At 44.8% G+C, this 144,179-nt stretch overlaps 1 protein-coding gene across 2 annotated transcripts; it reads right to left on the reverse strand.

The window, feature by feature from the left end:
• Positions 1–886: 886 nt before the first annotated feature.
• LOC133023063 (RNA binding protein fox-1 homolog 3-like) lies at positions 887–116,980 on the reverse strand. 2 transcript variants are annotated; one of them, XM_061089995.1, is made up of 12 exons: positions 116,897–116,980; positions 34,843–35,094; positions 24,358–24,501; positions 19,272–19,325; positions 15,860–15,952; positions 15,031–15,091; positions 14,881–14,934; positions 9,644–9,776; positions 8,160–8,199; positions 5,767–5,825; positions 3,257–3,335; positions 887–931 (listed from the first exon to the last, which is right to left on the reverse strand). In XM_061089995.1, exons 2-12 carry the CDS (start codon positions 35,059–35,061, stop codon positions 887–889), a joined length of 981 nt encoding a protein of 326 aa, XP_060945978.1. In that variant the 5' UTR covers positions 35,062–35,094; positions 116,897–116,980. The 2 variants fall into 2 exon arrangements, with proteins under 2 accessions (XP_060945978.1, XP_060945977.1); XM_061089994.1 differs by lacking the exon at positions 116,897–116,980 and adding an exon at positions 34,792–34,794 and having other exon boundaries at positions 34,843–35,061.
• Between the last annotated feature and the right edge of the window lie 27,199 nt (positions 116,981–144,179).

Below are 144,179 nucleotides of genomic sequence, written 5' to 3' on the forward strand. Positions count from 1 at the left end.
ACATGCAGCAGAACTCCAATCCGAAAGTTCAATGCAACTTTTCTGAAAAATCAGATTTCCACAATATTTCTAAAAAAGTGACATGACAGGACTGAATTTAGAGGCAGATGCAGAATAGTTGCATACACACATGTGTTATTATTTGCAAGAGACTGGGCTGGAGTGTGAGCAGTGACAGAAATCTGACCTTTGTGACCCTTTACTCTTTGCATGCTGTCATACTTGAGCTTGTTAGACTCAACTGCAAGTGCACAACAGTAGGGACACTCGAACGTTTGAAGAAAAAAGAAACGCAATCAGAGCAGTGCTGTCTTTGAACTAAGAATTACCAAGGCATGTTAGTCAGCGTTTTGAGCTCTTTATTTCTGCATGTCAAATGGAGAATAGAGGCTAGAAAGGTAATTAACGGGGACGAGATGGGTGTCCTGACCTGATAAGACCTGCTGTGTTTCCTGTTTGTTGTCTTTACATATGTATTATAAAAATGCCCCAGTATATTCTTAGTCAGACGACAGCGGCTGCATACACACACCTCTGAGCATGCATCATGCGTGCTACAGTAGGCTCACATTGGTTATGGTGACACAGCACCCATATACAGCAATCGAGATAATGCACATGTGCATAAAACTTTCCAAAAGAAAACCAAAAGCACAAAATGAATACAAAACAAGAGCAGACCAATGATGACATCAAAAAAGTTGTTGTAGAAATATCGGTGTCAGGGGAGGGGGCTCGGGATGGGGACCTGGAAGCTTTTAGTTTGATTTAGCTCCCCACCAAGGACCGCTTGTTTTGTGTTTGTCTTTTTTTGCTCTTAAAGATCTTTTTTTTTGTTAGTTTGTTGGGGTAATGTCTCTGTCTTTTCTCGCTTTCTTTCTTTCTTTTAGTAGGGAGTGAAGCGACTGTACCCTCCTCTGTATAGGCTAGCCTGCAACATCAAAGATGAAAAAGTACCAATCAGTATTCAAGTGACAGCTGTAGTCGGTTTCTCTTTCTCCACAAATTTCCTTCCTTTTTCCATGCACGTTACTATTAATTTTAATAAAGTGGAATAATGGTTTTCATTTATGATTGATTATTTGACATGTTTAAGCCAAATGGTTTTTGTTGAATTAATTGGATATACTGCGGTTGTGTGTTAGGAGCAGGTTCATCAGGAGGTAAGGTGGATTCAGAGTTTAACTGGTGCAGTTCAATTAATTGTTGTCTGTAAATTATTTTAAATATGGCACCAAAAAAGACAATTTAAATCTGGGGTTCTGATCTTATTTTTTTTTTTCTTTTTCAATTTTAATACATTAAGCAATGAATTGGAAAATACTGCGCTTTGGGCTTTTTCACTTGAGGAAATCCATTTGTTTTCAGGCTGAAACAATATCAGAGTTTGGACCAAAGCGGAATAAGTTCAGAGAGGTTTAATCACAGCTCCTTTTCAAGTCGGGCAGAGGTGCCTGCACCTTTCTGCAGGGCCAACCCACCACAGGATATTAGCCCTTAGATTTAGCACCATGCTCAAGATATCTAGGGCAGACACACACATAAAGCATGCACGTGGGCCTCTGCATGCACACCTACACATGCACACACACACACACACCACACACACACACACACGCACACACGCACACACGCACACACGCACACACAAGAACACACACACACAAACACACTCACACACACACACACTCACACACCACATGGGCCCTCCTCTTATCTTTCAGTGGCTCCGCTGCAATTAGGAAATCAGATAAACTCCAAAGGCTACTGAATGTCTTCAAAGGCTAATTTTGCCTAATTTTGGGGAGCCCTCTTGCTTGAACAAAACTTTCATCCACATGAGATGCTTCTGTACGCTGCAAGTGAGTAAAGAACATTTCCAACCTCAACCTCAGAGGAACTAATTATTGTATAGCTTTTAAATGCAAAAATGAATCCTCTCTGCTGGAGAACCATTAATCAAATATGATAAAAGAATAAGGAGCCCAACTGGTCGTATCTCTTTAGCACATAAGTATATTTGATGTTGGCCTCAGCACAGCTCAGCTCCCAGTAGCCTCGCCATTTGGTCAACACACTCACTCTTACACTCTCTCTCTCTCACACACACACACACACACACACCCTCTTGAGTCTGCGTTAGCTCCCTCAGCTCCCAACACACACAACATTAGCGCTAATATTTTTAGGGGGGGCCAAGCCTGGTCTTCTACTTTCATCAAGAGGACGATTTAAGTGTCAGAGAAATGGAAGGAAATTTGGAGGAAAAAGAAGAAAGAATAAAAAAAAACATTCAAGCACATTTTTTAATTAAGTAAATGAAGAGGAAAAAGAAATGTCTTAATTAATGAAAGCTTTTAGCTAGCAGCTGCACCGGGGAACTGTACGCTGTTTTTTTAATATGGTTAAAAAATCGCATGCATGCCGGAATGGTAAATTTCAGTCATTTCTCAAGAAGAGAGCACGCCTCCGATCCAGCTTGTGGGCAGGAGGGGGGGGGGCGAGACAACTCCCTCCCTCCGTCTTGCTCTCTCTTTCATGTCCCACGGCACACTGCTGCATGCGTTTGATGGCCCTTAATATCTAGGTTGGTCCGCGAGCTCGATCCCATCCCCTCCTCATCATAAAGCAAAACCAAAGAGAAACTCTCTCTGTTTCAAAGAAAGACGTTATTTTATTTATCGTCACTTTTTCATCTTTGATGTTACAGTAGCTGCAAAAGCTAGCTAAAAACAGACATTAAGAATTCAACGTCACCCCTTCTGGTTTGGCATGGATGAACGAAAAAAAAAAAAAAAGAATAAAGATGATCCAACTCACTCTGCGGTGAGTCGGGTGATGGATGAAGGAACAGAAAGCTTGGAAATGTGGTTGTTATGTAAGATGCAAAGTTTGTGTTGAAAAGGAACACAAAGAAAAAACACTGCAGTGATCAGTCATTCTCATTTCAGGAGAAACTGGTGTCAAATCAATATTGCAAGAGGTGAGCTTGTGTGGCATAACATTCGTTTGTTGCACTAAATGTCTGAGAAATTTCCACATGCCGGTTGTTTTATAGTATTGCTCAGCTCCACCAGGGTGCGCCAGAGAGCATGACAAAATAAAATCAATTAATGAGTAAATACACAAATAAAGACCAGCGACCGCTGCGGTTCCTGCTCTTTATTTTGGAGTGTGAGTTCAGTGTGTGCTAGCTCGTGTCGTGATGTTCGAGACAGGGTGCAGACAGAGAGAGGCGGCGGTCTCGTAGACTTACCATAGTCCCCACACTGTATGTGGCAGCAGGGCCAATCGTGTGGTGGTAGGGGTCTGCTGTTGCATAGACTCTGCCATAGCTGCACAACGGGAGGCAGAGAGAATGCGGTCATTGATCTATCATTGACGAGGAGAGCAGAACATTTATGCATGCTTGTTTAATGCTCAACCCCTCAAGTCAACTCTTTCAAGTCTCTAACACAATCAGTTATTTCCCTCCTCAGCCTCCTGGGCTTCCTACATTATACAAGGTGGTTCAAAAAGGGGAGTTCAAAGGTTGGTGAATTCGACTTGTCTTTTCATTGTCATCTTGATTAGGTGGACGGAATAGGTAATGAGCCCAGAGAGAGGGGGAGACGGGAAGAGAGAGGGAGGCAGCGGAGGAAAAGAGTTGGTGCTGGAGGGCTTGGTCTCTCACCCTGTTCTTGTTTACCCAGGCTGCACACTGGGCTCACACCCCTGTCTTTTCATTGTTACTGGTTTGGAACTAATCCTTCCAATTTCCTTCTGAGACAGGACAAGATGTGTCTGCCTTATTTATTTATTTATTCGACTTCACATATTCCTCTATTTACTTTCCTTTTTTTCCCCTCTCCCCTCAATGCTCGCTTGCAAATGAGGGTCTGCACGGAGCAGATAAGGCAAACCCAGCCAAGGACTGAGGGCACCAAATCAACCAGGAATAAAGAAGTGGAGAGAGGAAGGAATTCTCCTAAAGGAGACAACAAGACATACAGCGTTCATGCCTTTCGCATGAGCTACATTGAGTTACATAAGATCTAAATATGGCTCTGCACATTTAAGTCCGGCAGCACCCAAGGTCAGCGAGCAGGACGTGAAATCAGAAAGGCTGTCTCGGCTCCTTGGGGAGGAGGCCGGTGCCATGAGATGGTCAGGGGAAGTCTCCGTGGTCCTCTTATCTTCAGTGAGCACCGAACCCCACAGGCCCTGTAAGGCTAATGTATCTACAAAATGACTCTCACCAGAGTGGCACTGCTGACGAGCAGCAGGTCAAACCACCCTGTGCAATGTCACACAGCCTCAACAGAGCTGATTGGAAGCCGGCAGGGTCCCCACAATGTGACTGGCTCCTCACAAGGTCTCTTTGATACAACACACTCAATGGTATGAACTCAGTTTAGTTACTTAAAGGGCTTTGGTAATGTAGCCTGTGAGCACTGTGGGCTTTTCAGATAATAAATGTTTCATATTTTACAGAGGTTTCACACGCCTTCCACAATCCCGGTGACCTCTCTTTATGATTGGCCGACGGCTCCACGGTTAAATCTGATAAGGTATTGCCGAGACAATACCGACAAACCTCTATTGATCCAATGGGCATGACCGCTTATTCAAAAGGAAACAAACAGACAAAGCAAAACAAACAACTTGGCGGCGAATTACATTAAATCTCAGGGAAAAGTAGAGGCAAGAGAAGCACGAATTAAATCACTCTGGGGGAAAAAAAGAAAAGAAAAAGAAAGCTGCTGTCCAATATCTGCTCTTGCTGAGCACGGCTGCTCATAATTCGAGCTGCGGCGAGGCCTGATAAATCTTACATTATCGATATGATCTTCAGGCTCTCAGGCAGGGTGTACGTTATCACAAGTGACATGCTCAATCCTTCCCAGATTAGATTCCCAAACCAGCCCACATCCCGGGCTGACAACGGCTTTCGGGGGCCGAAATGAATCAGCAACGCCTCCTCAAACGGAGCACACCTGAACCAGAGTGACATCACTCAGAAGTGATAGAGTTCCTGCCGGTCCATCTCTCCTTCTCTCTGTCAGCCTCCCTCCCTTCCACAGACCTGAGGCCATTCATAAATACTGCAGTGATATACCCGCTCTCCCATCACAAGTGGAGAGTCACGACGTATATCACTGCTTTTCTCATCGAGTCCAACAAGGTTAGTTTTTTTTTTTTTTTTTGTCTTCTTTAGCTCCGAGCTAAAAAGAATGCGGCAGTTTCCCTAATAGATAAGAAAAACCCCAGGAAACCAAAAATAACCGATATTGAATATAATAAAAAACTGCTGGAGCGCTCCCTCATTCATCACATACATTCTCCATCTGTGTTCGGTCTGTACACGTCGTCTTTCTTGTTAGGAAAACAGTAATTAGTAAAAAACTCCACCTTTGCTTCTTGGATTTTAGTCATTAATTTGTGATGTGCTTTGTGAAAAACACATTCTCTACTCTCCACTGTAATTTCCTCTAGGATCAACACAGAATAGATACTGTACGTCGAACCATTTAACTCAAAACCCAAACACGTGTTTTGTCAACATTTCATTATGTTTTCTTATGTCTGCTTTCAGAAAATATAATCTGTAAGAACGGATTTCTTGCTTGTGATGATTTTAAATGTTTCGGTTGCATTTGAGCAGTGGCGACATGACCACCAAAAAAGGGACACACAGGAATTCATCAAACATTAACACATTCAGTACAACCTGATAATAAATTGATACATTAAAAGGAATGAAGGGTGGATCAGAGGGATTCTCACCTGTCACTGTAAGCAGCGGTGGTGGCGGGCTGGGCAAATCTGTATGCTGCATAGCCACCCTGTAAGAAAATACCAGTGTTAATAAATGATTAAACAGAACCTGCACATTGAAAGGTTAGCGCTCACAGACACATAAAAAAAACACAATACAGACACTACAGGCTCGGGTTTGGCTACATAGTCAAATGTCACCGCGCAGGGTTTTGGTCATCAGTTCACATTCCCCAGCTGCAAGTTCCCTATCAAACACCAGAGGGCGCTGTTTGATATATGCTGTGTTGGGCAGGTGGTGGCAACAGGGGAATGAATGATGCTCTGGAGAAGCAGCGTATCTGGGGGGAGCGAGTCATTGTCACACTGGAGGCTCATCCACGGAGCGGCAAACAGCACAACAGAGGCCACGTGAGCCAGCTCCCCAAATTCAGCCCATTTTTAGATTGACGCGACTCTGCTCCTGCATTATTGAAGAGCCCCTTTTTTCCTTTACACGACCCCCCTGGCTCACAAATGAAGTAGGAAAAGGCAGAAGATGACCGGACCATTGGGGAGTCAGGACCGCTGTATTCATTTGCCAGAGTGGGGAAGGAATTAAAGACCTCATTGTGGAGTGCTGCTATTACTCTCTTTGAAAAATGAAGCTGTTCTCCCACTGTTTTTCTATTAGTGCCAGTAGAGTGTGTGCCCATCTGCGTCCATACGCTGGATAGGTGGCTTTTAATAATGCATGTTTTCATTCATTTTTAAACTCACGGGGGAAGACGTCCGAGGGGGGAGCGGCGCAGCGAGGCGCCGGTGTGATGATCGCAGCCGCGGCTGGCGCATGAAATCAGGTCAGGGGCGGCGTTTGAATCCCGCTACCCCAATCCTCCAACCCCCCAAAGATTCTCCGCTGGGACAGGAAGTCACAGTAGTTGGGGCGGATGACTTTCTGTGGGACGGCCATGCCTTGGGACTGCGCTGATTACAGCAACAGCCTGAACAAACACGCCCAATAAATCACTCTCCCTCTTTGTCAAATCCTGCACACAACAGTGCAGCACATTTGTTATTTTGTCGTGCCGAATGCGTGTGTTTGTGCATTCATCTATGCGTGTTCCATGCATATGTATGAGCACATGCGATGTATGTAGCGTATATTTGTATATACGTAGGCATTAAATTCCCCTCTGTGCTAATGTATTAGCAGGTCATTTATTTTCCAAAGGGAAACTTTGACACATCAGCTGGCTGATACAAAAAAAAGCCAGTGTCCAGTGAATGATGGTAAAGGACACTGAGGGGCTAAGGGACAGCTTCCTTTTGGTCACCGGAGACCTTCACGCACACTCAGTCAGTCTGAAGCAGTGCAGCGGCCAGTGCCAAAACTAATGGCAGTAAAACACCAGGGGCCGGCCTGACGGGTTGAGTGATGGACCGACCTGGCTGGGCAATGGTCAAGGGACACAGGGGTGCAGGACTTAGCTAGAGGTGGCAGAGCTAGTGTGAGAGATCACTCAGGGCTCAGCCGGGGTCTCGTCCGTGGTGGTGGTTGTCCCTACAATAAAAGCTGGTGAAATACGGCGCTATCATGTGTGCTGGTGTGTAAGTCATATATCACCGGGTCTCAGCATTTTGTTCCCAGACGCCGGTTGTCGGTGAGAGTGAGAGGCAACTGTCACTGCTGCTGTGCTCCCACTGTCATTTCGCTTGCCGTCGAATCAAAGGGACAAATTACATCCCCCCCCGCAAACGTTTGGACTGATGTCAAAGTGGGGCAGCGTGGTAATTTTCAGCATTATCTCCCGAGCATCCATGCTTTTCTCTGTCAAGGGCGATGTGGAGCAAGGCCAGCCCCCTGATGTGACCCTGCCTGCACGGACAGCTCCGGAGGGACGGCTAATCCCTTTATCTGCCGCTGCTCCCCTTATCTCCCACATGGTGATGGCTGGGAGGAATCGGCTCCGCTCAGGCCTGTGCAGAACCCCTGGGGCAGGGATATCCCAGCCAAGCCCTCTGAGTGTACACACAAGCAGGGAGCGGGCAGGGAAAGAAGTAGCGAGGATTGGGGAGGGCTGCAGAAGATGGGCCACCTCAAAAGCCCAGACAAATCTAAAGCAAGAAAATGACCTAACTTGACACGGGATACTGAGCGCGGGTCTGCCTCTTTGCCAAAGTCTGAGATCATAGGAAGAGACGAGAGGGAGACGAGGGAGGAGCACAGGGGGTTTTAAATTTTGTTGTCGGGTTTCTTGGCAAAGCAGACAGAGACCTAATCGACACCGGCTTGGCAGCGAGGCTGGGAGAATGCTGAGGGCTGAGGAGATCACGTTTTTGTCTCCGGGGCTGGGCTTTTTGTCTGCTTTACTTCTGTTTCATCTAAGCAGGCAAGAAGAAAAAGAGCCAACTGTACTTACATAGATCTCTGCACCATAGAAGCCATCTTGGTACACCACCCTGTGAAATGAAAGAACAGGAAAGGAGTGTTAGTTATGCTGCCCTCCGGAATCTCAGCCTCTGACACTCTTCCTATTTCAACCATGTCAGTGCCTGTGGGGTCAGCTCTTAGCGGCTTTAGTGTAGTCTGCCACAAATAATGAATGACACATTAAAGCGAAAAAGTGCAACCGTTTCACATCCCCGTCCAATTTTCTGCTCCGGTAAAATTGTTTGTCTTTCCAGTTGCTGCAGTGTTGTCAGGCGGGCGGGTGGTGGGGAGAGGAGGTGAGGACAAAAGGAAGGCAGCGAAGGAGCTCCGTCACATGACTCCGCCATATAAATCAACCAGCTGCCATCAGGAGCGGAGGGCCCCGGAGTGGGAGGGAGGGGGGGGGGGGGGGAGGGGGGGACGTGGGATTTCAAGTCCCTGCTTCGACGGTGAGTCTCTCTGCAGCAAGATGGATCCTGATCTAATCACAGATAGACAGCTAGACTGGGCCCTGGGCCGGCCTCCGTCAGACCTCTCCCATGGCCACACAGACCACTGCTGATAAGACACGAGTGTGAGGCAGGGCTGCGCAAAGCCAGGAGATCAGCACAGGCCCTGGTAACAGTCCAGTGAGATCTGCCCGGTAATACGCTATCTCAGCTCACTGCAGCTCTCCCTGTGGCTTTGTTACTTCCTCCTCTGTCAATACACAGCGTACACATGTGAGGATGGTCTATACATACCTAGATACCAACAATGATTTTATTCCCTAGAGACCCCTTTAGGAGGAATAAAAAGGAGATGGCCAGAAATATTACTTAACTGTTTTTGACACACTTGACAATTAAATTGTTCTCAGGAAAACCAGGACAAAACACTGCATCGCACCACAACCCTGGTGAATAGAAACTGCTTGGTGTTGAGAAATAACAGAAACATATCTCCATTTAAATTTTTATCTGATGGCAACAACCATCAGTGTTGGGCAAGTTACTGAAAATTAGTAATTAGTTACAGTTACTAGTTACTTCTTTTAAAGGTAATTGCATTACTTCACCAGTTACTGTATATCAGAAAGTAACTTTTAAGTTAAGTTCTGTTATTTTATTGTGAAAATGTTTTACTGTGAAAATGTTACATGATTTTATTTTGAAACGGTTCCGGTAGTGTCGCGAACATCCTGTGATGACAACAACGGCGCTACAGAAAACGTTTTTGTTTTTAGCAACCCTCCGAAGAAGCACAACAAACTCATTTAAATTTCAGTAATTGTAACTGCGTTACTTGATTAAAAAAAATACTTTGTTACATGCTTGTTACCGGTAAAAGTAGTGGAATTACAGTAACTTTGTGATGCGTTACTACCAACACACTGACAACAATACATGTAAATATAGTGTGGCAGGAAGGTATTGTGTACAGTCACTCCTACTACACCTGCTACTAGATTCAGGTTAGAGATTAGATACTCACGCTCCGTAAGCTGGGATGGGTGGTGGAGGCGGAGCTGTGCGGAATGTGTTGTACACAGCCCGCCCCCGACCTCGCAAGTGGGCACCCCTATAGGCCACCGTAGCGCCTGTGGCAGGGTAGGGAAACCCTGTTACTGTGGAGGCAAACACACGAGAGAAGAGAAAATGACTTTCAGAGAACATCCTCGACTTGGCATTGCTTACCTTATGACAGAATACATTAGAGAGAGACGTGTGGCACTGCTTTCCCTATGACAGAATGCATTATGGGGAAGACAAGGAAACAATAGATTTAATCTTTTCTAGGTGCGCCTCATCGAGCACTCTCGCCTTTCTCAGCTCGCTGCTTTGTGCCGTACTCAGCAAGGATCCACATTTGCTGTACGCATCCTTTCCTGGAGCCTGGCGAGGGGCAGCCTTGAAGCATAGGCAGGTAATAGATGCAATACCACTAGTTTCGCACCACGGCTTTTGCACAGTTTAGACCCAATGGGCTAGCAGCAAGGAGAACAGTGGGAGGGTGGACGGGGGGGAAGCAGAGGGCGTTTCTAGGTGTTGGGTAGAGACGAATGAAAGGTGAAGGTTGTTGAACAACCTGACTAGATGTTCAGAACTTCCCCAAGAGAAAAGCAGCAGATGGGCTGGACAGCCAAGGCCCAAACCTCAGTGTGACCCCCGTCTCCAAACCCATCTGGGAACATCTCCAGCCAATCACACAGCTCCGTATGTCCTCTGCTAACGGCTACCAGCAAATCACAAAGGGAGCAGGTAAGGGTTGGTGTGATGGTGCGGCAAAATGTTCATGGTCACCGATTAGAGGACAGGCCATGTGATCCTCAGCTCTCTACTTAACCTTCAATCAGTCCACTGACTGTCTGATTACCAGCAGTGAAGGTGCATACCAACACACCGATCTCCAGACATGATTAAGTTGGCCACCGCTTTGCCTGCAATCGAAATTCCCTCACACCCTCTTTTCTTCACCCTCTCTCCCTCCCCCCCATGCCTAGTCCATCACAGTACAGTCATCTCCATTATTCTTCATCCCCTGCAACGCCTCCTCATCACCCTCCCCTCACCTTATTCCTCTTTATTCATTTCCATGAGATGTTTTGGGTGAATTCATCACAGACCCCTTCAGTTTCTCCAATCAGAGATGGCTTGGAGCTGCAGAGCTCCCGTTGGAGTGGGGGTGGGACTGGGCCGGGGTGAGTAACGCAGGTTAATAACATGTATCCACCGTGTTTCAGATCAACCCGCCGCCACAGAGGAGACAGCAGGCAGCCCCTCGCCATCGCAGATAAACGAGGCCGCAATGAAGATCCATGGTGGCTCGTATACATTCGGCGGTGTATGGGTTTCTGCCTGGGGAGTGACGGCCCGGCGTCACTGGGCCGTGTGCGGCGTTAACCCGGCAGGTGGACCAAACCAGTGAGCATCCTAATGAACGATGCACACACCGGCCCCGCTGCTTCAATAAAGCTGACAGGGAGACAGATTAGTAGTGCTTTTAAAAACACAGAGAGCCAGGTTTAATGTCTTCTGCCATTAACATCACGCTCCATTAGTGGGTCCGCACACATATTCAAACTCTGCGTCTCATTTGGCCAGGTAACACCCACATTCTCTCCCCCCCCCCCTCCCTTCCACACACCCACCGAGGTACAGGGCACTTTGTTTGCTGCCAACGCACCAATAGACTGCCTGGACTCGCAGGGTGCCCCCGTTCCCCCGAGTGATTTATAATGCTGACCTTGACATTTAAATTAGTCTCCTTTTTTTGGAGCACTGGACATCTGAGCGTAGTCGCTAAAGGGCAAAAACTATCCTCTTTGATAGTTTCCGAGGTGTGTGAGTGTGTGTGTGTGTGTGTTTTTTACCCTCTACTAAAAATCCCTGCTATTTATTGGCCTCCACAAAGTCCAATTGCCATTTTCTTTCTTTTTTGGAAATTTGTATGCAATATGCATGCACTGATGTATGTGAATGTAAACTGGTAATGAGTTGGCGATAGGCTACACTGCTTCAATAATAACCCATAAATCAAAGGCACTGTCACACCTTAGTACGCCTGTGAAAAGCAACAACAGCCACGGTGTATGAGAGCACAAACCTGGTCTAGCCACCAAAGTCAAACACCTTTTCCGGGAGGGGGGGCTGGAGAAAATATGAGTTATGTGCTGGAGGGCGGCGGGGTCACGCTGCACCTCATATGTCATATGTGTCAACCTGAGAGAAGCTCAATACCTGCAGAGCCAGTTGGACCTGAGGTAATCCAGCTCTGTGCCAATGATGGGGTCATAACCGGCTCCCATAAAGAAAGATCTGATTTTCCACAAGGTTGATCTCTCTAATACTTCCTGCTCAAATACATCGGGCAATGAGCACTTAATCCACGCACTGGGGACCAAAAACAGCTTAATCTAATCAAGAGTCTGGAGCTTAATTATCCCCCGAACGTACACTCCAACAATGAGAGGATCTGTCTACATATATTAAGATGGCAATTAGCCTTTCTTTTCTGTCATTTACACAGCTGGTAAGCTTTCCATGAGTCCTCAAGAAAAGTCCACCTTAGTCACCGAAAACATGAAATGGTGAATGAAAAACTACTCATCTCCTGTCTCTGCAGGAATTAGGCTGCAGAGGAGAGGCTCTCTCTGTTTGCCTCGGGGCAACTGGCCATATGAAGGGATTTCTCAGTGGCAGCTGTCCATGGTGCTGAAAATACCCAACACAAGGAGTAATTTAGAAATCTCTGCCAATTATTTTTTAGGTGAGGTAACCATTATATGTATTGCATAACGATCAGAGGCACCTAGATATCTAAACTATCGCTTTGTGTTTTGATGCAATGGTCAATGTTTGCAATGTTTTTTATACATATACGAAAGTGAATGCAAATGTTAAAATCTGTGTACAGGATTACTTGAATCCATATATCTGTATGTAAATATAAATGCTTTAATTTCATATACAAGCATGTCAAACGAAATTATGATATATAAATTGAAACCAATGTACATTTGAGTCGATGAATTGGACCGGAACAAAGACAGCTGGCCATTATATTATACTGTATGGACAAATCTACATGTATGTGGCAGAAAACAACGAAACACTGAGCACAAAAACTGAATATCTACCAGCTACCACACACCATGATTTGTGCCACTGCCAAGTTTTATTGGCAATCCCTTTATTTGACTGCGGACCCAATCACCTTGCTTCTCTTCCTTGGTACAAGACAACCCCCTTTCCCCCTCCAGCAGGCCCGTGAGGGAGCTTTGGCTGTTAGGGTAGAAGCAGAGGACATGGACCTGGGATCGGTGCTGCCTGCCTGTACCCGACCAACTACACCCCCCCCCTCCTCTCCCCTCTATCAGTAGGAGGGGCCAATCTACCCTGGAAGAGGTTAAGAGCGGGGAGCTGGCGTGAGGCTCTCATCCGTCATTCTCCTGAATGGGTTTTGAGGACAATAAACCTGTAGCGCCAGGACGAATGGAGACGAAGTGCGCTGTCAGCGAGTCAGGATTTATGGCTCCCAATTTTACTGATCTCCCGCACAGAAATGAGGACTGATAAACAGTGATTAATCGCCTTTATATCCCATTTTACTCCCACCAAAAGTATATTAACTGTAGCTATGATGATTTTCCTGGATCCTGATTTTAGTTTTTTTTTTTTCGTTGTTTTTCTCGGAGATGGGGGAACATCATAGTCAAAGGCATGATCAGTGTTGTTGTTTTTTCTTTCTTTTTTTACAGCTAAAGCCGCCTTTTTCTGCTCATTAGTGTGGTTTTGTTTCAAAAATGTATCTCTTATTTATGTTTCCCATCTTCCCAGCTGGCAAGCATATGTTGTCGTTTAGGCTTGGCAAACTCCAGCGCCATGTCAAGACGACTTGAAAAATTAGCAGCCAATAAATCACCCAGCCCCTCCTGCTTCCTCTGCCTGGAGTGGTGGACCACACTCCCTCTGATTTATGAGATGATTTGGGAAGTGTGTGAGTGTGTGTGAGTCTGCGTGTGTGTGTGTGTATGCATTTGTGTGTGTGTCTGTGTTTGAGAGAGTGTATTATGGAGAAAGTGTGCACGAAAGAGGCGACATGCATTAGTGTCTGTGTTCTACATAGGTTATCTATTTCTGTATGCTGGAATGCACTTGGTCCGAGTGTAAAAGCAGGGCATGGGACAGTGTTGTGTGTGTATATAGGTCAGCAGAATGATTGTTAATATAAGTAAGACTTACTTAATGTGTAGATTTTTTTAATTCAAAGGCAAATTCTACCTGACCCATAATTTATATGTTTGAGTGTATGAATGCAACATAAGAGAGAAAGAGAGAGTGAGGGAGAGAGACAGAGAGAGAGCATGTTTGTTTGTGTGAGTAATTATCAGGGGAAGATGTCAAAACCAAGGGAATGCTGGGGGGAGGAGCAGGAGGGTAGGTGGGAGGCAGGGGAGGAGGCATGGAGGGGGTGAGGGGTTGGGGATGAAATAAAAATGATAGATGGCTGCTTTCTGTCATGGACAGTTATTTAGAGGTTCGCCGTAAAGCTGTCCGGGGAATGAACAGATTTTAGTCTAATGAGCAGAAAGGAAAGCCGTTAAAGTGGCGCGATGTGCTCAGCACTTCTTCCAAATGAAATAGTACCATTTCCCCCTCATTAAAATGCAAAGGGTTCATATAACATACAGCAATAAAGCTGGCATGTCGAGGCGCAGAGAGATAGGGAAAACCCCACTGAGCTCATCTCATTCCTCCATTACTGAGACCAGAAGGAATAGCGGCCTTCGACAGGGTAGGTGCCAACAATATCGCTCACTCAATCTCCCTTATTCGGTTAGCTCTGTAAAAGTCAATCTGGCGCACTTGGCAAATCCATCCACAGCAGCAGCCTCCACAATCTGATAACAGTTGCAGGGGCGCCTGCTCTTGAAATCATTTTTTTCAGCTTTACAGTTGCACACCGTGCAAACAATGGCTCAGGCTCCTTCAGCCACTCAGAGAAGCTTGGATCATCCACTGCTTATCTGGGCCGCTGGCAGATTCACTTTGATTTGAGGGGAATTTCATGTTCAGTAGGTTCAGCATGAACCCGATTGTGAAAATTCCGGGGTCAGATTGGGATTGGCTGTGGCTGATAGTGGCCTCAAGTACACTTGCAGTGCATGGGGTGGAAGGTTGAGAGGAAAGCATTCAAAATTCAAACAGCAGGAGCTGCAGGTCTCTTACCAGCATACAGTTCAGGACCATAGACAGCTCCGACCACTGGATTCAGCTTCCAGCCTGATGGACAAAATAAATTCAACTCACGACCAGAACTAAATGGGGATACTCTTGTGTCTTTTGTCTTTAGGTATTGTTATAAGGTTTAGCACTTACCGTTCGTGTAAGGGTTGGCCACTTTTTTGTTTGTCATCACTCGTGCTGTTGCATTGTTCACCTGTTAAAATCAACAAAACAAAAGGTGATTACAGACCCACACATGTACTATCCAGACACACAAGGGTGGGCCAAAAGCAAGAAGCAACAGAAGATGTAACAAAGTACTAAGGTAATATATGAATAAATAAATAAATAAATGATTATGTAAATATGTTTGTAGCACTTTGGTGTGATTGTGTTTGGTTCACCCTTTCATGAATTTATTCATCATTTCAATTTTCTTACACATTAATAAATTACTGGAAAAGAGAGGGGGAAGCATGCACCAATTACCCACAGGTATGAATAAAAAAACAACATCCTTCAAAATCAGTAATTGGTTGAATAAACAAATGGATTCCAAAAGAAAAACACAGGCATTGCTTTGATTTTCTTCTATTGACCTGATGAGAATGACTGAGCGGGGGCTCGGCTCATCGTAAACAAGAGCAGAATCAGAGCAGGCGGCGCTAAACGATGGTGACGGGGGAATGCAGGTCTTCTCAGGTTTGTCAGGAACCCAGAGGATGATAGCATGCATTCATTCTGCATTGTCAGGTAATGATGGACAACCAGCGTGTCCCGGTTGACATATATGAAACGTGCATTCTAGTGAGAACAAGTTATATGCACCATTATGCATGCATGTATCCAGGCACATGTACATTCTGCAGATATCCACTCACACACATCTCAGCTACATGCAAATGCATGGGTTCGTGGGTAAGTTTAGGAGGCAGCAGGCAGGAAGTAGAAAAAGATGAGGAAAAAGGGAAAATGAAAGCACCTCAATTTTGCGTCCCTCTACGATTGTACCGTTTAGTTTCTCCCGTGCACGATCAGCATCTGTGCTTGTTTCGAAAGTTACAAACCCAAAGCCCTGAGATCGCCACGTTAGCAACCGGTAGAGAGAAAGGAGAGGGAAAGGTTGGACACACACACACACACACAGACACACACACACACACACGCGCACACACACATATTCACACACACACAAAGAGGAAAAGAAAGGGGCAGGGAGGAGAAAAGGGAAAGAGGTGAGAAGACAGGAGTAGGTGAGCAGCAGAGTCGAGTTGTAAGCAGCCAGATTAATTAGAGGCAGTTAGTGAGGCGTCAGGAAACAGCAAAGAGAGAGATCCGAGGAGGAAAGGATGGCGGTGACGTGACCTCACACAACAACACCAACAAACCTGCCCGCTTTACCCAATTAAACAGCACAGCACTGGTGCCATGGGTGAATGTCAGGAAGTAGCGGATGCAAAACACTGTGTTAGCTGCCATAATAGTGGTATAATTATCTACACAACTCCAGCAGCACAGCCTTCGTCTTTCTTTGAAGGCGTGGGCAACGGGGGAAGGAGTGAGGATGAATTCTCCAAAGAGAGATGTTAACTTGATCTCTGACTGTTTCTAATTCACTGCACTAATAAGTGGGACATTTTTTAACAGAGGCAAAAAAATCACACTGGCTCACTGATGCAAAAAAGTGATCGGTGTCACTGCGAATACCATCGTCTGTGATGGAGAGCGAGGATGTTGACTTTAAAACCCCGACCAAAATATATCCAACCTCTCATTTCCATCCCCCTCCCCCCCCAGTTCTCTGTCTCCCTTGCTCCCCTGGGGGGGTTTGTCACTTCCTTGAGTTATGTGGACTGGGATACTGGACCTGAGCTCTATAGCAGGAGCATTAAGATATGCTGGCCAAACAAGTCCCATTCCTTTGCTTTCTATATATACTTATAGAGGTATGGGCAGGGGAAGAGGGAGCATGGCCGGCGCTGCCTGATAATTGCTTGAGGATGTAATACATGTGAGAGATGGCGAGCGGTGTGATCTCGTATGCATACGCAGGATCTCCGGGCTGCTATTCCTAGCATAAATAACACGGGACCTGTCCTTGGGGAAAGAGAGATAAAGGAATAAATTCAAAAAAGGAACTGAGGGCAAAATTAATCCTTTGGACATTCACCCAACTGTGGTTACCCCCTCTATCTTTTTTTTTTTTTTATCATGCACACATAATTAGCTTACAAGAGGGGAGAGTGGAGCCACCATTTTTCAAAGGAGACAAACATATTGAATGCAAATTGCCAAAGCTTCATAGGAAATAGATTGTTTATTAATGGCCTGGTCGGTTCATTATAAAGCACACAGGGTGCAGGAGAGGGAGAGAGGGAGGGAGAGAGAGAGAGAGAGAGAGAGAGAGAGAGAGAGAGAGAGAGAGAGAGAGAGAGAGAGAGAGAGAGAGAGAGAGAGAGAGAGAGAGAGAGAGAGAGAAAGGCATCATGGGTAATGGCTTTGTAGGGCACAAACAATAAATGCTTGTTACGGCGGAGGAGGCAGGTTTATCCGGTGCTCAATCTTGTCTGGCAGAGGGGGCTGAGTGCAGCAGTGTCGCCTGGTTCCAGGGCTCCCTGCATGCCTGCATACGAGCCCAAACTACTCCCAGGTATGAATGGGAATCAATAGTATTCATGCCTCAACACCCAGCCAGGGAGCCTGTCTGCTTTATGAATGGAAAGCTGTGGAGCTTAGTGCACTCCATTAAATGAACAGCTGGATGAGGAGCACTCGGCTGTTCACACCTCCGCAGGCTTCACCTGTCCATGGTAGGCGGTTGGGAGAATGATACTGCATTGGCGTAGCAGGGCGGTGGCTAGTTTCCTGGTTGACTTTTTGCTAATCTTGGTTTAGGAATTCAAATTAGCATCGAAATACATATATGCCTGGACATAGATGTGCCAAAGGACACAGCTGAAATAAAACTTTGAGAGGTCAATTTGAATTATACCCAGTATATTTGTGTTTCTGTATTAATGTCTTATATTGAGCCATATAGAGTAGAATAAAGAATACATATTTAAAAACACACCAGTAAGCCATACTACTGCACTGGGTGATTCTTCATTAATATAACACACATTGTTATTTATTTCGAGTTAAAAATCCTACTGCTTCAATACTTGTATACCTGTTTTTTATGAATATTTACTGGAGCACCAAATGTGGATGCAAATCAACACTATTGTCAAAAGTTTTGTAAACCTGAAATCTGTTTGTCGGTGATAGGATCTCAAACATTTACCCCTTCAGTAGGAACCATTGGGTTTAGGTCTGACAAAGTAGACAGGCCAGAAAGTGCTGATCGAGAAACACTTTCATGCTTTTGGTTGATTCATGGGATTTATTAGCAATAAAGAAAATTGTTGAAAAACCCCAATCTTTCAAATGTCTCATTTAAAGCAGCACTCTGCAACTTTTGCGGAACAACAGCCCCTTCTGCAGCCAATAAGCATAAGTAATTCTGTTGAGCTCTGAGTTCCAGCCGTTTTAATGTACAGCAAACAAAGCTTATCAATCTCCTGGCCTGATTGCGTGGTCTCCTGAACTGATGCATGGCCGCCTGCTGTATATTCCTGTCTATGCAAAAAATATATACCAAATATCTCTGCAAAAAATGTTCTTTGCTCTCGAAACCTTTCCAACTGATGTTTTGAAATTATGGTTTATTCCGGCACCTCTCGCTGGAGATCGTGCCCGCTCACCAAGGTTATACAGAGTTGAAACTGCTGCTATTTTCAGGTGGAACTGTTGCATAGTGTTGCTTCAAAATCACTTTAAGTACCTTAGATGTGAGCCTTTATTGCATTTAGCACTTTAAATATAAGTTAGCATTAGTATTAGCTTCCAAATTAATTTTAGCCAAACAACCTTTATTTGCAAAACCACCCCAGAGGACACCATTACTATCCTGAATTATCGACTATTTTAAACAAAATGATAAAACCTGAATAATGTGGAATCTGTGGAATCAACATCCGGCCTTCAAAGAGAACCAGGTCCCTTAGCAAGTGGTTTCAGCTCCATACGCTTGAGGACCTGCAGCCTGCTTGTGGATTAAGTGAATTGTGAAACAGCTCAATAATGAATTGATTGACAGGGCTAATGATTCACAACTTGGGTTAGAGCTGCAACAACAAAAACAATAGGGAGGGAGGGAGGGAGAGAGAGAGAGGGGGGGGGAGAGAGAAAGAGAGAGAGAGAGAGAGAGAGAGAGGTGTGGTGGATGTATGTCTCCCAGACCAGGCTTAGAGACCACTACTCTCAGCCAATGTACACACTACACTAATGCCATCATTAGGAAACAGAAGAAGTACATGGTAATGAAGCAGCTGGCGTTCTAGTTCACTTACCTTGGATCCTCGCTCATTAAAGATAATCTCCACATCTAAAATCTTTCCAAATTGCTGCAGAGAGAAAAGAAAAAGAGAAGAGCGGGGCAGAGTTAGAAAGCCTCATTGGCTGTGAATTCATGAGAAGGACGACTGGAGAGAGAAAAAAACCATTAAGACAATATGGAAATGTTACTTTTGTGAGGAAATGGTGGTCAATTTGCATTTGTTAGCTGGGCAAACAGTTCTTTAAGCTCACTGGCGTGCTGTAAAAAGAGAGCTCATAGTTGCTGCTCTGGTGCATTCTGGGATTTCAATCAAAACTCTACATGGGATCACAGAGTCTTTGATTGCACATCAGCATTTTCTGATGTTTGTTTGCTTGTTTTAACACAGAGAGAAAAAGAAGCATCGGACGGATGTTTCGATGACTTGAGATATGGATCCGCCTCCACGATCACCTGGTCTGAAAACTTTGTTGGATCAGTTCCAACTCCACCTCTCTGTCCTTTTACAAGCCTCCCTCTGTCTATTCTATTCTTCCCCCTCTCTTCCCCTGTTTGTTTGTGTGCTCTCCCAGTCAACAGGACCTAAGGGCCAGTCCCCGGGGGTTAACATGCTCCAGCCTTTCGATTTAACAGGCCTGCCTTTGGATCATTAAAAAACAGAGGAATGAAAGTAAACTGTAAGTTCCTCTAATGAGTGGTGTGAGAGCGACTTTTAATTGCTGTCTACAATGGCCGTATTATTTCATTAAAAGTAATTACCCTGTCAAGCGGTCCGCGTCGCCTTCATTTCTGCACAACAGGGAAGAAATGGGCCTTCCATGTGGTCGACGCTCAATGGGAATGGATGGATCGTTTGACTGAGTCTCTAATAGGGGTGAGGAGGAGCTGGCTATTATCTGGCTGGAGTGAGTGGGCTTGAGGAGCTGAGGGTTTATGCGTTAGCGAAAAACATATGCCCCCCCCCCCACTTGAAAGGGTAACGCAGTGACCTCACCACGCCAAGTTCAAATGGAAGAAAAAGACTTAGTTATTTAAAACCTCCTCAGTTTCATCAGGGTGTGTTTCCTCTGCGTTTAAAAGATATTCCATAGATCCCATCCACGCATCGGCCTCATGCGATGCGCGGCTCCGCTGATTCTTATGGGTAGCGCCGGCTACGATCACGCACACTCACACATTTATATCCCAGCGTGATGCCCCTTTCTCGCCTGAGATGACAATGCTTCCCCCATGCAATGTGCAGATGCTAATTGTTTTAACCGAGCGTAATGGGCTTGTGGCGTCGATTAATTAGTTTCAGAGGAAGTCGTCTTTGTGGATTTCCACATGGCGCAGGGGACTGCTCGTTGCTCACCAGTGATCTCATGCACTTCTGTCTCCACCCACCCACTCATACCCACACACTCTCACACGCGCGCACACACACACACACAGAAACAGCTGCATCAGCAGCACCGATAAACAATAGCTCCAATGGGAGGAGTCTCAGGAGGGAAGACGAGGGCTGCAGTCAGATCCATGCACCCACAGACTATAAAAACAACTCAATATCAATATAAAGACACAAAACACGGAGAAGCATCCACGAGTTAAACCCACACCAGTGCTTTAACACGTTCATTTATCAAAAATAATTAAGTTTACTTCACAGCTGATCGCGCTGCTTGATACATTTCATTTAAGTCTTTTTTTCCCCTAGGTATCCATAGGTTTACATTCATTTCTAATTCCATATGGGTTCCTTTACTGTTATTTAGGAAAACGCCGTGGAGACGTCTCCAGTCATTCTGCAGTTAAAATAAATTACGGGCAAATGGAAAATTAAATTACATGACTCAAGCCTGTTCAAAGAGTGTGGCTATTACACATAAATAAAAGGATCCAATGGCAGCCAGGAGATAAAATAATCATATTAAATAACCTAAAACTGTACGACATGCACAGAAAGATGTCAGCAATTGAAGTGACTCTTAGACACAGTGTGGACTTGCTGCATTTTTCCTGCACAAAAACCTAGAAAACAAATTCATGACACTGTGTTTCCTGTGCCTCCAGCCAGCCGGTGTGGGAGCAACAAACACGCTCCACTGTGCCTCCACCTTTCATCAGCTTGGATTTCTTTAAGCTCTTCAGAAACCTATAATTACGCTACAGCGACTGTGTGTATTCAAACAGTAGCGTGGCAGTGTGTGTGGAGGATGTTCAGGCTCACAGCAGTCAGTGTGACAGCAGGGTGAGGGAGGGGGGGGCAGAGGTCCTGATTGCTCTGGGAAACGCTGTGAGAGCCCTTACATGCGCCCCAGAGAAGCGCCGCTGAAGAACCCGGTCGCGTAAACGAGGGCACCCTCAAGTGGCGCAGCATGGGCGCCGTGCGGAGCGAGTGTTTTCATTCCCCACACACTTGCTAGCTCTCGGAGAGATCACAGTTTCTAATTACTGATCGAGGTCCGCTGTGGTCGTCCTAATGAGCCCTTCATTTAGCGCCTCGTTAAAGGCTCGCAGGTTCCTCCACACCCGTAACCCTGTGGTGCGCTGGCTGAATCTCAGATCCTCCCTTCTCGTCTTTAGGGGTGCCGGTTCCACAGCCTTTTTTTTTTACCGGCGTTGAAACCTTTACCAGCGTCACCCGGGGAGGGGTTCTCCGTGCTGCGTGGGAGCAGATGGAGCTCCTGGCGGGGTTTAGCCTTCTTTAGTGGGCCGTGCAGCACCTCCACTCTCCTCCTCCTCCTCCTCCTCCTCCTCCTCCTCCTCCGTCTTCCCGCCTGCGTGTCTGCGGGTTTCACTCAAGCGTAGCAGTAATGGCGTATTGAGCCGGTGGCGCTCCAGAAGCCATTAGAGCTAGAGGGATGAAGCTTTCCACACGCTGATCACACAAAGGCCCATTGTGGAGGCCATGTCAGAGGGTGGAGCGGACCAGCTATCTCCTTGCCAAGCACTACCCCAAGACAATCAATCCCACCAATCCTCCGCAATGCCAACTGCCGAAAGGGGAAGGGAGGGGGGGGGGGGGGGGCAACACGTGGGTGAGGAGGGTGATTGAGGGGGACTGGGTGGGACGCGATCAATTTTGTATCGTATATCTGCACGAGCCGGGCCAGGCACACAAAGCCTTCGGAGCTAATTACTGAGGCGATTTGGATTCCACATGACCTGCACCAGAGCTGGGAACAATAAAGCTAACAATCAGAGAGAGAAAGAGAGAGAGAGAGAGAGAGAGAGAGAGAGAGAGAGAGAGCGAGAGAGAGCAGCCATGTTGTCTGCAATTTATAAAGCCACAGCCCGGGCAGTAATTAATATCATCAGCTGGATGTTGTCTTCATAACGATGTGAATTAACGCCTCTGGGTTCTAATGGTCCAATTAGCGCGTAACATTTAAAGTACATTTTTGGCCCATCGTCTCCATTCAGATTCATTATCATTATTGAATTTGGGATGTTTGGGTCAATTCTTATTGAGGCTTCTGCGAGACACACGGGCGAGCCGTTGAAATATTCATCGCCTCATTAATTGGGTGAGAGACGGAGACAAAAGAGACATTTTTTCTGCTGAGGACCTTTGGTTTGCTGATGTGTAATATTTGTCTGCTCCGTGTGTGTGTGTGTGTGTAACCTCTGAACAGGTAATCAGGACAAACGGGTTCCCTACGTCCCAATTGCAGCCGACAATTTAATGTTATGCGATGGTCTAAAAGCTACTTAAGAAGCTTTTTCGTTCGGATGAATGTATAATTCTAGTGACCAAGACATAAGAAATTAAAGATAATACTGCTGCTTTTTTTCCTCCCTAATTTCAACCACCATTTCCTTTTTGTTACTAATGACATTGTTCTCATCAAGATCAGGTTAATTACTGAGATTTAGGGAGGCGGCTAAATAGCAGCCTCGACGGGTTAAAGACAAAGACGAATGGTAAAACTTCGGGGTACTGGGTTCCATAGCTCAAGTGCAGCAGGGAGTTTTTACCCCCCCCCCCCCCCCCGCTTCACACATCAGCACCTGATTGTGACTGATTTGCCTGTTTTTCTCTACTTTTCCAGACTTGTAAAAACTCAGAAAGCACTTTTTATTTCTCCTGACAGCGTGGTTAATGATGTAAATGCCATTAATTATGTTGCTGTGCGATTTGGTCCCACTGCTTATTTTTCATGAAGCTTAATAAGCCAAAGTGTAATAATTTCTTTCTTTGTGTCAGGAGAGGTGAGATGCCTTCACTACCATCCTTTAAGGATATTTTATAACAACTCGGTTTAGAATGTCTTTAGATACTTCTAGGCCCTGTTCATACCTGGTATTAACATCCATCCTGAAACCTTATCACAGGTGGACAGCTTTAAGTTAATCTGTTCAGACCTGTCATGAAAATATGTCTCTTTTGACCGTGTGATCGGTAAGCAACAGCTGGTAGAGTTAGCGGTGGTGTGCACCTTGTTGTTTGTGATCCAACAGTAAACTGAGAGAAGAGGGAAGAAGCGGAGGAACACCTAATGAAGCACCTATCGACACACGGATATAGTTTAGAGCAGAGTATTTTGTGGTATTAAGAGTTGAACTGTTAGTTTGTTGTAAATGTTATTATAGATTCCACATGTTAAATTATTGTCATCTGTATACGTTTTATTTGAAGTGTGATCTTGTGAATTTTGCACTTATTTATATTGTATATTTAAGTTAATTATACTTTAACCTGTTAACAGATAATTCATTAAATTTGAAATTCCAACTTGCCATAGCAAAAAAATGTACACTCTTGCAAAAGTGTCAGTTCTGGCATGAATCCATTTTACAAGTATCAATTTAGCACCAGTATCCTAAATAAATCCAGACGTCATCCAACCCTAGTGGTCAGCTTTGATATTGTGGCTTGAGCTCAGGATGCGTTCAGACCTGAACTTAGCACTGACCACTCAGGACATATGTTAACACCAGGTGTGAACAGGGATCTGCATACTCTACATGTTGAGTGTGCATTGCCACCTCATCGTCATATCTCAGTAATTAACTTGACAAGTACAGCATCACTATAACCAGTAGATGAAAGGCCTAACCCACAAGACAATAAGGAGCATTAATAAACTGGAGTTTTCCTCGCAGGCACTCACCCCAAACATTTGCCTTAGGTCAGGGTCCCGGAAGCGGAAGGGAATGTTGGAGACATGTAACCGTTTGGGCTGCTGCTTCTCTGAAGAGTCTGAGTGCTGGAGCTGGAGCTGCTGAGAGCCCTCTGTTTGCGTCACATCATCTGTCTGCCGGAGGGAAACAAACACAGAAAAGACACACGCTGCTCATTAGTCGCTACAGTATACTGTACCTCCCGGGTCCTGAAGCAGGCAGTGGGGGTGGGGTGGGGGGGGAGTGGATGTGGCAGGGTGCGGGGTGGGGTTGGGAGGCCTGGCTGACTAACTTACTCGGCATCTGCCATTTTTCAATCCGGCGAGAAAGCCAAAGCAATAAACAGCCGATGACTTATAGTGTCAAACCTGAGGTTGTGCATTACAAATCCACTTATTAATCTCTTGCACTTAGCTCTTGAGCAACAGGGAAGATTGAAGGCGCTGACAAAAAGGCGTGGATATAGATCCCACAGAGCCCTGACATGTCTAGACTAAAGACACATTATTGGTGACGTTTGCACACAGGCATCAGAGTGCGAGGCCCAAAGCCCTCAGCGTTGTTGTTTCCATCATTATGAGAATGCTATGCTGACATTTCTATATAAATGACGTGTCTGATGTCAATGACAAATTCACTTGTTTCTCTGTGTGACACCGGTGATGGATTTCACTGAGGGAGCTGGTGGTTTGTCTGTTTAGACGGACCTTGTTTTTGAGGCAGTTTCTTTCTCTGATGTATTTTCTGTGGACAAAACCTCATTGGTCAACAACATAGTTCATCCGTTCTTTTATTCTGCGGAGTGGGACAAGTCTATCTACACAGGACCTCATATTTGGTGGTTTTTGAGTCGATAAAACTGACTCTATCACAAATCAGCATCCTCTGATGCAGTCTCTGTGATTCAGAGCAGGTTAAACAAACAGTTCAACGTTAAGGGCAGTGATGTGATTTATTTGTGTACATAACATCAATATCACTTGAGCATTAATTGTGAATGCAGTCAGGACATTTAAATTATTTAATTAATGATAATTAATGCCTCTTTCCGAAGTAAACACAAACAAAAAAGGATTAAAACAAATGAAGAATACAAGAGATGTCATGAATATACCTTTGGTGTTTTTAAATATTCTACTTTTATTTTATTGTTTTGCCTATTTTCATTCTATTTTACTTTCACTCTCTTGTCTTCTAAATTTTTCACTATCTGCTGCTGGAATAACTCCATTTTCTCTGCATTAAATCAATAAAGTTTATCTTTTAGTTTATCTTAATTCAAATTAGGTAACTAATGGAATAATTTTGAAAAGGAAGCAAAAATATAAAATCCACTAAGTTTTTTCTGAATAAGTTAATTAAAAGTGAGATATGAACACATTAATATTTGTTGCAGACTATTGGTTATATATATTAATTACATATTCCTGGGTGTAAATTAAAACTGTATAAAAACAGGGTAGATATATAGAAGCTAAGGTTTCATCCTACAACTTTTTCGTCAGTAAAAACATCCCCCAAAATTTGAAAATATATATTTACATGCGTATTTGAGGTGGATACATTGAAAAAGGAAAAAGTCAATAAACAAAAGGACAAAAAGTTAGTTTGAAGTTATGGGTTTAGATTTTTTTGCTGGAGTTATTTTTGCTAAACTCCAGGGTGCAGGGACTCCTGGAGGTGTTCGGAGGAATGTATTGTCACAGTGAAGCTGCCAGGTTAGGTTCTATCGTGCCTGAGGTCTACAAATATAATTCTACCAAGAAAATGTGAGTTCTGAAATGTCAGTTTCAACTGGAAAAGCTGCAGCTAAACTCCAAAGAAAGAGAAGTATTAAGAAGCAACTGAAGCACTATTAAGTAAATGTAAAAATAAGAAAAAAGGTTGATTGGGACTCAAATTCTACCAGGTCACAGACTCAAAAGAAACTAAACTGCCACAAAGATAAAGAAAATAAAAAGGTGAAAAAGGACTTGAGCCCAGTAAAACCCTAAAAATTGAGTTAAATTTGAATGTTGTGGGATTTCCTACTGTTAGTGAATGCACCAAGTGCTGTTGGAGACCTGGATTGGGCTGAGAGACAAACTCAGGGTAAACAGTAACAGACTCATATCACCGCAGTGTTCATATTGTGTTACACTCTGCTGAGCGTGGGGACGTTAATTGTTGAGATAAATTGACTTTAATCTGCCTCTGTTTATGTTTTTCTTCGGATATTCTATGCTCAGTTTACATTGAAGTCAATGGGGTTATACAGTAGGTGTATGATCCTCCCATCACTCACAGGCTCATGCAGCAAGTTGTGTGAGTGTGTTTGGTTTGATTTCACACTTTGGCTGAAAGGCGACAGACTTACGGCAAAAAAGGTGTGAAGAGTGAAATGTGTGACCTCAAGGACGAGTTGAATAAAAAATATTCTGAAGGGTTCAACTCACTTCACTCTGAACCTTCCACCCACCATAGACACAGATACAAAAATCCAAATAAGGTCAGAAGAACTCCTGCCAGTTGAAGAGTGAATAATTGTGTAAAAAGTGTGAAGGGCACAAAAGAGCTGAATTGATGTGTTACAGTCCTATTTTCAATCAATGTTTTAAAGTTTGAATAAAGTTTCCAGGTGCATGTGTGAATGAGGAGGACGAGCTTGAAGATGAGTGGGTTTGAAGGTTTCTCTCGTTCGCACCTGTTATATCTAAGGTTCACACTGAGTACTTGAAAAAAATAAAAAAGTATAGTACCATGAATAAAGGAACGTTTCTGAACATCTTGAGAGTGTTGGTGAATAGATGGGCCACAAAACACTGAGTGAGAAACTGGCGATTAAGAATGCTGGAAAACTGCTGAGATATAGTCGACATACAAATATTTTGCTAAATATTTTTTCGAAAAATGTGAAACAGTAAATTGATGAATTGAAGCAACACTTTTACCGAGCAACAGCGCCCCCTGCAGCCACATGAGTAGTTTAATACTGTTCGGCTCCTTGTCCGAGCAATTTCATGTAGAGAAAAAACAAATTCTATTAATGTGTTGAACAACTTAACAGTGGATATTATCCATGATCACTGACTTCCCAGACCAAAAGAGCTGCTGCTGTAACAAATAAACGAAACTCTGTTTAGAATTCTTCATGTTTTAAAAGTTCCGTCAATGAATTTCGGAGATTAACGTAGATTTTGAATGACAACTAAAGGGTTAATGAGCTGCCTTTATGTTTGAAAAAGGATATGTCTGTCCCTGCGTTTGGTTATTGAGTGATATATCCACTAGAGGGCAGCGTTGAGTCGATGGTTTCTAAAAAACAACAATGTAAACAATGGAAGAAGTTGTAATTAATAAAGGAGCAAAAGCAGTAGTCTGTCCCTGAGCCGGGGCGAAGTAACATCATATCGCTGCCAGTAGTTTCTTTTTCGCAAAGTCTCTCCTCAAACACCTCGGCTAATGTTAAAATATCGTCTTATAGTTGTGTTGCTTGAACTATCAGCTACACTGCCCCCCTATGTTTTCCTGTGGTACTGCTCCTTTTTCTTCTGCACCAATTAGCTGTCAGAAGACGTGCACAAAAATAGTCGAAATGGAGTAAAAGAGTACAAACAGAAAGCTCCGTCCCTTTCTTTCTTCTGGCATTTGACTTGCAACTACCTGTCAGTTACACATCTTCTAACATAGCTGCTGGTTTATGGCCAAAAACAATGGAACAGTGACAGGAGTCTATAATGGTAATGATAATAATGTTGCTTGTAAAGAAGTGTCAGCACCTAAGAACAATGAATTCCTTTGTCTATGTTTTCCTTTATGTGCAATTTATACGCACCAGGTGGATTGGTGAGCTCTGTAGGTGACAGTATGGTGTATTTGAACTTTGCAGTGATCCATCCGTGGTTAAAAGACTGTTGGCAGGAGGTGAACTACAAAGAAGTGGTGTCAAAATCAGACACAAAATCATTTGCCTTATTCCCTCCCTACGAGGTTTCGCAAATCTATAAGCACATCACACTGCCGTAATTGGTCTCATGACCACAAGAGGTCACTCATCAGAGAAAAACAACAACAACAAAAGGTTGTTCTGAGCGTTTGAACATTTGTTTTTGATGCCGTGGGGGCGGTCTCCACTCGGCAACAGCAAGCCATTGATCAAAATGAACAAAAATGAGTCCTGATTTAGTGGCCGCTGACTCTGGGACTAAATAAAGTAGCGTGTGGAGGAGGGGAGAATGAGAAACGAGAGAGTGGAAGTGGCAGATATCGAGCACAAAAGCTGTTTGAATGTGATATGTAAACTGCAAGGTCTCCCGGGAAGTGCTCTCTGAGCAGGGCAAACACATTGTATACCGGCTGGGGAGTCACAGACACGGACACAATCTTGTACTGAGATACAGACGTGAAAAGGGAGGAGGATGTTGCCGGAGTACAAACGGTTCGAATGACACACACGCGTACGCACGCTGATAACCCTCACCCTGCTCCGAGCCTGTCGGATGGCTGCAGGCCTCTCTTAGTGATACATTTGCCACCATTTAGGAAATGGGGTAGGGATTTATTCATTATAATTCATCATCACAGTATTATCATTATCATCATGATCGTAATGATGATCGCCTTTATTATTCTCATTATCATAATCACAATCCCCACTGTAATGGCTGTCATTTATTTGGTTTTTATGGCCCATTCCGAGACGGTGACATACATTGTTAACAGTGACAGTTGTTTGATTCAAGGTCCCACTTTGTCTCCCATGCAGCCATCCAGGTAGGGCAGGTTGGTGGCGGCTTCCTAAGTCCTGCCTGGGCTTTGACTCTGTCCAGACCAGAGGTTAACAAGTGGCGAAGGACGTGAGAGCCGGAAAATGCACCGCGATGACCGGCCCGCTGGTGAGGAGTGGATTTGTGACAGCGAGAGAGAGAGAGACGGGCGGAGGGGTCTTAACTCTGCCGTGTCCTCCCGCGCTGGAGGTTAATAGCCTGAGTAGCCATGTTGGGCCCTGGGGGTGACACATAGCAGACAGATGCTGGGACCGTGGATGGTGACAAGGTACCGGAGCCCCGTGGGTCAATCTGTTTCATCGGTCACACATGACACTATCGACCTTTAGCGTATGTTGCCAGACTACTGAGATCCACTGTCCTCCAGCTCTGTCTGTCTGGCTTTTTATCACGGCAGGCGTGGTTGCGTGTTTGCAAACATCCAGATTAACTTTCAGTCAGTGCTCAGACAGGCCAGTAGCACGCTGACACCAGGGGGCAAATACACATGTGTAGAACACAAATACTGAACTCATGACTCCCGAGCACCCCAGACTGCCTCCTACTAACTCAATAGCTGTGAGTGTCACCGGGATCCGGGACGCCTGCCTCCGCACGCCGCTCCCGAGGATCTAACCTGCCTGCCTGGTGGGGAGATGCTGGTGTTCCAGTGGAAAATAATTACCTCCGTATTACCATAGGAGGCCACCATCAGTGGCACTTTACTGTCCCGACAGCTGCTGTCACGGGGGAGGGGGAGGAGGAGGAGGAGATGGGATGCGAAACACGCCGTCACCGCCAAAGCCAGCAAACCAGAGAGTGAGAGAGCTGTCAACTCCGGCAACTCTCCGGCTTCCTGTTCAGTCATTTCTCTAAAAGACTCCCTTGCTGTTATTTGCAAATCGCCTGCAAAGTGCTCTGCTCAGCACTTTCCCCCTCCTCACAGAGTGGCATTACAAGAGCATAATTGAAACTATCTGATTGGAATGCTGCCAAGCAGGTAGATTACATCCGATTAAATGGGGGGGGTGGGGGGATGGTTGAGTCTTCGCTCACAAGAATTATAATGCCTGAGCTTTAATTCATTATTTTCCCTCTCCTGGTCCTCCACTTTTTTGTTGTCTTTTTCTAAAGAAGCTGCTAATATATCCCCTCCATCACCCCAGAGAGTAGGGGGGTGTGAGGGGAGTGAGTGGTGGAGCAGGGGGGCCGCCCCCGCCGACTCGCCCTGATTCATACCGAGTAGGGAAAGGTTGAAGTGTCGGAGTCATTTCAGGACTTCAGGAGACCATAAAAGTGTCGTTCAGTCTCTGCACAGACGTGGCTGAGCTCAGCACCTCGAAGGCTCAGACAGACATGAAACGCTGGGGCTTGAATCATCAATACGAAAGACAAGGATGTGTATTTTAGAAAATATCTGCTTTGATTATGAAAATGGCCTAAGATATAGACATGAAACTAAAGGAGAGCAACGGTGGTGCAGCTCTTGGTTTTAACTGCAAGTGTGTAAATCTAAATGACGTGTTCTTAGTCTGTAAATTTAAATAATACGTCTGGGTATACTATTATCAAGGCCTTTTTTATTATGCTCCCTGTGCTAGACAGTGACATGTTCACACATGACAGTTTATATGGATTTGATTTTTCACTACAGTGGATTTATCTGCAGAAAAGACACCATTTCATTTAATCAGATTAAAAACGTACCTACTGTCAGTCTGTTAGCCAAATTATCTTTTACATGTTTGGTCCTGATCTGGGGACAGGATTTATTTCCTAATTTCTTTAATACTTTTGTTTCTACTTATTTGTGCATTTCTCGGAGAATAATTCATTTTAATAAAAAAATCCGGCATGTTTAGGAGACCGAGATTTATGAGTGTGTGCAGTTTGGTGCAGATCCAAATAAAAACTCGGATCTGGTGAATTTAAATGTGGTTTCAGAGGACCGCAGGGCCCTGGTGGAGGTATGTGCTTTGTTCAAGTGCCCTTGAATTTCTCTTACCCAGCCTTTTTCAATAAGCATTTATTAAGTATTTATATCTTCACACTGAACAGTCAGAGCTTGAACAAACATCAGAAAGTTGTTGTTTTGAAACAAGAAAAAAAACACTGCATCACCTGCCTTATCCTTCAAATGATCCAGGAGAAGTAGTCGTGCTGTGGAACTCTGAGCATATCTATAATATCTTAGAATTTTCAGTGTGAAAATCGGCAGCTCCTCCCCCTTACAGATAAAATGGAAGCCGGCGTTTAATGGTGGCATACATGCTGCCGTCAGCACCGCCTCTGAAAGCTACACCCGAGTCTCAATCCCTTAAACACAGTTCATGTGAGATGAGTGTGCACGTGCGTGTATGTAATAAATGTTTGCATGTGCTCACTCATGTTTTCCCGAATGCCCTTGTGTGTTTGCGTGCATGTGCGTGTGTGTGTGTGTGTGTGTGTGTGTGTGTCTATGTTATCACAGTCCCCCAGAATACCCTTTGGAAAGTCTTCATGCCGCTGACACGAGCTGTGAAAAATCTGGAATTGAGTGCTGCCCTAACGCCACTGCCTTAATTTGTTATCTGAAAAGAGAATGATTACTCATGAAATTCAACCAAACCTCAGACTATTTGAACTGAGCCAGATAACGAGCTCGGTTTTTTTTTTTTTTTCTCCAGCTTCCTGGCAGCCCTCTGCTCCCCTCATCTCTAAGGATTTGGAGAAAAGTTGGGGGCTGCCTCTCTTACTCAAGTCACTTGCTTTCAAGTCAGCTTGTTTGAACATGGCACAGAGCGAGGTCTCAGAGGTCTGGATCTGGACAACGCCACCTTCCCAGCACACAGACAGGGGACTGTTAGACACAGACAGAAAACAGAGAGGAGAAGTGAGGAGAGTCCCTGCGCCTCATTAAAACATACACACGCTCCGGTCTCCGCGGGGAATTCGCACGAATCCATACGTTTCACTGAATTTTTCACTCTCTCTTGACTCTTTTTTAAGTCTTTAAGTCGAGAAGATGTGCAGAGTAAAGCGTCGTCGTGGGGTAGAGGAGCTGAGCGCAGCAGAGTCGAGCCAAGGGAGGAGGGGGAGGGGGGGAGAGTGGCTGCGAGTAGCTGATCTGCTCCCTCAATCTGTGTTTCTGCAGGGTGCCCCTAATCAAAGGCACCCGGGCCCGTCTGTGGCACCCAGAGCAAACGGGCTGGGTCTGTCATTAAAGCCGGGGAGCACAGCGGTGGGCGACACTACACCAGCGGCCCCCCCGGGGATTCGGCTCTCTGTTTACACCCCACTAATCTCATCTCTCTCTCCTCCCTGAGAAAAAAAAAGATGGGTGGAAGTGGGGCAGAGTGTGGATGCAGAGAATGAAGATGGAGGGAAAAAGCGGGGACGGCACGAGAGAGAGGGAATAGAATGAAGGGAAGGCAAGACGAGCTCTCATCTCTCCATGGCCACCGTCTCTGGGCTTTCTTCACAGCGGGGGGAGCAGATGAAATGAAATCAAATGCGAAATGGAGAGAGAGAGAGAAAGAGAGAGAGAGAGTGAAAGAGCAAGAGAAGAGAGAGAGAGAGTGGAGAGAGAGAGCGAGAGTGGGAGTGGTGTACAGTGTCGGAGGGGGAGGAAGAAGAAGCAGGAGGGGGAGGAGGAGGTGGAGGCTGAACCTCCTGCCAAGTCTCTCCTCACTTTAAACTCGCTTGTGTGTCAGCCATTACTGTAAGTGCGGCGCATAACCATGGAGCGGTTGGGAAAAAAACGTCACACAAATCTTTAAATCAAACATTGCGACACTACAGGACGACGATAATGTGCTGTGCAGTTCTATCGCCCGGGCTTGTGCCGCATAAGCACTTTTTCTGATGCCAAACGTTCGGAGCCGCACGATAATTGTGAGGCTGGGAAAATGGAGTTATTAACAGTGTTCTTTATGAGTGACCCAGATCTCTCTCAGGAGGGCTGTGGCCTCGCCGTGACCTCACCCAGCAGGTGTTTTAATGCTAAAGGGGAGAAGAAGGCATGAAGGTCTTATTTTTTTCATCTCTGCCGGCATAATCCATCTTTCCAGTGGTGTCTCTTAAGTTCGGCGCCAAGTCGTTCTCCCTTTTATCTACATCTGCCTCCTGTTAAGGTAAATCCCAGGTCAAGGCATTTCATATAAAATGGTATCACTACACAAGAATGAAATATATCTATAATTTTAAATTACACTCACTCCCAAGATGTGTATCACAACGTGAAGCATTGCCAGAGATTTATTTTTCCAGCTGGAGTGCCGATGGTTTTTACATTAAAATGAGTGACAGGAGGAGTATAATCAGGTCCTGGCAGGGGAGTTTGTCTTATGTCTAAATAAGAGTCTCAAACATTTGACTGCATTAACAGCTCATTAGCTGATTAAAAAGGAGATGTTTTTTCTGGCTGAAAATGGCATCACTCTTTTTGTCCTTGACGATTGGAGGGTCCTGAATAATTCACGTCCGTAGCATGTCCACTCTCCACACAAATATATAAAAGGTTTTACGTGTTTTTAATGGAGCCTCAAATTACTCCTTAGAAACACACTTTGATTTCATCAGCGCCTCTTCAATCAAATTCACCTCCTTCGTCAACAAGCAATCTTTGCCATGACATCAGACTCCGCCGCTGCTCACTAATGTGCAGAACTCCAGCTTTTTTATTAAGAAAGGTCATTTTGTGTTTGTAGGAAAATGATTTGGAAAGTGATTAGAACGTTGCTTCGGGGCCTGGATGTACTACGTCAGAACACGGCTGGTGCAACTGCGACATTTTTCAAACACTGCAAGATGTCAGTTCATTATGATGAAGTATTTGGGCCACTTATAGGGGGAAAAGATTTAGAGAAAACAATAAGGTCAAATTATTATCAGAATAAGATCATAATTTTGGGCTTTCTACCATGTTAGAGGGGTAATATCCAAAGATCAGTCTGTCGCTTGCGTTAAAATTAAGAATTAGGAGCATCTAACTTCTGTATAAGTTTAACAAATAACAACAGACTTGAAGGACATGGTCTCCTTAATGGTGGAGGACATGTTTGGTAGTGGTCGACTTTGAGGTTATCGTTGGCTACATCAGGGTGAAATTGAAAAAGGGTTTCAAAGTTTCTCAAGAAACAATGAGATTGGTTCAGGATTTTGGGTCCAGAAGGAATGAAACTCCTGGATGTTTTTTGTTTGTTTTTTCAAAATTGTAGTCTATTGTGACTTCTTGAAAAGTCCAAACTTTTTTTTCTTCAATATGGCCCTAATACACCGTTTTTTATTAAGACAATTAAATAAATATGATATTCAACTAGATACTACAAAGATACAGAGGGGAACATATTTGTGTATTTAGTTATGTTCTAAAGTCGAGAGCAGCAATCTATTGAGGTGTATTTTAAGTACTTTATGTGTGTGTGTGGGGGGGGGGGAGGGGCAGACATCTTGCAGGTCAAATTGTGCTATAAAGCTTTTCAGGCCGGGAGGTGATGGGAAAAGGGAAAAGAGAAGCAAACAGTTTGTTACTGATAAAAATATCACAATGACAATCACAACGTAGCAATTTAACATTGATGCTCAAATATATCAACATGCTAACTTCATAACGTATCAACAGTTTAGCATTTTCTTTAAACATCTCATGCTTTGGTATGAAAAAAAAAGGTAAAGAAGAGAATATGAATGTTTTTTTACTTGCTGACAGTCTGCAGAGAACAGTGTTTGCAGGTGATGAAGGACACTGACCGGTGCGGTCGTGGTGGCGGTGATGGCGGGCGTGCTGTTGTCAGTGCCGGCCGGCTCGCTGTGCGTCTGTGTGGGGGTGTAGAGGGTCATGGCGTGCTCAGGAACCCGGCTCTGCCCGGTGTAGTCCTGTGTCGGAAGCGGGTGTGGCGCCGCAAATTCGGCGGGGATTCCATTCTGTGGGGGGGGTGGGTACTGGGCGGGGGTGTACGGCTGGGCCATCGCTTCTGGTGGGTTGGAGGCCTCTTGGTTACCCTGAGAAGAAACACATAACAGGAGGCAAGTGTTAGAGCTGCGGGTCGAGATTAAAGTTGAACTTGCATTGTTTGAGGAGCAGCGAGCAGCATGAAAGACGGGCGAGCTCCCCTGTGCGAAACCGGAAGGCAACTGGGGAGAGTTGTCCTGCAGACCAACTAAGTCAGGGGGGAAACAGCAGTCATATCACAGCTCGGCTCGGATTAGAGAATTCCTTGATCATTGCTAATGAACACGGTTTATGTTGTAGAGCATGGCTCGCATGGAGGGGCAACAGTCAGGGGGGAATCTCAATTGCACTTGTGGCAAAGCACAAGAGGAAAGATCAATTAATTGATACAATTTTGATTAGGGCGTTTGATTTAAATGACAGGTCTGTTAAAGCAGCAGCTGCTCCCTCTCCGTGCGCCACGTTACAACTTTTAACACCAACCTCCGCTTCGGCTTTATGAGCTTTTCCCGCTCGCCACCCCGGCCTTTTGTTTTCCGTCTCACGGTATCATTCGGAATACAAAACTACCCCCAGCAGCGCCGCTTTCTGTTGTTTTTAATCTGGACCTTAACAAGTTTTAATTTTAAGTAGCCACACAAGAACCATGGATAATTAAAGTGTCAAAAACAGGGGGGAAATTTTAATTAAATCAGCGAAGGCTAAGAATGTGACCGAGCATTTGATTCAAATGATCAAATTAATTCCTCATGCGTCCAGAACCCACAGTTTGTGTTATCTATACCACATATGTTATTTTTGTCTCTCCTCCTGACTTAAGTGATTGATGGCCCTTTGCAACGAAGCTGCTCCACAGACCCTTTGTCTCGTGTGGATGCTTGAGATGATGAGCTGCAGAAATAATGGACTTTTCTGGCTGGTGCACATTGTTAAACTCAGTAATGGCTGGACTACACAAGTGCATGTCTTATTGTTGCGAAGCACCAGGCTCTGCGAAATCCAGACTAATGAGCAGAACGGTGAGATCAGTGCTGCTGGAGCGGATATCCATCCCGACATTAAAAACACAGAGGGAAAAGGTGAGACAATAACACCAAAATCCAATAACACCCCCCACAAATACCCTCAATCAAATTTAAAGATACAGATCATGCGAGCTCAAACGCATAACTCTTTCGATAAGAGAGAAAGGAGGGAAAAAGCACACAATAGCAGCCAGAAGTGAGGGTTTATGATTGGAGAAAACAATAACAGTAAACAGATAGAGAAGTTTCTGCCTCTTCCTTTACAAGCCGGCTGGGGATGGTGAGATAGGAGATAAATGTGTTTTATTCTTCCTCCTTTTTTTCGGCTGCTGTGGTGTTTGGCCCTCCTTCTGCAGATTTCCACAGAACGCAGTTTCTGGACAGGAGGAGGCTGTGGTTTTAATGAGAGAGAGAGCTGAGCAACACTCTGCTGTAAATGTAGTGGAAATAATTCTACTCTGACGTGTTGGCAAACAAACCTCAGCATAAACTGTGCTCTGCCAATTAAGGAAATGCTCCATTATCTAAATGAAAAAAGCGAGAAGCCTTGAGAGAGGAGGAAGGATTGACCGGCCTCCTGCAGCCTGCTGGGCCTCAAGGCTGCTCCTGCCGGCGGAGCGGACCCTCACTCCTGTCTGACCTAATCCCCCCTCCTCTTTTTTCATTATACTACATTTCTATCTCCTCTGTCTCTCTCTCAATCCCTCCTCCCCTGTTTCCCTTTCATGCTCATCTCTCCCCCCCCCCTTCTCTTTTTATGCAGAAACTTTTTTAATCTCTACCCCTGTGCTCTACTTTTCCTCTCCCTCCAGTCATGGCATTATATAACACACTTGCATTGCGAGGGCATTCTAATTCAAGGAAGCTCTTGATGTTGGCAATTTTCAACTTCTAAGCACCCATTTTAAAGGAGAATGGGGGTTGGTTACCTCGAAAAAAAAAAAGAGAGAAAAGATGCACCTCCTGGTGTGACAACTAAAAGTATACTACCAGATCCGGTGTCCTCCTTTTAAAACCAACCCGAGCAAAACCATCAACACATCGGTGCTCAACAGTCCAGTGAAGACAGAGAGCTGAGTAGCCTGGAAACAAGAAGGTGCTGTGTTCGACTCGACATCAAACACCGTTCGTGTCATGAAGCAGATCAAAGCTCCACTTCTCCTCTTTGTGTTAGTCACTGTCAAGGCCGATGCCCATGGTCCTGATTCGGGATTCGCAGGATTTGCTGAGGAGCTTTTCAGTGTGTTTATATGATATATACATAAAAGATCATCATACGCGCATCAAATTCTTACTCCAGTTTTGCGAAAACCTCATTTTGCTAGCCGGGCTACTGACTGACGCCCTGACTGGTGAAATCCGGGGTACCGTGGCACCTCAGGCCGTCCAAACAGCACAGAGTCCTCATTAGTTTTCCACACCCACATTAGCACAGGGGGGGGTCCTGAAGCCGAGGGCTCTGGCAAAAACAACGAAGGCGATGCGAGAAAAAAAACAGCCCGAGAAAGTTTCAGCTTCTGCCGCAGCACATTTCAGTGTCATCCTGCAACCCAGTTTCATCCAATCAAACACAGGCAATGTATCTTTCTTGACTGTCAATATGTACTGATATCTGAGTTGTTTGTCATAATTCAACATACGGTTTTAATGTCCTGTGAACCCTCATCCTGATGGATGCTATATTTAAATTGGACCCACTGCATCATATTTCAGAAAGTTTAAATTCTCCCTTTTTGGTTTTCCATGTGCACTGAAGCGTTCTCAATAGATGATCTATGTGTGTACAAGCTGAAATGAAAGTGAAAGCCTGAAGATTAAATGGTGCTGTTGCTTTCGTCCAACCAGGAGCATCCTCCACTTGTCAGGTAACTTCGGTTGAAACAGAAACGAGTGTGGATTCGATGTGAAGCCTGCAATGACGTGGACATTTTAAAAATGTGGAAACGTTGGAATCAACACAGAGCTGAAGAGTTGGGATCAATTATATTTCATGTAAATGTCAAAATATCCCAAAAATCCCCGAAACCAAGATAGGACCGGAAATCATGACACTAAAAGAGAGATCACACTGTATGAGAATGTGACTGTGGCATTAATCATCAGGTTGTGTTGACTATTTTTCAAGATCTGTGGATTCTTCTCTGATCATAAAATGAAAATCTCTTTTCCTGAAGAAATGTTTTTGTGCTTTGTCCTCTTTCCTATTTCTGTTGAGCACATTGAACGAGAGCTTTTTGGTATTAGTTTCTTCTTTGCAATATCCTTTGCTTCTTAGTTTAGGAACGCCTGTGATTTAGTTTACTTTCCTCACTTGCAGTTACTGTTCGCCGTTTCTTCTTCATGCCTCAGTTCGGCATTAGTCATGACATGTTCCACTGTACTTGTTAAATCATCATCTGCCCCGAAGTGTCCCTCTACGCTCGGGTCACAATCTGGAACCTCACGGGACGCACACAGGAGACAAGTGACACACAAACAGGATAACAGCCCGGAGCTGGGTATCGGGGAGAGAGAAAACTACCAAAGTGTTGTAGCACCACGCTGCTGCTGTTTCAAAGGGCAGCGAGGCGAAAGCAAGGAGGTGGAGAGTAAAGGCCTCATTAGTGAAACACAAAGTAACACTGGCTCTCGTATGATCTTCGCCTTCCTCTGATGTGTGTGACAAACGAGTTATTCGACTGGAGATGAACTGGGAGAAGAAAAAAGGCCCATGCAAATCAGGGGGAGCTGTGCTTGTCCCAGTGCGACCGCGTGCCCTTTTCGCTGGGGCTGACTCGCCGTCATCAAGATAATCCACGTTTGCCTTAATGAAAAGCCCTATAGACCAAACCAGTCAGGTACACAGCACATCTCATTCCACCGGAAAGATATTGCTGTTCATTACGCCTGCGAAACCAGTGCTACGAGTCGTTGTTATATTGGGATTCGGGTGTTTCTCTACCTGCTTGCCTGTTTATTGGAAAAGAACAGGTCCCTTTGCGGCACTTTAATACCCCCCCCTTACATGGCCTGCTGCCATGAGCCACCTCAGCCTCGTCTCCATGGACATGAAGACGAAGAATAAAGGCAACTAGCAAGAGCATCCTTTATCGATCTCTCCTCCTTTCCATTCCTCTTTCCCTCCTTTCCCTCTATCTCTCCTTTCATCCCTTCTACTCCTATTACCGAAGAGCACAATAAAAACACTATCTCTAATCTTAAGCACTCTCCTTGCGTAAAATTGGATTGGAAACCCTTACTTAAGGAGATCACTTTTGGATTGGAGTTTTTTGTTTTTACAGTCAGCGTCAGGAGCCAAGGAGGTCAGGCAGGCCGTGTGATGATGTCCAAATGCTGAGGCTGGCAGTCTGAGAGAAACTCCCAGCATACAGTTCTCAGAGAGAGAGAGAGAGAGACCGGGACTGGTGCTAACCCCGGTGTAGATGGTCAGGGCTATATTCCATCTCAGCAGGTAGAACGACTTGGCCGCTCGCCAGCGATTCCGTGATCCTCTTTAGCGGCAGTGGGAGGGACGGTGTTGAAAGGCCAAGAGGAGATGGGCTGTGCAAATACAGGAGCTGTTAGGAGGAACTCATATCGGCAGAGTGCTGCACTGACTCATGCACGTGCGCTGGCGGGTCAAAGAGCAATGCGAAAGCAAAATACGGCAGGCGACTAATTGCGCTGCATTGAATCCGGAGGGAAATCACTCAAATGGGAGCGGGCTGATCAATCTCAGCGATAGGAGCCGTGATGGAGTGGGCAGCTTTATGGCTTCAGCTCCCTCACATGCGGCTTGGATCATTTCTCAGCAAAGGCCTGCTTTACATAGTTCCTACTGTATGACACTAATAGTCGGAAGCAAGAAACGCTCCTCCTGATTCTATACACTAAGCAATTCAAACAGATTTATGAACAGCTCTGCTGTGTCTCTGCATAATCTAAACAGCATGAATAGTTTAATATGGAGTTAGCATAAAGCATCGCTGTCTCACTCCTTCATGGGAAACAAGTGACTTGCTTTGTCAGATAACAGATGACATAACATCTTTAAGTGAATCTCAAGCTTTTCAGGGGCTGAACATTTTTTTCCCTGTGTCATCCGGAGCATCGTGCACCGAGCTCTCTTCTTGACGACGGCGCTCATTTGGTTCTAATGACCGCCTGACAGTGACAGTGGCAAACTTGTGACAAATCCCGCTGGGCCGTCACAGCACCAGCCCGGGCAGAGTTTGGAGGGAAAAGTGCGGAGCAGCTCAGCCAACGTGCGGCAATCAGTTGATGCAACCCAAACGAAACACTGAGCGGTTCTCAGCCAGCTGCATGAAAGCCTCTTGTTGTCCCCGGCTCTGCTGCTGGTGCTCGGTTAATTGTAGCCCGGCACACAGGCAGGCAGGCAGGCAGGAGAGAGGACGGCCTGCGATGATTTCCACAGGCAACTGGCATTCATTTTGTCTTGAAGGCGCATAAATAAAGGCTGTCTAGTCGGGTCCATTTTAATTAGGCGAGCCACATGATCTGACTCCAGCTCTCTCTCTGTTAACACTCACCAGAGGCTGCGGCATGCGTTAATTACAACCGCATGCCACCCAGTGAATCCAAGGTGAGCTCGGAAGAGAGAAACTCAGAAGAGGTAAACAACCACGATAAAAACAAAACACCTTCAGCGGAGTTTCTCATGATGAGGCACATATTTGGTGCAACGGTTATTCCCCCTCCCCCCCAGTCAACCAATTACAGCGCAATGTTGGGAGAAAGAGAGAGAGAGAGAGCCGAGAGATGTGGAGAGGCAGCCCAATTTAATGCAGATTCACAACACCCCCCCACCTCAACAGAAACGCGGTCTTCCTCACCTTTACAGTAGGTTTATGATTTCAAATAGGCTGGGGAGAGGCTTATTGTTTTGTCTCAACATTTCCTCCCTCGCACAACTCCCGTCTTTCCATTTTTCCACCTCATTTGTGGGAAAATCAATTCGTGAAAATAAACACTCTGAGTCTCTGCTCCGCGTCCAAGTCAATTTAGATTTCGTGCATGTTTCTTCCGTTCTTTTTTTTTCTCCGAAAGGCTTAATCGTTTTCACATGTCACATATGTTCCATCGCCTCTAACGTGATTTTTCCTCGTTATTGGGAGCACTTATTTGCTCCACGTCCTCGGATGGAGGTATTAGAAAGAGAGTTCATTTTCCTCAATCCCTTGCTGATTTCTTCATTACATTGCAGCAGAGGCGCTGCACACGGCGCGCCTGGCACCGAGATGGGACTGCTCTTAGCAGTGCGACTGCGAGTGTTACTATACCTCCGAGACGCTGGAGCGCCACTTAATAAACAGAGTAGACAGAGGATCACTTTGAACTCCTGTGACATGTAATGAACCTGTCTGTCTCCGCCACCGCTCTGTCTGGGCTCAGGCGGCGCACAGTAAAAAAAACGCAGAAAAAAAGAAATAAATAAACAAAAACACTTCCAAATAAGCCTAGAGGCCCTGTGAAAAAGCCATCAGTTACACATGGTTAGACTCGTAGCATTTTGCCAACGCCATAAGAGGAGATAATTGTCTGTTTCAGTGCTGTTGCCTCTTTTGTTGCATAACAGATATTTACATCTGGGACTAATTACTCCAGATTGGGTGTCAAAATTCGGATTAACTTGTGGGATGCATCCAGTTTGGTGTTGAGACTCATTTATTAGCGAGAACAGACACTTTGCTGCTTTGACCCGATCAAAAACTCACCGAATAACTTTTTCTCTTTCTTCTCTGTATTTGCTTCTCTAACGTTGTCGGAACAAAGTGATATTGGCATTTACAGGCAATCTGTAAAAAAAAACCTCTTTGAGATTGCTCCTAAAACTGAGCAGTTATCAGTTCTGCTCATATCAACCCATAGGTCAATCCCACAGTGTCGGCATGCCAGTGTGCAGTTCTTCAGATTACAGATGAGTCTATTGTAATCCTACAGGGGGCTAAAAAAAATGACAAAATTTGTTTTAGAACCGGCTGAGTGTCATGTTAATTCTGTCTTTTTTTCCCCTTCCACACACAGGGGTTGTGACGTGGGGCCAGAGTTCCTCGTGGGGACAAGATGCCATCACTTAAGCATTCAGGAATCTCGACGTGACATTCCTTGACCGCTGTGACAATGGCAAACATATGCAAATGAAGAAGAGTTCCACTGTCATTACGCCCCTGTCACGGAGACGATGACACCTCCCACTGGACCCCGAGCATGTTCGAGGAAAAGGGGGAAAAACTGAGGGAAGAGATAACGGGAGAAGCAGGAGCGACAATGAACCAACTCTGGGAGGAAAACAGGTGTAACAACACCGTTTACCTTATCTCTGCCTCCTCTCATTCTCTCCGCTCTCCCTTTGTAATCCATCGCTCTGCTTTCCATTGGCCTATTTGCCTCACTGAAGTTTTTTTTTCTTTCTGCCTGTGCTCTGCAGCGGAAGGAGGGACAGGTTTACATGGGTGGGATTCTTTGAAGTGAAAATGCAGACTACTCCCTGCTGTAGCCAAAGCTCATCTAATCAGGGTCTAATTCCAGTTATTAAGATTTGAGAGATAACTTTGATTCATCACAGTCCATCTACCCCGATCGGTTAATCACTGTCGCGCTAAGCTCTTTTTTTAGTCATCCTTTTGTTTCCGCTCCCTCTGGCACGCAGAGAAAGGGAATAAGAGAGATAGAAGAGAAGGAAAGGGAGAAGATATTAACAATATTAATGACCCGTGATTCTCGTCTCCTTAATGAGAAGGGTTATTAACCGTGATTATCCATGATGAAATGGTGGTAATTCTTGAAAGCTTGAGAAAACTTGTACAATCGCTTGTCTGCTGATTTGCTCCTGTGATGTTTAAGGAACGGAAAGGTGAGCGCGGTGAGGAAGAAAGAAGGAGAACTGAGAGGATAAAGAGGCAGGGGCAACCCGGGGAAACGGAGATGCTCACAGCAGGAGGCTGGGAGGGATTTTCTCTTCTTTCCTTTCCTTTTTTTTTTTTTAAAAGGAGGCTAAAGCATCCGTTCTCTAGTCCCAGTGCTGCTGGATTTCAGACAGTTAAAAATCGTTCTTCTTCACAGAGATGAATCCAAACTCTGAAGTGCCTCGACTTTTTTCAAGAACCCCCTGGCACCATGTCGCGTCTGGCCTCCTCTCCCGGAGTCTCTTCCTGTGGCTAACGAGTGGGGGACAAAGTACGCACCCCCGATCGCACATCTGCTGGTTGACACTGCTGAATGGCTGTTTGAACACCTAGGCCGCTCTCGCCAGATCCCTGATACAGCGTTTCCTCCACTCACCCTTTTTTTTTTCTTTTTTTTTTCTTCATTCCAATTATGGGAAAGTTGCATGCTTGTAGAGTCCCTGTCGGCTCCGCGCAATTCCCTCTGCGGAAAGGAGGGGGAGGCGGTTGGGGGGGGGGGGGGGGGGTGCGCTGTCTGGTGAATCATTGATGTGCAGTCAGACTGTTTCATTGCAGATCTGTGTGTATGTGCATGTGTGTGCGTATGTGGAGTGGGTGTGTGTGTGGGGGGGGGGGTTAGCAGCAGACAGATAACAATCCTGAATTATGCATGTCTGTCCCCTTCGCAAAGGAGCGGGGGGAGATGGTGATGTGGATGAGCCACACCACTCTCTGAAACCCCCCCCCCCCCACCCCCGGGGACAGATTTGGATAGAAAAGAGCTAGGTGTGGAAAAAGTCGGGGGGCCCAAACTGTGAGCGCTACCTGACCCGCTTCAGACGCCTCTCTTTAGCTCCACTAACTCCTCAAACTGTGATGGCTGCCGTCTCAAACCAACAACTGCGCGGGAGATGTGCTGAGGAAACAGCTCGGTTATGGAAACCCCGTTCTGCGGTAATAACGCTAACAGCCGGAGTAGCAGATTTGCCAACTTATTTGTTAGATGTTCCCTCAAAAGCACCTCTGGGAATTAAGCCTGCGCCACGCGAAATGCTATCGCCCTCCTAAAATTACACTGTACCACAGAAACACCTGCTGGGCCCATTTTAGATAATAATCCCATTTCTACATGCCAGTGCAGCTCTCAGACGGGAGAAATTGGATTGTTTGCATTACTGACCTGTGGAGCAAGCCAGTCTGGGAAAAAGCAACAGCCTTGAGGCTTTATTAGATTCAATCGGTCTTTCATAAACAAAACCTTAGTTTTCAGAAAGGTAAGAAAAAAAAAAAAATCTGCTAAATGTGGGTAGGCCAGCACTTTGTGGACACACTCCATTTATTTTCTCCAATTAAATCTCTTTAATTGGATTGAGGGCTGGCACCTGGTTTACACTCTGTCAACCACGCAATCCACAATAATTGATGCCAGAGCTGTGTGTGTGTGTGTGTGTGTGTGTGTGTGTGTGTGTGGTGTGTACATGCGTGCGTGGGATGTGTGGCGATGGGGGAGGGATTTAGAACATGTCTCACTACTCCACAATTTCACTGTGATCAATTTATCAATGGCTCGCCTGCTGTCCACCAGCGTCCACTGCACTGAGATGGGAAAAGCCTCTACACACACAAACACACACACATACACACACACACACACACACACACACACACACCACACACACACACACACAAACATACACACACCAAATCAGATATTAGATTAGATATAAGATCAAGATAAAAAAATTGCATAATTTTAGCTAATATTATCAAAATGAATATCATTTCCTCCTTTAGCTGTTTAAGGTGAAGCTTATTTAACCAACTTTTTTTTTTTTCAAATTTATGATAATGTTTATAGGTAATGGCTAATATTATGTGCATTATTTTGTTGTTTTTCCACATGTCTCATAGGAATTCACTTTTAACTTTAAATTCATATTTAAAAAAAACACTGTTAAAAGCCGCATAATCAATAGTCATTAACAAAGAGCTGTCATCTGACACACTTATATATTCACATCCTGGAAATGTACAGCTTTTACAGGTTTACATCAAAGTAGATAGTGTTTTTGATGCATGTCAACAGCAAAACAAAGTTTAATGTCAAAATGAAAACATCTGGTGTAAATCAATTAAAAATACACTTACACTACTTTAAATGTGATTCCTTTGTAGCAAATAGTAAATAAGTCAGTGTTTTATGACACAATGTGCAAAAGTAACCACAACAGCTGTCAAGTAGATGCGGCGTAGAATCATGTTTAAAAAATTTCCCTTTGGAATGTGTTGAAAAAGAAGTGTAAAGCAGCATTTAGTGAAAATACTCGAGTTTCAACCAGACAGGAAGAAACACACGCCTTCACGTGTACGCACATTTAAAAAGAAGTTCAAACACATGCTAATGAAACAGATTTACATACATAGTTGCAAGCTCTGGTACATATGTGAATATGCACACCTACAGAACTTGGATCCACTCCTGAATACAAAATGCCTGCGCAGAATACAAATGGTGTGCGCCCACACGTGGAAACACGCAGAGATACAAATCCGAGAGATGCATCACGGCGCGCTGACAGCATCTTTAAGACACTTTGAGAAACACCCGGCTCCTGAATACCGAGCTCCGCCGCCGTACAAATGGAGAGAGGCAGAGACAGAGCGAGCGAGAGGCCAAGGGAGACCCGACACAGTAAATAAAAATACAATTTCCTCCAGTGACATGCCCATTCTGTTGGAATCCTGACTCTAATTATTCTAAGCACTTTGAGGGATGGCTTTCCACTGCATTAATCTACACACCCACTAGCCCATCCACAGCCGATGCACTTTTAACTACCTACGGACGCCCCGAAACTCTTCCTAAAACCTCGGGAGGGGGGGGAGATTGACTTTGTACAGTGATGGGGCAAAGTGCTTCGCCTGACTGAATCTTTCTCTAAATCTCACAGCACAACACCGAGCAACAATTTTCATTTTCAATTTCAAATAGCATATCTCCGCTCCCACCCCCACCACCAGAAGAAAAGGGAGGCAAGGGAGGGGGGGGGGGGGGAGTAGGCCGTGCGGCGCAGCATCAGAACAGTCTGTGAATCCTCATTACAGGGCTTGTGTGAGAGTGTGCGGTTGTTTTCCTCTGGGCAGGAAAAGCACTCGTAGCTCATTTGGAACCGAGATGAATCGATAAATCACCGGGGACCATCAATCAATCAATGGGCCTATCAATACTCGCTGGACGAGGCTCCTCCCAGTGCGGGGGGGGGCAGGCCTTGGTCGAGAATATGACGGGCAAATGGGCTTTTTACATAATAGCTCCGTCCACTTGTGCTGAGTGCAAGATTGATGTTTTGCAATGTTTACATGTTGACACAGGCGGTAATATTGATACACAGCAGGTCCCTTGTTTACATATAAAATAATCAACACACACTCACACGTACACACACACACACATAGATATACTGTAATGTGGAGGCTGCAAACACTCCGATCATGTTTATCAAAATCTAAACAAGATCAAACTATCTTTGAAGCAGCTCTGCTCTGTGATCGAGGCGATATATCTGCTGCACTGCAACATCTACCCCTTTATAAACATCTGCCCCCTCGGCGGATACAAGAGAAAAAAGGAAAGATGCAAAAATAGAGAGGCGGAAGCAGAGATCCATCTTTACTAATTAATCAACACACATTTTTTTGAGTACAAAGTTTGTATTAATGTGGCTTCCAGCTGCTCTTTCCCCCCCCGGAACAGACACCGAGGCCAGACTGCACAGCACGTGATGGAGAGAGTGACGTTTTGATGGAAAGTGGAGGGCAGGCGCTCTCTCTCTCTCTACTTAATATCCTCAAGACAAAATGCGGAAAAGGGATGAGGCTGCAATAACAAGCAGCATTGTTGCTCTTAAAGGCTGCTGATATTCTACATTTCTCTTACTGTCAGCAGATCCTGGGGAAAAAATGGAAAAAACATCTTGTTCAGAGGGTGAAACTGAAGATAAATTGATCCCACAAACGAGTATTGTCAAGGTACACTTCATTACCATGAACTCTGTGTTTCTGCTGATGCCAATGCTCACATAAAATGTAGATCAATCCGCTGCTGAAAGTAGTCCCCAACAAACGCACTGCTGCTTAAAAGATTCCTTCCGGTGAAAGAAAAAATAGAAGGGAGGTGCGAGACAGAAGCCATGAAATACAGATATGTCCCTACGCTGCTTCATTTAAATACATTTCATTAACAGTGTAATAAAAATATAGTATTCACTAAGAGGGATACATTTGTTATCAGTGGGAGCAGAAACCTGAAATTTTGAGAAATGTCTCCTGCAGAATATAATTCCTCACACTGGCTGCAAGCATGAAGTGTTGGCAGGTAAATTAACTTTCCTCTAACTTACTATCTCCAGCCCACGTGCCCTTCAGCAAAGCACTTATCCCCTAACTGAGCTACTTGGTAGCCATCAGCAGAAAACCGAGACTGCGCTGAGAGTTAACGTGCACGACTGTGTGAGAGCACTGCAGGGCGATGCCTGGAAAAGAGGTTGCACACTCAGCAAATGCGTTGAAACGAAAAAAAAAAGAAAAAAAAAGAACGAAAAACAAATGAATGAATAAACAAGCAACCAAACAATTAAATGAATAAATTAAGTTGTCATGTTTTTATTCAGAATGAAGTTACTATAGTTTAAGACAACGTATGAGGAATTTGTTCTCAGAACTAGCGGATCACAAACGCTGATTTACATGGTGGAAAACAGAAGCAGCTTCATTCCTTCTTTTACTCAGGCTCCTAAAAAAAAGATTTTAGACTTTTAAGAAAAGTGCAAATCAGAAAATGAGCCTGTTTTAAAAGGAGACAGTAGAGTGTAATATTCAGTTGCAGCATAACAGATGTAAACAGTGTTATTTTTTTTATTTTTATTTTTTTTAAAGAAATGACTGAAGAGAAGAGAATAGAGTGAAAATGGCCAAGAAGACGTTTTTTTTCATTCCCACAAACGTTGTGGACCTGCTCCTCGTGTGTCAGAGTCTGGCCGTCGTGGTCTGGTCCTGATGATGGACAAGCAATAAACGGTTGTGCATGAGTTGGTCTGTGTGTTACGACCACTCTCCAATTGAAGAAGATGGAGTGAAGGTGTCGCACACGCGTGAGATGGATCTTTTGAACTACGCCTGCTGACGGCCGCTAACACTAAACCCGGTGAAGAAAAATGGAAACTGTTTACTAATAACACAAATGTAATACCGATGCTTTGCTTTACGAACACAACCGTTTATGCTCTTATAGAGCAAAAGAAAAATGGAAAAGCAAATTGACAACCTAACAATCTGGACGACCTAATATAACCCCACGTATCCATTAATGATGAGGGAGCTAGTTTCATTTCACCTATAAGAAGCATTCTGTTTTACCTCTAACAAGGTTCCCATTTCCCTCAAATAAAATCTTTAGTCCACATCTGCAGTAAAATACAGATGTTGAGGGACAGTCATGGCGGTTTTTAGGCATTTTTTATGAGAAAATAGTGACAATTTTTTCTATTTTATATATTTATAAACAAACAAAAAAACTCTAATCGGCCAACTTTCATTGAATTTCACTTGTTTCTGAGATACTGTTGGCTAACAACCATAACAACTTCCAAATTCTGACCAAAAACCTTCCCCCGGCTGAGGTAATGATATGGGCCCTTATTTATTTAATTAAACACAAGTTTTGGTCCAAATGCAACAAGGCTCCATCATTAAAGATGAGCCTGTCTTGTGATATCTATTGCATATTTAAAGGGCAGAATCTGCTGGATGTATAGGTGTCCCCCAAGTACATAAGCATCAGTGTGTGTTTGTGTGTGTGTGTGTGTTTGTGTGCACTGAGGCTCTGCACACAGTGCTACTTTGTGGCAGCTGACACAATGGAAACAGATTGCCGTGGTTGCTCTGCAGCTCTCCATCACATCGCAGCAGATAGAGGGAGCATGAGGCCTAAGGGTCAGCGCCGTGACTGCCTGCAGACACACGGCACCGGGCCCAGTCATTACTGTTAGCTAATTGGAGTTTTCCTCGGGGTCAGGCTAGCCATCTGTGGTGCCTATACCACCGAAGACCCCAACCCCCTACATCATTTTTAACGCTTTGCCTCAGCTTGACGTGACTCTCTTTCTCCCTTTTCCCCTATAAGAACGGGGAGGTTTCATTTCTCCAACCCAGTGAAGAAACCCGGCCCACTTCTAAATGACCAACGCCACGACAGAACGACCGCAGTCTCAACCCTAACCCTTACCCCGTAAAAAAAAATGGTTGGAAAAGCCTTAACAGTGTAGGGAGCTAGGCTAGGGGGAGGTAGGCGGTGGTGGTTCGGGAAAGAGTGTGATATCCCTCCACCACAGCTGGTTAATAGGAAAAGTCTCTGTCTCCTCTGTGCACCATTCATCACGTCAAATGGTAATATCTTTAAAGGTCAGGCCGAGTCATAAAGAAAAAAGAGCCTTGGCTAAACTTTCCGTGGGATTTCCAGAGGTCTAATCACCAATCACCAAATCTGAAGTGTCTCTTTTGATTGGCTTTTGATGACCTTGTTTCAAAGTGAATCATTACACAAAAAAGGGACATTTCGAAGACCAGTAACCAGCAATTTTTTTTTACATAATGGCATGAAGGAAACTCTCTTGATGGAATTAACCAGCCTCAGAAAGAAAAAAAAGGAAATGAGAAAAATAGAGGCTTGTGGAAATACAAAAAAACTGCAGCGGCATGATTTATCCAGCCGACTTCGAGCTGAAAAGCAGCAGGGTTCACAAAAAAGGAGCTTAAAATGCTAGATAAAAAAGAGGAAGAAAAGGTGGCGGGAAATAAAAGAGACCAGGCGGACGAGCTAAAGACTGCTACTGTCTGACAAGTGTCACACTTGCGCTTCGATCCAGCCTTCCTCCTGCGCTAATGACTGTCAACACGACAAGCAGGGCCGTCTGAAGGGGGAGAAAATTACTCGCTGAAAAGCAATTGACTGACCCCCATCATTTCTCAGGGAACCAGTGACCTGTGAATATTTCATTATGGGGAAAGTCGTGAGGCCCATATAAATGGGGGGCAGAGGGGGTGTTGATCCGGTGAGCTGTGGCATCCCGAGCCGAGGAAGGGAAACCGGGGGCTGCCCTGCTTGCATGCCTGCCTTGTAGCCTTTTCACTGCTGTACTCATACAATGTATTTTGTCTAGCTAGACACGAAGAATTAATGAAAAGACTTATATTTTTCAATAGAGCGTGTTGAGACCTAATGTAGAAAGAAGGGGGGAGTATCTGGGAGGAGGAAGTGCTTCGTTTACCAAAACTCTGGAGGGAAAAGATATGAAGGGGAAGAGAATGAAAGCGAGGGGGGGTAAAAAAAATGGGTTTCTGTAGGTGTGGGTCAAAGCATGCCATTCTTTTACCCTCTGCGCGACATTCGTCTTACACTGAGAAACATCAGAGGCCTCGGGATCGAGAGGGGCAGGAAGAGAAAGAGAAGACGAGAGAGATGAAGGAAAATCAATCCCCTGGCAAGCCTGATTGATCGGTGGAGTTTTGGACAATTTCATCAGGAGACTCCACTAACCAGAGATGACACGACCCATATTGGAGAGAGAACGCATTGTGGAGATTGATACCCGCATTAGAGGCATCAGGTCGGATAAACGCGCGCTCTGGCAGTAAATACACCGGGCCCGTGTGCAACCCTCAATGACGACTTAATGCCAGAAAAATCCTCGCAACCCACACTTCACTTTTCAAACTTTGACTGGACGCGATAATTGAGTCAATTAGGAGCACCTTAATCCGTGGAAGGGATCTTCAAAAGAAATATATACAGTCAAGGTTTGGGTTTGGTCTTAAGGATAAAAATAAAGAGAGCTTGGAGATTGTCTCTGTTTATCCAACGACGGAGGGAAAGAGCAGAAGGATTATATCTGATCTCATGCAGGAACCTCATGTTCGATATTAACTTTTACTCTTGACTGTTTTAGTAAAACTTTAATTCACCATTTTTGGGGTGACTAGCACTATTTTATAATTACTTTGTGACAGTTAAGCATTCGTCAACATTGAGGGAATTTTTATGTTCCATCCGCCCTGCCACAAGCTCTGAGACAATATCAGGAACAGCTTTAATTAGATAAGAGCAGTAGAATCAAGAAAAGGGAATTTTCTGGTCATTCTGACATTTCTCTTTATTCGCCGTTACTCAAAAACAAGCTGTGAAGGTGGGTGGTGAAAGAATGCAAATAGGCGCATCATGATCTAAACTTCCACTGGATCCACCTCGGTGAAAAGCTAGTTCCCTGCACTTCGCCGTGTGTCAATCCAAACGGAGGGAAGAAATGGACAGGGTGAACTAGGGGGAGGTGCGGAGGGACAGAGGGAATACTGCTGATCGAGCAGATCGGGCAAGAAAGCATGAAATACTACATTACAGAGGGAAAAGGACAAAAGCAGCCACCAGGGCCTGATCATGTAGGCCTGACAGGGAGGCAGAGGGTGGAAGTAATCGAGGGTCACACAGGCCAGATGACTGATCGAGGGGACGGCGGGCAAAGTGACAATTTTTGCGGATGGTAAATATTTCAAAAGTACTCGGCGGAGTGGCGGAGGTCAAGCCAGCTCCATTTTGAAACACAATAGACAGACACCTTTAATAAAACATCTCACATAAACACACATACCTGAGCTGCTCACTGAGGCCATTTTCACACTCGCACGCACAAACACACAGAAAACCCACACTGTTCTTTTTTCCTACGTTTAATGGTGTAATTTTCTGGGCTGCAGCCAGAAAGTTACCTTTAGAAAAGGGATGAAATTCAGGTCTGTGTTCATAAGCAGGTAGGAGACGTGACCATGACTGTCAGTGACATTTTGCAATGATCCATTTCACACATTTTAATGCAACGGAAAGGCCTCCGCAGTGCCCGTCTCATCCCGGCTTTAAAAGCAAAGCCTTAAAGAGCATGTGGGATTTTTTTCCTTTTTCTAAGTGCTCTGCAGAGGAGAGGGGAGGAAAAAGAGTACAAATTTGCCAAAAACAAGGGGGGGAAAAATCGTCCTAGCTCCCAGCTCATCAGACTGGCATCCCTCCAGATTGTGGAACTGGAGTGTCTCACTGATATGCAGCACCAGTGCCGGTGTGACGGTGCACATGGATCTCGTCCATGTATCACTGGCTGAACATCACTTGCAGCAGCTCCGGCAGACACATCCAACTCAAACCCTTTGTTGACTACCCAGAGTGGCCCTGTTGTCTTTGTCCGTCAGCACAGGTAGTCAGAGCACAGGGAGACAAAGCCAGACTCAGGTCTAGAGGCTGTTTGCTGGGTCCCTTCCCCCAGCTCCTGTAAACTTGGCAACCGATGTCAGGTGCCGCTGAGTGGGGTTGGAATCGCTCTGGTCCCCCTTTTACTCCCAGTCCTCACTTAGACTGTGATAAGGCAGAACGGGGGTTGGTGGAGGGGGGCAAACGGGCCTTGTTAAGTGTCAAGAGATGGGATTGGCCTCTGCTTTACATTACTGCATGTCTGCAGGAAAGTTGATTAAAGCCCGGGCACAGATGTGAACTCCTCACCTGCTCCGCTTTCATCACTGTTGGGGTGGGGAGGTTGGGGGTGTCAGCTGCTTTTCGGTGCTGTGAATGCACTGAGATGATGATCGTGAAGGCGGCACTACAGTGTCCTCAAAGGCTAATCAGAAGCTCGGGGTGGGTGGGGATAGGGTTGCCTGCGTGTGGGTGGAGGTAAAGAGTGGGATGGTGGGTGCTCATTTATCAAACACCTCCAGGATGACCTCCCTTCTCTTTCTTTCTCCTCCATCAAAAATGTGCGGTGCATGAAAAAGCCTCTCCTGCCTCTCAACCATCTTTGCTTTGAGCCTGCTTTCTGGTGCACCGTCCTTGTGGCAAATTAGCACTTATAATGAGCTGGAATCCAGTCCTCTCTACACCACCATTAAAAAGGGCCCATGGGTCCCAGGTGGACTCTACGACAAGACCATTGGTATGTTAAAGTGGTGAAATGCATACCAAGGACCTCTAGCATGTACTGGCTGAACTGTTGACCCCTGGCCCCCCCCCCATCCTATCCCATCTACATCTCACATCGGTCCCCTCTGACACAGCTCCTAAGAGCTGATCCCATTCACCCATTCACCCATTTACCCATTTTGAAACAATAAAATGGCCACAATGACTTCTTGGACGGGATTCAATAGGTACTTCAAGAGCAGGGAAACCTGCTGGGATTGGCTTAAATGATGAAAACTATTGTGCTCAGAAAGAATCAATTGATGCTTTTCAGCGTAATTCGATTCTATTCACAAAGGGCTTGGGAAGCAATCTTAAAATGGAAATGCTACTTTGCTTGGAGTGGGTGGGAAGAGATAATAAGAAAGAGGGATAGTTTGCATGGCAAGACACCATCTTCTAAGGACAGCACACCTTTCAATCACGTCAGTATGTGTCTTACAAGACACTGTAGACTTTGTGCTGAGTGCAGCAAAACTAAAATGGTTTTCAGGCAAATAACTGCGGTGATGTGGGTGGGACTCTACATTTCCCACAAAGCAGCTTCACGGCAGCTGAAGTTTTAATTTGATCTCTGCTTGCATTCTCAACAACTGCAGTCCTTAAAGACCACTGTGCAATATTAGAGCATTTTAAAAGACTAGAAAGTCGAGTTGGGACTGCAGATCAGGTTCCTGAAAAAAAAAAAAGGAACACGAATGCTGCAGGTTTGGCATAGATGCCTGCATACTGGGAGCCTTACAGGTATTCACTGTCGGGGCATGTGTTACATACGGTTGCGTAAGATATAAAAATATTACATCTTCTGAATAACAGCATGTTGTTATCTAATCATGGCAGAGCTACAAATTGGTACAGCTGCTTTGATAAAAGAAGGCCAGAGGGCACACATGCCAGAAAAAAGAAAGAAAAAAAATACAAGCAACTTTTTTGTGCTTTAATCAGAAATGGCACCTTTTCCTGGATTAAGCTCTTGTAAATTTTTTGTCTGCACCTCGAGTCAAGCTGGTGGACAAACTGCATTAGGTGGAAATAACTGCTCACACACAAGCCGATCCTGCAGAGGTAGGGCTGTGATGCGTGAAAAAATAGATGAATGGTGGAGCTAAAAGCCAACTCCCCTCTCCAGTGCCAATCCAGCAGGATGTCGCTTATCTCTCTGGCTGGTAAAGTGCGGTTGAGGCTCCGGTCAGCATCCTTAACCGCTATCTGTCACTCTACCTCCTTCCCTTCCCCCCCCCCCCCCCCCCGCCGCACCTGCCTCCCCCTTCGCTGCTCTGGGAGCGGCTCGGTTTCAACCTGGCTGCGGTTGGAGACGGACGGGATGAGGTAGACAGGGAGTAGGACTGAGTCTGCAGGCAGGCATGGAGTGTTGAATGTGCAAGGGTGAGTGGGGGGTGGGAGGGGGGGGGGCATTGTTAGAGGCTAACCCAGGGGGCTGTTCAGTTCAGGGGCCATTCTCCTCTCCCTCAGCCTGTCTTGGCAAGAGAAGAGGTAGTGTCTCCTGCATCATTAATGAAGGCGGTTGACGCCCTGTACAGCAGTGCCCGGCAGCCAAAGTCTCTCCTGCCTGCTCCCAGCCTGGAAGTTTGAAGGAGAGCTGATGTCGAGTATATCCACACTATGGTAATGACAGCGGTAAAGCCAGGCCTCACACTACTTTGGCAGTCCGTGCTGTATAATCAGCCATGATGAATAGAACGAACTCCGGAGATGGAGAGGTCTGCTAACTTTGGGCTGGCACACGGTGGACACCATTGTGAAGTTTATGAGTAATAATAAAGACGGCAAAGTCAAAAAGAAATCCATCGCGTGAAACTTCTGAACATGAAAGCTGCTGTTAATCTCGACTGAGCAGGGAAGAACAATGAACTAATTAAAATGTGCTCTTTTTCAAAATTCAAGTATGATTGAATCCTGGGTAACTTGCATCTCAAAGAGAGGTGGAGTCTCCGTCAGAGACTGTTTACTGTAAAATGCACAATGGAGACAGACAGAAAGGAATGAAAAAAAAAAAGACTCCTTTCATCTACAGTGAAGACAACCATGTCACAATTGTTGCCTCCTCAGATTTCCTGATCAAAGTGCCTTAGTTCAGTTCCAAGCCTTCAAATCACGCCCATACTGGGAGTTGAACTCTCAGTTGGTGCAATCGATACTTCTTTTTAATTTCAGCTGAAAATTGCCACTTCTCAGAAATCTCAGCAAGCAGATGACAACAGCGCATAAACTATATTTAGAGGTCCGACCTGTAATTCAGAGATAAACGCAGGATAACCCCTCTAAAACATCCCATTCAGGAGATAGGGAACATTTGTTCTGAGGCTGAAAATGCAGCACCCCAGTTTTAAAGGAGCTGGGATACGAGGCGTAACGGTGTGCTTCAGTCGGCGGTGACGAAATTCCTTTTTGTTTTCCCATCAAGCCGAAAGGAGGAGAATACTAAAAGTCAAAAAGTGTGTGTGCAACTGGAGGTATGCTGAAAAAAGGGAGAAATTTTCTTTCCTATAGTGTCGAGGCTGATGTCAAAGCAAATTGAGGCATTTAATCAATCTTTGGAAATTAGTAAGAGACTCTTATTTGGGAATATTATCAATATTATTGTTTAATTTACCTCCTTTTCGTTTTACATGCAGATTTATTTTGAACATAAAAACACTTTTCACTCCGCAATTTCTCCTTGACTGGTCATGTATGAAAATATAGTTTATAAGCATCAGCTCTTATTATCCATTCGTGTGAGTGCACTTCTGTCAGTTTTGTTATCTGTGCCATCTGTGGAGCGATGAGCGTCGAGTCCGCCTCTGTTTCGAAAAGTTTGCGTAGTTTGAACACATCAAAGACGTCAGATGGAGACAGCCGCTGTTGACTTGGTCTTCATCTGTAATTTTTCACTTGTAACAATACAAAAATACAGGCTCAGGCATAGAGACAGCCATGAAAATTAGTAAGGAGGGAGACGGATGAGAGTCAAGAGTTAATTCTGACTGTTTCCATTTCCATTTGTGGTCTTAAACATTAAGCCTATAGCACGCTTGCAGATACACCTTTTTTTCCCATATAGAAGGAAATTAGCAACAAAAGTAGTTGACCCAGCTTTGCTTGTAAGCCTCCAAAGCCTTCAGAAGCTGCATGAATACATAAAAAATACTGCTAGAGTTGGTCAGTGTTTACCTGTGTTTTATAAATTCACATTTACACAACAAGGTGGTGGTGGTGGGCAGTTGGTGTACAGCTACATGGGATTTGTTTACTCCTGCAACATATGGGCTGGAAGGCACCGTATACTATGTGGTATGTGTGGATTCAGAGAGTGCCATTAAATATTTTATTCTACACCACCTGTTTTAGAGCCGAGTGCTTGGGCAATCAACCTGAGAATTTCACCCGGTATTTCATTGACGTTTGTTTGCATTGTCAGCAGGTGCAAGTGAGGAGTAACACAGTTAATGTATATAACTGAGGAGGGAAGTAAAAGCTTGATTCCGACTCTCAAAATGCTGCATCTGAATTAAAAATGAAAGAAAGGAAATAACACATTTTTGTGTAAAGAAAATGCCTTCACATAAGATACAACATTTCAAGGAGTACTTCACCAAAAACACATTCATGTGCACAGATAGATTGGAAAAAGGGACATTTGTGCCACTGTTGACAAATGTGCTCGTCAGTTCCATTCAAATGTGAGAAGAGCGGACTCAATGCTAATCGACATATGAAAGAAGCCAGGGAGGCAAGCTTATTTAGGAAGTGTACCCACTGCAGCCCTCCACTCCCAGAATAGCCTCCAGCTTTACTGTATCTGTGGCTCTTTGTCAGTGCTTCGCCTCCAGCCTCCGCCTGCTGCATTTGAGCAAAAGCGACAACAAAACACTTGTTTTTAGAGGGAAGAGCGCGAATCTGATTCAACTTCAGAGGATTAGAACAACAATAGGGAGATTGCGCACTCACACGTGCATTCAAACACACTGACACACATACACACACACACAGGAGCAGTCCCTTCCCAAGTGGGAATGAACTGCTCCAGAAAGGCCAAGGCCTTGGCAAGGTAATTAACCGAGGGTACTTGTTTCACATGGCAGAGTCCATTAAGTGCCATGTCACACTGATGTCAGCTTAAAGGTAGCGCACGCACGCACACACACACACACATATACACACACACACACGTAGCCACCTACGCTCAGCTTTAAAATGGGGAGAGAGCGTCCGAGGTGGAGATTGTGAAGTGAGAACGACAGGAAAACGAACAGGGAGGAATGGCTGTGGCTTCTCCAGAGCTCTCAAACCGGTACCTCCCTAATCAGCAACCCCATTCCCCCTCTAGGTCCAGCCATCGATTGGTTGCACTACCACCCCAGCGCTGTGATGAGGAGTGAGGGGGGGGGGGGATGCGATACCCCTACACATACCCTCTAATTATCTGCCTGGGTTACCGCCACAAAGCCATCCCAGCAAAATGGCCACCACACCAACTGATGGATCAACAACTCTGCTGGCAAAGCTTTATAATGGGCCCCAATGTAAGCCCATATAGGCTTGGGTGACCACACAAAATAACTCTCTGGCTTGGGATGAGTTGGGAGGGCTGCATTAGCTGAGGGAGGAAGTGGGTACACTTGCCCCCATAACCGCAACAGTGAACAAGCCGCGAAGGCACCACACACCTGAGAGGGTAGGCCTGCACGTGAACCCACACATGTGCACGTGCACACACACACAAACACACACTTGATGGGGTATACCTTTCTGTGCTTCTCAGACTACTGCCGCATCTCAGATAACATTGTCTCCACTGAAGAGACTTCCACACTAGCTAACTGAGGTTTATCTCCCACTTAACAGATGAGCCAAAGGAAACAAGAGAGGCACTCGGGGACTGAACGAGGAGCGAAGAGGAGGGGACAAAGAAGAGGTAGGGATAGAGAGAGACAAAGCAACAAAATGCCAAAACAACAAAGTCTCGGGGAAAAAAAAGGTACCAGTGCGTCACATGGGTTTGCCGGGATTGAAGTGAAGCTGCTGGATGAGAGGACGCAGAGGAAGGGATGATCGTCTCAGGCAGGTTTCTTTGACTGCTCTTAAAACGATGATCACACCGAGCATTGCCTTAAACTTGATTGCATGGAGTGTGTGTGTGCGAGCGGTGGACCGTGGCGGAGCACGGTGACGGATGGATGTGCGCCCGCAGCCCCATGAGCTGCCGTTACGCTGCCCAGAGCAGCACCGCAATTAAACGAGTAAAAGGCCTGGATGCTAAGACCGAGGAGCAGGGGCCGGTGAGCTTTGGACGGCGAGGGTTGAACCGAACACTGTGCTGATTTGTGCACTGACTGTCCCCGAGAATAGGGCCATGTATTTTTAATCAATGTCAAAGTGATGAAGTGTGTGTTTGCTTCAAAAAAAAAAATCCCCTGACAAACACAAATAGAGAAAGACAAACTCCCCAAGGGGACCCTTCATGCACGCGGACACAGATATAGAGCGCCACAGTGCAAAGACTGGACAGAGCATTCCAGCAGCCTCCTCCGTCTTACTCTGGCGTGCAACCTGATACTAAAACCTTTTGTTTTATTAGCATTATATAAACCGAGCGTGAATTTGGAATGCAATTAACATTTTTAATAACAATAAATACTGTTTGGATAAGTGGTCGGCTGGCCGATAATTAGAATTTGGCGGATCCATGGCCATCCCTCAAGACAGACACATGCTGACGTTTCTGCAGGTTATCTGGTATTGGGAATCATTCCTGAAGCATAAACAAGCCAGGGAGATAGGCTGGCTGCCCTCCAACAGCCTGTCTCCTCAATTTTACAGGCCTCTTTTCCCCTTTCAGCCAATTCAGCCCCAAATATCGATCAGCAGCGAGAGAGAGAGAGGGAGAGAGAAATTGAAAGAAAGAGATGGGTAGGGGAAAAAAAACAGAAAGGGGGGAATTGGAGAGCTGGGATGGAGAGGCGGAAATGGAGGCCAAAGAGGTGAGGTATGTGGGTAAGTTGCAGAGAGGCAGAAAGTTTTTTAGCGAATTCCACGCACACACACACACACACACACAACCACGTTGCAGCAGAAAAAATAGCGATTGTGAGGCAGGTGTGGAGGAGTGCGGACTCAGTGGGAGAAAGCAACAGAAACGTAGGTGTGAGAAGGACGAGAGATCATGTTGTGTCTCAATCCAGACATGTGATACCGAAAGCAGTGGCGCCATAATCAGATCATTAACCCAAAGACCACTGACCTAAGGAGAATGCTCAGTGATCCCCGACTGAAATGCAGAGCATTAAGGAGGCTTCTGGATGATTGCTTCGGAATTATGGAACCACAGAACATAGGCAGGCGGGCTTGTGGGCGTAAATGAAGCCACAACCACAATTCTGCGATACATTATTCTCTTTAGTTCTCTCAGCTTTTATTGGAGTCTTTACAGTCTTGCCCCCCATTTGGACTCCACTGTACTGTATGTAATCTGACAAGGGGCTTCAAGGGCCTGATGCGATTACATGAAATTAAATTACAGCACATTCACTGCGCCAAAGCACTTCGCCTTATCAAAAGAACCAATTGAAATGCTACTTAAAGAACGCCAGATGTTATGTGGCGGAAGACTTGGGACGATCTCTGACCCTGCAGGAGAGCCAATCAGTATCAACGCATCCGAGGGCCCTCAGCAGAAGGAGGGGGCGAAGGAGCGAAAAGGGGGCCAGTCAAAAGGCAAGCTGTACATAGTTTTTACACACTATAAAATATTCATTTGCTAAGTGGTACAGCATTTTGCCCTTTGAGAGGTTCATGCATTGTTTAGGCAGTGGAGCAGAGGAGGAGGAGGCCGGATGGTGGCAGAGGAAGTGCTCAGTAATGGGGCCAAACAGGAGTGCTGATTTATGTGCACAGTCACCTAGGCAAAAGAAGAAAAAAAAAGAGGAACAGAAAAAAAAAGGGGGTTTTACCGATGCTCTATCTTCAAAAGCAGTTCACCGCCTCTGCACCGTGTTCGGCCCAGCTATCAACGACAGCTCAGCGCTGGTGAGGCTGAGAGCTCCAGTGATACTCCTGTTCAACTTTTTCCTAAATTGTATCTACTGTATTTTTAATTGCCTGTGTTCTCAACTGTCAATTAAGATGAAGTTAAAAGCCACCTCTGGGACTGGTCGTCTTTGGTGAAGTAGCAGATGGTGGGCTGCAGAGCACCACCCAGTAGTGCTGACTGATCTGTGGCATGCGCTGCAGACAGCCACACAGCCCCACTGTCTGCTGAACAACACAATTCGAACCCTGTGATACTGTCATCAGGGTATTGTGAAATAAAAAGCCGACACTCTCATTTTCTTTTTTTTACACCCTTCTGGCTCATTTACCAAATGTTATGGCAGCCATTAAGTGACATAAAAATACAAAACACCACAGCTAGAAACAGACATGCCAGACTAAATGCTGAAAGTGCAGCGGGCGAGTTGAGATATCTTCAGCTGAGTTACCTCTGACCGCATACCAGGACACCCAGGCCTCCGGGCCTGTAATGCAGTTGCCCCTCCCTGCATCCCACATTCAAAACAATAGCATACGCTAATGCTCGGGCCAGAAGTGGTCACCACATTCCCGGCAAACACAACCCAATCTTTAACCTCTTTACAGTGCGCATGATATACTTTGCAAGCAGGGGCCAAGGGTTTATCCATTATGAATGAGACCCATATTACTCCAGGCATTAGCAATGTATGAGCTGGGCTTTAGAAACACACGGTCTAGGTTTTTTTTTTCCTGCCTGCCTCCCTGCCACTCCTTCCTTCCCTCCTCTCTTCCCTCGCTGTTTTCTTCCCTTCCTCTCCACGTGCTGCTGCTCTCACACAGCCTCCCGTGGATGCTCCGGCTCCTGCCTGACAGCTCGTCTGGGCTGAGTCCTGCCTGTCCGAGCGGCAGCTCCTTGAATGCAGGGCGTTTGAAGAGGCAGGGCCGTGCCCGGGGCTGAGGCCCTCCACTGACTTGCTTTGCTCGCTCTCCAGCTCTCCACCTCTAACCCAGCCGACCCTCGGCTCGGCTCCATCGCACGCTCTGCCCTGTCTTCCTCAGTCTGATCTCAGTGCATCTACTGCCTCTGTGATGGTATCTGATTGCTCAAAGCCAGCCAACTGAAACTTTAATGAATTACAAGCATGAAGACAGAAACTAAATAATATCAAGGCTGAATGTATACGATTGTGTTATTCTTACCATCAACATGGCTTAGAGGTTCCAATACATATTTCATGAATCTGCCAGTTCACAAAGGCTTTATATGGATTGTTTAGTTTGCTGACACGCATGCAGCGTTTGTTAGAGAAAGATCACATGGGCAAGTGACGAACAGACCACAAGTATATGTTACGGATATGTTTAGGGTCACCAGCAGGTGCATATCAGAATCAGTTGTATTATATCCATAGGTTTCCTTATTTCATTTTATCCCTTGTGTTTATTAAAGTTTTTTTTTCAGACTTTTTTAAATTTTTCTTTGCCACGTGAAGCACTTCTTCTGCATGTGTGTATGAGAGGTGCTATATAAATAAAGTTGAGGACGTATGCACACCTCCATCTAATCAAGCACAATCCCTTCCTCATCACATCTAACAATCTAATCAAAGAGGGTGAAGCTTTCGCGGGAGCAGCAGTGATGACCAGAGCAGCTTTACTGCTTACTTTTAGCATTCTGGGAGTGCAGTGCAAGGTGGGAAGATGGAGCAAGTGCTCTCAGCGGGGCCTGGGACTCCCCAGGGCTGCAGCCGTCATCTCCACCCCCTTCATACCCTACTGTGGGACAGTGAGATTACAGCAGCCCCCAGGGAGAGCCTGGCTCCCAGCAGGCACCACAGTCCCCTGCTGGTAGCCTATATGAGAAATGGAGCACACTTCAAAAGATGTCTCTGGTCCTAACATGGGTCAGGGCGATAAAGATTGTGTATCACTTTGAAAATGAATGGAGCAACACGCTCAAACAGTTAACCTCTAGCGTGGTCTTGCATTGCATTATTAAAACATTGCAATGTGATCAGTATTAATAATGTGAGTATGTGTGGTTTGAAATCCCACTAATGACTGGAAATGCAAAAAAATGCAATTAGCTGCAAGGTAAAAGAGGAGCACTTGTGCCATGTTGTCCATATGTAAAAAGGAAATTAACATAGTTTCAGCTGCGTTTCAGCCACAACAAATAGCGGAGGACAGGAAGAAGTGCGGTGAGCAGCCGAGCGGCAAGAGGCCTGGACAAGGCCTATTATGACAGGAAGCTCGACTCATCAGCCATTCAGGGCGCTGTAAGAGGAGACATAAATCAATGGCGTGCCAATTATGACACCACACTGAGCCGTGTGAGTGCAGGGAATTAGCAGCACAAATCTCAGTATCAGGTTCAGTTAGATGGGCTGCTCTGGAGAGGGGAGGGAATACCAAAGAAACACCACAGGGAGGATAGAGAGGAGGCAGGGAAGGGAAAAGAAAGACGAACAGAAGTAAACGCTGAAATGTGAGACGGCTCATTACAATACCTCAGGAAATTGGTCCAAACATTCTTGTTTGCCTCTTTTGGTCTTTTCCAGCACATAAAGTTATAGCATAGGCGGAGGATAGGAAGTTGGAGAGGCTAGGCAAGCGCCATTATCAAGTTCTTACTGAGCCAGTGAGGAGCCAAAAGCATCTGAGGTAAAACTGTAAAGGCTGCAGTCCCCACACATCAAACATGGTTCTCATATATCATTCTCTCACACTGAAATTTCGCTCTTAAGAACATTAAACCTCCCGTGACACCTCCCCCTCTACACACCCACACACACACACATCCTCACAGAGTGCAATCAAGCGGGCGTCTCGGCCAGTCAGAGGGAAGCTGGGAGCCCAAGTTTGAAGCGGGCAGCCGCGGCGTTCAGCTGGGCCTGAACACGACGCCTCGACACCGCTGAGCACACAGCTGTATCCCAGAACTTAGATTCTGATTAAATGGAAACAGAACAGCCCATTAAAGTCATTAACATACATCTAGAGTATGCATGGGGGGATGTGCACCAAAGGGTGTGCATGCACAGTAATGTAGCGCATATATTAAGAGAAGATCCGCAGATAGGACTTGAAAGAGCATATCTTGCAAAAGCTTATATATATTATTTATCACTCAGACATCAAAAAGGAGACTTTGTAATGACCTTTTTTTAATTCATATGCAAAGGTAATGCAGATTCTGAAAATGGAAATCCACCAAAAAGCACAGGAGGCTGTATCATGAATGTACCTTCCTGGCACTGCATGATATTCCAATTCACAGCTGCCTGTATATTTAATTTAATGTCACACTGGATATGGTAGCGCTTTATCTCTTGGGCTATCTCAAAGCATAAAATCTTCTTTTAATTGTTGAGATTATGATGTTGCAGTTATCGAGCCTGTGTTTAAAAATAAGGGGAAAAGATGTGTTAATAGAGCAGAATGCGTGACTAATATGGGAATATTCCCAACAAACTCATTATTATTATAGTATAGAGATATTTTTACCAATATGTATCAAACGCATTTGAATCGCAAAGATCGGTTGCTAACTTTTCATTTTGCAGCATTTAAAGGTGTAAGATCGTGTGTTAAAAAAACAAACAGCAGAATGTTTCCAGAACCACAAATACCAGCGCACACTGAAATACAGGCTGGCTGTCCGAGAGGGGATAGAGAGATGTATCCTGTATGTCTGATAAGTCATCACCTCCACTGTTCACACACTTGGGAGCAGCAGGAGCCAGAGCGTCAGTCCGGACCCAGAGTTATTTGATACCCCCAGTGAGCTGCTCAGGTCACACTCCTCTCCACAGCGAGTGCGTGTTCCAGTCATCAAACATCAAGGTTTGCTGCCTGCGATCCCTGCTGATTTTGGATTCTGTTCATTGGCTGATAAATCACGAATGTTTTAATTGTACGCTGACCTTGATGAAATGAGTGGACATCATTTATCAATTAGGAGTGCAATGGGGTGATGTAGGGAGAGAGTGTCTGCTGACAGACGTATTTTTCATCTCGTCTTTGGCTCGGCCAGCCCTCCCTCTCTCTGCTGCTGCACACCTTTAAAACGGTTGAAACAATTTTCGTCTTGCAGCGGTGCTGTTTTTTCCCTCTTTACTTATTATTACTATTATCATTCCATTTTCTGCTGCTCATGAAATCCTTTCCCCTCAGTACAATCCTCAGCTGTTTACCAAGTATAATTCAAAAGGAGCAAATAAAGAAGGAAATGTACAAAATTGAGAGAGAGCTGGTATGACCAGCCTAATCTGTGCGTGGGTGCTTCAGTGTGCTCGCACAGTATGGCTTTTCATGACACGAACATCAAATCCCCAGAGAATACAGCTGCCACGATGAGATGTGTTTTTATGGGGATTTAGGCTCTGGAAGAGAGATTTGAGTATTACCTATTGTTAAAAAATGTGCAATGTTAGAAGAGCTGCAGCAGTGGAGGATGGGGATATTAAACAGGCCTGTTAATGTTTTACACAGTGTTGTTGATGCTCCTGTAGACCTGTAAAGTCTTGACAGTAACTCTTGGTGTTGAGTGGTACAGGAGCCATATAGAAAGGTGGCGAGTGGGAGGTGCATAAAGGGAGATAATTCTGCTTTTCTGTGGGTTTGGAGGAAAATGCAACCCATCCGACCCCCACCCTCATCAGCCGTTTCTTACTCAGAGCAATCTAGCATGAAGAGGTACATCATCTCTCATCCCTCACAAAAGGCTCAGTGAGCCCTGTCTTCAACCAGCTAACAACAGAGCAGCCTACCCTTTAGTTCGTCAGATAGCCAAACCCCTGGCGGCGTTCACTTTAGTCAGGCAACGGGAGAGAGAATCAGCTCGGGCGCAGTTTTTCTAACCTGAAGTGTAGTCTAGCGACGCACCCAGATAGATGTGTGACCACGAGCCAGAGAAGCTCAGTGCCGACCTTTTGAATGGTGGGCTGCCATTCTCCAACACCGGGCCCCAGATTGTCTTCGCCCTCAGCCAGATGAGAGAGGCCGCTCATGTGTGAACAGCCCTGACTGCCTGCATGGTGCTCGCCAGATCCAAATGCCCTGCAGGGTCTGAAGGAGCATTTTACAGCCTGTTTAACAGTAACTTCAAAAATCCCCCCCGCCCCCCCTCGTCCCATTTTTTTTTTTTTTTTTTTTCACAAAGAGATTTCTCCGACATCAGGCCTTGCTTGCTGATTGCCTCTGAACGTGGTGTTGATTAAAAAGTCAGCATTGTTCAGGCTTTCTTGTTTTCTCTTTCTTGTGGATCCTGGGAGTACAAACAGCTCGATAGGCTGCGTGTGAAAGTCTTCGGGCCTTGTGTCTGACGAGGGACCCGTGGTGAGAGAGAGAGAGAGAGAGAGGGAGAGAGGGGCCCGCTCGCCCAGCTTTTGGAATCCAATAAAGTGCTTTATTCCAGGGCTGGGGCCGACGTGAGGCTAATCTTTGATCTGAACTGGAAGCTGAGGGCTCCGGAGTGGGCCACGCTGCCCGATTATTTATGGGAACTTCAAAGGTTCGCTGATCACACTTGTGTCTCTTATCTAGCGAGCGAAAAGAAACAGCCACAACAACAAAAAGTGACTTTAGCGGGGAGAGAGTGGGAAATTCAGAGCACGGAGGGAAAGGTTGGGATAAAGGCCGTGATCGTTTGAAATAGCAGGGGGAAGGGTTTGCCGGGGCTCTGTGGGGAGATCTGCAGATTAGAAGTGATCAGACCGATGTATATGGGCCATCTGCCTGGGAATGTGCCTCTGGCTCCGTCCGAGAGACAATCGGACCCGAGGAGGATAAGTGCTGCTCCTCCTTCCTCTCCGTTCCCATGGAGGAGAGGCCCGCCGACGTCAGGCAACACCGCTCTCCTCTGTTCCTTCTTTCTCCGTTTTTCAGCCTCCCTCTCTCTCTCTCTCCCTGCCCCTCGCCGTCTCACACACTTCCTCTCTAGCCCCCCCCACCCCCCCTCCGACCCTCCTTCCACTATCACCGCCCGCCACCTCCACATCACATCAGAAATGTGACTGGGCCTCAAACTGCTGACTTGCTCACAGTCCATTGAGTTTCCTCTCCTTATCAAATTACAGCCACCTCAATAACCCACTCACTGCAGCACGCCGGAAGAAATGAGGTTTTCTCCACCGCCCGCCCCTGGCACTGCACTCGTTCCCTCGCTTTTTTTTCTCTCTCTCACATTTTTTGCTTTCAAAAACAGCAGACAGGGGGAAGGAGGGGAGGTGTGAGAGGACAGCGGTGGCTGATGTGAACGTTGCCGTATTTTTTTTACGAGTGGGCATGCGGACATAATGTTTCGTACGAACGTGTGCGGGGGGGTGCACATTGCTGATTTGCAGACATGGGCCGATGTCCAGATGGCAGCCGCCTTCCGGGAGTGCGTTTTTTACTTCCACCCCAACTGCTCGGTCGCAGCAGCCCACCAAGGCCCCGGCTGCCTCCTCCTAGCATCAACTATCGTGGGTCACTACCCCTAGTTGAGCCACCAGTTGTCGGAATATGGCTGCCATATCTCTCCACAGAACCCATCATCTTCCTTCTTTACCACTTCCAAAAAAGAGAACTACTACCACGTCTCGGAGGAGAAAATGACACAGTCCCATCACCTGGTATATATACCTGCAATGAGAAAGCTTAGGGGAGCCTACGAAACCGACCACGCAAGGTCATCCGTCTCATTTTGTGAGCGAAGCTGCAGTTATTACAAAGTCAAAATGAAAAGCCTCATCCCCAGGTCAGGTGTCTGACAGTTGATGGATGTCATTTAACCTTCCCAGCAGCTGGTTACTGGTTGAGACACCAAAGTAAATAAGGCGGAGGGAGGAAAAAGTTGAAAACACCTCTCCGGCCCTGGACCCATTTTCTCCTGATATGACAGTCGCCTCCGAAGAGTAAAATTGATTAATTTTGTACGTCAGTGGCATTGATGTCTTTTCTTTTTAGGTCGTAATTGCTCCTGTGTTAATGAATGCAAATGAGAGTTCAGGACAAATTTACAGAAACCTGTAACACACTCCCCCCCCCTTCCTTACCCATCACACACACACACACACACACACACACACACACACACACACACACACACACACACACACGTCTCCTCCAGTGTGAATTAACATCAATATTTATCTTAGTTCTATTATCCAATTCTTACCTCATTCACATGCTAATTGCTACAATTACCATTAAATAAGGGCCCTAGTTCAGAGGAAATAACCTGCTGCGGAGCACTTGAATCACTGACTCGTCACCTGTGTGCACACGTACACACACACACATACACACCTACACATGCAGATAGAGTGAGAGGAGAGGCAAAGGGGGAAGGTGCGATAACGCTTGGCTCCTGGTGCATTCCTGAATCCTAAAACACCCAACAAATCTACAATGCAACCGCAAGTTTATATGTATTTTTGGAAAGCTGTTCTGTCAGTGGCATCACGGTTGGTTCACTCACAGGAGAAGACAGCAAAAATAACTGGAAGAGTAGCCCAAATTGAGAATGAATGCTCATGTATAATGATTGGAAGGAACCCGGGGAGGGTTAACATGAAAGCCCAGCAGAGTGCCAGCCCCAGTTACCTGGAGAGCCGCAGTCGACGTGCTCTGCCTTCACCTGTTTTATTGGAGACGACGCCGGCGTGTCAGTGACAGCGAATGTCCAAGTTGAGTGGGAGTAGATTAGATTAACTCCCCTGTGAAAGAGCCTTGTCTGCTTCCATTGTGCATCCTGTCTAGTTAAAACTACACAGGTATGCCATGGCAATAAGCAGGTGCGCTGACATCAAGAGTCGTGTTGGGAATACTGGCACTGATAGGAAACCCTATGGAGGATTCTTCAAACACAAACACGTGGGCTTGACGTGCAACTTCTACCCCCATGAGCGAGCGTCTTACATGGAGATCAGGTGAGTGATTCTTCAGGGCCGGTGCGGTACACACTGCACTGCACCCACCGGACTCTGCGTTTTGTTCCCTGAAGGGTTTCTCCCTGCAAAGACATCCATTTTGTAAATCGTCATGGCGGAAGAGAGTGCGAAGGGCCTTATTGAAAAAGGCTTTGCAGGGAGTGGAGGCTAGAAACACTACTGCAACCAGAATGAAGACCCAAAGAACGTAACTGGATGGAGACACAGAGCCCAGTTCTAACTGAATTGTAAACTTCTATTGCCCTCGGGCTGCAGTCAAACTCTCATTGAATCATCCTGTAACATATGAGAGTGAATACAGACCTTTTCAAAACAAAACAAAAAATATAAATACATAAAGGCACAGCATAGACAAAATAATGCAAACATTGCAGACCAAATAAGACAAAATGAGTTAAGGAAATACAATTCTCCTCTTGGGACCAATATCAATGCCTCTGAAACTTTTAAAATAAAGAAATCCAAAGACTAAACCATGGGAAAAAACTGACCTTAGCAACTGAGCCAAAGATGCTTTCTTGATTTCTACGTGGGATTAAGAAAAAAAGGCTTCTTAGTTTAGTGCTTACACAGCGCGAATCTCCCTCAAACAATACCATGCATGAAGAATGGTTACTGGTGTCCGGGCCATCTTGCTTCTTGGCCGGGCCTCGTGCTCATACAGCACAAAGAAGGGAGCTGATGACCTTTGCTGATGGCGGAATACCTCATCGCGACGGCCTCTCAGTCGTAAAGTTGCAGACAGGGTGTGCAAGATCTATTAGTTTGCTCTTTTATCTGTAATAATCCTGACAGAACAAATACTACTCCGGCATATTCGGAGGGAAAAAAATAAAAAAGGTAGAAAAAAAAAATTCAAATAATCATTCAAAGTGATGCTCTGGGAATGAACAGAGCGAACGCGAAAATGAATTCAGTTTCGATAAATCGGTCCGCACTTGCGAGGCTGAAGTGAATGGAGGCTGTGGAGTGGATGGATACCATGAAACACTGTCTGTCTTGCGCACACAAACCTCCCTCGTAAATTATCCTGAGCAATGTAGAATTTATGAGGCAGAGATATCTCAGCTCCGGCCTATCATTTCCATGGCTCTGTCACCGTAATTCTCTCAAAAACTGCCCAAACCCCATAGATAAAAAACGGCCACTGCGGCTCCAGATGGAAAATGCGAGAAAAGGCAAAAAAAAAGGTTCAGGCTGTGGTCTGGTTCTGACTGGAGTGGCCACTACACGCTGAGCAACCAGGCAGTATGCAAAAATAGAGTAAAGAAGGGCACAAGTGTGACGGCTAGAATTTGCTTTGTTTACGTTGTGTGAAATCAAGTGTCGGGGGAATGTGTGTGAATTGGAAGATGAGTCAAATTGCCGGGCATACGCTGCTCACATCTTCACCGCAGCTGCTGCGCTCTCCTCGGCTCGACAATAGCCTTTACTTTTTTGAAATATTGTGTTTGTGTTTCCCTGTGTCAGTGGGAGTGTATAGGAGTGTGTGTGAAGAGATTCGGGGGAGCTTTTAGAGTGCTATCATAGAGTAGGTGGAGGACGGTGGAGTGTATCAGAGAGGGCAGTCCGCACATGCTGCCCTGTGAGATTGGATTCTCACCCATGAAATGTAAGCACACAGAAAAACGCTCTGCAGCAACAACCTCCAATTTACACAGCAATTTTCCACTCGCTCGCGACAGAACTAAATCGTATTTGTCTCCTCTGCCGTTGATACCACGCTGCCCTAGAATTTCATTCATATCCAGTTAATTAGCACTTTCCTCGCCCGGCACCAGAAAGAGCAATCATTGGACAAAATGCGCGGAGTAATTTATTACAGTTTATTACAGTTCATTGAGGAAGCCAGAACGTGTTGGATATTAGAATGATTACTTGTGTTTGTGCTGATAGCAGTCTGTGTGACGGGAAGGAGAAAAAAAAAGTTATTTACCAAAAACAGCTGGACGGATAAATTAGGCCCTTTCTCTACATGACAGTATCTCCCCCGACTGCGCTGTTTCAACATTTCTGGGTGAAAAGCGACGTCTCTCAAGCTTTACTCCCTCCTTTGAAAACGTTAATTGCTATTCATTACTCGCTATTGCTGAATGATAACAATGTTGGAGGTACAATTCTAGGTCATTAAATTAGAAGGAAGGGGATGAATAGGAGGAGTGGGCAACGGAAAATCCTCATTCCTGCTGAGGCGTGACAGTTTGTTACAGTTTAAAGGGTCGCTTCACCCAAATTAGAAAGAAAAAACCTAATTTTCTCACTTACCTCTTGTAGTGTCTAACCCCGCTGATAGTTTTCATTTGATTTGCCTACCCCCCCCAGTACAATGATGAATAGAATTTCAATTATGGAAATCAGGGTAAAATTAAAAAATATGCAGAAACATGGTCCTTGCTACTCTGGACGATCGACCATACACATTCATGAACTGTATCTTCAGATAAACACACTGATGCTCCACAGATAAAATACATTTTCTTTGTTTCTTAAAGTATCTTAAAGGTTTATAGCACTACCTTTTTTAGCCTTCTTTATCTTTCTTTTATTGCTTATGCTCAGCAGTTTTGCTTCTTTTTTCCTCAAGTCCACAGTGGGATTTTACTGCATCAGATTCACATGGTCGATGGTCGAGGTGGATGGTTCATGCACCTGATATATCTATGCCTGAGTTGCCAGAAGCAGTAAATGTTTCCTTGTTATGTGGGTTAATCCAGCCAACATGCTGAATCCTTCAAAACATTTGCTGTTGCAGCTACGTTGTAAATAAACATAACATTTGATAGGAGACAGGTTTCCAGGCAAAATAGGAGGGAAGTGGAGAAATATGCAATTTTATTTTTTATTCGGATGCAGTGATAAGTTAAGGATGGAAATCATCAACCTGACACCTAATGCTGATCCCGCCTCCCGGACCCCTGCAGCACCATCATCACTAATGCAGCACTCAGCCCAGCAGCTGCAGCGGCGGCAGACATAAACACATTCATGTAGGGCTGCTTGCACCACCGATCTCTAACATACACACACAAACATGTTCCTTCATCAACTGGCCACGCCTGCATCTGTCTCTACGCAAACACACGGCAACACACAGTCGCGGGCAACCCGACACACGCACGGGCCTGCGGAGGCTGTAATCTGTAATTTGTAAGTTCCATTTGTTTTTAACACACACCAAAGCAGTGGTCCTGTGGGACCTAATAAAACCTCATAAGCACATGGAGAGGAAGCCCGAGGCGCTGCTCTTTCCCACAGATCTCACCTTGATAGATGATTTTAGAAAAACACAGAGGCGTGCTCCACTAACAAAGTGCTGTGTGAGAAAGCAGTGATATTTCGACTCTCAATCCGAGGAGAGGGAAAGTGAGGAGGAAGAAGAATACGAGCAGGGGGAGGAGGAGGAGGAGGAGGAGGAGGAGGAGGAGGAGGAGGAGGAGGAGGAGGAGGAGGGAGGCTCTGATTTGGGATAAATTACATGAGCTTCTCTCCTTTCTCACTGGTTACCCAATGAGAAGCAGAGTAATCAGTGGGATACCTGTTTGGTTGCCCGCAAGGAAAGCGGATCAAGTCTAAGCTTTTGCTATTTTTTTTCTCTCTCTCCTGCTGTTCATGCGAAGCAGAGCTGAGATTAGCTAAAACAAAAGCCCCGGTTTTTCTCTTTGGAAAGTCCATCCCGTGATCATTTGTTTCACGGTGTTAAAGGGAGTCGCCAGTGGAGAATCATGGACATAACTTTATATTACTTTAGGGTCTCTAAAAACGAACGTGCCGTAACTGGCAATTTCGGAACCCCACCTATGCAATATAGGAATAATAATAATAATAATAAAAGGGCTCATTTAATTTGGAGAAACAAAAACAATTATGAATCTGCCTGGTTGGAGGTCATCTCCTCTCTGCGGCACTTCTCCTCTTGGTTTCCTTTCCGAATACCTGTAGACTTTTTCAAGGAGAACTTGAAATCAATTTCAAGCCCCATTTAATTTTATACCCCCCTACATGCTGACCCACAACAGCATAGTTCAAATATTGATCTTCTTTAGCGGGTGACCCAGCGTGGCTCGTAGTAGTCAAACACAATGTACGGTTGCATCCTTTAAAAATTAAATAATGAGATCGACTACAAGGGGGAGGAGAAAATGAACTTCTCAGGGCCTGTTTGATAAGAGAAATAATTTCCTCAAACTTGGTTCCCATGCAACGCGCACGCCGCCTCGATGAAGACAGATAATGACCTTTTGAAAAACTAAATTTCAGTGTTTGCCTGGAGATGTATCTGTCAGCAGCAGCAGCAGCCTGTCTCGTGGTGGTGAAGGAATCGGGCTTGCAGGAGCACAAGGAGACGCGGCAGTAATGCTTTGCTGTTCACCACTGCCATTAAGCCGCTGGTGATAAAAAGGTGCAGTGCTTTTAATGGCTTGTGATAGCTTTTTTTTTTTTTTTTTTGCTTTCACTTGTACGGCCACTCTGTTAACTCAGCACACGGGGTAATACGTCTCATTTGAGAGGATCCCGCCGAGAGGAGAATGCTTGAAGGACAGTATGAGAGTGACACTACATTATAAACATAATAATCACAGCTGGCTAAGATACTGCAGTAAAGAAATAATTGGACTCAAGCTGGTCTGGCTGCTTAAGCATTTTAGCGTGCCATTTGCAGAAATAGAAAAACCTCAGGACAGATTATATTCTCAGGGAGGGGGAAAGAACGGGCTACAAACGGTCTCTACTGTGAGGTGATCCTCCTGTCTTTATCCTCCTGTAACAGTATGCGCGTGAGTGTATAAGTGTGTGTGATGTAGTGAGAGCTCCCGCAGTGTAAAGACAGGGAGGCGTTGTGTCGTATGTCTTGTCTCTCTCCCTCTCGCCAGCCCTTCTCGCTCGCGCTCTCCGTTTGGCCGGAAGGAGCAGTCAAGCGAGTGAGCAGCAGAGATCTGGAAACCTAGTGGACATTCCTGAGATGTATTAAACAGCGCGGGTGGGAAACAAGGCCACTGCAATGCAGAGCTGACAGCGGCGAGTGTCAAGAGCCCACTGTGACCAGCAGTCTTCAACTGAACCTTTGCATCTTTGTGCAGCGGATCACAGATTTGTAAGGATACGCAGCCTCATTATCCTCTCGGCAAAGAAATGTAAAACCTTTTTAATTACAGGAACTAGCATCAAAATGATCAGTTTGTTATCTTGTTCACAAATTTTAGATTATTTTACCTAAGCAAAACATAGCAAAAAGGTTTGGCTTCCTTTGTTGAATAAAAAACAGGGACAAAATAAGGTTTAATTATTCTTTAAAAGTAATGTATCATCAAATGCAGGCATCGCATCACCCCCATTCAACAAAAAGGATTCTAGGCTGGATATATTAGCAAGTAACACAGGAAGCATCTCCTGTGGTTTCATATTTCCTCCGTTCTGCGTGATGAGCAGCACCAAATGTTTAACACTGACGTTAATTAAAAGCCTCATTAGAAATTTGCCACCTTTGAGTAAAAAAAAGTTGGTAATTATTGTGAGGTGAGGACATCTGCGAGTGCAGCTTTGTTTTCCAGGAGTGGAGTATATTAGCATCAGCAGCCCTGTGAATGCTAATTCACTGACACTATAGGTTCAGAATATAGACAGCAACACTCCGGGGCTTACGCTCAACATTAATGACTGGAGGATATTTAGCATTATTGGCAAAATGTAAATACACATTTATTGATGCACTGCACAGCAGCATGCATGCAAAGGCCTGCTAGCATCCACCTACAGATGACAAGGATTCCTCACAGGGAGACAAATAAATATACATATGTAAGCTCAAATATGTGCGCTCACATTAAAAATACAGGCAGCGCCCCAGAGGAAAACCTTTGTTGGTGAGTAAATCTATTGCAGTGTTTGTGCCATTCTTCAATACAGGGAACAAATTTAATTTTGTTCCATTTACAAAGGTCTAGTGGAGTAAGACGGTGGGTAGCCTTGAGAAAAAAAGCACACACAAGTCAGCCCGACTGTGAAGTCTCTGTGAAGAACAAGGCAGCACTCGCTCACACACCAAATGAAATTTCAAAATAAACGACTGAGCTGTGATTTACAATTCTCCTCGGGGGCAGAGAAAAGTGAGAAAACATTTCAATCAGTCCCTCCGCCTTTGTTATGCTGCTATGAATCAGCTGTTTAAGGGACAAAACAGCTGAAAGGCGGCGACAGAAAGACGCTGAATGATTTCGCACCACAACATAGAACACATTGAGAGGTATATTCCAGAGCCCATGACATTAGTTTTTAACTTTTTTTTGATTTGTGCCTGATTGAATCGGAGAAAACGGCTCTCGACTAAATTGTCTGAAAAACAACAAAGCTGGCAGAGCTTTGTGATATAATGGAAATATTTCAAATGCAGCGTTTATTTACGACTACACAACAGAGCAAAATCAGATGGATTGAGAAAACGGACACAACAAATGCCTGAATCATAAGATCTGAGATTGACTTGCAAGTGTGAGCCGGGTGTTGTTATATACCTAACCTCTTATAGTTAACTGATCAACCAAAAACCTGTATTTCCGTCTCTTACTTTGCCTGAGACTCTAAATTCATCAGCTCCTACATAAATCTTTTGAAAATAACACGGCTTCAATAAAATAAAAACATTTGGAGACCAGAAGATTTTAATGGAACCAAAGAGAAACAGCGCGATGTGTGTGGACTATTTTTAGCTGCAGATTATTACACTTTTGCTGTTTTTCCTGCAGCAAGACAGTGAGTGTGGGATTGATTCAAAATAAATTACTGTTACCATGTTTATGGTAATGCAGAGACGTGTCACCCAGTGTGGCTCGCTGATGTGTTTCTGGACAACGGTGATGGCAAAGAGGAATAAGATACACCAGGCTTCGGAAACACAGACAGCACTTGTTAAGGGGGGGGGGGTCGCTTGCTAGATTGGGTCTTTTTTTGACAGTGAGAGGAATATAGAAAATCACCAGCCTCCTCTTTAATAGATGATGGAGAAAGTACAGCATGAACAGTAAGAGGCTAATAGTGGAATCGAAAAAAAAACAACTATTGTGTGTTAACCCTCTTAATCTCGAGAGGTCGGGAAGGGGTGGCATGGTGGGGGGGGGGGTGTGGTGGTCTCTCGGAGCCCTATTTGAAGCCCGGCGAGGCCGTGGCTCATTTCTCAAACTCCTCTCAGATGCACCCACACGGGCCTAACGAGAGCCCATGTAGGGACAAAAACCTATTAGGGCCTCCCCAGTTAGAGACGGCATCTCCATTTACAGCTGTCAATAGTACAGCTTGGCCTACAATAATTATCCCCCAGGAAGGAGCCGTCTCCGCACGGTCGCATTAGTCCGTCCCCGGGAGACCACCAACCTGAATCCTTCGATATCTAAAGTCCCTGTGAATAGCGGCGCTTTGGGAGGCAGGATCAAGGCCTGAACTGAGGGGGAAGTGTGTCGCGAGTATTCCCAGTCCTCCCCTCCCCTGCATCCCTCGCATTTAACCAGATGTATCAGTGTGTGTGTGTGTGTGTGTGTGTGTGTGAGGAGGGAGAGAGTCGGCTCCAGTACAGTCGTAGAAAAGAGATCAGCATGAGTAGGAATAAGTGGAGGAGGAGGAGGAGGTGGAGGAGGAGGCAGCTGAAACCAGAGAGCCCGGGCAATTCCTCGCAGGATCCACCAGCAGAGCAGGATCGCCTCTTCTCCGTGACCTCACCATTTAGGACGATACCGAAGCCGTGTACAGTCGAGAGGGGGGGGGGGAGATTCAAAATAGGCCCGACCAAAGAAGCCACAAAAAAGAAATCAATAGATGCAACAATAACAATAGACATCAGCGCAGAGGAACGCCGTGATAGAAAATCCAATTACAAATCAAAGCGAGGCAATTTTAGAAAAACGGGAGATCTCCGGATAAGTCCGAGGCAAAGACAGAGAGAGAGAGAGAGAGATGTGACACGGAGACAAAAACAGCCGCTGCTGCTTCCTCTTTAGACATAAGTAACACCCTGTTTCTCACCCAACAGCATCCTCTTAGATAATAGAGTAACATTTACGAGCGTTGCCATATGCCCACCCAGTGCCTGGTAAATAGAAAATCCATGCGATGCCATGTTTTTATGGCTCTGAAGACAGCTACTAACTACCATGAGCAAACCCCAGCTACCCCGTCAGCTTGGGCTCGTACCATAAATATATTTATACTTTAATACAGGCCTACAGCGGCGAGCATTGCATCCCGTAAAAAGCCTCCCCACACTGTAATTCATAACTCCCTCAATATCCAGCGCCATAACTCACGAAATGAGCCACTACAATACAAATTGGCGGTGGAGGGAAAAGTGACATCATCCTGCGGAAGGCTGAAGCCGGCACCCCATGTGGTGGAGAAACTCTCCCCGTGTCGAGAGGAGGATCGGCCCTTCAGCGGTGGAGTGATACCGCCACTTTTTTTTTTTTGGTAATCAGGAGCCCACAGTTCTCCCACCACGCCGCAGGGAGTCTCTCCTTGGTGCTAATGAAAACAAACATTTAGCCGGGGATTCATACGCAGCACAGCTGACTACAAAGAGCATCAAAGCAAAGTGCCTGAGAACACACACACACCCCGAACACTGCTGCACACAAATAAAGGCAAGGTATGCTCTGCTAATCTTTTATGTAATAAACTCCCGTCTTCCTGTGATATCGTGCGGCGCCATGTTCACACATAATAAGCAAAGCTGTTCCGAGCCTAACTTAATACAGTGTCTTATTTGAAATGCAAACAAACTGTGAGGCAGAGGCTATCACCTCAATCTATTCCCCCTTCTGTTCTCCCTGGCTGTCATCTTACACGAGCCAACGCTGCAGCCCTGCACTGTGGTAGGGGGGGGGGGGGAGGAAGCATGAGAGCAGCGGCGGTGGAGTGGGAGGAGGGTGGGGGGAGGGAGGAGGGAGGGAGGCGATGGTGGGGGAACACGGGCAGCATCCTACGAGGGATGGCTGATGTGAGAGGAAAGGGGATGGTGGTGGTGGTGGGGAGAGGGGGGGGGGGTTCGCTGGCCACAGTGTGATTCAGAGGGTTGTTTCCCCTCACAGCACTGCAGGGCGAGGATTTACCGCAAAGAGAGGAGCGAGAGAGAGAGAGAGAGAGAGAGAGAGAGAGAGAGAGAGAGAGAGAGAGAGAGAGAAAGCAGAAAAGAAAGAGAGCAAAAGCTGCTGATACATTAAAGGGATTTGAAACAAAAAGGTTTTTTTTCATGAAAATAGCACACAGGAAGTTTCAATTTCAGCTCTGTCTAGGACCGACTGTGGACATAAACACACACACATGTGTGGCCGGGCACGCGCAAACACACACACACACACACACACACACACACACACACACACAAGCACACACACACGCGCACACACACTCAAGAGGCTTACTGGCCATCCGGAGGATTTGGATGAAAGGGAATGTAGTGGCAGGTAAACCCACCTGAACTGGGTTTACTCACAGTTTTACTTGTGGATCTTAGAAAGCTTTTTTTACAACATGACATAAAAAAAGAAATATGATTTTAAATTAAAAGAAAATCTTGTTTTCTTATTAGATTAAATAAATAAAAAAAAGGTTTGTCATGTTTGCAGATCCATAATTAGGGCCCGAGCACTGATCAAAGGTCAGGTGAGGCCCTATTGAAATTGTAAGGATTATTATTATTATTATTCAGGCAAATGAATTGGCTTTTTGAGGGCTTTACCATGCTCAAATTCTTACCAAAATTTGCAGAAAGTTAGAAAGTGGTGAAAATGTACGTATTCTGGAGGAATTTTCATTATTCTTATTTTCCTAAATTACAGTTTTGCTTTAACTCTTAGTGAATCTGGTTTCAGTGTGAAAGTGGAAGAGGTGTTGGTTTCTCTCTAGTTGGCGTGCGCTGGTGGAGCCGGGGCTTCACCCGGTCCCTGGCTGGCCGCTTGGGTTGGCCCGCTCTGGACAGATGGGTGGGAGGGGGTGAGGGACATTACCATGATGGCAGGGGGGAGAAAGGGGTGAGGCAGCGGGACTCAAAATGAGAAAGCAGGGGTTTCCATCACGAGCAGGCTCACAGTTATTTCCCCCTGCATCACTGCAGTATAACACACACACACACACACACACACTGTTTACTGCAACACATGCTACCAGTAGTAAAAAACTGAATTGGACCATCGCCCCCCCGCCACCACCCAACCACACAACTCACACACACACCCTCCACCCGTGCATCCCCCCATCATCCCAGCACTCACAGCACTCCTGACCCCAACTGGCTGAATTAAAACATGTGAATAATTCAGCAGCTAGACAGGCCCACGGTCTCTGAAGAGTCACCTTGTTGTTGATTTTTCACCTCCCTTCAGAAAATTGTAGTGTTCAGGTTTCACAAAACAAGGGGATCAGTGACTGAATCAATTTCCGAAGGAGGGAGCGACAAAAAAAGGAAAAAAACAAGGGTAAAATCAATGTTAATTTGCAGAGATGTATAATTATTCAAAGTGTTGTCACTTGGTCGTGATTGACATTAGAAATATGAAGAGCTCACTGCGGGCCCTGTGACAAACAGAGACTTGCGTTTTCAAGTCTGGACGTAGTGTGTATTTCAATTTGATGTGTAAAACATTCCTTAAAGTCAATGAGACGACAATAAGCCAAACAAAACACTGACAAACACGAGATGAGACGAGTTACAATTTGAAATTCTTCACTCCAAATTTCTGACGATTTAGTATCGGTTTACACGCCAAACATCCACTGGGAACATGAGTGCAGAATGTTATTAACCAGCAGCACTGGAGCCTCACATCATGATTAGTTTGTCTTGTAATAACACAGGCAGACGAAGGATCTAACTTCTAGATTTCAGAGGGTTGAAGTTCAATTTCAGCTGTGATCTGGTTTTGATTTTGTTGAGCGGCCTGGGGTTCAGATTGGGTGACGACTCAGGCAACACACACACACACACACACACACACACACACACACACACACACACACACACACACACACACACACACAAACACACAAACAAACACACAATACAACGTGTCAATAAACGAGGTGTTTTCTGCATAATTCTATAAACAACTAAGGAAAAAGTTGGCACCCTCCTGCAGCCATGCAGCACAAGTCTCTTTTTTCCCCCTCCTCATTTTAAAAACACACCTGACTCTGAACTATCTGTCTCTTTTCCAAGTGTGACCACAACAAACTACAGGAGGAAAACACTTCCCGAAGCTGGGTAAATCACCAGGCAACAACAGATGTACACAAACACTGCTGCGTGGTCCCACGTCACAGAGAAATCGCCAATTCGCATGCTCTCTCATTTCCATTCAGAGAGGAGGTCGGAGGGGTGGAAGGCAACACGCGCAGGATGAGAGGAACAGAAGAAGAGAGGACAAATGAAGAGGGGGGATTGACCAGGGTCAGGGGTCAAGGGTTAGGAGAGGGGGGTGAGGAGGAGGAGGTGGAAGTGCTCTCGCGGTGTAAGGAGGAGGAGGTGGAAGTGCTCTCGCGGTGTAACGGCACAAAGCGAGCGCGGAGGAGCGCACGCCACGGAGGAATGAGAGAGATGCGCGGATGGAGAGAGCGAGCGAGTGAGCGAGAGAGCGAGCGAGAGAAAGAGAGAAAGAGAGAGAGATAGATAGAGCGGGGGGTTGACAAAAGCGAGAGCTGGGGTTCTCAGTCTTACCTCGGGCAGGTAGAGGAAGGCAGGGGGACACTGGAGCGGTAGCATCCCGGAGCCGGAGAGCAGCAGGCAGCCGGAGTTGGCCATGGAGCTCAGCGTGGGGTGACGGGACGCTTTGCGCATTTAGCAGGGAGATCCTTTCGCTCTACTCTCGCTTTCTTCCTCTCTCTCTCTCTCTCTCTCTCTCTCTCTCTCTCTCTCTCTCTCTCTCTCTCTCTCTCTCTCTCTCTCTCTCTCTCTCTCTCTCTCGCCCTCTCTCTCTCTCTCTGGCTCTGGCTCTGGCTCGCTCGCTCCCACTCACTCACTCTCTTTCTCTCTGGATCTCCTCCTTTCTTCTGCCTCCTTTTTCGAAATGTTCCCTTTTCTGCTGGCTTGTGTGTCTCTACTGAAGATGGAGCAGGGATGCGAGCGGCGCGCAGACAATGTGCATGTTCCACCTTTATCAGTATTGCACTCTCTCCCTCTCTCGCTCTCTCTCTTTCTCTCTCTCTCTCTCTCTCTCTCTCTCTCTCTCTCTCTCTCTCTCTCTCTCGCTCTCTCTCGCTCTCTCTCTCCCACTATCCCTGGCGCGACTCTGTTTACTTTGAGCACGATAAAAGCCAACATAAGCATTCAGACACAGAAGGGGAGGTTCTGTGCAAGCCGAGGAGGAGGAGGAGGAGGAGGAGGATGAGGAGGAGGGGTTGCCGAGCCAGGGCTGGGTTGGTTATAGGGTGGGGGTATGAAAAGTGGTGGTGGTAGCATTTGGGTGGGTGGGTTTTTGGTGGTGGGGGTTACCGGAGGAGTCCCCAGTGGATTCATACATCAAACGAGGCCGGGCTGAGTAACAGAGGGGATGTGAATGACATTAGAACAGCTGATCCTGGGCATTAGCACCTCCTGGGACCCTGCACGCTGCCTTTTAATTGTGCCCCCCCCTTGCAAACACATACATAAACACACACACTCAGTGGCCAGCACTACCTCACCCTGTGTGTGTGAGAGTATGCACGCTCAAGGACACACTGTACAGCATGTATAGCAGATAGATCTGTGAAGCCGGGGGAAAATGCATAAAAAGGAGAGAAAAAAACAACCCGGCTGTTATTAGGCCCGGTCGTGACATCCTTCTTCATCTGCTCTTGCATCTACTGAGCTGTAAATATGCATCCATCCAAGCATGTACTGAGGAGCACGCTAAACTGTACAAGAAAAACAACTCAGAGTTTCCTTTTAATGTATCTTTTTGATTAATTCTGTTTGAAACGGCTTAAAAAGAAGCAGACAGAGAGAATGCACATGATGTATCTGTTACATCATGGGCGCCAGTCGGCTATGGATACCGCATTACCTTAAAAATTCAGGGAAACGAACACAATTTATCACGAATTCCGGCTTCAAAACCTTGATGTCTCAGGAGAGATCGGTGGAACCTCACGTGGTCATTTACTCCTGGACTCTTGATTTAAGAATTCTTAGTGCAAAAAAATCAAATTAACAATCTGTACAATGTGAATGATATGTATACTGTATGATGCCCTGTATCCTTAGATCCTCGAGCCTGATACTGATATGCCACCAAAGACGATTTAAAGAATGAGCCAATTAAAAGTGAAACCTTGGTCCTCAGAAGAGGAGTTTTTATCTTCTATGTACCTTCTTTATTTTTCCTGGTTAAAGACTTGGGAATTGCGTGTCCACATCTCAAATTGTTTTTTCAGTGATTCAAATAGATCTGGCTCATTGATGTTGATGAAAAAAAACACACAAAAAAACAACCCAGACAATCAGAGACCTGTAGGCAGGATTAAGAACAGGGATGTTATCTTCCAGTGCCAGAGTCAGAAGAATGGCAACAGAAAAAGAAACCTGCCACAAAAATGGCGACAAGATGAGACTGATGCAGCCAAACAGGGAGAGATAGTGCTCGTGGGAGATGATCAGCTTGTAACGCCGCGACCCCGACGCCTTTATCTGCAAAGATCTTCCACTTTGTGACAAGTCTTAAATCAGCTTATTTCTTCCACTGATGCAGGAAAAAATAAAAACTGCTCCTCACACATGCTACTACATCTTATGTATCCAAGGAAAGTGATGTTTAAAGCTAGGGTTGGTAATCCTGGGAAAGCTAGCATGGGGCAGGCATCTCAGCCCCTTAGATTGGCCCTCTTGTCCAACGTAGCCCAGAAAAGACATGAACGTGCGCTGCCTGACAGCTGCTAGGAGATGACTTTTCCCTGACTCACCCGCTGACATCTGGTTATTGTCTTTGCTTCAGCACAGGCAGGGTGCATGCAGGCAGGCAGGTCAGTTAGTGGCACAGAGGTACGCCATGTAATTTCATTTGGGCCGAATGAAAAGATTGGTCATGTTTATTACAGTCCTGCGAGGGACTGTAATAAACTGTTATAGATACTATATAAGTTTCTACAAGTTTATAAATACGTTTTTTTCAGACAACTCTATTTATTGATGGCTATCGGGACATGAAGAGGGTTAAAAAAAATAAGGTATAAAGTGTCCGATAAAGAAATTACCAACCGTACCTTTAATGACAGGATATGTTACATGCTACTGAATGCTCCTAACCAGAAAATGGCCAAAATGTCAGATTGCATAACGAAGTGAGAATTTTTAAGTTGGCGTGTCATAAAAAGGACTAAAAACATTTATTGTTTCTCCATTTTTATGAAAGTGCAGTTTAAAAAAAGTCTCCTGTTTGCTGCTTTGGCCTGCACCAACAGTAACGCTGGTGTCCTGCTGTGGCAGACACAACACAACCACAGAGAGAATTAACTCGCTCTGGGACACTTCCTCTGCAGATTAAATAATTCAGCAGCAGGGGGACGGCTGACCTGTAATTACACATTCATACTTGTATTTCATGAACTCCACCGAAAGAGGCCGACTAATAAAACATCGGTAATTCAAACAAATGCTCACCTCCACCGGCAGCCATCTTTTATTGCCCCGGTATACAGTCTCACTCCTGGATAATTGGCCTGACTGTTTGATGCAGCGATCAGTCACCACAGACGTTTGACGTGGCTTAAGCTGAACAATTTGGCATCGCCGGCTAAAGATAGGAATCCGTCTCCCTGTCTCTCCTCTTATGTGTTTTTCTGTCTATCGCTCTTTTGCTCTCCTTTTTCGCTCCGTTAATAATTCAAATGAGCACTGCCAGATCACTCCCTTCAAAGGGAGTTGCTGGAATGTTCTCAACAGTGCCTTTCTCTTTTTGTCATGTGAAATCAAAGCCCTCAGACGCGGTAAGAGATATCCTCGGTTAACTCCCCACACTGCTATTCTGCCAATTAAAGGGAAAATCAACAAAGGCTGCAAAAGGCTCACAGTTGATCACCAAAAGCAAGGAAAAAAAGAAACTGAGGGATTCTAATCATCCTCATCCTCATCATCAGTTTTTGTCAGTGTCGCCCTTTGTCTTCCTCTATTTCTTCCTTGCGGCGCAATCACCACATCGCTGTGGCGGCCCCGTAATAATCAGCATAATCATTATTACCACAATCACCATCATCATCACTGTCACTGTCGACTCTGTCACGTCTGTCTTCTGAGCCCAAGTCGCTGGCCTGCTGCAGAACAGGATTGAGCCTCGGAGGCAGGTCTTAAACGCGTTTGATTGTCACCGAGTCTGCCCGGATGTGTGTATTGGCGCAGGTGTGAGTCCCTATATACCTCCACCAGATTCATCTGATTTGAGGCGTCACAAGATTTTAAATCCGGTGTTAATCTCCTCTCAACAAAACAACAAACAAAAAAACATACACCGACAAATCTGTCTTTGTGTACGAGACGCAGCTTCAGCGTGACAGCAGACATGGAGTGGTTTGTCTTTTGAGCCAGTGCTGTTTTAATGTGCTCCTCAGAAAGAAAGGGAAAAAAAAGGGAAAAGGAAAAAGGGTTGAAAGCAGCAGTTCTAGCAGTAAAAAGCCATCACATGCACCGGGAGCTCAGTCAGCAATAATCAAAGGCAATACAAGCAGCGACTAATGGGGCTCAAACGATCGGCGGTGCATTCCTGTTCTCCACTGTTTATCGTATGACCGCTGATCAATATGGCGCACTCGCACTAATCATCATAAGAGAAGACTGTTTATTTCCCTCAACTCCCATCACTCTGACAGTGGAGGAAGACGTGTTTACATCCTCTACTTAAGTAAGAGGAGCAATAACACAGTGTAAAATAATCCATTAAAAGCTCTGGTTCGTCTTTAAAATTCTACTTATGTGAACACATGTCTTATTAGAGGAAACATATTCAAGGGCAATTATATGGAGTTATATCTAACATCATTATTATTATTACTGATGCATCGGTGTCTTTGATGTTGCAGCAGGTTGACATGGAGCTAATATTAACTACTGATACTGTGAAACACCTTAATACATTTTTTAACATGTCAAATTTAAATTTCAATACTGTTTGACATCGATATTATTGTAGGTCATTTTATGTCGTTATCCGTTATCACCTCTTTTTTTTCATATTCTTATTGTTTCACTGCATTTAAAATTAAATGTTGCGTTTCTCATTTTGAATCTATAACTTGTTACACGTATTTTTCAGTATTTGGACATATATTTGCCTTTAATGGTTTATCCTATATTCTACTGTGGTTAAGTATTTTTAAATATGCAACACCTGTGAAAAAAAATAATTTAAAAATGTCTTTTATTATCTGTTCTCAGTTTGTCCTGTTTTATCTGTTGTGATCTAACATCTTAAATCCAAAACATTTCTACCATAGAGAGCCTAACCCGTTCATCAGCTCTGCAGGTTTATCCTTTTCACCTCACTGCTTGTTCAGATTACTGTACACACTCCAAAGTTATTAAGCCAGTAAGTGCATTGACTCTGTATTGTTGTCTTGAAAGCATTGTCATCCTTGTCCCACATCAATGTGTACTTACCCCTGACAATTTGTGTAAGCAATGTTTGTCACAGGGCCGGTAATGTTTGAGTTTATGACCCTCTCACAAAAAATGATGACTAAAAAAAGTTTCAATCAGGACTGATATCAAGGAAGTTTAAGTTGCTCCAGCAAATCTCCAAACCACCAGAATTTAAAGATACAAAACAAACAAAACAAAAAAAAATCAAAAAATCTTTGAATTGCTCACTCTTGTCATGTTTTATCCAACTGTTAAATCATGCTTCTGTGAATTCTACTTCCCAAAGCCTGCTTCAAAAGCTCTCTCCACGCTGCCAGTGAGGAAGTTCTGATGGGGGAATACTGAAGCTTTCATTTAAAAGAAAAAAAAAAATAAAAGTTTACTGCCTAAAAGTATAGAGACATTTGAATAAACCCAGTCTAAAGTGACTGAAGTGTACAAACAGAATACAGAAACGTGTTCTACCTTCCGCTTGCTCAATTCCCTGAAACATTCGGAGGACATTTAATGTAGCATTCTCTGTGGTTGTTAAAAGTACAAAAGTACAACACGATCCTCTGAATTCCACTGAATAGAAGTAGCAGGACTTGATAAATGCAGATGGTGCAGCAAATGAGCAAACGCACTCGGTTGCTTTCTCACCGCTGCACTGTGCACTTCACTATGGACACAGCTCCCCCATCAGGAGGAGCACCGGAGCTTGAACAACACAAACACAAGTCAGGACGCGGATTATGCAACATTTGTGCGCACACCCCAAACTTGGTAAATATGCATGAAAGTAAAAATTTGGAACTTGCTCTCTGTTATATTCTTCATTAGTCACAGTGTGGCGTATAATTAGCCCATCTGATGTGATCAGTCGAGCTGAGGAAGAGATTGTGGACTCTGAAGGGTAGTTTGGTTCCCTCTACGCACCCCCCCACACACCCCCACTGGACACGCAGCCAGGACCTCTGGAGACGCACTCGGAAGGGAAAACAAAGCTGGCAGTGTTTGGTGCGGTTGGGGTTCTGTGGAGAAGCAGCGAGCCCTTTAGAGGGGGGCACCCTTGAAGTGCCCCTCTGACAGGCTTCCTCATTATCTGGCATCTCCAGAGTGCCAGGCAACCCCGGCTGCCGAAGTGGGGGCACGAGGACGCCTCCATCAGCCAGCTCCTGGGGGTAGTCACGGAGGAGGGGGGGGGGGGGGGGGTTGTGCACTCGCTAAAGGTCCACTGATTACATCTCAGGGCCCGGAGCTTCAGGGATCCCTGCTAATTAAAGGTTGTGTCATATCTGTTAGAGATAACAAACCTATGTAGCTCTCTTCTTTCTTTTTTTTTTTCAAATCAAGGAGTCCATTTTATAGACTTTCACCTCCTCCACTCCACTCCGATATCGGGCGCTTTCCGGCATCATGTCAAGTTTGCGAGTCTCCGTCCGCATTCAAGGCTGACCAGCTCCCCCCCCCCCAGAGGAGCGGGTTCCTGTTTAACCTGCCCTCACCCTTCCTCAGCGTGCCAGCGGTGTTCTGGAGGCATCAGGGATCCTTTGTCTGGAGGCATAATTAAAGCTCTCGTTCATTATTTCTTCACTTTGAGCGCAGATCTGAGTAATTAGGAGGTAGTGTCACCGGGGGGGCTGGAGACTTCATGGAAGCACACACACACACGCACACACGGAAAAACACAATCGCACAGGTCTACACTCATAACATCTGAACACAAACACACACACAGAGACACAAACCAAGCTTGTTCAATCTTAGCACCAAATGAGCCGCATTCATCTCCCACCTATCTTTGGATGCCAATATCTGGCACCGAGTGAAGCATGCTTTTTCTCCCCTCAAAGCTGTCATGTACTAATGCATTGATTAAAAATTTTGATTAAATGGACAGTTAAGGGAGGAACTGCAAGAGTGATCTGCAATCCATGCCGCGATTGGAGGCCGGGGTAGGATGTGGGGCCCCGGCTTCTGCTGCGTGTGGAGCTCAGGCACTTGCTTCTCTAATGGATTTTGAAACAGAGCTTGGCTTTTATATGGTGTCATTCATCCTCATATGTTTTCGCCTGCCACGTCTCACAATCACTGCTTTCTTTATGGCAAACTAATGCACCCAGTGCTAAGATCAGCAGGTTGGCTCTGGCCATCGCTCACGGCGCGCTGGCCGAGATATTAGGACGTTTCAAGAAGCTTCCATCGGAGGAGGCAGTGCGGAAGCCGAGGGGCACTGGCTCTGCCTCCCACACGGTCATATATCAACCTTCCACGCCACACCGTCTACACCCAAAACACACACTCACAAACACACACACACACACAAGCCACCGCTCCTCCCGCTGCTTTGACAGGGGAAGGAAAGGAGGTGGGTGATGGAGCTTTATGGCGGTGGACAGTCAACGTCAATACATTGAGCGTTTTACCACCCTCTTTTACAAAGGTCTGGCTCGCTCGCGGTTACGGAGTGCCGAGGCCACGGGGGTGTTTGATAGTCCGCGGAGGTGGGTGCAAGACAGGGAAGGGTTCTGTTGAGACACGGTGGGAGACAACAAACGGGGGCGACGGCTCATGCTCTGTTAGCCCTCTGGGCCGAGAGAGAGAGAGGCTACGTTAGAGAGCGAGAGAGAGCTGACAGGGCAAAGGGACGGCCAAGCATGGAAATCACATCAGATCAATGATGAAAAATTCAGTGGCGGCAATAGTCGCTCTCGGGGACAAAGTCACATGGCGCATGTGAGCGTGCGACTATAGAGTGTGTATGAAGAGGCTGATGTGTCACCCAGCAAATATACATTGGCCCATTTTGTCTTCCAGGGGTGGAGCGGTTGGTTTGAAATGAGCTTAATAGCAGGAATGAAAATAAATACAAGAGACATATTTGCAGAGCTACACTTGTGTGTGTGTGTGTGTGTGTGTGTGTGTGTGTGTGTGTACACTTCTGTTGGTATTTAAAATGATGAGCTCGTCTCCGGGGCTTTCGCTCTCTACAACAAACCTTATTCTCTGTCCCTAAAGCCTCAGTTACGCCAATTTAGCAGAAAAATAAAATGGGCCCACTCACCACTTACACAATAAGAACATATTAACATCACCCACAAGGATTGTTGGCACCGGCGTGGCTTGAAACTTAACACCACTAACAGAAGTCCACCAGTGCAGGGACAGAAAGTATGATATCAAATTATACTATGCTGTTGTAAACTGCCGAGACGATACTTTCTTCATATATTTCCACAGGAAGAGTAATTAATGATGGGAATATAATCAGAGAGAGGTAAAAAAAAACACTTAAAGAATCCTGAATAGAAAAGACTGTAACGCCAAAAATAGACACATTATGTCCCCTCCCTTTCAAAAAGCCACACATCACATCGCTGTGCAAGGGAATTGAACTGTAAAAATAGTTGGTGCATTGTGGAAATATAAGAAAGGGATAGAAACAGTTTTAACTCTTGAAAATTGTTTCCAGATAGAGGCTTAGTCTTGTTAACCATAACAAACGATCAGCTGCGTAGTCAAGATGGCTGCAGAAAGGCGAGACTGGCCAATAAGGACTTTGGTGACAGGTCCCAGTGAGACAATAATTGTGTTAGTTTTATCTCCATTTTCTCCTTACTTGTTTTTATAGACATGTTCCAGTTTTGCCCTGTGTTGCTTTGCGTATCTGTTACACTTTCAAAATTCACTGATATACAGCTGTACATATATATAATAACGTTAGATTATACAGAGGAAGCTTTCCTCTTGCAAAACATCCCAACAGAGTTACACTACTGCAGCCAAGGTTGCAAAGCTTCGTGGAAATTATGGATTCACAGAATTTTTTGCAAATAAAAACTCAATGCGCTTTACATTAAAATATATGTGCACTTAAAAAAAAACACTCACTCAGCAAGAAAACCACATACAAACCGCAAATGTAATTTATACCGCACCACGGGGAGACTGTAAAGCCTCACCAAGGAGTTCTCCCTCAATGTATCTTGATTTTGCTAAATTAGACATAAAACAGGATTTTCTACCCGATCATGTACGCCTCAAACAGATTTTATATTGAATATCTATAAAATGTATTTCTCCACGATACATGGACTAATACAGCATGATTCCATTCCTTGGTCCGTTTCTTTATGTTGCTGCTGATCACAAGTTGCTCTTATTTAGACCTAATCTCTATTCTAGCCTTTACTCTGCACTCACGTCCGAACCATAAACTATCTGCAACTTCACTGAGGCATTTTGTCCATTTTTATAACCCAGACACAAATACACACAAACACACACAACCCACACACACATGCACAACCAAGCAGTACTGTAATCATGCAATGCTGAGTTTAGCACCAATCAATAAGTCCGGCCAATGTTCTCAAATCCAATCCTCAGGGTCCAGAGTACCGCTGCTTCTTTCTTCCGGCCACCCAGTTAATTGCATTCATCGGTTGTCCCGGGCCTAAAATCCGCCCTTGATTCAACTCCTGGAGCGGACACCTGCATGAGCAGTGACAACCTGAGCCTGCGGACTGAGCCTGAAGGAACCTGACAGGATGGGCTGCTCTACAAACACATTGCACATATCAGGTGGTCTTCACGGCCAAAATGTCCCACAATTCAAATCCATCCAAAGCAATCATTCTCAAAATCTACCAGCCTGGTGCATTTCAGATTTCATTGACATTCTGTACAAAAAAGGGAAAAAAGCAACCCTAACCATAATGGCTGCAGCCCAAAGCGAAGTCAATTACATAGATTGGTGCGGTGACATAAAGTGTATTCCATTTGGGAGCAGATTGGTCACACCCAGTAATGTTCCTTTCCAGCAGGCATACCTTTGACCATTACTCTAAACAGGCAGTTGGGGAACCAGAGACCTATTTCCCACAACTGTGAAGGCTGGTGTGTCTCCCAGAGGGGTCAGGGGTTCACACTGCAGCTACCATGCTCTCATATTTAGCAGCGGCAGGTGAGAAATGGTACATCAATACTGCCTGACACGCAGGGCCACAGAGGCCTCTAACTAACATACACACACACACACACACACACACACACACACACACACACACACACACACACACACACACACACACACACACACACACACACACACACACACACACACATATACAAACCACAGCCAGGCCACAAGGTGTCAGGAAATGTGTGAATAAAGTGTTTGTGTGTCTGTCACTTAACATAAAAAAAAATTAATGTGTAGTTGTTGGATCATCGGCTTCGTTACGGTTATAACTCCAAATAAAATCCGTAAATGGAAACAATTGATAGCCTCATGTTTCTCCATCTTAAGACCACACCATTTGTCTTTCCTGGTTCCCTATCACATTACAAACCATGAAGGAAAAATGCCAAACGAGTATCATGAATTGAACATTTTTGGGCTTTTGTGCGAAAAAAAAACATTCATATGAAAGCACTTTGTCCTCATTTTACAGATGAACGTGCGCTAAACGATTTGAATTGATAATGAAAACAATCATTAGTCGCAGCGTTCCACTCCTTCCAGCATCTGCTATTGCCGGCAACTCTCAAAGCAGATCCATATCCATCAATCAATCCATCAATCAGCAATTTTGAACCGAAGGCTCCCGAAACACCCTGAGGTGGAGGAGCACTACACGCAAAGACATCTTAAGAATTTGGATTTGAGTCCAATGATGGCGTCAGTACTTTTAAGGATAGTTTAAGGGCTCATCCATGTCCTGCCCCTTAGCTCCATCTCTACCCATTACAACGCCCCTGTGAGCTTTAGTTCCCAAAAGTCTGGAGGTGGCTGAGCCTTTCCTCGGGGCCTGGAGGCTGAGGACGTTGAATCAGTGGCTTCCTCTGAATCACTTCCCGAACGCCATTTGCTCCGAAAGGCCTTTTCATAAATCTGACTGTTGAATGTTTTATGCATCGGATTTTTTCGTTCTATCAGTGTATTTTTTTTATATTACGATGCCTTTTTGGTAAGCGCCTGTGTTTTGAGAGGTGCTACTTAAATAGAGGCTCTAAATATAAAAACGCGTGTGGGTGTGTGCCTCTGTCTCAGCCCCAATGTGTTTCCCTGAGTGTGTGAGTATTTGTATCTCTGTTGGTGTGTCTCTGGCTGTAAATGTGTTTTCTGTGTAGACACCTGCCGGGCTATAAAACCCTCCTGTGCAGCATGAAGTGCCTGAAGCGTCTGCTGTTGTTACCTAAGATCCAACCCTGCCCTCTGACCACATCACCGGCAGCGTACAACAACGACCCCGTCACCTCCCGCATTCTTGCCATTCCACCGCCATCATAACGCAGCTTCGGGGACTCTAGCGCTGATACTGATTTTCCACGGACATCTGCCCTGGAACGGTGGCGGCGGCTGGAAGAGAAAGAGTCGAAGAAATTCTGCCCAAAGGAGGTGGAAGAAATGTGAGCGTAATATCTCTGAGTGGGAGTCATGAATGTAATATCACGCCGAACCAAACTGCTGCGATCCCTGCTCAATATTTTAAAAGATGTCTGGTTTTTAATGCCGCCCTTTTGAGGGCGTAATATCAATGGCTCCAATGGAAAATGTTAAAGTGTCAAACTCTGCGAGGCACATAGCTGTGAGAAAGAAAATTACAAACATACATATATACACGTGAAGGTGTCATACAGGCTAATGTTCAAGCACAGCACCCTTGGAGAGAGAGATTGTTTTTCCTGGTCATGCGTGTCCATTGTGATCAGTCATGCTCATGTTGCTGTATTACTTCCTGTGATGCTCACTCGCTCTTTCCCTAATGCTTCTTTTTCTCCACTCTCTAAATGCTATCTGTCAGTAGGTGTTGCACGACTGATAGAGGCTCGTCCGTTGCCTTTCTCATTACAGCGGGAGAGACAAAATCCGGCGAGCGCGGTAACCTTTCATGGAGACAGAAGGAGGGAGGCATCCACACAGAGCCGGCACCTCCGTCTACTTGACATAACCCTATTACTGCTTCCTTAATTTGTCCCGCCGTGACAACTCGCAGCCAAAGAAACGGTTAAAAGAATGAGTGAACAAAAGCTGCATTGCATTATGGGGGGTGGAGGAGGAGCGCAAGGGCCAAGGGTGGGTGGGTTGTTGAGGGTTGAAGACAATGGGGGAGGCAGAGCAGCGCTGCATCAGCCATATTGGATCATTTCTAAAATGCCACACGTTATCCGGAGGTGGGCCGGAGGATACTCCACTTTACTGATCGCTTTCCGGCCCCACTCAGAGGGCTGGTGGTGTAGAAATCCTGTTGTTCACCATTTACCTTTTTGAACATGGAGACTTGGAGGTTTAAGAAATGCCGCCACACTGATCAACTCCTACACAAGCTGAGTTTCAGGACGCTCAGAAACGCAGATAATGTTTTTATTCTCCCCCTTGAGAACATCGACTTTTGTTTAAACGCAATAACGTTTGTTGCCTCATTTAATATTTGCAAAACACGAAACCTTCAGCGCTTCTCCTTTGTTCCCTCAATCTGTTTTCTGCTAAACGTGATCAAAGCCGCGCGTAGACACAGTGTACCGCAACATGGAAATGACAACACCTCAAAAAAAAAATGAACTAAATGACTGGCAAAATGAGTAACAGCTTCAAAATGGCTGATAATAAGAGCGGCTGAAGTGCGAGCTCGGTGAAAGTGCCAGACGCTCCGACAAATGTGACACTAAATCCTGCGTTTGGCACCTCCTAAGTAAACAGAAGTGTTGATAAAAGGAAGCCGGAGCAATCTTGTCTTTTGTGTGCAAAATTTGAAAAAAAATTATTAATAATGTGGGGTTCTGAGGGGGGGCTGGCCTTTCTTTTTTCTGTGGCACGGCTTCTGTGACAGACACAGTTCCCTGCAATCACACACAACTGGTTTCAATTAATACGCCTGCAGTGCTTCAAACAAACGTCTCGTGTAATAATGTGTATCACAAACTGATCTAACAAAAGACCGAAGTCATCTGAGTGCAGCTCCTGAAATAACTACTTTGGACAGTTTTAAGCACCAGTGGCTGTTATGACACGATGATTACTCTCATTTACTGTTCATAAGTCAAATTGTTTCATTCATTTTATCTGAAGCAGTGACCGCGGACCGTGAATAAAGATGGACAACGTGTCTCGACTCTCCAGAAATGAAGCCAATAGGAATATCGGGAGTATAGCGATGGAGCCACACTATCGACGTCTTGCTGATTCACACGCTTGACCAATCGAGAGTCAGTCTCATCTGTCAATCATAACGCCTCAGTCTGTTTTTATATCATCAAACAATTGAGAGTAAATCAAACTTATTAGAAACACTTAAACGTAGATCAGTGTGATAAGACTTACCTAAAAGGACAGGAATCATCTCTGAGAAAAGTTTATGTGACACTTTAGTTTGGTCCATGTCCCATCTGCTAACATTGAGGTGGATGGATTTATGATATATATTGCAGCCAGCCACCGGGGGGGCTATCAAAACACTTGGGCTTCACTTTACAGGAGCTGTCATGAGGTCTATCTTTATTAGTGACTTTTTGAAAACAGAAACTTACAAGTCGTAAAGTAACTAAATCAAACAGACAATTATATAGAATAACAAACGATAAAGTAAAAGGAAAATTATACTTTCTCATTTATTTATATTGATATGATTATTTATCTGTTCTAAAATATTAAAACCTGTCTCTGCATGTGAACTTACAGGAAATATCACTTCATTCCTCAGGATACATTTAGATCAGGATTGAACGCATGCACAACATATCATCGGCTTAAAAAACACGATGTAGATTAAACTCCCGACAGCAGTGTAAGAAAAATCATCTCCCTCTGGACCAGCTTCAAAACAAGAATGCTGTTGAGGTTTTAAATACATCAGAAATTCTAATCCAATAATCCAGATGTCATGATCTGATTCTGCTCAAAGAATATTTTTACATTCTAAACTTTAAGGATAACGCTGTTCTTTATTTTGTTCATCAACAAATCCCACGGAAATACCAAAGCTAACAATGGCTTGGTCCGCCTCTCACTCACTGGTTTACTCTCTCTGTCTGTGGCTCTCAGATCCAGAACCACGGTTTCCCACTAATCATGTAAATCTTTAAAACCAGTTCACAAATATATGGTTTCATTTTTAGCATTGATTAATCCAATGGTTATTTATTGGAGGATGGTGTTTGTTGGAGCTGTGTGGCTCAGTGGAATAATAAATCAGGCTTGGGAGGACACACACACACACACACACTCAATATTTGTTAGTTGGATACATTCAGTGTTTGTTTTGGTATGTCCATAGGATTTGTTGATGATGAGAAATGTATAGAATATAAGAAGTCTTTTTTAATCTACAAGGGATACTCCCACAAATTCCCACAAAAGAGATGAATGAGGTTTATTCTCCACCACAGCGTGTTTCATGTAATGAGCAACTTTGGTGCGTGTTAAAATATGTCGGTGTGGGAAAAAACAAAAGACAAACTGGGTAGTAAAATGCTTAATGAAGGCATCTACGGCTATTGAGACAGAACCACTGTTGAGCAACGGAGATACGGTGACTTCAATGTCTTGACACAGACTGTGTTGTTCTGGAGGAGCATGAAGTCGTGACACATTTCATAAAAGACTTTCTCGGATATCGGAGAGTTTGGACCACCTCAGGGACCACGACCTCAGTGTTGGTGACCCTCGTGGCTTGGCCTGACCCCCCCCCCTCTTCCCCGGCCTCTGATCTGGGCTGCAGCGGCGGCAGCCATGGGTGTGGGTTCAACACCTGAGCGCGGGAGCTGTCTATGTAGAGAGATTAAAGGGCCTGTATCGATCCACAAGAGCTCATGCATTTTGCATGAGGGAGACATTGTCAAAGAGGCGTCTCAGATTAAAAAAAAGAGCAGAGGGAGAGTTCTGGAAAATATGCTGAACTCGGTGAAAAATCTTAATGTTGAAGTGTTATGCATGTAAACTCGCCTTTATATATTGGATTGTCCATGAACTCCCATCGACCCGAGATATTACCCAGTTTTTCATTTCTTCTCCCCCTTGCAACCCACCACACCACGCCGTCTTCTTCTCCGTCTCCTCCGTCTCTGTTTTTTTTTGGGGGGGGGTGGTGGTGGTGGTGGTAAAGGTTGTAATGTTGAAGTCAGAATGTGAAAAACAAGCCTCACCGAAAAATAAAAGCAAAAAGAAAAAACTGGCAGCCAGAGAGTGTCTAATGGCGGCAGTGAGTCCGTTGGAGAATTCTCAAGTAGAGTGTGAATTATTTAGAATGTGTGGCTAGTGTGCAGAGCATGAAGCCACCCCACCCGGCAACTGCCAGGCAGAGTGGCCGAGAGGATTCAGTGCGCAACAAACATTTTGCCCGTCTGAGGTCTTCATTTCTCCTCCTCGCCATCACTTCGGCGGAGTGCAAGACCGAGGTGAGGCTCTCGGCGAAAAAAAGAAAAAAAAAACGAGACGAGAGTTTTCGAGTCGAGCGAAAATATAAATGATTTCTTCTCTGCCTTTGCACGAGGAAAAAAAAGGGAATCTGCGCACGTGTGTATCTGCCAAAACAGAAAGTGAAGCGCAAGGAACTCACTTTGACCCATTTATGGCTCCCATGATGCAACTGATTATTCATCATCAACATTTCATGCAGGTCATCATGCATGTTTAAATGCACGCAACTGTACTGTGGTGAAGACGCCCCCCCCCCCCCCCACCTCCACCTCCCCACCTCCTCTGCAGTCTGAGAGCCTCTCGCAGCTCCTTATCCCGCGAGCACATGTCAATCTCACCTGAACGACCCCCGATAACAAGACAAAAGCAATCAATCTCTGATATTGGCCGGGTGGGAGAGTCGGGGATAACACAGACACTATCAGCGAAATGGCAACAAAGACGGAGATTTTCTGTGCGAGGATGATTAGAAACACGGCGGCGGCGGTGACACGCTGATCTGCGGCGGTTAAACAGAGGCGGCTGTCATCGCTTGCAAATGATGACGCCGAACGCCGATAGAGGAGATAGGATCTACGTGAGTGTGTAGTTGTGTGCGTGGATCAGAAGGGTTGTGTTCATGCAAAAGGCATACACACACACACTGAGGCAGGGCCCACACACTTAGAAACATCCATGGCAAATCAATGAAAAACAAACATGTACGATAATTCAGGTGAACACAGAGCGGTTGGTTCAACCTGTGAACACTTCAACTGATATTTCTGAACTTGAAACATACTGAAAGAAAAGATTTAAGATGATTACATGAAAGTTAAAAAAATCGTTTGAACACCCCCACCTAGTAGGAAAACTGTGTGCTTCTGAACAAAGCCTTAATTTACTTAAAAAATATCGGATGGTTAAATGAAAAAGTCCATAGACGTAAAGTTAACGGCAGGTTTTTCAGACTGTTTTATTGCTGCTGTGGCCGAAAAAACAAACCTTCATCCTACAGACACTGGATGCTGCTGTTTGTCTGATACAAACACAAGGCTGCAGCAAATGATTCTTTGATAAACAAGTGAATTGTTCAGGTTATAAAATGTCATAGGGTATTATTATTTTAGTTAAACAAGAAGTGAGTTTCTCAGGATTTAAAAGTCATTTTCCCTTGTTTTAACAGTGTGCACATAAAAGATGGAAGCACTGTATTTCCATGGCACTAAGCCGTGCACGTACAGATCTACTCATCAAGAACGATTCGGGAGCTCAGTGTCTTTATTAAAATAAAAAACCTTCTATTTAATGGACCACCTGCTCTGCTACATGAGCCATGTTATATCTGCTCTAGTTCTGCAGAGGACGTTAGCAGTTGTACTCGGTATAACTCACAGTGTAACTGCAGTCACGCTAAATAACTAGTTGTACGACAGCAGACGGAGGAAGTGACAGTGATAACTGAGAAGGAAGAGGGGAAAATGTGTGTAACACTACGGACTGTGAAAGTGTGTTGGTGCCACGGGACAACATAACAAGGAGTTAAAATGTTATTTGACTATAATATTTGTCTTATTATAATGTGGTAATGAATACATTGAGAAAAATGGATATTATTATTATAATTACATGATTTGATTAGGTTCTACTTCCTGCTAGGGTTGATGGAGGATCTTGTTTTCAGGACATATCACAATAAGTCCATCTCTGCCTGAAACAAACCCATCTCCTTATAACATCAAACTGCTCATGTTATAACATGGTATAAAAAACAGTTTCTTGTTATAATGTAAAAATATTGCATGCCGCCATTATGTCAAAAATATCAACAATAAACTTTTCACGTTGTAACCTGTCACTGATCCGTTGTCCTTTTTCTGTGATGGCTGCCGTAAATAACAATACATGCACATAGATAAAAATTGATTTACGTCCAAGCGCTGTCTGTTGTCCTGGTGCATGCTGGGGATTTTCCCACACACCCACCACCTATGAGACTCAATAAATCAAACATTTTATGTTGTTTCAAGTAGGAACCTGTAATATTTGTTGCTCCATCCCCAACTTAAACTCGCCTATATTCAAACTTTGGTCAAAATCAATTATTCAAGGTTTTTGGATCGATAGAATGAATCAAAGAATGAATAGATAATTTACTCTTTTCCGTGTGTATGAGTGAAAATCATCAAATATCACATTTGAAAAGCTGACACCAGAGAATGGTGCTTTTTTATTTTTTGCTGAGCGACTTATATGATTAATTGATAAGCAAGCTGGTTATTGATTCATATCTCCTGCTTCGATTTGCAGCTAAAAGTTACAGCACAAGTCAGAAACACATGAATAATGAAACAGCACCTGCCTCACCCTATAGCAGCCATAAATGCACATGCGCTGCCACAGCCTCACTGTATATACGCAGCGTGTGTGACTGGAATTTTCCGACATCAAAAATCAAAGCATTTAAGTAGATTGTACACAAGCACGTCTTGGAAGCTTGATCTTACTAATCTACAAATGGCTTCTTGTTATTAAACTGCTAATTCAGAGGATTAAAGGATCCATGAGAACACAATCCCCTTTACTTCCTTTCCAGGGTATGCTGAAGGTGGCTTAAATATTAATTAAGCACACACACACACACACACACACACACACACACACACACACACACACACACACACACACACACACACACACACACACACATGTTGGCCCATATGCACACACATACAGCAGCATGCTTACAGTGCTCCCTCTGCACAGGACTTAGTTTGAATGTCTGGGAGTTTCCCTCTTTCTTTGTCTCATTTTGTCAAGCAGCGTTTTTTTGCTTTTCTTAAACCTCAATTTCTCTCTGTCACAAACACACACCCAGAGAGACTGACACACACATGCCCACGCTCATGCACGCACACACAGACACACACACATGCGTGCACACCCACACACACACACGCGCACACAAGCCTATTTTCATATCTCAGACAACCATATCTCCCTGATTAATTCCTTTCATTCTTTTTTTAGGATGCTCAGTGCTGTCATCTCTGCGCTCCTCTCCTCTCACATCCCCCCAAAATCCTTATTTGACTTCATTCTTTTGTGTGTGTGTGTATGTGTGTGTGTGTGTGTGTGTGTGTGTGTGTGTGTGTGTGTGTGTGTGTGTGCATGTGCCACAATGGTTCAGGATGAGGAAATAAACTCTGGCCGCAGAGTACAGCGCTCTGTGTCAGGAGATTTCACCGGCTTACGCAACCAAACTCCGAGTCAGAACACACCTGTATGTTCTGGCCAGTGAGTGATTTACTTTGTGGCTTGTTCCGGGTGTATTTCCTGCTTGTTCAGAAATGTTGCGTTCAGCTCACAGCTCACTGTGGATTCATAAAAGCATGTTATGTGGGGAATATAAGTGTAGCCACAAGATTTGTATGTGAAAACACAATATTTCCATTTGGGATAGGAGTAACAATCTGAATCATTTTTATGGGTCTATATCTCCAACATAAAAAGGACTCAGGCTAAAAAATGTGCTCATTTTGTCAGCCAAGGGTACGCCAGCTCCTTTAAAAACTACTGTAAATTGTTTGAGTTTCTTTTTTTTTCTCTGATTAACGCCCTGTTTCCCCATTTTTCACACGGCGGAGATCCCATTTTTTGATTGAATCTGTGATGGTGGCACATTATACATTATATATAGTGCATTAAGACTGACACTAATAATACATTACATTACACCGACATGCTTGTCTTGCTGAAGCTGCACAAACGGCGGATAACGTCTAACAATGTATCACCGCGGCCGCATGAAATGAAAAGTTAAATTATGAACCAATCTATTTCTGATTTTAACAACATCCTCCGACGACACATTATTTTAAGTGTTCCTGTAAAAAAAAAAGCCATTAGGAATATAAAACACCCTCAAATTATTGTAATACCCTGATTTAAAAGGAAAAAGTTCACCTCGTCCAATTCCTGCTGCTCCTAAAGACAGAGACAGTAAATTGACGTGGAGTGTCAAGCGTGTAAAAGTCAAAGAGTCAAATCTGCACCATAGCCCAGAGAGAATGTACCGGGGCCAGCAGGAGAAACTACTCGCGGCGGATCCCATTACCTGCCTTTTTCACTGAAATAAGCAGTGTAATTTATCCTGACCTTTTTAGATTACTATGAATGTGCTGTCTGTGTAATTTTAACTGAAGTCCTCAGCAGCTTTGCTGGTCTGGAAACACTGGCTATGAAACCTGAGGAGGCGGCCGCTGATGGAATCAATGGGCTGATGCCACCAATACAGCAATGATACAATAGCAAACACATACTGAGGGGCTGCCTGACATTCACGGCTATTAGCACACATGGAGGAAAATCACTTTATTTCATCATCAGCGCTGTGAGAGACTCACCTTCAGACGCTGTTTTCCAGTTGAGACAGATTCTTCGCCACTTCTCCTGACGGCTAATAACAAAAGCAGAAGCCTGTTTTAGCTGTGACAAGTGTTTTTAGGATTAGAATTTCACTCCTAATGGGTTCTCTGGTAACGGTTTAATTCACTACCTATGCGATATCAATTCCATTATAATCTCATTAAGCTATTGCACACTGAGGTGATTTCAAATGAATGTGAAACAGCCAACCGTACGCTCCCCTCTAATTGAGCAATACTTTTTATTCATTATTATTGCCCATTATTAAATTAATGAACTTAATGGACTTATTTTCCAAATTGCAAAGAGCCCTGGCAACATGTTTTTAATTCCATTAGCAGACATATTGAACAAAAAAAAAAAGGGGATACACAGAGGTGTGTGGGCAATTAGCCTACCGCTGCGACAGATCATCAGTGGCGCATTTTCCCTTTTCTCCCAAACAGGAGTTTGTCCATCTTGTCCTGGATTTCTGTCACCTCCAGCCACACCTCACCCACTCCAACCTCATGTTTTCAGTTTAAAAGTCTTTTTGAAAAACAAGCGTTTCCTGCCCTGAGGCTCCGCTCTGCCTCGGACCCGACTCCGTTTCCACCTCTGATCTGTGGCCCTTCCATGTTAAGACACTGTACATGACATGGCATCATATTTGAATATTGTATTGTAAGCCGAAAATAAACATAACCTGCATAATATATGAAATGGATTTTCCGAAATGAGATCTTTTCAGCAACCAGAGGCCGCCACGCAAAATTGCCCAGAAGATGAAAGGATCTGCATAACTGAACGGCCCAATCAATACGTCTCAAACTAAAATGGCAAGTCTTGATAAGGTTATTGAATTTTCTTTTTTTAATTAAAAAGCATAGCGCCGCGCTCTCCGTCAAATACCACGGCAGCGCTGATGATGAGAAGACGAGAGGGCTGTCCCTGTTTATTTGTTCTTCGCTATTTTGAAACACACCGTCCACATTGTCGGCGCGTCATCAGTCAGCGCGGCGGAGACATTCCCTCTCTGTTTGTCTCTGTCATTTCCCGGGATTAAGCTGTCATGGCAGCTCTCAAACCCCAAGCGATGACATTCATATGGATATTAATTCTCATTACATGTCATTCATCAGCTCGAAAACTATCAGTGTTATTTATTCTCTGCTCGTGCGACATCGTTTCCCATTTAGTTTTTTCCTTTCTCACCAAAGCCCAAAAAAATACTTCTGTGATAATTTCCCTTAAAAAATAAAAGATGCAACAGCAGCTAAACACTGAAGCATCCACACGGCCATTGGTTGTGCAACACGCAAGACACTGCATCCGTTTTGTTGGATGTAAACGTCCAGAAGTGGCACACTCTCTTCCCATATTCTAGTCATGAAAATGCATAATTTAAAAGAGCTGAGACCAAGCTGTTCCTCAGCGGTGCGGAGCGAGCGCCGCGTCGTATCAATGCGAACATCAGTGGATAGAAAACTCCGGTCCCTGGAGAGGGTGCCATTACATTCAATCGCCAACCTCTGGATAAAACTCATTTCACTCCGCAGTGTCTGAATGGCTCTATACATTCTGCCGAGGCCACGATGTGATAGCGCAGCATGTCGGAGCCCGCACTAAAGGGCTTTTAAAGCAGGTTAGGGCGCTGCACAAAAGCCACTGCACAAAGCCACAGAGCACTGGGGCAGAACGGTGGAGGCACCGGCGCCACAGCTGACCGTCCTCACACAGCCCGGAGGACCCCAGCGAACACACGGCACAGAGTCGCCCCTCGCTGGGAGGTCCAAGCCAAGTTGTTGACAACAAGATAATGTCAGCTTCTATTTTTAGACGAATGGAAGCGTCTCCTGGTGAAGTGAGCCTGTTTTAAATATTAATTCCTTTGCCTCTCTCTTTAGCACTAGCTCCACGCACCTGAACAAGAGATTGAAGACAACAGCATCCGAATAGATTATATGATGAACATGAAGAGGTGCTGTTTCCTCTCTATTCACAGATCCTGGATGCCACCGCTCTGCATGTCAGATATGATTGTTTTCATGTAAGGTTGAGCAAGTGTTACACTTTCCACATGCGTGAGTAGGGATCGGCGAGGGTCCACATGATGTAAATTGCATCATCAGAGGGAGAAGGAGAGGCTGTGCGTGGACATCACTGCGGCGTCCAATTTGTTGTATCTGTGCTGACAAGGACGCAACCTGCACATGAACTCCTCCCGGACTGGAAGGATGTATATCCAGCATGTGTGGTTTCTGCAGCAGTCATCACCCAAAACCACATAAAACAGTGTATTGCTCAAATTAAATCAGGCGCACTTATTATATTAGTTGATATGAGATTTTATTCAGCTGTACCTGGCAGTGATGGTGGCGCCGCAGCCATTTTGTGAGCGGTCCAGAGGGAGATACTAAAGCTGTCGGTAATTTTTCAATTTCTCACACTTAAAAATTACAACTATAAGGGCGACGCCAACAGTTTCACCAAATCGTGCGTGTGCATGATATGATACGAATGCTGCTTGTGAACCATGTGTTGGAGACGTTCTTTGCCTTAAAGCAGTGAAAAAGGTTTATCACAGCAAAAGGTGCACAAAGTGTCCTTCTGCCTTTATGTATTAAAACAACAAGGGGAAACAAAGAAAAGAAAAAATCTGTGTTGGTGATCTTTGGCCACCGTCCTCTCACCTGTATTCATTTATATATATATTTATTTTGGGGATAAAATGACAAACGTGTCACATTATATGCCGTTTTCACTGAGAATTATTCATCAGCAGGAATTCAGTCATCTTTATGGGCTGGCCCTTTCCACGCTGCTGAATATTTCTGTTTCTAGTCGGAGCTTAAACAGGAGTTTTGACCAGGTCACACCGGGCATGGAAACAGAAACCAGTAGCCACAGATATACAGCAGGTTATATAATGATCATGAAAACTACATGAGAACGGGCACCTACCCCTCGACAAAACCAAAAAAAAAGCGACTGACAGGAGCGTGCACGTGTGTGGATGAGGATGCACATAAACACACACATAACAAACACACGCACACGGACACAGGCTGACACCGAGAGAGGTCCTGGCCTGACATGAGGAGCGATGAAGTAGCATTTCTCATCATCCACTGAGCCTGGCTGTGTCTGACCTGGAGGATGGAGGTGGGCCCCGGGCATGGCCTCGGGACCCGGGCAACCAGAGTGAGAAGGGGCCTCCGCCGAGACTTGTAAAGTCCCGGCCACGATTTACTGGGAAGGCTCAAATTGTGGCGTCCAGTGGCCACAGTGCGGCCGTGCTGTCAGCCCCATTCTTATTTGCTTCATTCCCTTTGACACTGCCTCTCGATTAGGGTCATAAATTCCATGAAATCGGTCAATAACCTATAACACTAATGTCACTCTCCTGCCATTAATTTTACAGCCCATGTGCCACACTGTTTCTTCAGCCTTTTACGTGACAAGTGGCTTTATACTCACTGGGATTGATTGAGAAGAGTATATAAGAAGCTTTGAAGAGAGCCTCTGCAACCCTAAAGATGAACGCATATAAAAAAAGGAGAACACCAGTGGATATCGCCGTTACATTCCTGGGAATGTTTATCAGCAATTTCAAATCTCTCTCTGTGTAACGAAAGTCATGGAAAAAAGCTGTTTTTATACTGAATGTATATCAAATAATCGTTACCTCTGGCCTCTTGACTTTAAGGGGACTGTTGTTCGCAGAGATATGGTCTAGTATTTTTTTTGAATTGTACAATAAAGAGTAGTACACTCCTCCTCAGGCTGTTGAAAAAAATCCTGTGGACATGACCTCAATGATCTGATTGTTAGCTTTGGTCCTGTTGGAGTATTAAGCCTCATATTTCATCATACAAACCTTTTGTGTATAATAAAACACACATTTGTCACCAATATTGGGACTAGGTTCTAGATTGTTAATGTGTGTATAACAGGTGAATGTTTCAATGTGCATTGGAACATGAGGTTGTATACTCTATATATGTAGAATATAAGGCAGAGTCCCAGGAAAAAGGTCAGTGAAAACTGATTGTCTAACTCACGGCAAAATTAGTTTTACAAGGAAAACACAACTGAAAGCATATTCCAAAAGATCATGGGTGTGTTTGACTCGCTGTGATTTTTGTTAGCTGTCACATTTGATCTAAGCTTGAAAATGCAAAGGTGATAATTCTAAGGGTTTTTACTTGTTTTGTCAGAGTGACACTGCAACAATCACAAAACCTCTGGCTTGTTATTTTCATTTGTTCATTTTAAAGAGCGAGCCTTGACGAGACTGCTGGAACAACTGAGTATGAAATAGTGAAAAGTGCACAAATTACATTTGAGAGAAAGAGAGAGGGCAGGAGTGGTTTTTCTTATCATGCGTGGCGGGCTGCCAGTGGATATGTTGCTGCCGTTCTCACCGGGGCCTCTCCTCCAATCTCCTCCGCATGTGAGAGCTGACACTTCAGGGCATATCTATGGCTCAGGCGTGTTAGCGATGCATACACCTTCTGCTGCAACGCTGCCGAGGAGGATGAAGGACTGCCTTGAGAGACTTCTGGAGTTACTGCCAGTGCAACAGGCCGACCGCACAAAAAAAAAAAAAAAAAAGTAAAAACAAATAAATACGACTGCAAAAAAAAAAGGATCATCAGTATATTGAATTTGGCACCAGAAAGGCTCACTTAAACAGATACTTTTGTGCGAGTGCATTTGGAAATGAAAAAGGAGAGGAAAGGGAACGTCTGCAAATGAATCAGTGCTGAGTGATGCTATTTCTTTCCTTGGATCAGCCGAAGCGGGACGTTTTTAGGCCATAGCATCTAAATTGCCAAGAAATACTTTCTCTCCTGCTTCTCCGAGGCTTAAATGACACATGGTGTGATCCTGAGACACACGTTTGGTCCTACTGTCAATGTGCAAATGATGTCTCAGTCTATTTATAGGCTCAAGACGTCATGAAATTTGGGGCAAAATCTTTGAACCTTCGCTCCAGTTTCTTTGGCTCATCGTTTGTTGGAGGAGCCATTATCTTAATATTTAATTTCCCCGAGTCAGTAAGATGTAAAATGTCTGCTTTGCTTTAGTTTAAAACATTATTCCGCATAATAACGCTTCCCGCTGCGTGTGATTCACTCATCCGCGTTTGTTCACTCACTCACTCGCGAAAATACAGACGATACCGCCCTGTGTTTTGCCAAGTTGGTCGGTGCTGGCAACTTTCCATCCTTACTTCTCCACCGGCTCATTGTTTTGCTGCCGGAGCTGCACGCCTTCACTCTCTCCTTCTCCTGGAGAGAGAGAGACGGAGAGGGCCCTTCAAACGCCGCCGCCGCCATTAATCATTAAATCCGATTTTTTTTTTTTTACTTTCGCCTCCTGCCCAAACGGTCGGGCTTCAATTGACACGGAGCCTCGGCTGCGGCGAGGCAAAATGGCCGCTCGTGGTAACAGCTCACAAGCCCCTGGACAACCTGAGGCATGGCCATCCAATCCCACATCATTAAGGCTAGAGTCCTTTATTGTGTTGGAGGCATTAAATGGTGCGCTGGCTATAGCCCTGAAGTCACACTCCACTAGGAGAAAACAGCAGAAAAATAACGGCACAGCTGGATAATGACTTTTCCCTGGGAGGCTGACCATGTGTACAAAAGCGCTAATGATAGCAGGTGCAATAAGCGAGCGCAAGGCTTTTACTGCGTCCGGATCTATTTTCCTCTGCTAAACTCGCCAGTGATTTCCCCTGTGTAGGTGTCTTTCTGTAGTTTAAGAACACTCCCCCTCCTCCTCCGTCTCCTACCTCCTCTCCATCCTCTCTCTGTATCTAATCTCTTTATCAGCTGTGCAGCTAATATCAAAGAGGACTGTGGTGTGAAAATCCTGCAAGTAAAACCTGCTGTCAGAGCCTAATCACAATTAGCTGGGCTCTAGACCCATTAGCCCCAAGGGGAAGAGACCAAAAGCTGACAGAATTATTGTTAAAGCTCCTGATTGCTAATGATCCCGCAGAGTGCAAAGGGTGGAGCCTGTGCGTTTCAAGGAAAAAGAAGGAAAAATGTGTTTATACTGGAAAAATATACAGTTTACAAGCAGATGAAGATGCCCTTAATCCCGCTGGTATTAGCGGTTAAACAGATAACAGGTTTCTTGGATGGAGCAGCTCCTCGGCTTCTGCAGCGGAGGCCGTTACATCAGCTCCGCCACAAAGACGTGTGTGCCTTCCAGATTATAAAACATTAAGCTGCAAGTTAATGACTGATTGCAACAGCCACTCCCGAAACTTGTAAGAAAAGGAGAGCGACGGCGCAGTACAAAACAACGCCACGCGCCCCCTCCTCTCCGTCCCGCCCCCTACCCCCCCCCGGAGTGAATCACCTGCAAAATAAGCCTTTTAAAGAAGCGCCTCACATGGGGATGTTAAGCCCCCCCCAAACTGTTCTGGCTGTCGGAGGACTTGCCGGGGGAGATAGAAATGTCTCAAGTTATTACAGCAGTCAGGTAAAGTGTGAGGCGGCGTGGCCCTGTGATGGGGGTGGAGAGCCGGCCAGCAGCATCTAATGAAGGCGTCTCGGGGAGTACTAAAGAGTCTACGTGACACTACTCCTGATTCGCTCGTCTGAGGACACAGATCAATTAATACATTAACAAACGATTGCGAGCACTTCATCTTGCAATATGAAACCGCCGGCCCGGACTCGCCGCCCTCCCACCCAGAGCGGGGTGCGAGCAACTGTGCCTCCCTCCATCTATACGTCGTCCGCCGTGAATGTTAACATGGTCTGCCGGTGAAGCTGCAGACTCCACACAGCGAGCCTCACCGGGGCTGAGACCTTACCACTGCACCGTAGCACCACACAGGCTGAACATATAGTTCCTGTGTGGAATAAGGGAGGATAAAGCAGTGCTTCCAGCTACTCTTCATCCCGGCAAAAATCTGAACTGCTGATACAATTTGCATTGTAATGCACCATGTATAAGACCAAATCACAACAGCTTTGATTGAGCGTCTGCCTAAAAGGAATCCACTCCTGCTAATGACCAACGATCCAAAGCCTCAAAGCAGCTCCTTGCTCATTTTTACGCCGGTGTTTTGTGGACGTCTCTGTCGATTTTTGTTTTACACATAAAAAACAAAGCATTAATGCAGGCCGAACACACTTGCTGAGCAGCCTGTGGCACACTTGAGTGCGTTGGTCGGGGAAGTCTAACGTAAACCATTGCTCCTTGCCATGCCATATATATCCAGCCTCCCCATTACCACCATCTCCACTCGACAGCGAGGGCCCTGCACTGCTAAATTATTCATCACACTGAGGGGAGGACAGAAGCATGCATGGTTTCTCCACTCCATGCCTCTTCCCTTTTTCTCTCTGTCCCTAATACAAAGGAACAGCCGGGTGGAGAGAATGATATACAGGCCGCCTCTCCATCACTATGTGGCCATCGCGGGAGATGTGCCTCCACTTCTTCCAATTACCACAGTGGAGTTGAGGTTGGGTTTTGGGTTGCACACTGTGGCCGAGCAGCCGGTCGCTGGCTGCATATGGGTGAGAGAGGTGGGTGGCACCCGGGGGCCCCATGCATAACCCGGGACGTCTTTGTATACACATTCATCTATATCAGTGGGCAACAGGGAAATGTAAGCCAAAGGTAATTGCCCTGGATAAGAACATCTGCTTGGTGAATAAATATTCTAATGAGGGGAGCTTGCAGGTTCCCCAGACTGATGCACGGCTGACAGGCCTCCGGAGGGACCGCAGGTAATGCTCACCACCTGCAGTTCAAACAGGAGGCGGTCCCATCCTCCTCTCGCAGCTAAACGCTGGCCGACTGACACACACGCACACACACACACCGAGTAGATATCAGGGATAGTCGGTAAATCATTGATCATGCACCAGTTATGATGATCCTTTTCTCAGGAGTGACACGTATAATGTAATGCTCTGGCTGGTTCACCCGTCGTGCTGCTCTGCAAATGTTCTGCAGCAGAGCAGATGTTGGTTTTAGGGTCTGCAGAGGAAAACCCTGAGATGGTGAGGAGATATCCATAATTCTATTACTTTGTCACAAGAAGCTGGAGACATTCATAATTTTCAGGATTGATAACTCCTGCTTATTTAGGAGTTCAAAAAAGTTATGCTCCCGCTCCTGTTATCACACCAGGGCACTGGCGAAAATTAATTTCAACATCTATTAATCTCTAATCTGTTTGAATTATATCACATGAAAAAAGAGCCAACTACACTCGCTTGACCCCGTTGCTTTGCTTTCAAATTACTTGTTTTGAAAATTAATTAAGAACTTTATCATCAGCATTGTGGGAAAATTACTTTTGATCATGACGAACAGCATCTGTTACACCGACAGTTCCGAAACCTCAACACATTGCAGTGACGAGAGAATATCTGTCCTTTGTTCTCGGTCATTTGAAATGTTTTAGAAATCACCGTAGAGTTTATTTTTCATATTAAAAGTTTTAAAGCTGATTTACCTCGTCTGAAATGTATATAACAATCATTTTCATTTTATAATGTGACCACGATTTCTCTCCGATCTTTTCGTCAACAAAATGTCCGTCACAATTTCTTGAAGGCCAAGATTTCATGATTTGTATGATACAAAACCAGCAATTTAGCTTTCTACTCAATCGTTTTTTATCTCAAATCATAGATGAGTGATTGATTCCATTTCCTCAATAAATACATTTTTTCCTTAAATTCTCTAAATGCTGGAGACGTTATTCCGTCTTGTTTTTAGTCTTCTTTATCCAGACAAGAAATCATCCTAACAACTGTCGGCAAAATGCAGCAAAATGGCTAAAGTCTCACTGTGGAAACACTGACCACCAGCAACACAGAGCGGACGGTATTCGGGAGGTTTTAAAGGTAAACGATAAAACAAGGGGTCGTGTACCGAACTAACGCTCGGAGCGAAATAATAACGCGTTTCCTCATGTGAATAACAAGTTAAAGCAGTTCAATATTTAACTGCTACACTGATGAGCCTGCGGGGCTGGAATCTGTCAGCATCACGGCTTCCCTCTACTCAGTGTGTGTGTGTGTGAGTGTGTGTGTGTGTGTGTATTGTCTGAATGCTGGAGGGAGAATTAGTGATGAAACTGGAGGTGGAGGAAGGTGAGCAGCCTCCTCACAGCAAACCTTCAAAGAGGCCAGAAGACAGTGACAAGACTCTCTCAATAAGCACCGGTACCCAGGAGAAACGCTCCGAGGATCAGGGAGGCCTGCACTGGAGTGAGGCCTTTCAAAAAAAAAAAAAGGGAAAAAAAAGAGGAGGCGCACAACATTGCAGTACACGCTGTATTCTTTTTCTTTGAGTTGTGACATAATGTGGAAATCATAAACCCTCCTGTCACATCCACTCGACTTGGAAACCAAAAAAGAAAACTTTTCTTGTCGTTCAAACGCGGGCTCATTTCTCCACTTGGAGTTCCTCTGGCCCCAAAAACATCCAACTCTCTCCCTCTCCACAGGAATCTGAGCTCTAAATCAATATGCAGCGCTGTTTCATTCATGGCACGCTTATTATGCTTTTGTTATTCATGATTTAACCTCGCTTCCAAAAATACAGAGGGGAAAAAACTGGTTCAAGTATTAAGTCATTTATAATGGAGTCGTCCATGTTTAAAAAAACTTTTTTTGCTCCCCTCCACAAAAAAAAGATGCTTTCTCCCCAGAAATCTGAACTCACGATCGATATCCACACACACACACACACACACACACACACACACACACACACACACACACACACACACACACACACACACACACACACACATGCACTGCACTGTGACTGCATTACAGCTCAGACTGTTTACAGGGACCATGCTGGAAAAATGTGTTGCATTAGAGAATAATTTAATTTGCTTTGTTTTCTGTGAAGGTACAGAACACTGAAGTTAGCGAAAAACAGTGGGGGATTAAATGGTGTGCAATGTGCACTGGTAAGAAATTACAAAAAGTGTAAATGCAGAAAGCAGCGAGCAGTGGGCCCGGTATTGTTGTAGTGAGAATACAAAACCACCGAGGAGACAAAACCAATCTGACTAATCACACATGATCTCAAACAGAATTAATCAGCAGCTCCAGTCGACAATCTGTAATCATCCTCAATCTGCGCTTAATGTCGATTAATTTATGAAAAAAACTGAAAGGCGGGAAGAAAAAAAAAAAGGAGGAAGGCGGAATTGTGGCTGACTTCGAGATGTGGGCAACAAAAACAACAACATCACAAAAGTGTTTGAAACACAGAAGCAGACGAGAAGAAATCTAAATGTGTCCCCAGCAGACCCAGAGCAGCTCGTTTTTTTTTGAGATGCCGGCACTAAATTGGGGAGAGACAGTTTCGAAAAAAATGACACACACACTATACTGCATGCTGGGTAATTTTTGGACTGTCAGTGGAAGTTGAATAACAATACTTGTAAAGGTATTAGTGTGGGTAATAATCACGCTCCAACATCCTCTCTCATTTAAAGGCTGAATAAACCCGACACGTACACGCAGGCCTCTATAGCATCTGCAGCAGCCAGCATCAATAAAACACATGAAAGTGGAAAACCATCAGCTCTGTTCATGCATGTGGGAGGTGCAGTGGCGCACGCACACACACATTCTCTCACGCACACACACACACACACACACGCTGCATAGCATACTGTAGGGAGATGAAACACACTCGAACGCATATCCCACACACACACACACACACACACACACACACACACATCTACACACCGACTCCCTGCCCGTGCTGGTGCAGTGTGAGCGGAGGAGAGATCCACACTTTGTGGGACCGGTACTCACCCAAAAGTACATCATCATGGTTGGAAGTGGGACAGGTGTGAGCAGGCGGGGGGGGCAGGCGGTGCAGACGTGAGCTGGGGGGCCGAGCACTGGGACCAGTCCGGCCAGCGGGGGGGCGCGTCAGGAAGGAGTCCGAGCGTTTGGACAGAGAGCTCTGCTGATCCCTTGCTCCACTGAGGCAGCCCTCCCTCTAAACTGTTCAATGGGGCTTGACTTGAGGTTCCCCCCCCCTCACCCTCCTTCTTCTTCTTCTTTTCGCGTCTTTCTTTTACAAGCAGCGTGTTCTTCAGTTAATGTTTTAAAAGCCCCCCTTTGCTTCCTTTTTGCTTTCTTTCTTTCTTTCTCCTCTTCTTCTTCCGAGCCAACCAAAGAGGAGGGTTGGAAAAAAAAGCAGAGACGAGGGGGGGGAAAAAGGATGGAGAGAGAGCTGGGGAGGTGTTGTAACCTCTTTTTTTCTTTTGACACTCTTCCACTCTACTTGCCTCTCTCCACACACCACCACCACCACTCACTTGGAGACTCTCCCTCTGCCTCTCTTGCTCTCTCCCTCTCTCTCTCTCTCTCTCTCTCTCTCTCTCTCTCTCTCTCACCCCCCTTTTTGCCGTCTCTTATTGGTGAATGTGAAATCAGTCGGTACAGCACCGGGGCTCAACGAGAGCAGCAGCCTGCGCTTGACAGCTGCCTCCAGCGTTCCCTCCACCGGAGCTGAGTTGCTCTGCACAGAGGAGGAGTGCGCCCAACAAACCGGGATCCTGCAGACGGTACTGTAAAATTCAGCATCCCGGGGAGGGAGGGATGGAGGGAGGGAGGGGGAGCGGTGGGGGTGGGGGGGAGAGGGGGAGGCAGGAAGCTGGGACTTGTGGTGGAGAGTGCTGGGGCAGGAGGGGGGTGGGGGGGCCGCTTGTGTTGATGATGATGATGATGCTGGTGATAGTGGAGGACTAACGGGATCGCTCCTCTCTGTCTCTCACCGTGTGTTACTGATCCGCGTCGCACTCGAGAGTTGTGACAGTTTTAGTTCATTGAAGAAGACGAAGAGGATGAAGAAGAAGATGAGGAAGAAGAAGAAGAAGAAGAAGAAGAAAACAACGCTGAAAAGAAGGGAAAAAAAGGGGGGGGATTTCAGAGAAAACCATAAAGTATGCCACAGGCAATTTGGGAGGCACAGCCTATTTTCCACTTGTTTTCTACTATTAGCTGATTTGGTTCACTCTCTTCCTGTGTGTGTGTGTGTGTGTGTGTGTGTGTGTGTGTGTGTCTGTGCATTTTTTCATTTTTTTTCTCCCACACTTATAGGTTGGTGACCAGGCGTGTGTTTGGTGAGAAGCCCTTTTAGTGACAGATCAGCGGCCAGATGAAGTTGCTGTGAAACACCTCTCTGTGCCAGGCTATATTACATTACATGCTTTAGTGTGTTTTCCATCTGGCGGCTGTAAAAGGGGGAGGGGGAAAAATGGAAGGATGAGGGGAGGGAGGGTGTGTGTGTGTGTGTGTGTGTGTGTGCATGTGTGTGTGTATATGTGTGTGTGTGAGGGGGGGGGGGCTTGGCTATCTTCTAGACAGCACTGTAACAATGAGCCTGCCTCAGCAATTTTCAAAACATATCATCAATACACGACCGGGAGCTGGCGCTTTTAAATATTAACCCTGTGGCGGCCGGGGCCAAGCTGCGGAGAGCTCCAGCGGTTTTGCGGCATCCTCTAGTGCAGGATCATCCAATAAAACAAAAGACGTCCTGGGGGATGAGCTAATTTGCTGTAGGATCCTAAAGAACATTTGCCAGCTATAGAGAGAACATTGGCGTAATGAACAGAGCAGATATATTCAGGTTATGTTACCCATCAGTAATTGCCACATAAGGAGGCTGAGTTAAATTTGCAGCTGGCTTTGAGCGAGTTGATACACAAGGGGCCTCATGCGTATGGCGTAACTGTCATCTTAAATTTATCACCCATTTTATTTTTTTTCCCCACCTCCTTCAGAAAGGCACAAGTGAACAGTGAAATATGAAACGGCACGCTGGCGGTAAAAAAAAAAAAAATGTAATTAGTGATTTTGCAAATATTGCGATGTTTAAGAAGAATGGTTGATTTCTGGAGGGAAATGCACTTTGGATAAATCAAGGGAAGCAGGGCATAATTCTTCTTTCCTCTTTCCTCACATCACCAGCCTTTGCACGCACATGAACACACACACACACACGCACATGAACACACACACACACACACACACACGCACACACGCACGCACACAAACACAATCTCTTATCTGTGGCATTACCATGCACATACAAGTCCTCCATATCTTTATACATGTCCACCAGAACCCAATGGATTTACATTAGCAATCACAGAGTGGGTAACCGCCCCATTCCTACATCAATCTCTGATGGGAAATAAAAATGAAATGCACTTCTCAGGCAACTCGGATTAAGGATCGCGCTTTTATCAAATACTGAAGTCTATTTCAAGTCCCGCTCATAAATAACTGAGGGGAGAGATGGAGGAACAGAAAAAAGGGTGGAGGCAAAATAGAAAATAAGGGAGAGACCGGAGGGGAGGCAGCAGCCAGACGGGGGGTGATGTGGATGCAGAGAGAGAGAGAGAGCATCATGGTCTGAGGCTAAGGGCAGATGGGGTCAGAGGGATTAAGAAAAAAAATGGCAGAAAATCCGCATTTGAGGGCACTTAAGCATCGCATAATCCCGATGTCTTCTTTCTAGGAATCTTCTTCAATTAGAGATGAGAAATGGAATTTGGGTGGAGATGGCCCGGCTCCGGGTGCAGAGCTGTCCTCCCTCTGCTTCCTGTCTCCTCCGTGAACTGCATCTCTCTCCCATGCTCCACTCTCCTCACCCAAGGATGCGAGTGGCTTTCCCAACCATTTAGATTTCCCACCATAGTCTAGACACTCCCCAGAGACACTGCCATCCATTATAAAGATAGAGCTTTCAAAGAGACGAGGAAGTGAAAGGCCTCACACAAGTGAAGCTTGTTCGGCCCTAAAATGTCCGTCTGTCTCGGGCCCTTCGACTGACTCCAAAAACCTGTTGTCTTAATATTTCATGACCATCTCACCTCTGCTCTGTGGTGAACTGCTGCACCCGGAGCTTCTTCTGCCGAGCTACACTCAGATCTTGTCATTAGGAGAGACTCCAGAGGAGGCAACGTGCAGCGCTGCTCACTCTCCACCTCTCCAACTTTCCTGTGGTGTTACAGGGAGTCGGGCATCAAACGCTCGGCCTCAGCGCCGTCCGGCCTCCGCTGGCGGGAGAGAAGCGGCCGGTCGGCTGAAGACAGGAGGAGACGGCGGCTGTAGCCCGAGTCTCCCAAGTTACTTTTCTTTAATCACACACTTCACTTTATGGAGTAGACCCGTTTAACAACTCCACAGCTCCACTCGTTTTTATCTGTCTTCACCGGCTCCACAGGTAGGTACTGACATTTCAATGCTGAATACGGCCGGGCGTGAGAATCAGGCTGCGCAGAGTGACGGTGGAGTTTGAAATACAGCAACGGAACATCAGGAAAATAAAGTTGTGTTTTCAATTCTGTCTCTCTCTGTCTAATAGGATTACAACTTTTTAATATTGCATTTATTAGCACTCTCATTGTTCTTGTGGAGACAGGAAGTTGTATGAGGTGCTGCAGCTAAATGGCACTCAGCAAAAGATAATCACAAGCAAAGACAAATAAAAATCAAATAACTGAAGTATGATTTCTTGCTCTAAAGGTTACACCAGCCACGTTTATAGCAGCTATCATGGTAATAGCTGCAAATAGACTATGATTGCAGCAGGACTGCTTGACATACCGTATTGAAGTTATCCTTCAAAATGTTTACCCTATCAATGCTGCTGAAAAACTTTAATCTTGATGATGTTTTCCTACACTTGACATCTATTGCACATGTGTCCGTCCTGGGAGAGGGATCCCTCACATGTGGCTCTCTGAGGTTTCTACGTATTTTTACCCTGTTAACAGGTTTTTTTTGTAGTTTTTCCTGACTCTTGCTGAGGGTTTAGGCCAGAGGATGTCACACCATGTTAAAGCCCTATGAGACGAATTGTGATTTGTGAATATGGGCTATACAAATAAAATTTGATTGATTGATTGATTGATTGAAATAAGAACACCAGGATCATGTCTTATTATTATTACAGAAATGTTTCAGGCACCTCTGCCATTTTATAGTAAACAAATACACATAGAGGGTCTGATTGGGTGATAAAGCGTTTTTAGATTCCTTATACCTAAATCTGAAATCTGCTTTACAGCCAACAAGATAAAAGAAAAAAAGGAACATGAAAGCCTCACATTTCCTCCTCCAGATTTTTGTGAATTCTGGGCGTTTTTTGAGAAAGCATTCAGACGGACATGATGAGGAAACTGTGCCATGCCGTCAAGACTTCCCCACGATAAATACGCATCGAATAACAAGAAAAAAAACATGGCGCTACTTATTTTATTTAACTCCAGCTTGCATATTTAGCCTTGAAAACGGTAATGTTTTGCTTCCCGGCCCCGCAAGACATCATTAAACATCATTTGTAAGCATACATTACACTATATGCAGCAAATCGCCCATCTGCTGAATTTGGAAGCTCACTGTCTGGGAAACAATAAATCCACTGTATGGCTCCACGTAAAGAATCGCACTAAAAGAAACGCCTCTGTGTAGACATACGTGGAGTATATTAAACATGGCCGTGTGCACAGACTGTATGTAGTGTTAATAATGCAGTGTTTACATCTTGGCACTGAGCAGGCAATACTGGCCCAGGGCTGCAAACTGGCAGGGCTGTGCAGTAATTAGGGGCTGTGTGTCGGTGGGATGTGAAGGCTTGCTGCATGTCATGCTGATACCACTGCTGGGCGGACCTGGTGTGTTCGGCGGCGGGCGCACGAGTGCAACACGAGGCCACGCCTTGCTGTCACAGCAGGAAGTCTCCCGCCCCCCCCCCCCTCACTCCGGCGAGCGCCGCCGCGGCCTGTGAGCTCAGTCGTTACTCAGCGGTCCGAGATGGATGTGAACGCCATGACAGCGGTCGTTAGCTGTCTTCAGAAAACATGAGTAACACATGTGTGTGTGTGTGTGTGTGTGTGTGTGTGTGTGTGTGGTCCACGTGCTCAAACGCAGGTTCAGATCAAACCTGTATATTTGTTTACATTTCAGCATCAACGTGCAGGAGGAACACAAGGACCGGTGGGACGACAGGTGATTTTTCAGATTTTAAACCAGCTTCCTGTTCGAATTCCGGTGCTCACCCTAACCCTGATTACATCACTGTGACATCATTATGGTAATCTAGTCGCAGAGCCACATCATATATTACACAACCAAGGAGCAGGCCTGAACAGGAGGGGAAAAAAACGAATGCGTCAAATCCAACTGCCCCTTTAAGAGGAATTGAATAAGTTAATTATTTTCTAAAAACGTCCTATTATGCTAAATAAATGCTAGGCTCTGACTTATTGATTTGTGAACATTTTTTTCCACTCTCTGTTTTTGCATCCTCCTTATGAGTTACAGGTCAAATCAGTAACTCTTTGTGTCTAATTGACACCTCTTACCGCTGTCGTGTCGGACATCTTTATCAGTTGATGGATCTTTCACAGACGTGTTTATTGGATAGTGTGTGTGTGAGTGTGTGTGTGCATGCTTGGTGTTTACTTTGAATTCATTAGTGCATATATTATATAAAATATATGTATTTCACCGTACGAGCCGCAGGCGGTTACAGTTGTGCAGATATAGAAACAGTCGCGTTGCCACATGCAACACAAGCGAATTCAACAGGAATCCTAACAGCCCCTCGCATCTCCGTTTGACATTAATTGATAATCAAACAAGCCTTCACATTAGACATTTATGAGATCAGCTGAATTATCTATTTAATGTAACCCAATTATATGCAACCCTTGTGCACCAATCAACAGTAATTCCCGACTCATAAATGACAGCTACAACGACAGATTTAATCAATAATAAACATTGATGAAAACTTGCGACCCGCTTAGAAAGAGGGTAATTACCAGGAAGAAAAAGTGCTGCGCTGAATTTATTTTTTCTTTAGAAAAATTGCTCTCCGCATTCCTCGTTCACAAAACTCTCTGCTGTGCTGCAGCTTCTCTCCCAGCACCAGTGAGAGTAAGTGTAAAACAAACATTCAATTTCCCTTTGACAATAAGGGATGGACATTTGTCATTAATTCTTAACACAGACTTCAACTAATCCACTTCTTAATTAAAACCTTGTAATTTTTCTAAGCTGTTGCCATAAAACTACATTTCATTAATTATTAAATCAGCTTCTTTTCTCAGTGCAAACTACGCAGCAGTCCGGCCTCGACAGGGAAATAAAATTCCACAAACATCGTGGCTGCACCTGTGTTTCCGGGCCCGAGAAGACGCATCTTTGTTTTGCCCCACATGGGACTCCCATACCGACGGTTCAGCCTTCAGAGAGCACAGAAAACCTTTTAAAAAGTCTGATATTTAACAAGATGCTTAGATAGAGGAGTTCCCTCGTCTAACATCCGCAGCAGACGACTGTCACATCCTGTGAGCTGAGTATAACTTCAACCAACACATGTCAGCAGAGCAGGCATCAAACGCAGCCCATTAGAGACTTTGGGGAATTCTGCACCTGAAGCCTGTTTGGATTCAACAGAACCGCATGAAACTCTCCCGACAAAATGGAGGTAAGTGTGCACAGAGGGGCCTGCTGCTCTTACCAGTCTTGTAAAGAGGGGCACTCCCAAATGCCAGAGGTGATCGTTCAGCAGGCCGCCGTATACCACGTTCCCGAAGACAGCAATGCTTCCTGACTTACACAACGTGTTTCCTGCAGGGACACAAAGAAACACAGGCAGGCGTCATTGAAACGGACAGGAAGCAGCAAGGGGCAAGTGCATGCACTCCAGCAGCGAGACACATAGCGCGCTCTGAGGGGAAAAAAGGCAAATTCAATCAAAGGAAATCATTGCACAGGAAGAGAAATAATAGAGAATGCAGCATCGATTGTTATAAATATTGATTTCGGGGGTTTATTGACCTTACATGTAATGACGAATACAGATAGGTAGCTTGTCTAGAATCAATAAAGTTGCACAACTGAGTCAGGATGCTCTAACAACGCCGTGCAAATGACCAAACTGATGATGAGAGCAATTTAGCACAAAAAAGATAAGAATCTTCAGCTTCTTGATATGAGAAAATGATATAAATCTGTAAATGCTTCATCAAGTAAATGAGAATGTGGGATTACTCAAAACCTCAATCACTGCTCTTTTCTTTGTTTTGCACAAATCTGATGACGGTAATGCGTTGGAGTTTACTTTCATTTAAACACACAATTAGTCTAAGTGGCTGTAAAACAACTTTACAAACCAACAAACACTGTGAAAATGTAACATAACATTTTTAATGTTCTCTTCTTTACGCACTCCTGTTACAAGGCGAGCAACTGTTTTTTCTGCAATCCTGCCGGGATCCTAACGGTGTTCACACAGGAGGAATCTATAGGCTTTCCTGAGATAGAGAGAGGGTTTAAACCTGACGCCCTCCCAAACAAGGCATCAAACCGCCCCCCTGGCCCACATTCAAAATGATTATAGAGTGCTTAATAAGAGCCCCATTTAGCTCCAGCACCCGCCGCTGACATATTCCGATTCACTCATGATTTGACACATGTTCTACGTTTTAACTGCGATTCATTCTTGGTCGGGACATCTGTCGCTAAATTAGTCATTTTTAATAAAGTTGAATAATGAAGCATTTGTTAGCTTTCAAAATCCCATATCTCCAGTGTCGGCTCCAGAGCAAATTATAGGGTGTCGGGAATATACTGTATGTGTTATCAAGAGACAAATAAACACACGATAATGTCACTTTACAGCAGGTAAACAAAAAATCACGCAGAGCAAACAGCTGCTTCACAAAAAAAGAGCAACAGCAAGAAGAGAATCTAAAATCCCATTGTTCACTTTACAGAAGAAACGACAAGTTCACAGAGCAAGAAGATAGAAACTACTGGGTAGGCATCATCACGTTATCAAGAGTGCTGAACATGTTTGTTGTCATTTAAAGATTTTATAATTTAAGCGGCTATTAATTCCCAAACACTTTGAGCTGCATTTAGAGCTGTGAAAAGTTTGGTATAAATTGTGCTTATAATTATTGATATTATAATTTCTTACATCCCTGGAATCTACATGAATACTGACAACGTTATCATCTATGTCCACTGATTATTTTGTTTGGTGTAATTCTTTATATTTTCATAGCATTGCAGTTCAAATTTGACAGAAAATAAGGACAAAACCTCATCTACGGACAAGTTTTCCGCTGACATATTCGGATTCACTCATGATTTGACACATGTTCTATGTTTTAACTGCGATTTATTCTTGGTCGAGACATCTATCGATAAATTAGTCATTTTTAATAAAGTTAAATAATGACGCATTTGTTAGCTTTCAAAATCCAATATCTCCACTGACATGTCAGCGCACCAGTGTCGGCTCCAGAGCAAATTATAGGGTGTCGGGAATATACTGTACGTGTGATCAAGAGAAAAATAAACACACGATAATGTGACTTTACAGCAGGTAAACACAAGAACACGCAAAGCAGACAGCTGCTTCACACAAAGAGAGCAACAGCAAGAAGAGAATCTGAAATCCCAGAGGCAGAGTTCACTTAACAGAAGAAACGAGAAGTTCACAGAGCAAGAATATAGAAAATTCTTGGTAAGCATCATCACGTTATCAAGACTGCAACACTGCTGAACATGTATGTTGTCGTTTTAAGATTTTATTAATGTAACGTTGTTTGCTTCTAATTTAAGCGGCTGTTCGTTTCATCAAACACTTTGAGCTGAATTTTGTGCTATGAAGAGTTTGGTATAAATTGTTATTATAATTATTGATATTATAATTTCTTACATCCCTCGAATCTACTGGAATACTGACACCGTTATCATCCATGTCCACTGATTCTTTTTTTGATGTAATTCTTTGTATCATTCTAACTATAAATAAATTTGTTTTGCACACGCAGTTCATTCTCACATCTGACCACTCAGCTGACCTTTAACCCCTGAAGGTCTTGGTTTCTTCTAATGGATTGAACCACATACCATGCTGCTCAGTAATCTTACATCAAAATTGATTTTTAAATCATTTTCAGAATCTCTGGAAGAGAAGTCAAAAGTTCCAGTCAAACTTTGCATCTACTTTAAGTTCCTCCAAAAAAACAAAAAACAAAAGGACAAAGCAATCTAACAGATAACCAACAACTGTGAAATCTATAGCATCAGCCCTCTTGTAAAAGTCCTGTCCACTGCCACTGAGCATCAGCTCACAGCTCATCCTCTCGGAGGGACTCTTAAATTAGCTTGGTGCCAATGAGCGGCCTCAACTAACAAAAAAAAAACACATATGCATGCATGCATGCCCACACACGTGTCCCCAGGAGGGTGATGTAGTGCACACCGGCGTCCGTGCGCGTGTCTGTGATGAATGCAGCTTATGGAGCGAGCACAGAAAACACAGGTCCCCATTGTAATTTCTGCACAAAGGAAGGCTGCAAAGGCGCACCAGGGGTGGAGGGAAGCAGTGCTGACAAGTAGCACATGCATTATTTAAAAACAAAAGTAAAAAATGCCCATTAAAGTGTCAGTGGTGCTTTCGGCAGTGCTGGCCTGGGCGCGGTGTGCGTATTACTGTTATTAATGGGCCAGGCGTGGGGGGCATTGCTTTGGTGTGATTGCTCTGCTGCTGTTGCTATCCGCGGTTCGAGCACCACCACCACCCCCCCACCCCCTCCTTCTTTCCATTTCTTCTGTGCGTGTGTGTGCGTGTCTGTGTGCATGTATCCGTGTGTGTGTGAGGAAGAGGAACAGATAGAGAGTGTGATACAGACAGAGACGGAGAGACACTGTAAGACCCCGAGTGCACAGTCAATGAGCTCCTACAGCTAATATCATTTCACATTATTGAATGCATATTAAGGCAGCGAGACCTTGTCAGACGAATAGGAGCACCCAGTGCTTAGATCAAATTCTGATCCGCCGTCACGGCCACGTCTAAAAAAATGCCGGGAATGTAGTCAGCATATTGAAAATAAGTGCATACCATTTTTCTTTGCAGTTTAAGATCAAGGGCTATACATTACCGCTACTGACACAGCAGAATGAGGTCATTGTGCATGTTGTAATTACAGCTGGGTAAACACTCTGCTCTGTGCTGCAACACTGGAAACACAGAGAGCACACAGAGGGACTACAGGGAGGCTAATAAAGAAAGGGAGGGAAAAAAAGCTACATATATACATAAACCAATGGCTTTGCTCTCTGCTGAAAGAAGTATAAATAGTGGTATAAATATTTAATACATTACTGGTGATAAATAAATGGAGCAAAATGATCATTGGTGTTTTTTTTTATGATCAATCCCGCTGCAGTGTAACACATTAAAAATCAATGCAGCAGGTTTTTCCTTCACCGCTGGACAAACAAAGACACATCTCTGACCTGTTCCTCTACGGCCAGAATGCTTCACAAGCCGTGTTTACATGCAGCAAACACAGCACATAATACAATCTTCCATATTTGCATGTTAGAAACTGTCTCGTGGAAGACGCAGCTTAATTTCCCCCCTCACTACCTCTGCAGAGCTGCAGAGCCAGAGGCTTGCATTCATGTATTATTTTATCTTTTTGGTTATAAAAACTGATTGAAGTAACTCTGCATGTTCGCGCCACCGCTGCATCCGTATCTTTTCTTCCTTTTAATAAAATCAAACCTAAACTGACGACGTGTTGCTTATTAGCTGTTGCTGGTTGTTGGTAATCCTTCTCTTTTTTTCCCTTTTTGGGTTGTTAATCCTGCTTTTTTTAGGGCCCTTCTCAGCAGTTGGGTGTTCTCTCATCTGCAGACTCGACAGTATTGAGCCCAACCTCTGATTAATTATTAATTGTGTGATTAAAGTGTACGCGTCGGAGTGTGTGTGTGTGTGGCTTGCAGGGAGGAGTGGGGGAATGCAACCTGAAATCCACTCGGTTTTATCTATACTTCAACTTCAACAGTTCTTACTTTCCCTGAGATCGTTTTTTATGGACATTTGCTTTTCAGAATAAGGGCATTTTAACTACAGCCATCAAATGATCTAATACCTAAATCTTCGAACATGTTGAACAATATCTGCAAGAGCAGACGGAGGGAAGGAGAAGGTCTTGTTTTATTAAGTGTGTGATGCCTAGTTGAGTCTGGCTCAATGTTCTTCTTCTTGCTGCAAGTCAGAGCTTCTTCTTTTTTCTTTCTTTCCTTTTTTTTTTTTTTGTACATCTCAGTGCAGACGTACATGGGGAGTTTGCCCGAGATAGATTTCTAGGCAGATGCTGCTACTACCAATATTTCAGGACTGAATCTGCTTATAAATTATTTGAAACGCCAACAAGACTCAGCCTTAAACTTGACCAGTTTTTCCAACTTTTCAAAAGACGCAAACACAAATGGAAACTTTCTCAATTAGAATCGGTTCAATAGACGACGCATTTATTATTTATGCATCCCAAACTGAGTGCAATAAAGAAAACGCTACGTATCTCTTATATATGAGATGATGTGATGATTTACACTGTAACAGTCTTGATCTCATGGAGTCATGTCTGTCGATATTTGTGTCCCTAAAGGCCAATTTATGCCTCTCCGTTTCTTCTATTACGGACAGATAAGACCGCCCTATCCGTCGTGAAACGCCCTCTCTGAATGCTTCGTACAGCTTTTCGTACACGTCTGATTTTTCTAACTATCCGTCTTCATGTTTGAGACCCGACGGACCGCTCTTGGCTGTGATTGGTCCGCGAACGACATCATTTCCGTATGACGTCATTTCCGTATTTCCGGACCTCAAACTTCCTGTTTACTTCCTGTTTACTTCCATGTAGCATCAAACCCAAACACAACTATGATTCTACGATTAATGTGACGTGTGTGTTAAGCCAGCGGAGTTGTCCGGCTGACGGTGGCTCGTTCGAGCACTGAGGTCATGTGTGCACGGTCACAGACGGTTATAACGAGCTTTCAAAACGGCGCTAGCAGGCTAGGCTAGCGGGCTAGGCTAGCCACCATGCTAACTGCGGTGGTAACAGTGCAAGAACCCGCCGTCACGACTTTAATTCCACTTCTATCATGACACTGTTTCTATAATACCGTCAGGTTAGAAGCAAACACTGGATAGTAGTAGTTAGTGTCGGGAGTCCCTGCTGACTGTGTGTGGAAGCTGGGGGGGAGCTAGGTCCGTGTAGCTTCTAGCTACATGTAGCCTCAAGCAGATTCAAGCTGTGGAATCAGCAACACAGTTCGGAAACAAGACCGGGGAACCGCTGCGCTAAGAAACGATTACATCAGCATTTTGACCCGCTGGGTTTCACTTTATTTAGTTCTGTTAGTTGCCATGATTCAGTGTGTGGGACGCAAGCTAACATGTCAACAGAGACACGTGGACTTCTTCTTCCCAAATGGGGTAGGCTTCTCTGAGCTCGTCTTCCGTTGCGCCACCTATGGGTTTGGCGGTGAATTTTTTCCGGACGTAGACTGACGGAGAAGTAAAAATCAAAAAGAGTCTTTGCCCCCTGCTGAGAACTCTCCGAGAAACGGACACGTAGTAGTATATAAGAGCCTTAAGACCTTCTTTTCTGAAAACATGTAAAACAAATATCTGTGATAGAGTTTCAAGCTCTTTCCAATAGAAATCACTGCGCCTCAAGGTTTTTCTGTATATGAGAGTTGACACGGTGGAACCAGGAGATTTCTGCAGGTGAAGAGAAAAAAAACATAACTTCATTTTAGAAATAGTTTGATGGGCCTCAGAGATGAGCGAGATGGCAGATTCCTTTAACTTGTTGAGAGGAAAATCAAGTGTGAGGACGAAAGCACAGACAAAAACAACTTGTCTGTCTTTTCTTTAATAAAAGGATGATAGCAAGACAGAATATCACAAAAGCTCATTCGAGTATTAAGTCTGAGACGATTAGCTGATTAATCAATTCCTAGATCAAGAGAAAACTGTCTGATTATTGATTAATCATTTCAGTGAATGCTCAATACTTCCTACAGTTCCAATTTTTGAGTAGTAACAGCTTTCGGTCAGTAATTTCGGTAATCGTCAGTTTCAGGCCTATAATTATAATAAAAAGAACTGTGGATGACTGTTGATCCAGTTGCTTGAATTTTCCACTTAAAAACTGGAAAAACAAAACAGCGTGAGTGTGGTTATAGAAAGTGTTCATTTCGAGACGCATGTGTGTGTGTGTGTGTGTGTGTGTGTGCACGTGCCCCCAGCCTCATGCTCTCTGCCCTCCTCCCTTGGCTCTGCCGTTGGAGGTGGGTCACTTTAAGCATTCCAAATCCAGAATGTGCAGCTCATTTTCTAGCAACGAGGCACATTGCTGCAATGCAATAAGGGAAAACAACACTTTTAATAATTTAGGCCCTGAGACTGCGAGGGTGGGGGCCTAGGTGTAGGGTGGCGGCGGCAGCGGCGGCGGAGAGGGGGGGGATGGGTGGAGGGAAGATGTCTTAAAGTACCGCAGAATGGCTCATTTAGCTCCTGCTACGCATTATTAAAGTTGTATCGAACCCGCTCCTGGGTCTTTCCCAAAGTTTTTTTCATTTTCCTTTCCTCTTTCCCCAAAAGCCTGCGAGGTATCCAATAACAACTACCCACATTTATAAACGACAGAGTATCCTGCACCTTAGAGGAGGAGGTAAACAATGGTGTAGCTCTTAATCTCTCTTTCTCCCTGTCCTCCCAGCTCACGAGTCCTCCGGTCCGAAATTTGTCAGTGCTTTATCCTGTTTGAGCCATAACACAGAGCTCTCGCTGTCCAGATTATTTTCTGCCTGAGCTAAGCCCACGATGCATAACAAATGTGGGGAATGAACCTTGTATGGAATCAAATTGAGTAATAAAATCGTGTTCGCAGTGGCGCTGATGGACGCATGATGGTACCGTTAAGGGCATGTTCAAAGGTACCGCAAATTGCCTCTGAGCCTGATGGCAGTTTCCAGAGCAAAGAGAGAATATGAATAAAAAGAGGTAGAAGAAAAAAAATAGGAGCAGAGTCAAACTGAACGTGCAGATTTTTCTTATTATGCACATAAGTGTCAATGTGCCTTGTTTTATCAATCATTATCTCTAGAAAAGAACCAACAGATGATGTGAAATCCTTCATATTGTGTTTGTACATTTTGTTTTCAACTAAACACCTTGGAGTTGGACGAAATCACATAAATTCACAATCCACTAATGATTTAAGTGTCTGATAGCATCATACATATTCTGCATCATCTCGTTTCAGCTTCTTATTGAAGCTTCATGATGTTTACATCATGTGATTTTCTTTTTTCATGGTTGCATCGCTCCATGAAACCGCCTCATTTCTTAAAAAATGTCCCCAAAAAATATTCTTGCAAGGACGCTGAAAATCGGGGTGCTGAGGGGGCTGCAGCATCCTCTATTGGTCAGGGGCTGTAACTGCATGGTCAAAAGTTTCTTTATTGATTACAAATTAATACAAAAATTTAACTTCACATTCTAGGTAACATATTGAGAGTAGGATAGCGGTGGGCCTAACGTCCACCCATTATTAGTTAGTGTGTTGTCCTAAGCACAAATGGAGAACATGACAACGTTAAGTGTGATTTCAGAAAATGTGTTCTCAATCTGTTGTAGTTGTTTATGTTGGTAACAATTTCTCTCAGCAGCTCCATTCGGCACTGACTTCCAGGGTCGCTGGCGATATGGTGTAAGGTCTGTGCGACGCAGCCTCAGCCGAGTGAAGCTGAACACCGGCGTGATTAAATCCTCTCAAATTCTCACACGTGCAGTGGTGGTCAACCTCCCAACTCTGACATTCTAGAGATACCCTGAAAGGTTTTCAGCCGGCAGCAACAAATTATCATTATTATAATTTATGATTACTGCTTACATTGCATAATACAATGAGAGAAAAAAAGCCTATTAAAATGTCTGTCTAGTATATATATACACCGTAAACTGCTGCAGAGATCTTAAATCAAAGCCCAGCATGCTGGAGGAGATGGGGAGACAGAAGACAGGAGGTCAGGGGAGAGGGGAAGACAGTGGATGTCTGATGCAATATGATTGGCTGGTATATTGGTCTTTTATGAGAAATCAAATATGGTAGAGTCAGTGTTCACCTCCGCGATGATGGATATCAAACAGTCTGACTGATTACATATTTATTGCACTTTATGAACCTGATTTCTGCAGGAGGCCCTAAATCTAAATTGATCTCGATGCGAAATGTTGATCAAATTTCAGATAAATAATAATTTTCTTATATTCTCAGATTGAAACGCAGACAAGACGAAGCTGCCAAAGTGGATGTGTCAGAAAATTAAAAAAAATAAGGAATCAAACTCTGCCGACCAGATTTAATCTGCGCAAAAAACAGCCGAGCTCTTTCTCTGTTTCTGGTATTTGTGCTAACCTGAGCTAACTGGCTGCTGCTGCATATTTAGTATGCAGATATGAGAGCGGTGTCGATCTCTGTGCTCAGCTCTTGGCAAGAAATCCAATAAGTGTGTTTCCCTAAGTGTGAAACCTCAGAAGCTCGCGCTGCATTCACATCATATGAGATAAATGGTCGAGATAGGGAAAAACTCCAAAGTTAACAACTTGCGAACACTCACGTCAATCTGCAGAGTTTGAGGATTAAGATGCTGTGCACTGACAATTTAACACCAGATCCATTAAATTTGGGCTTAATTAAACTGAACGACACTTTTTGGCTCATGTGAGGCGTCTATGCTTGTTTTTAGTTGGTTTTTAATCACTTCCACATTATTAAGCACCGAGCAGGATATATCAGAGAGTTTTCCATTGAATTACACTCTGGATGTTGATGTGAAAGCTGTTTACGAGTCGTAAACTCACACGTGATGTGAACGCAGCATTTACGTGGACAGGGACACAGTTTATGGCAGACGAGTTTGACTTTTTTTGGGCGCTCTGTTTGTTGTTTTCGCAAAAAATTGCCAGCGGTACAGTTTCAGCAAATCCGGCCCCAAAACATATCGCTATGCATCATCATAAACTCGCAGTGTGATGCAGGGCCTTGTACATCAAAGCACCCCCAGTGCAGCCAGCCAGTCATCCACCAGTCAGCTGCTGCGTCTCCCGCTGTGTGTCAGACTCTGACGTTCTTTCCTGCTTCGTCCATCTAAGCTGACTAAACACAGACCCCGTTTTCTTCAAAGCAATGCAAATTAGCCATGCTGCTAAGTGGATTCCTCTTCTTTTTTTCTTCTGTGGAGCCGCAGGGCCGATTAGGGCCAATCTCTATCAACAGCATGTATATACACCTACATACAGTAGAGCGCCGCCATGCATTTCTATTCTCTCTCCCTATTACTATTCTCTCCTCTGTTCTCGGTGGTCTTCCCTTTCTCATAAAGCAACCCTGCTTTAATGGATCAGTTGTTGAATTTAAAGTGAAAATAATGTACATTTCTCCGCTGTAATTAAATTATTTTGTGTAAAAAAATAGAGGCAGGAGGGAGCTAATAAAGATCAGAACGCGGCACAGACACACAGGCAGGGATATCTGACCTACGGAAAATATTGTTTTTTTAAATTGCATTATGCACACCATGTGGCCAAATGTATTTGGACACCTCTTGGTCTGAGGCTGCTTTTTTCCTCTGCTGGTCACAGTTGCAGTATATACGAGTATATAATGCAGAGCATACAATTTAATATCAGTGGTCTCTAAAAAAAGGAGTCACAGTTCAAATCTTTGCAATTTTTATGGCAAGACTTTTTTTTAATTTTTTGCACATATTTATTTTTTATTAATGTTTTTTTACTTTTACCAAAATCGTTTGTATAATTTTTGACATTTCAGGCCTAAAATTTGTAGGTAGCTGCAACAAGTAAACAAGATCCACCAGTGATGATTCACAAGTACACACTCACTGCGGTTACATGTGTCCGATTGGAACCTGATTTCTGGCGTTGTCCGGTTTCAATCGAAGATCCTTGTCATGTAACTCCACAAATCTAGATTTCTTGTGTCCGACTGAAGTCGGATAACCACCCCCAGATAAGTAGATCGGATTTGCCTGTATATCGGACAACGCGCGCATGTAACTCTGGAAGCTAGACAACAACTGGAGATGACGTCTTTGCGCATTCTTGAGATCCTGCCCCCCCCCCCCTCCCTCCCTGGCCGTGATCCGGAAGTCGACAGTTAGATAAAATGTCGCTGCCCGGTGCCGGCCGGCAAAAACAAACAAACAAACCATTCTAATCAAATGCGCCGTTCGCATTCGCAGTACTCCTAGAGTAAACATGCACAACATCATGTAGAGGGACGTAGCTTCACCTTGCTCTCCGTTCGTCATCTTTCTCGCATGCTGAGTTGAAGGCTGTTGTTGTTTTTTGTTGGTAGTCACCACTAGCTGTAATGAAAACAGCGCCACCTATCGTAGCGGGATATGAAATGCTTTCGGACAAGAGTCGGATTTCTCAGTGCCATGTACCCTGAGATAGAGCAGTTAACCCCCCGTGGATAGAGAAACCGGGCTTCAGCCGAAATCGGGTTTATGCCATCATGTAAACGTAGTGACTGTGTTGGGTCACAAACCTGGTTGCGGAAACAAACTTGTGAATAAAGATAAATGAAAATGACAACTTTCGAAAAGTGAAGCCAAAGCATCTTGATTTCCCCCTGGTGGCTGTGCGCTGTATAGGTCATAAACCCTGCCTCCTCCTTGTTAATGTATGGAACATGGACGAAACCAAAAAATCGCAATTAAACGTCAAAATGTTTCTCAAAGCTTGTTTATGTTCATATCACACTGATGTTTGTTCAAGTGCTCATTTCTATAGTACGTTTGGTTATAATTAGTTATTTGATCATATAAAAATGGGGTACGTCATGACTGACAGCTGAGTCTGACTTGGTCAAAAGCATGTATTGGAAAGACCTTGCTACAGCGGCTCCATCCCTGATCACGACTGCACAGACTGAGAATACACCAGATGGCATTGTACTGTGCCGGATATTTTTGGGCTTTATTTCTGGATAGTGAGAGGAAGTGGAGACTGGTCATCCATAGTTATTAACAATCTATGGTTTGGAACCATCGGGTCCGTAAAGAATTGGTTTCATCACTTCTTTAACCATCTCTCTTGCTTTTCCGTCAAATCGAAATCTTACTTTTTAAAAAGAGCCCCCTCACTCTCTTTAATCATTCCTTATTAGTGTTCACTTGCATTGTGCAGATGAGTCACTGGGCAGAGACTCCAAGAACTTGTTGGTGGGGTTACTGGTAAAAATGGAGGGATGAAGGGGAAGAAGGATGACAGGGGGAGGGGCGATTTTAGCCTCCTCTTCGTCATTATCATAATTATCATTATGATTGGTGCCAGAAAAGTGTGATGTGGCTGTTGTGGAATATAAACACTAAAAACAGCATCCCTATTTGCTCCAGTCATTTCCATCCCTTCTTATCATTATCTCTTCATTATCATTATCACCATTACGATCGGTCGCGGCATTATTATCCTAATTGTTCTCAGCATCATCGCAACATACTGCAGCTAATGACAACCTCAAGACGTGGAGGGAAAGGGAGGGGGGGATAATGCAGAGATAAATAATGCAGATACGAAAGGACCAGTTGGAAAACGTCGGAGCTGGCCCATCGTGAAATGTTCTGGAGCGAGAGGACAGAAAGCGAAAGCTGTTTTGATGTCTCAGTCTGGATGTGCGTTGGCAACAAACAAGGGCCTCGGGATTCCATCAGATTATTGATTGTTGAGTCCTGCTTTACCACCCTTATAAACAATCTCTCTGTCAAGCACACTATAGGGCAACAAATGATTTTATTTCATAGATTTTTGGATTTGACTGATGAATAATTCATTGATGTTCTACCCTTGGTGCAAGAGAATAGGGGAGAGGGTGTTGAAAAGGGAAAAAAAGACAAAAGAATTTCAAAACGTTTCAAGCACAAGTCTGTATACATGAATGATTTCTCTTCCCTTTTTTTATTTTTTTCTTTTTCTCCACGAACGTACATGGTCTCTGCTTTGTCAACATCAGCTGAGTGAGGGCTCCCAGGGGCCGGGAGATCTCCTGTAATCTGCCAGACCTCCCCTCCGTGTCCAGGACTGTTCTTTCCCTGTTTCCTTCTAAGTGTTATTGAGTCTGCGAACTCAAGAAAAATTGTTATCAATTTGGATCCAGTCCAGCACCTGTGAAACACCCAGACCCAGTGAAACTACTCCGGCTTTAGTGCCACACACTCTTAGCCCAGATGTTCAGGATAATGTGACAGTAAAACTACAATGAAAGACGGTTACAGGCGGTAAAATTCCACAGTTTAAATTTTGTGTGACGTTTTCTATTTTGTAAGGTGTTTAACTGTGGAGGTCAATTGCTGCTCCCTGATTGGTTTAGGTGGAGGTGTGTGTGTGTGTGTGTGCGTTAGGGTCTCGGTGTCCACGGCTGACGGATGATGACGCCTATTTGTCCGAGATCTCTGGGGGTCACAGGTGGATCACATTAGAAATCCCGCCTTGGGAAAACACTGGGCGGCGGCAGCAGCAGCTCCTGCTGGTGGGAGCTGAGTGGGGTCTATAAAATATCAAAGCAGATCGATCGGTCCGACCTCATAGCGTATCCACGCTCAGCAGCCGGGCGGGGTTAAACCCAGTCAAGAGAGGAAAACAAACACTTTATAACAGCCTTCTCCTATTACAATAAAAAATACAGAACAACGCAGCCGCTTGGCGCATCCAACGGCAGCAGCTGGAGCGGCGCCGGAATTAACTTTAATGCCATTCTCTCTTGTGTGAGAGACAGAGGCGGAATAATACCGCGGCGGTGGTTCACTTCCTGAAAAATCGCCAAAATCACAGGGGATGATGATTGTTGCATTGCGCCTGGCATTTGTGTTGTATCCAGTATCGGACCAAGGCGCTCTCAATTGCACCCTGGAGGCTGGGGCTCGCTAACTGAAGAGAAACCAGGTCAACTGATAGGGGAATTGTGTTGTTATCTTTATATGTGCATGCTGCAGATACAGTGGCACGGCTCTCTCACTAGCAGCTCGCAACATTTTTACAAAGCAATCAGGGCCTGTTATCGACACACCACTAGCAGGGCTAAACTACAGTAATCCATTCCATGTTTACTAATGAATCGCCATTTAGGGGACACGGCTCAGTTTCTGCGTCGGGCTGAAGGGGGCGGGGCCAATTCACCCGGGTGATTTCACACGATCCGAGCGAGGAAGTCCGTGCGGACTTGACATCCCATCATGAGGGGGGGGGGGCCGCTGGCTGGGCGGCTTGCTGGCAATGCACAGTCTGTTTGTTGTGCATCCATCAACCCCGGTGTCCTGCCCAGGAGCCGATCGATGGCCAACACAAAAGCCCATTGATGACAGACAGCTCTTGACAAACATATAGCATTTTTTTTCTGTCTAGTATAGCAATAATCTCCAAGGTCACCGGGAGCCATCCGACGGCGGCCGAGGGGGGGGGCGGGCGGGCCGCAGCGAGTCGTCTTAGTGTCTCATCACACGGGGGGGAACAAAAAGCTCTGATGCATTTTAAGTCAGCAACTGAAAGCTCTTGGCACATTGTTAGGCAGCTGTACACAAGGAGAATGAAAGCACACATACTCGACAAGTGGCGAAGCTGCCACGGCATGTCACCGGCTGACAGCACCACCCCCCCAAGGACACATATCTAATCAGATACTTAATGGTGTAATGGAAAGCCAAATTAGTGGACAGTCTTGGTCAGCACGAGCTCAAATAAAAAACAGCACTTAATATTTTAGCGCTGTTTTCACGAGGAGGCCTTAACGTTTCGGTTTCCCTCTCGGAAAAAAAAGTTAGTTTGTGTGACAGCTGAGAAGATGGACAGCCTCACACATGAGCACCCACACACACACCCACACACGAAAATGCTCACACACACACTCTACAGACTACAGGTGTGTTAGGGCACGGACTTGGAGTTATAATAGGAAGGCCAGGCTCCCCCCCCCAGGCCATCCTGCCAGCTGGCCGGACTGAGTGTGAGTGATGCCCAAGCGAGGCAGCCCCATTAGGGAAGTGCTGGTGGTGAGTGCAGGATAGCTCAGGTAATTAAAGCCAAACCAAAGCAGGCAGGCGAGGCGGGGGAGGGGGGGCTCCCAGATTTATGTGGCTGAGTAATGCACATACTGAAGTCAGCTCGCCATCCAAAGGCCTCCCTCACTTACAAACAGTCTCGAGAGGCATTAGCTTCCTCACCACTCTGATGCAGCCTATTACTCTCTCTCTCTCCCTCTCTCTCTCTCTCTCCATCCCACTCTTCATTTAACGGTTTTGTTTTGGATCCCCACTCTGTGACTCCATCAGATAAAGCGTCCAGATCTTGGACGATTAGGACCTGATTTACACGTTATCAGTCCTCTGATGTTATTAGCCAACCACGTTCGGATTAAGGGCTATCACATAAAGCTCCTTATCAAGGCAGGGTTTTTTTTCCCCCCTCCCCAAAAAAGAATTATTAATATTCAATTAGAACACGTTGGGTGCTACAACTGCTATGGTCAGCATCAAAGAATGCAGAGTTTAATAAGTCACTTTAGTTTCACTTTATAACACTTAACAAAATGTCCTTGGAAATAATGGGCATAATAGTTCCCTCCACCAAGTAGGTTATTGTTTTGCTCCTGTCTGTGTTTGTTTGTTTGTCAGCAGGATTTCGAAAAACAATGGTGCAGATTTGCCCAAAAGTTGGTGGAAGGATGGAACACGGGCCAAGAAAGAGCTTGTTACTTTTTTTTTTTGCTTGAATGTTCCTGCGGACCATTAAGGCTCAGTTTGTAAGAGAGGGGTTTGTGGTGGAGCAGGAGGAAGAGGGGGCTCTCGGATAGTTTTCCTTGGTTTATTAGTTTTTCAAAAAAAAATGTCCAGAAGTTTAAGGAAACAGCAGTGGTTTTACAATGAAAACAAAAGGTTTAAACTTTCGGTTTTAAAAGTCTCCGCTTCGGAGCTTGAGAAATTCAGGATTTGTAAATGTTGCCCATTCTGTCAGCTCTTCAGAAAACCCTCAAGTTTTAGGAGGTTGCTTTTAAACAATGCCTAGGTTCTAGAGTCTGTTTATATTTAATGTCTTAGGTGTTAATGGGTTAACTTCTTTGGAGCTTGATTTAAATATGTATTGGCTTCTAATCTCCATTCAAATAATCAAGTACTCGTAGATTTAATTTCTGACTGAAAATAAAACTTTTTCAGTCAAAGAAACAAACTAACACACACAACTCTCCTGTGATGATCTCTCCAGGTAAACCGGTCCTCGCCTCCTGTTTGAACCTCTCCGGATCCTACTTTGTATTTTGCTCTCTAGTACTGTGCTTAAGTGCAGCTGTGATGTTTGGCACACCTTGTCACATTCTCCTGACACCCATTAACATGCTGTTGAACATTTCAGAAAATGATAACACTGTGTCTGAGTGGCAGATTTCAGTTCTGAAGTCAACACTGTCAAAAATCTGTCAGAGTAAAAATCTTAAAGATGAAGCTCTCAGAGGAAGCCGACCACACTCGGCATCAAGGCTGTTTTTTTGGTCGATCACACCTGTCAGCTTGTGCATCAGTTACTTATATGTGTCCTTGTTAGCTGACCGATGATGTGTATAGCTGCGGAGCACCTGCTGCTCTGGAGGGTCTGCAGAGGATCAGCTTATTTCAGACCATAACTTAACCCAGCCTGACTGATCAGATACGCTGGAGAACGGATCAGCTCAGGTACTCAAACAGAGAGCCGAGATCAGGGGGTGGCTGTGTGAGGTAGCAACGCAGTAAAAACCCGGCTCCTGTCAGATCACATTTCATTCCCATCCCAACAGATGAAAAGATAGCTGGAGACACGCAGACAAATCAGATGGACAATGCTTGGATTGTCAAATAGAAAAACAGATCAGCGCGAGAGAATGAGAGCCCAGTCCTCGGGAGGGAGAGCCAATGAGAAAAAAAAAAAAAAAAGCCAGATGGGCAGACAAGCATAGAGTAAATCATGGAGAAGCTCCTCAATGCCGGAACAGTATGGAGAATGGCAGTGCTGGTTGGGTAGAGTTAGCCGCAGTGTGCACCGGCTAGCATTATCAATGCTGACAGGCAGACAACCCGTTTATAGGGAAAGGAAAAAAAGCATCAAGGAAATCCTGCTCTCGTCTATCCCCAATTGAATTACTGCCCTGATCCAAAGATGGGAGGGGTGAGGTGGGGCGAGCGGGGTGGTGGGGGGCGGGATAATATTCTTTGACGAGAGGGGGCCGCTCCAAATGCTCGCTCCAAATGTATATCCGTGCAGTGCGTCCCCCAGGGCTCACATCTCACAACTTTGCCCATCTATTTTTATTTGTTCCCCGTGCTTCTAGTTAAAGCAGTGCTGCAGCCCACAAAATGGAGAGAGGGGAGGGGAGAGGAAGAGGAGAGGGAGAATAGGGGAGGAGGGGGAGAGTGCAACGAGACGTACTGCTGGGAGGGAGCGGGGTGTAGATTGCATGACCCCTGCGATGTTGTCGGAATACTAATGTCACACAAAGTTCCCCGGCAAAAGATACGGGGGATCAAAGTGCATTGGGGAGTGTTGTACGGAAAACAGGCGCACACACACAACACTACTTATGTACATACACGTGCACATATGTACACATACATGACATATATGCACCCCCACTCCAAACTCCCAGGCTGAAGGGAAATAGTGAAAACACAAGAAGCCTGATGGGGAATAACGTGCTGGCGTCAGGTTGACAGGAGTTTGGATGAGACACGCTGGTCCTCGTCCGTCCAGCTCAGCAAAACACACAGTTTAATCACTCTTTAAAAGGTGCATCATCCTGAGCCAATGAAACAACACTCACTCCAATTCCCAGGAGGATTCAGATTCATTAAAACTGGGGCTCTCACTAAAAAACACAAAGTCTGACGGGAAAAGATGCTTCAGCGGTGAGACGACCGGACGGACAGATTCTAAACGAGACAAAAAGTTAATCAAAATCATCTACGCTGCTGCTTTATTTGGAGGAAACTTAGAGCCCCCAACCATGATAAGTACGGTAGGTGGAGGCTAAAGCAGGCAAGTTGATGTTTAGCAACATTAGAGCTTCCCTAGATCACTGAAATTCAAATCAAATCAAGTCAAAGTTTATTGTCACATGCACCAATGACAGTGTCATCGGAGCAGTGCAATTCTTGTGACCTGGCAGGCAGCATCTAAGCAGTAGACGGGCTTTACAAAATAAAAAAAAATAACATACCATATAACTTATAACATATAACATAGTAAAATGAAGCAGTAGTTTACAGGGTAAAGGAGTGGGGAATATTAAATTAAATAATATGAATATATGTGTAGTAAGTACGTAGTTAGTGTATTTGTATGGGTGGTGGAGCAGAATGTATATTTGCATTCATTTTACAATTGATAAAACATTTTTCTTGTTGACTATACAGGTCCCGTTCTGGACTCACACCTAGGTACATATCCAAATTGTTTTGGGGTATGGAGAGATTATGATCGTGTCCCAATCCAGGATTGATTGTTAAATTGAGTCAGGATGTGAGCTACAGTTTCCCAGAGGGTAAAACCACCAACACAGCCTCCACACCCTCACTTTCTGCATCACTAAGTAAAGAGAACACTGTTTCCAACACTGGGATTTCCCACTGGAGTTGGACATAAACCCTACGCTGCAGCGGTGTTCCTTGGGTTATGGGGCTAACCAACAGGAATAAATTTCACCAAAGATACAAAACTAAGATTCAGTCAAACATCGCTGTTGGTATTATTCTCATCCTGGTTCTGGCAGTGGGCGTTTTGTGACTTCGCAGGCAGCCATATCTGCCACTAAACGCTGGAGTGCCGGTGCTTTCGGCTCTCAGAGAGACTGATGCCCCGGTAGAAATTGTTGTATTACTGCCGAAAGCTTCCCCTCAGTCGTCAGTGAGCAAGAAACAGGAAATGATGCATAAGTATCTGGGATTTACTGTCACATACAGTACGGCTGTCATCACACAGAGGTGCATCATGATGATATACGCCTCCAGACCTCCATTTCTACTCAATGTCTTTATAACTCTGCATTCACCCAAATCCCCGGCTGGCACTGGGAGGTGTCAGTGGTGGCTTTTAACGGTGGGGGTATTTCCTCAGTCGCACCTGCCTATTACACTCGCTGCTCAACTTAATGGCACTTCTAGGCATCCTGAACGTCTCGCTGAAGATCGTTTTCTTGACAAAATGCTCAACTCAGGAAGCTCCTCCGCAATATTTTCAGAACACCTGAACACGAGTGTGCTCGGGTTGAAAAGCTGACACATGTGAAAGAAATCCACACAATCCCTCTCATTATTATCCACTGCTTCTCACTCTGCACCTCACCTGGAACCAGCAGGTGACAGTTTGTATAAACTAAATAACAACAAGGCTGTTTAGCAATGCGATTTATAGAAAGAGACAAAATATACTAATACAGCTCATATCCTTATTCATTTACATTACAAATCGAAATGCGATACATAAGCATGTGACCACTCTGATGATGCGACAATAGCCATTAACACAAGGCAGCGAAGGCATTAATCAGGACAGACCGGTTGGAATGAGCCAACTGAGCACATGCTGCTTAGCTAATCCCACACATTTCTGAACACCATTGATTTCATTTGACCATTATCGTCCGAGGTTGTGACCAAAATTAGATGCAGCCTGGCTAATTACCTGACAGTCGGCAGCTAATTATCCGACTGTAGCGAGACAAAGAGACAAGAGGGAGGGGGGGTGGAGGGAGAGAAGCCACCTACCACCTCTCGCAAACTAGCAAACTAGTCATCTGCAAGACTTGCGATAGAGACCACAGCGAGGGTGGAGATCAGGTTGAGTGATTCCATTTAAGATCTGAAGCAGGTTCCTCGAGAGAAACAGAGCAAATTGAAGATGAATGCAGAACCCAGCTAGACTCCACCAAACACCCGTCCTCACAATGAGAGAGAAAACACACGAGGCGTGATGCCTGGCCCTGATTTTTATCTGATGAAAATTATTTCCATCATTCACCTGACGGTGGGAGGACTCCAGAGGCAGAGCCAGCAGACCGTAACACACACTGTGTAGTCACTCATCCAAACAAATGACTGGAAGATTGTGCATAATAGCAAATTAGCACTGGTGTTCCTACCCGGGGTTCAGATGCTGTTTGGTCTTTTGTTTGGCAGAGATTCATGAGGTGCCGGCCGCGGACGTTCGGGGCAGGAGGGGAAATGGGGTGTTGGAGGAAAAACTCGCCGAGGTCAGAGGTCAGGAAGAGAAATCAGCCACGGACACACTTATTACCCAGGATTCTATGCCCGGCCGGCCGCTCACAGACAGGGATGAGCTTCACGGGTTCACTGCACAAATGACACATGTATACACCCAGGACTCAAGCAACACATTCCATGTTTCTGTTTTAACCGTGATGGATTGGCCCTGTGATCTATCTATGTGTAGCAACAGTCCAGCCTATAGAATGTGCAGATTTATTTCCTTGCCCTGTTTTTTTTTATCACTGTCTCTTCACTGTCTCTAGGTTTGGACAGTCGGTCCACTGGACAATTTTAAAAACAGTAATGAGGCAATTAACCAAAGAAATAGTCAAAAATAATTTCCTGAAGTGTTTTCTCCTTTACAAGCTCCATTTATAATTGTTGGAGAATATTTAAAATTTTTTAGAAATTCATCACAACAAACATTGTTCGATACAACATCTGTGACAGTTTCTGTGTTTAGGTGGAAGCACACACAGCATGTCTGACGCTCCATCCTCTGTGTGAGTCCTTACTCCGTCCAACACGCATCACATCACATGTGTAGCGACAGTGGAGTGGTCAGCCTGGGATTAGCTTTTGCTTTTTGATTTGAGATATTTTGGGCATTTTTGCCTTCATTGATAGGACAGTGGAGATTTAGAATGGAAGACAGGACTCAAAGAACTGGGCCGTAAACCCAAAACACAGGCCTCCGTATTCGTGGTCTCCTGCTCATGGTCGAGATGATGGCGGAGGTTCAGACCAATTTTCCGCAACTGTACTGGCAAACATTAATATAAAAAAAGGAATCCAGCAGAGAGTGTGACTGAGGGACATAGGGGACTATTGTTCCCGACCATGACTGCAATCAGCTCCTAACCCTCAACCATGTAGTCATAGTTGCCTAAACCGTCAAACTTTGATCACAGAGGTGTCGTACCATAAAATGGAAACATGAGTAATTTTGGTTTTTCGTCATTGTACGGGGTTTTTTTTTATGGCAACTTTGTCCTGTTGGAACAGAAAATGCTCAAATGCATTGTTTTCAAAGTCAATGAAAAGACCTAAAGACCCTCTATTAAGGAACTTGCTTTAAAACTGCCAAACTGAGCTGTAAAGTCTATAATGTATGTATGATAGTAGCCCAAGTAAGATAAAAATGCCTCGGTGGCTGTGCAGAGGTGTACACTAATGCGTCAATGAATAATTGATGTTTTGCTTCGTACTTTACATTTTTTATCCACTGTTTCATATACATTTTAATTAGAAACTCATTAAGTATTGGTCCTGATGCCCTTTTTGCATTAGAAATTATCTTGAGACTTTCGCCATCTACAACGGTAATAATTTGCCTTCTTGCTCTTTTGAGACACACCACAGGCGTCCGTAAGGTGATGTATTTGTAACATAGATAACCCTTTGCCGTCTCTACCCTCATGCGTGACCCCGGAAGTCTTTAGAAAGGAAGCCCCGAGCGGGCAGAGGTTGCCACCGGCTCTTGCCCGCCTGGCTCTCGGTAAACATTTGGTGTGTTGGCGAGAGTGATGGGTACGTCGTTTGTTTTGCTAATGGGCGTTTTTCTCCTTCACACTCCGCGGGGAGGGCTATCTAATGAGCCGCCCACCCGTGCTTTCCCTCCTGCAGCCCCCGTGCCCTGAGTGTGTGGCTTTAACCCTGGTGCAGAGGAGGATGGATCACAGGGGCTGGGGCTGCGTTCCCACACACACACACACACACACACACACACACACACACACACACATATATATATATATATGGGCCAGGAGAGACACATATTCAACTGAACACACATGCAAAGGAAAGGGACTGACCTAAAAATATGCTTTATAGAGTATGTTACACATCTTCAATATTGATAGGCAAATGCACACACCCTTGTGAATATAAGATGAAACTATTCCCAGGCTAATGCACACAAAAAAATCTTTGCTAACACATGTGGACATTCATGAACTGATAAGAATGTGGTAGCCCGGCTGTACCACTCTCTAATGCACCAGGGAGGACGTTAAATATACATGTGAACCTATGAAGCCAGGGCATCGGCTTCTTAGTAACATATCACACGGGGGATGTCACGCAAGGCTGTAGATGATGAAGGCGGTGCAGTGATCAAAGCTCCAGCATATATGTAAGTATGCATGTTTATGTGCTTCCATTAGCGTTGCCGCGCTGATTGGTTGGATAACATGTTCCAGCTGGATGTGGTTTGAAGTAGAATGTAAGTTTAAAGGAAAGTGAATTCAGGACCGTCAGTCATGTGGCAGCAGCAGCGCTCTCACACGATTAGCTGTACTGACATCTGATATCTTTAAATGCTGATATGCTCATGTTCATATTCATGTCAGAAGTTATCTGCATTGATTTTCAAGGTTTTATTCAGTATTTCCACCCAAACTGTATTTTATTTAAGAGCAAGCTGTTGAAGAGTCACTGCATTAAAGGACCAGTATGTAGAGTTTAGGAGGATCTATTGCCAGAAATGAAATATGATATTTATGTTTTCATTAGCAAACAACCACCTGAACTAAAGAATCGTTTAGTTCTCATTAGGTAAGAATGAGCAGGTTCTCTATCACAGAGTACCGCAACAGACAGGCTATTCTAGGGAGAACCTTTCACATTCTATCGCTACTTAAAGGCCAACGTCGGTTCTGCTCAAAAACTGCTTATAAAGACGGATGACATGTGTCCCCTTTCTCCCACCATTCAGAAATGAAGCCAAAATATTCCAGATCCGAACACTGCCACCTTGCACCAAAGGAGACCGAGTCTGTGCAGGAACATATGCGATGGGGAAAAAGAGCACAGCTATTGAACGACCCAAATTACATCCACTTTCATGGAGGAGGCGGGGTTTATGGCCTATATTGCAGCCAGCCACCAAGGGGTGATCAAGATGCTTTGGCTTCACTTTCGGAAAGCAGTCATGTCGTCCATCTTTATTTTTATCGCCCATGGTTCCACTACTACAGACTTGGGAATAGGATTGGGCGTCTCAAAAAAACTTTTTTTGATTAAAACATGGGATAAAACCAAAAACCATACATTTTCTAATTATCTGTAAGGTGGGATCGATATTTTGGATTTTAATGTTGTTCTCATGAATCTGCAAGATGAGAGGGATGCTTGTAGTGTTACACACACAAAGAATCAACACTAAAATCCAAAGCTCTGGTTTGTTATATCACCCGGGCTGTACTTTTTAGAACTGATTCACAGAGTCCATAGCTAACATGCTCCCGGCACAAGCATTTTATGTGCTTGGCACACCTTGTGTTTCAAGTGAAATACTGAAAGAAGAAAAGAAAAACACAGATTGTATAAATGTCTACATCACTGCTGTTTGTTAAAGCTATTAAACCAGGAGAGTGCCGCGATGAGTAAGCTAAAGCTAAACCCTCCACAACAAAATCGTTTCCCCAGTTGAAATGGTTGATAACCAAACAGAAAGAGGCTATTTCAAATATAATAACAGAAGCACCACTGGGTCACCTAGATGTATGGTAACCACATGTAGAGGCTAGAGTACATTGGCCGCAATGTCTTTCTGTGAGTTATGTCACAAACATAAATATTTGCAAGATTTCCCGTACTAGTTTCAAAGTAAAAACACTCCACTGTTTATGGCTGACTTAATACTTTATTGTGAAGTATTTGCCGGGCCAGAAGATGTGCAGCTTCATACGGTAGACTCCTTTACTTGAGGACATAGGCCTACTTGTATTGGAGGACAGTAGTACTTATTCCAGAACGTAGTAACTCTGTAGCAAGCACGCGGCAGAACCCCCCCCCCCCCCCCATGTGGGCCGCAGACGAGACACAGCAGATCAGTGACGCAGCTGCACCCAGTGCGGCCGGGGGGGGGGAGTGTGTGTCTAAGTAACAGTATTTGAGGGAGATCGGAATCAGTGGTCCAGGGACGGAAAGCATCTTGGTTCATCTCACATATGTCCAATGTGTCAAAGTTCACAATTTGTTGCCTGCTGCTGCTTTCCAGCCTCAGAAAAACTTGTCTCACAGTAGAAGTCGCTTTAAGTTCAACTGTTTTTTTCCGGAGTGTCTTGGAAAAATGTTTAAGCAGCCACCAAAATCTATATTTTCAAAGAAATCACGCCATCATGGCAAAATCTGGGGACAAAAAACAAATTAAAAGTTTATTAAACAGGCTAAACCAAAATATAGTGACATTAAACATTTTGACGTTCGCTCTCACGTGGGCTTCACGTGCCAAATACTGTGATACACTAACACAACTGGAAACATGTTCCATATATGAAGGCATATGGAGGCCACCGTCTCCACCTAAGGCGTAGGTTTTGATGTGCACGCCATGCTTTATTCAGATTAGTGTGACATCATATAAAATGCATTTAGATTTGCTAACCATCTGGAGGCCGGATGAAACAGGTGTTCCTCCAGAGTGTAGGTGCTCCCTCAACCCAAATCTCGGCATCGATGAGAGAACACATCAATAGGGAACAACACATAGTAGTGCAACAATCCTCCATTCTTATGTGCGGAAACAATCAATCCGCTGCCGCAGATCAATCATGTGCTCCAGCTTTTTTTCCCTCCGCTGAATGGGAATACAATGTTTTCTAATTCAGCCACATACGTTCTCACTCCTCCCTCTTTGTAAGATTAATCTCGCAGAAAAACAGGGAAATGGCAGATACACCAAAAGACACCCCGCGTTTTAAATAAATTAGAAATTCAAGTCATCTCAGCTGAGTGAGGAAGGTTCAACCCACTCAGTTTGCCTCCCAGGGTGTCTATCTTCATATGTCGGATGATGAACACTGCCAAAGCCATCACGGATGAGGCGGCGGAGACAGACAGGGGGCAAAGTGCTCTGGGTTAGACGAGGAAGAAGCAGCTCGTTCTTGGAGTGCTGTGGGTATATGGGCCTTCTGTAAAACTCTAGCACAAAGGAAGGAAGAACTCTTTTATTTTTTTGTTTTTTTTAAAGACCATATGCTCCTGTTCCACACAGGAGCTCGCCTGAATGGGATATGAGGTCCAGAGACACTGCTGGTCCAAGCCCAGCAGGTGTGCTGCCTAGCCTTCCAATCACATTTATGCACACACACACAAAGGCACCCACACACCCACACACCCACAGACACACACACACACATATTCTGCTGTTTACACTCTGCAAAGTTATAACACAACAACTCTTAATGTAGCAGCTGCCCAGATTGGCCATCTTGAGCTGAGGCGCAGCGTTCTTTTACATTGTTAAGCAATTTTCCGCCAGTAAAATCAAAGTTTTATGGCTATGGGGGGATATCACCAGATAAATATAAGATGGCTGTTAGTTTTTTTGCTTTCAACTGTGGAGGTAAACACCACCGTCAACCCAATACCCATGAAGCCTAACAGTGTTATTCGGTCCATCACCATCGTCCGGAGCAGCTTGGGTCTTTGTAGCTGTTGCCATTTAAAACTGCTGTAGATTTTCCCAGTCAATCCTTACTATTTCATTGCCGCCTTGACCTTTGTTCTAGCATCTTCATAGGTCCAACATTTTCAAAGAAGAATCCACGTCACACTTATTATTATTGAGTTATTACATAAGCTTTCCTCTTCCACCATTTTCCGATGTCTCGGATCAGAACAAACACAAATGAAATCCATTAATTTTGTTGAACAGCTTCATGTTCCCACGGCAACAATCCTCTGATTTGGCCTCATGGTTTTTAGCCTTTAGTGCCACCCTCAGGAGAGACCCAATGACCAGTTATGCTCCATGTTGGTCTTATAGCGTGGGCTGGTTACATTTACAACACTTATATAATATTACCTACTTTTTGTCAATAAATTGCCGCTCTAGGAATCACCATCAGGGCTTTTTGGTCAAATCCCAGTACTCTTTGTACCAGTGTAACCAAATTTCTTAAAACGCTACTTCTATGGTGTTAAACTTGAAGTCATCAAAGCCCAGAACAACAGTGTAAATCAAAAGGAATGTTTTATTTAATCTCAGAGCCCATCGGCTAGAATTACCACCTGGGGGCCACAGTGAATACTTTGGGGGCTTCCGGTATAGACAGCGACTTTCGTCCGCGTACACCATTTACAGTCTGACTAGTTTCTTTCATCACAAAAGATCAAAGATCTCCAAGCAAACACCGATACTTTTTGTGGGGGTTTTAACTCCACACAACATTTTGGCTAATCTAGGCTATGAATGTATGTAACTTTAAAAGCCAATAGCCAAAGCATTTCGGTCAACGTGCTCCAACTGTTACATTACATTACATTTCATTTAGCTGACGTTTTTATCCAAAGCGATTTACATACAGTACGAGTATTCAACCATGAGGGAACAAACCCAGAACAACAATAATCAAGAAAGTACAATTTTCTTCAAGAAAGCCAAACCACAAAGTGTTATAAGTAAGTGCCATTTAAGTGCTACCAAATTTTTTGTTCAAATTAAAGTTTTTTTATTCAAGGTATAGTCGGATGAGTTATGTTTTTAGTTTGCGGTGGAAGATGTATAGACTTTCTGCTGTCCTGATGTCATTGGGGAGCTCATTCCAACCAAGGCCTGCTCTGACATGATTGGTCTAACTACAAACAGACACCAGAGGGCTTTCGGCCCCGAAACAGTGTCCCTCAACCACAGTCTCTGCATTTTCACATTATAGAGATTAGGGTTTTCTTATTAATATATAGGGACCAATTCTACAGTAAATATAAAGTTTGCCTGATCAGAAGTAACTGAACTTACACTGTCTGGTTACCTTTAGACCCCAGACCAATATATTGTTGCTCTAACTCACTTGCAGCCGAGTTGAAATTCAAAAGCCCTTTGAGTCCTTTTAAACCGAAAAAAAACAAACTGCTATAGGACGATATCAAACAGTGAAAACCAATTCAGCTGAATGCAGGAAGCTACAAAACAAAGCCTTCAGCAAGGTGTACAATAAAATCCGACTTGAATACCTGTGCAAATGCACACGTTCAGCTTCAAAATGCAGGTACGCACACACGGCAAAACACACACACACCTACACACACCCATTAATGCATCCCTCCCCCTATTTCTACAGAGGCTCCAGTATTAGCGAAACCCCAGTCCGCTGGCAGCCCTATCCATCATCGCACCACGCCAGACAGACAACAGAGCACACCCTCACACAGCCCACACTCCCACATTTGCATTTGACCACTTTCATTAAATTCAGCAAAGGTAAGACTAATTTAGACTCTCACAGGCAACTTGATCTATCCATCAAAACTTTTTTTTTCTTCAACGACTGTCCTCTAATAGAATTAAAAGTAAAGGTCATGTGTAGTGTATTAGTTTGGTGATTGAGTTAGTTACTTCATCCCTGTTGTTCTGCAGCATAGCGTGACATCTTCATGAGAAGGAAATGGGATTTCTCTCTTTTTGCTGTCACTTGGAACCAGTGGCTGGCATTTAAAACAAATTGTCAGATGATTTACTTTTATTTAATGACCGAAATAATCGTTCAAAATCACTGGAATCAATGGACATCCCTTTCTAACCTGCTCTCCAGGAAAGGTAGTGGAAAAAAAAAAGTGCAATGAAACATCAGGGTTCATCCTCACAATCACAAACTCACAAA

The sequence above is a fragment of the Limanda limanda genome, chromosome 17, assembly GCF_963576545.1.
Source record: "Limanda limanda chromosome 17, fLimLim1.1, whole genome shotgun sequence".
NCBI lineage: Eukaryota > Metazoa > Chordata > Actinopteri > Pleuronectiformes > Pleuronectidae > Limanda > Limanda limanda.

Coding starts and splice junctions, on each gene's coding strand:
- LOC133023063 (XM_061089994.1), bottom strand. CDS start 35,061: ATGGCCCAGCCGTACACCCCCGCCCAGTACCCACCCCCCCCACAGAAT. Junction 15,092..15,859: donor TAGAGGGACGCAAAATTGAG/GTGCTTTCATTT, acceptor TGATTTTAACAG/GTGAACAATGCAACAGCACG. Junction 5,826..8,159: donor TCTATGGTGCAGAGATCTAT/GTAAGTACAGTT, acceptor ATTTTCTTACAG/GGTGGCTATGCAGCATACAG.